The 143,240-nt window shown below is 33.9% G+C and overlaps 12 protein-coding genes, 2 long non-coding RNA genes and 5 pseudogenes across 19 annotated transcripts; 10 read left to right on the forward strand and 9 right to left on the reverse strand.

Moving 5' to 3' along the window:
- Positions 1-1,969: 1,969 nt before the first annotated feature.
- Positions 1,970-10,624, reverse strand: LOC120211879 (ATP-dependent zinc metalloprotease FTSH 4, mitochondrial-like). 2 transcript variants are annotated; one of them, XM_039210346.1, is made up of 8 exons: positions 10,480-10,624; positions 9,907-9,970; positions 9,521-9,790; positions 9,078-9,314; positions 8,872-8,993; positions 8,316-8,792; positions 7,090-8,013; positions 1,970-2,010 (listed from the first exon to the last, which is right to left on the reverse strand). In XM_039210346.1, the coding sequence occupies exons 1-7, from the start codon at positions 10,504-10,506 to the stop codon at positions 7,093-7,095; spliced, it is 2,118 nt and encodes a 705-aa protein (XP_039066277.1). In that variant the 5' UTR covers positions 10,507-10,624; the 3' UTR covers positions 1,970-2,010; positions 7,090-7,092. The 2 variants fall into 2 exon arrangements, with proteins under 2 accessions (XP_039066277.1, XP_039066278.1); XM_039210347.1 differs by lacking the exon at positions 1,970-2,010 and having other exon boundaries at positions 6,946-8,013.
- A 2,764-nt stretch (positions 10,625-13,388) lies between these two features.
- On the forward strand, positions 13,389-13,955 carry LOC120211806. Its single transcript, XR_005524635.1, has 4 exons — positions 13,389-13,424; positions 13,509-13,577; positions 13,772-13,821; positions 13,905-13,955. It is a non-coding gene; the product is annotated as an uncharacterized LOC120211806 (long non-coding RNA).
- A 4,017-nt stretch (positions 13,956-17,972) lies between these two features.
- LOC120211967 lies at positions 17,973-19,238 on the forward strand (annotated as a pseudogene).
- Positions 19,239-21,270: 2,032 nt separating this feature from the next.
- On the reverse strand, positions 21,271-24,453 carry LOC120211880 (protein NDL2-like). The gene is made up of 11 exons (XM_039210348.1): positions 24,361-24,453; positions 23,565-23,664; positions 23,118-23,215; positions 22,924-23,012; positions 22,562-22,622; positions 22,364-22,450; positions 22,200-22,277; positions 22,050-22,106; positions 21,878-21,933; positions 21,652-21,787; positions 21,271-21,553 (listed from the first exon to the last, which is right to left on the reverse strand). The coding sequence occupies exons 1-11, from the start codon at positions 24,451-24,453 to the stop codon at positions 21,341-21,343; spliced, it is 1,068 nt and encodes a 355-aa protein (XP_039066279.1). The 3' UTR covers positions 21,271-21,340.
- A 12,875-nt stretch (positions 24,454-37,328) lies between these two features.
- LOC120211881 (vacuolar-processing enzyme-like) lies at positions 37,329-40,575 on the forward strand. Its single transcript, XM_039210350.1, has 9 exons — positions 37,329-37,550; positions 37,802-37,966; positions 38,061-38,217; positions 39,093-39,178; positions 39,286-39,473; positions 39,701-39,749; positions 39,820-40,029; positions 40,131-40,337; positions 40,423-40,575. Exons 1-8 carry the CDS (start codon positions 37,344-37,346, stop codon positions 40,317-40,319), a joined length of 1,251 nt encoding a protein of 416 aa, XP_039066281.1. The 5' UTR covers positions 37,329-37,343; the 3' UTR covers positions 40,320-40,337; positions 40,423-40,575.
- A 5,793-nt stretch (positions 40,576-46,368) lies between these two features.
- LOC120211882 lies at positions 46,369-51,346 on the forward strand. The gene is made up of 4 exons (XM_039210351.1): positions 46,369-46,459; positions 46,556-46,771; positions 47,748-48,138; positions 51,180-51,346. Exons 3-4 carry the CDS (start codon positions 47,762-47,764, stop codon positions 51,310-51,312), a joined length of 510 nt encoding a protein of 169 aa, XP_039066282.1. The 5' UTR covers positions 46,369-46,459; positions 46,556-46,771; positions 47,748-47,761; the 3' UTR covers positions 51,313-51,346.
- Positions 51,347-54,298: 2,952 nt separating this feature from the next.
- On the reverse strand, positions 54,299-58,586 carry LOC120211883 (annotated as a pseudogene).
- A 1,984-nt stretch (positions 58,587-60,570) lies between these two features.
- On the forward strand, positions 60,571-62,388 carry LOC120211968 (annotated as a pseudogene).
- A 2,094-nt stretch (positions 62,389-64,482) lies between these two features.
- On the forward strand, positions 64,483-68,717 carry LOC120211884. Its single transcript, XM_039210352.1, has 10 exons — positions 64,483-64,643; positions 64,921-64,988; positions 65,075-65,152; positions 65,528-65,640; positions 65,751-65,816; positions 66,252-66,353; positions 66,465-66,987; positions 67,284-67,489; positions 67,604-67,767; positions 68,244-68,717. Exons 1-10 carry the CDS (start codon positions 64,525-64,527, stop codon positions 68,377-68,379), a joined length of 1,575 nt encoding a protein of 524 aa, XP_039066283.1. The 5' UTR covers positions 64,483-64,524; the 3' UTR covers positions 68,380-68,717.
- A 1,368-nt stretch (positions 68,718-70,085) lies between these two features.
- LOC120211887 (TOM1-like protein 9) lies at positions 70,086-107,944 on the reverse strand. The gene is made up of 13 exons (XM_039210355.1): positions 107,615-107,944; positions 106,949-107,027; positions 106,714-106,812; positions 106,528-106,641; positions 106,173-106,330; positions 105,474-105,555; positions 105,156-105,241; positions 104,491-104,682; positions 103,520-103,986; positions 102,666-103,304; positions 95,734-95,759; positions 72,217-72,221; positions 70,086-70,096 (listed from the first exon to the last, which is right to left on the reverse strand). Exons 1-10 carry the CDS (start codon positions 107,713-107,715, stop codon positions 102,685-102,687), a joined length of 1,998 nt encoding a protein of 665 aa, XP_039066286.1. The 5' UTR covers positions 107,716-107,944; the 3' UTR covers positions 70,086-70,096; positions 72,217-72,221; positions 95,734-95,759; positions 102,666-102,684.
- LOC120211888 (ultraviolet-B receptor UVR8-like) lies at positions 72,769-75,028 on the forward strand. 3 transcript variants are annotated; one of them, XM_039210356.1, is made up of 5 exons: positions 72,769-72,920; positions 73,051-73,209; positions 73,359-73,394; positions 73,513-73,649; positions 73,725-75,028. In XM_039210356.1, exons 1-5 carry the CDS (start codon positions 72,824-72,826, stop codon positions 75,009-75,011), a joined length of 1,716 nt encoding a protein of 571 aa, XP_039066287.1. In that variant the 5' UTR covers positions 72,769-72,823; the 3' UTR covers positions 75,012-75,028. The 3 variants fall into 3 exon arrangements, with proteins under 3 accessions (XP_039066287.1, XP_039066288.1, XP_039066289.1); XM_039210357.1 differs by lacking the exon at positions 73,513-73,649 and having other exon boundaries at positions 73,359-73,420; XM_039210358.1 differs by lacking the exon at positions 72,769-72,920 and having other exon boundaries at positions 73,107-73,209; positions 73,359-73,389; positions 73,506-73,649.
- Positions 80,862-84,200, forward strand: LOC120211969 (L-gulonolactone oxidase 3-like). The gene is made up of 3 exons (XM_039210427.1): positions 80,862-81,515; positions 82,124-82,379; positions 83,377-84,200. The coding sequence occupies exons 1-3, from the start codon at positions 80,862-80,864 to the stop codon at positions 84,198-84,200; spliced, it is 1,734 nt and encodes a 577-aa protein (XP_039066358.1).
- LOC120211885 lies at positions 85,159-91,122 on the reverse strand (annotated as a pseudogene).
- LOC120211891 lies at positions 97,673-100,023 on the reverse strand (annotated as a pseudogene).
- Positions 107,945-116,218: 8,274 nt separating the features above from the next.
- LOC120211890 (coiled-coil domain-containing protein 25-like) lies at positions 116,219-118,369 on the reverse strand. Of its 2 annotated transcripts, XM_039210362.1 has the most exons (7): positions 118,132-118,369; positions 117,882-118,009; positions 117,687-117,790; positions 117,513-117,600; positions 117,120-117,181; positions 116,669-116,723; positions 116,358-116,374 (listed from the first exon to the last, which is right to left on the reverse strand). In XM_039210362.1, the coding sequence occupies exons 1-6, from the start codon at positions 118,242-118,244 to the stop codon at positions 116,682-116,684; spliced, it is 537 nt and encodes a 178-aa protein (XP_039066293.1). In that variant the 5' UTR covers positions 118,245-118,369; the 3' UTR covers positions 116,358-116,374; positions 116,669-116,681. The 2 variants fall into 2 exon arrangements, with proteins under 2 accessions (XP_039066292.1, XP_039066293.1); XM_039210361.1 differs by lacking the exon at positions 116,669-116,723 and having other exon boundaries at positions 116,219-116,374; positions 118,132-118,364.
- A 2,116-nt stretch (positions 118,370-120,485) lies between these two features.
- Positions 120,486-123,455, forward strand: LOC120211886 (disease resistance protein RPM1-like). Its single transcript, XM_039210353.1, has one exon. It carries the CDS (start codon positions 120,604-120,606, stop codon positions 123,412-123,414), a length of 2,811 nt encoding a protein of 936 aa, XP_039066284.1. The 5' UTR covers positions 120,486-120,603; the 3' UTR covers positions 123,415-123,455.
- Positions 123,456-124,817: 1,362 nt separating this feature from the next.
- Positions 124,818-126,534, forward strand: LOC120211893. Its single transcript, XR_005524643.1, has 3 exons — positions 124,818-124,933; positions 125,025-125,160; positions 126,281-126,534. It is a non-coding gene; the product is annotated as an uncharacterized LOC120211893 (long non-coding RNA).
- Positions 126,535-128,075: 1,541 nt separating this feature from the next.
- LOC120211970 (disease resistance protein RPM1-like) lies at positions 128,076-129,267 on the reverse strand. Its single transcript, XM_039210428.1, has 2 exons — positions 129,093-129,267; positions 128,076-129,040 (listed from the first exon to the last, which is right to left on the reverse strand). Exons 1-2 carry the CDS (start codon positions 129,265-129,267, stop codon positions 128,076-128,078), a joined length of 1,140 nt encoding a protein of 379 aa, XP_039066359.1.
- A 654-nt stretch (positions 129,268-129,921) lies between these two features.
- LOC120211889 (indole-3-pyruvate monooxygenase YUCCA6-like) lies at positions 129,922-135,029 on the reverse strand. Of its 2 annotated transcripts, none has more exons than XM_039210360.1 (4): positions 134,187-135,029; positions 131,311-131,559; positions 130,485-130,607; positions 129,922-130,386 (listed from the first exon to the last, which is right to left on the reverse strand). In XM_039210360.1, exons 1-4 carry the CDS (start codon positions 134,886-134,888, stop codon positions 130,192-130,194), a joined length of 1,269 nt encoding a protein of 422 aa, XP_039066291.1. In that variant the 5' UTR covers positions 134,889-135,029; the 3' UTR covers positions 129,922-130,191. The 2 variants fall into 2 exon arrangements, with proteins under 2 accessions (XP_039066291.1, XP_039066290.1); XM_039210359.1 differs by having other exon boundaries at positions 131,311-131,592.
- Positions 135,030-143,240: the final 8,211 nt, after the last annotated feature.

A 143,240-nucleotide genomic window follows, 5' to 3' on the forward strand; every position in this document is an offset into this window, starting at 1 on the left:
GATTCTAATATCATATTTTATCATGTCACGATCAGCAGTTTAACATCTAACTCAAATTGTCATCAAATTTTTGAATAATTTAAAGCATATAAATAGTCGGGTGATTGATTATTTGTTTACTTTACCCTTAATTATAACAAATAACTTAACTTGTCTTTTTTAATAAAATAATGCAACGTAGAGGACAGTTTCTGCATTTATGTATATAATATTAAAAAAAACTGTGAAAAATATATTAAAATATATATGTTCATATTATTATATAAAAATTGATTTTTATAAATTTATAAATATTTTTAAATTGAAAATTGGAAGAATAATGTGGTAGATTCGTGTATAAAATATAATATAACATATTCATAAAATTATATTTCTCAATGTATTTTTTATTAAAGAAATTCTTATCTTGTCCATTTAAATGATTTGGAATTTCAAAATTATATCTCAAGATTTAAATTTTAATTTAAACATTTTAGTTTGAACGGAAATTTTTCCAATTTAAGATTATTTAATTGAAATATTTGATATCTTCGATTATTTTAATTTGATATAAGCGGTTAAATTAGTTTTATTATTAATTTTAAAAATTCAAACTAAATAAAATAATAAATAATCCATAAACATATATTCTTGTCCAACAATTTTTTTTGAATACCTATATAATTAATGTAATTAATTAATAAGTTTAAATATATATTATTAACAGTTAAATTAACAAATGATCATATGAGAATTGAGACTTTGAGAGGCCTATTAGTTTTGCTCTTGAATCTCAGTGAATAATTTTAATTTTTTTATTTTTTTAATTTTCTGAGATGATTATAAAGTAATATAGTATATGTTCATAATCGTTCTTAATCATTAATAACGCATGCACACTCTATAAACACATCTGTTCGAACCAAAACTTGTAAGGAAAATAATATTTCGATGTGATTACTATGTAGATTTAATAATTTTAATTGTTGTATTTAAAAATTATATAAAAGTATAAAATGCAAAAAAAAAGAGCCATAATATTTATTATACCTTAAAATCATGATCGTTTAAATTATCTTTCGTTTGATTTTTTACTTTTTGTTTATTTTGTACACGTTTTTTTATCTTTTTGTCACGTTTTAACTCTACTCTTATAGCACGTTTCTTTGTCTTATGACATGTTTCCTTGTCTTATGGCATGTTGTTCGCCTACCTCTGTGGTAGATATGTGATTGTGTAAAGATTCTCACGTCACTCGTATTTTATTTGTGATTGTCGGTGATCTTTCAGTAGTTAGATATCCTTTTGTGGTTGTTTGCCGATGTATTTAGTTCTATTTCGCGAAGCAACTTGTAAGTTTGCTTTGGCTCGCTCAGCGCTCCATCATCATCTTTAAAACATCTAGTTGGATTAAGACAAAAGAATACTATTGACGATTACTGGACTACTATGAATGATGAATGTCATATTCAAAAGAAGGTTTGAATTGTTATTGCGCCTTTTGAGTTTTTTTTTTAATTTTATATTTGAGTTTTTTTGGAAATAATCCCTAAAATTCTCTCTTTGATTGGTTGCATTATTAAGGCTGTATCTTCTTTTGTTTTGTAAATTTCATTATCGTTCCAAGTTAAAATATATATATATATATATATCATTTTTTAATTACCTAAAGTATTTTTTTTTATCAAAGTAAGTATTTAAAGTTATATTTTTAATCAAAATAGGTACTTAAAATATTATTTTTTTTATCAAAATAAATATCTAAATTATTATATTTTTTTCTTCCAAGTACCTAAAGCATCCTTAAAAAACGTCGTGTGTCAATTTTTCAGAACTTAATGAAAAAAAATAATTTAAACATTATTTTGACAAAAAAAATAACTTTAATTATTAACTTTGACTAAAAAATTCATTCAGTATTTAGATGAACAAAATATGTATTTTAAGTAATTATTTGTGATACAAGTCAATATACTTTATAGTGAGGAGGCAATCACCGTCAGGCTAGAGATTCTACCAGCTCGTTGCCTTCTAAGATCCAACGGGAGCAACGCGTTTGCCTTTAGTTGCGGCGGCGGCAGCGGCTGCAGCCGGGCTTGGACTTGGAGGTGCTGGGTTGGACTTTCAATCGTCTGTTGGTCGTTTTCTTCTTGTCGCTGCTGAGACTTGATCTGGGCAAGCATGGCTTTAATCTGACTTCCTGTGAGTGTCTCGTGCTCGAGCAATGCATTGGCAAGTTCATAGTGAAATATATATCCCGCATTTCATAATTTGGAGGTCTCCTACGGAAGTTACTCTCAATCTGGCGTTGAGGACAACCTACTATCATACCTCCCTTACCCCATTACATACGGGAATGATGGTCAACTAATTTCATATTTCCCGCCTAATTATATCATTTTTACCGAGTTGTTCCTTCGACTAAAAATCGTTCGGTAAATTCTATTAAAAAATATAAGGGGTAAATTACATACTTAGTCACTCAATTATTCTCACAACTTTATTTTAGTCACCTAACTATTTTTATTTTTAATAATCATCACTACACTTAAGTTTTTGTTTCATTTTAATCATTAAATTTAATTTGATTTATTTTTAAAAATTTTCATATATAGGAAACCCTAAAAAATGACGGAAATGTAATGCGATCCATGGAAGATCAACAAGAATCTGAAATTATCAGCGAAGATCAGATAAACCCAGGACTTATTTTCCACCTAATGAATCATAAGAAGAAGAAGAAATTAAATTCCCCATAGGCATCACCACCAGCTGCCATAGACAACTCGTGTGTACTTATCTTTAAGCCACCTGAAGCTCCTCTTCAAGGACACTTTGACCTTACCTTCAGCACCATACATCTTGTAGCTAGCAACCCTTTTCTTCCTCTGGAATGCAGGGTCACCAAAGCTCCATGACCTTGAAGAAGATGAACCAGAAATGGGTCTTCTTCCCTTTTTTGGACTTGAAGTCCATGTTGCTCTTGGCCATGTGGGGCTGTGAAGCACCGTAATACCTAAAGTCATGATTGGAAGCTGAAGACTTTTGTCGTGGTTCATGGTAGGTATCCACCTGCATCATCCCACCACCATTGGATCTTGATCTGTTGTAATCCGCCATTGGATCTTGGTTGTTGAGGTTCCTTTTGATCACCATTGGATCTTGGTTGTTGAGGTTCCTTTTGATCTTGACATTTGAAATTGAGTAAACCCTGATTCTATCTTTCTTTCTTCTTTTTTTCCCTCTATCAACTGTAAATCTTTTTTTTTTTAATTTTATCAATGACAACACCGGTTTTTGTATTAGTCACCGACCGTCGATGTTCATATTTTTATTGTTATTATATTTCGTTTTAATTTATTATTTTTATTTTATTTTTTCTAATTTTTAATAAAAATCTCTTTTGTTTGATTTTTTTACTTTCCGCTTATTTTATGCATGTTTGTTTGACTTTTGGGCACGTTTTAACTTTGTTCTTGTGGTATGCTTTATTATGCTTTTGTGGCACGTTTCCTCTTCTGTCTTATGGCATGTTGTTCGCCTACCTTTGCGGTAAATATGCAATTGTGTAAAGATTCTCACATCACTCATATCTGATTTATGATTATCAGTGATCTTTTAGTGGTTAGATTCCATTTGTGGTTGTTTGTCGATGTATTTAGATTTATTTTGTGAAGAAGCTTGTAAGTTTACTTTGGTTCGCTTGCCACTCCATCATCTCTAAAGTGTCTAGTTGAATAGAGACAAAGGAGTACTATTGACGATTAATGGATTACTATGGATGATGAACATTGTAACACCCCCAACCCGTATCCAACCCAGATACAAATCCGATGTGTTACATTAACTTTTCAAAACGCTTACTTTTACAAAATAATTGAAAATTCAACTTTCATTAAAATAAAACTGAAATAATTTACATAAATACAATAAAAAAGGTTTACAAAACCGGATCAAAGCATATTTAATTTAAGTCTTCATTTGCATACCAACAAAATAGCATAGAACAAAAGTACATACAACTTAAATTAATTCTGATATGATCTTCAGTTGATATATATTGTCTTGCTGACTTGTCCTAGCTTGGATCTTCTTGTCTCCTTGAACCTACGTGTGAAACACTCACACCTAAGTCACATACTTAGTGAGGCATATAATACATTAATGCAATAATGAAATCATGAAAATACAATCATATATTATCATAATGTACAAGAATCCTCATATATCTACTCAACAAGAACATACATTATCATGCATTTAACCAATAATAACATATCACTTTATGCAATGTTATTTAATTTTATATCTTTTATTAGCCCATGGTACATTACTGAGAACTTAAGGTATGTGAATGCATTGAGGTTGTGCACAAATGTTGTCACCACAGCTCGTATAAATTGCACCGAAGTGTCGTGTAGAATTTGTACCGAAGTGACACATAGAAATATCCCGAAGGACCACATAATATTGTCCCGAAGGACCGCGTTGAAATGTCCAGAAGGACTACGTAGAATTGTCCCAAATGACCGCGTAGAACTCTCGACTCTTGGCATGCCAATTATACTCTCAGCTCTCATATCGCATACTATGGACTTTACCATTTATATCATTTCACATAACTTATATCACATAGGCATGTAATCACATAGCTCATGTCACATTTTCATATAATCACATAGATCATTTCCATATAACTTATATCACATAGGTTCATATCACATAAAATGTATTACAAACAATGCATATTCACACAATACAAAATCATAACCATGCTTATACTCATACAATTATATATTCAAACATCGAAAATAGACTTATCACAAGTCTACTTCCCACATAACAATACATATATCATAATAGTATGCACTCACATTAGCCTCACTAGTCAAAGCAATACACTTATAACTCTTGGTTTATCTTAATCTTAGAATCGTCGTGAACTTGCCTTCGATCGATATCTACACAATAATATGGTTGTCATAAGGATTGGAATTCATATCATTGTAATCAATTCTTACTAACATAAACTAAACAAAGAACTTAATTTCACAAATTCCATATGAATAGTATCGGTACCTAAGGTACAGTACCGATACTTCTTTTCTTATAGTATCGATACTATACTTCAATATCGATACCTATTCTCGGTTCTGGAATTTCATCTCTGAAAATGGTATCGATACTTATAACCTGGTATCGATACCCTTGGTACCGATACTTATAACCTGGTATAGATACCTTTGGTACCGATACTTATAACCTGGTATCGATACCCTTGGTATCGATACTCTACTTTGGAATCGATACTCTTTGAATAATTCCTCAACTTTTGACTTATGGTATCGATACTGGATGAACAGTATCGATACCCAAACCCAAATATTGCATGTTTTCACTTTGAAGAATCGGTACTGTTCATCCAGTACTGATACCCCTTACCCAGAACTTCTTCCTTTTAACCCGAAAATTTACCAAGACTTACTTAAACCCCACTTTTAAAACTCCTTTCATGCCATTTGACTTAACCTCACCTATTCAAATCAACATATATCAATTTAACTCATCCTAACTTTCAATTTCTAACTAGAATACTTTAAATAAAAAATATACCAAATATTCAACTTTGTTATTAATCCTTTCTAACTTCATAAATCTCTTATTCTAACTGATGACAAGTCAAATTTCACTTCAAAATTCATTTACTAACTCTTTCTCAACAATTCACTTAAAAACCCATTATCCTAAATCTCTCATAACTTATCCATCTTTGAGTTTTTAGCAACCTTAAGCTTTCCTTAAGCTTATGTAACACCCAAAGACCAAAATCCAAACTTAAAATTAAAGAAACAATCAACTTGTAAGAAACTCACATTTGAAATGAGTTCACGGCTTAGCTAAAGGAAGAAGAAGAGAAAATATTTCCAGATACTTCTTCCTTTCTTATTCCCACATATATATACTCCACTTAGGATATTTTTAATTCATTTCTTGTATACTGAACATTATGTCCTTCCAACTTTCATTCTTTGCTATTCAATCATACACAAAAAATATTATAATTAAATCCCTAAACTTTTCAATTTATCTAATTTGATCATGAAATTCTGAAATCTTGCAATTTGGTCACTAACCCGGTGTTTGAGATGTTACAAACATCATATTCAAAAGAAAGTTTGGACTGTTATTGCACCTTTTTCTTTTTATTTTACTTTATGTTTGAGTTTTTTGGGTGGAAATAATCCCTAAAATTCTATCTTTGATTGGTTACATTATTAAGGTTGTATCTTCTTTTGTTTCAATAAAGTTCAGTATTGTTTCAAGTTTAAAAAAAGTATATAATTTTTTAAGTACCTAAAGTATTTTTTAGTCAAAATAAGTATCTAAAGTTACTTTTTTAAGCATGAACCAAGTGGCTTCTGTGATAAAAGAATTGTTGCTCTTCCTTAAAGACCCAGGTTCAAGCACCGAAAATGTTAGGAGCATGAGCGTTCAATATGAAGAGATTGAGAGTTATCTTTTTAATCAAACTAGGTACCTAAAATATTTTTTGATCAAAATAAATATATAAAGTATTATATTTTTTCTTCCAAGTACCTAGAGTATCCTTTAAATAATGTCATGTGTCAATTTTTTAAAACTTAATAAAAATACGTTAAATACTTATTTTGACAAAAAAAACTTTATGTATTAACTCAGACTAAAAAAATTATTTCAGTATCTAGATGAACAAAATATATACTTCAGTATTTATTTGTTATATAAGTCAATATACTTTATAGTGAGGAGAAAAATGAATATTTTTAAAACCATTGAGGAAGTGTATTTTACACCAAATCTCGGGGATAAGTGTCTTTTACCCTTAAATTTTAATAAAAATATTAAATTTACTAAATATTTAATGAAAATAACATATCTTTATAAAAATAAATAAAAATGATATAAACAGGCTATAACAAATGAAGGGGCCATAAGAGTAATTCTACCATTAACCAATGGGTCGAAAACCTTGCTTGTCCTCTTGCATTTACCCCTGCCAGTAAACAGAAATTTTAAAGAACTGACCCCACAAGCGCTACACTAAATCTAAAGATTCTACCAGCTCATTGCCTTCTAAGATCCAACGGGAGCAACGCCTTTGCCTTTAGCTGCAGCACTTGCAGCTACGGCGGCAGCAGCGGCTGTAGATGCAGCCGGACTTGGACTTGGAGGTGCTGGGTCGGACTGAGGTCCAATTTGTGCCTCAATCGTATGTTGACCGTTTTCTTCTTGTTGCTGCTGAGACTGGATCTGGGCCAGCATGGCTTTAATTTGATTTCCTGTGAGTGTCTCGTGCTCGAGCAATGCATTCGCAAGTGCACAGTGTTCTTTCCAGTGGTTGGTGAGAATGGTTTTCGCGTTGTTGTAAGCCCTCTCCAGTAAATCCTTCACTTCTTTCTCGATGAGAAGTCTAGTCTCGGTGCTCATGCTCTTACCATTGTCGTCATACAAATGAGTAACAAGCCCCACTTCTTTACTCATGCCATACTTTGTAACCATAGTTCTAGCTAGAGAAGTGGCATTCTCAAGATCAGACTCTGCACCAGAAGTAACTTCATTTTCCCCGAAGATAAGCTCTTCTGCAACCCGTCCCCCCATAGCAACATCCAGCCTTGCTAGCATCTGCTTTCGGGAGAAGCTTGTTTGATCCTTGTCAGGCAACTGGGACACCATGCCAAGAGCCATTCCTCGGGGTACTATTGTTGCTTTGTGAACAGGAAGTGCCCCATCCGTATAAATGGCAACAAGGGCATGGCCAGCTTCATGGAAAGCTGTATTTTTTCGTGACTCCTCGGAAATGACGGCTGACTTGCGTTCACTTCCCAATATGATCCTGTCCTTTGCATACTCCAGATCAGCCATTGTAACCGCCTTAGCACCATCCATTGCAGCCTTAACAGCAGCAACATTGACCAGATTAGCTAGATCGGCTCCAGAGAATCCAGGAGTACCTCTAGCAATGATCGTTAAATCAACATCCTCGGCCTTCAAGACCTGTAATGAACAAGAATGAACGGTCAAACTCAAACATCCTCCAATAATGCGACAAGTCTATGAGTACTATCACAAATCTAATGTGGAAAATCAAACAGAATATTGATCCAATTGAAGGAACATGTAAAAACGCAAAGAGATTTCATGAAACATCAAGATAAACTTTATGAAACATGCTCCAATGGGACCTGCCAATCACAGTCTACGAGTACTATCACAAATCTAATGAGTCGGGTACTGAAAGCTGTCAACTTAAGCTCAAACTCCTAGAACACATGAACTTCTCACATTCAACACAATACCTTTGACATGTGGGATTCCACAATCTGCCTTCGCCCTTCAACATCTGGATAAGGAACAACAATGCGACGGTCAAATCGTCCAGGTCTCACCAGTGCCTTATCCAATGATTGTGGAAAATTAGTTGCTGCAATTACAATAACTCCTTCATTCTGTTTAAACCCATCCAATTCAACGAGCAACTGGTTCAATGTCATCCTCATATATTGCTGGTCCTTTGGATTACGGCTTCCACCTATGGCATCTATCTCATCAATAAATATAATACATGGTGACCGCTTCTTTGCAGCAGCAAAAAGATCTCTTACTCTTCGAGCTCCAACGCCGACAAACATCTCTTCAAACTCACTGCCACTGCAGGAGAAGAATGGTACCCCAGCCTCCCCAGCAATAGCTCTTGCTAACATAGTTTTCCCAGTGCCGGGCGGACCAACAAGCAAAACACCCTTTGGAAGCTTGCCACCAAGACGAGTGAAACGCTGCAAGAAGGGTAATCCCATTTAGAGAGAGAGAAAGAGAGATAGGGAGACAAAGTTAGAAATTCAAAAGAGCATTTACTTTAGGATCCCGAAGGTAGTGGACAATTTCTTCCAATTCTGCCTTTGCCTCATCAACGCCTTTGACATCATTAAATTTTGTGTTAGATTCCACAACTTGCACCTCATCATGTAGACCAAGTCCTAAAACAAGGATATAGTCAGTCAGAATTCAGAAAATGCCTGGGTAGAAACTTAAGAGAAAAACTTGCCACTTAAAGATTCTACCTTTACTGATCCCTCTGTCCTCAATAAGAGCACCAATACCAGAAATCAACAAGAAGCAAAGTGCAAGACTACGAAAAGTACGCCACAACTGATCTTTAAAGCTCCCTGATTCTGACGAGACCATGTGGATAGGAGCACTAGCAGTTCCTAGGAGACCCTTGTTTGTAGATTTTCCCACATTTCGCAAAGCTGAAAGTCCACCTTTAGTCTCTTCCTCTCTCGCTGAATTAGATATACCTGTAGTTTAGCACAATCTCTTAGTATGCAAACTTTCAGAAAGGCAAAGAGTGGAAATGGTTCAGAGAGAAATGGACCAATAATAGTTTAACAGATATTTTCTAAGCCCGAATTCAAAGATTTCTACAGCAAAGTGAGAGGAAAGAAAAGGGGCAAAGTTAAGATTTTTAAAGAGATTAAAGATGTACGATTGCAATACCACTCACCTTTTTGTATTGCCTTAAGCAACTCACTTTCATCAAGCCTGTCAACTTTGACTAATGCTTTAACATATTCGGAAAGTGCAGACCTGTTAGAATGTAATGATGGCTGACTTTCAAATAGCCTTATCACTGCTTCAGGATCATTTTTATGGTAAAGTTCTCGTAAGTGAGAAACTTCACTAGCTTCATATGCATCTCGGACCCTGCGAGCTAAACTGCCAACATAGCTTGACTTAAACGTCTGCTGGCCTTGGCCACTCAGAAGTCCATTACCTGCACTCCAACGATATTTCAGCTAAGGCAAAGTGGTTTTTAAGTTGAGAACATAGAAAGCTAACGATGAAAAGGAAAGCAAAGTATTTTGTTAATTTAAATAACCACAAAAATACCAGAAAGGTAAGTCCTACTAAACAAGCTTCCGAATTGTCCCAACTCTGATTGCTGCCTTGAAACCTGTTTTAAGATGAAGATGAAGATTAAGCTCACTTGTTTATCTAAAGAACAAACATTCAAATCTCTGTCTAACATGTAAATTAACCCTAGCTCTAGAAAACTCTCATTACGGGTTGCCAGTGGACTTGGGTGCTTGGTTTGGGTGGGAGCTGGAGGTTAAAGGCAAATTAGGAAATTCTCTGTTAGCTCCAATGGAGTTTTCATGCCAATGAAAATCCTGGTCCCTTAAACCTTAAGTTTTCATGGGAATGGAACTCCCAATCAGCATACGCAAATGAATATATTGTTAGGTCCAATGGAAACTAAAATATAATATTCCAAATTTCTATTCCAATACTATTTTAATCACCTACTGTACTAATACCTAGCTCGGAATGAAATGATTAATGCAACAACTTTAAGATATACAAGATTAGGGTTTCCATGATCCCCGAATTTCAGAACTTCATATCATAAAAAAATCCTAGAAAGAAAGGGGAAAACTCTTAAAAGAAAAGAGGGCAAGAAACCTGAGTGATCAACCGTCTCCAAGCCATCGCTTTTTACAAAGGCCAAAGCAGTTCGGATCTTTATATCGCTGATGGACGCGTTTGGTTAGCAAGAAAATTAAGGGAAATGGGGGGAAATTCTGAGGAAAATATAGAATTTGGTAAGCTGTGGTAACAGTAACGGAAGATCTGCAACCCGAAATGATATTTTTGCCCTTCCAATTTTGTTTTCTCCCTTCTTTGACCCATTGAGCACTTGTTTCGGGTAAACTACATAGGTTGTCACTTTTGTTTCTGATCTATTTTATTTTAGTCACAAATTTTGAAAAAGTTACGTTCTAATGACTTTTATTTTCGTTCATGTAGCACATTAATAAAAAAAATATTAGTAGCTATTAATTCCACATGATCAAACATTAGGGATCATATAAACTAAGTTTGTTTTTGAGTTTCGGGTTTTGAGTTTAGTATTTATTTAACGGGACTCGTCGTCGTCGTCGTCATCTATATTGGATTGTTAGGAATGTATTTACTTAGTAATTGGGTTTGTAATCCCATTGTCCTTAGCCTTTTATTTTCTGACAGTTAAGATTGGACTGGGTCAAATTCGAGTTTAAGGTAAAAAATAAGAATAATTATGTGATTGATCTTTATATACTTAAGTATAATTATTATAATACCACTCTTTAAATTACTTTTCAATTAAGTCTCTATTTCACCTAATAAAAATGAAAATTATATATATGTGTATGTGTGTCTGGTTGAGTAGTGTCGAGATTTTATTTCAAAAATTAAATTAAATTTCAGGTTGAGTAAAACTTTTTTAATATCAATTCAAGTAGACTCATAAGTTAAAAAAATGCTATATTTAAATCGAATTTGAATGGACCAAAAATCTACAACTTGACAATAATAATCGCTAATTATCGTCTCGAAAATCCTTACAAACCAAACTTAAGAATCACATTTTAATATATATAAATGGTCTTCGATTATAGGGTACTGTTTTATTAATCCATCGACTATTAAAAGTTATAAATGATCCTCTGACTACAGAATGTTACTTTTTTAAGTCCTTCGACTATTAAAGTTACAAAATGGTCACCTGACTATTCATTATGTTCCAAACTCATCATTTTCCGTTAAAAAATTGACGGTTGTTTAAGCTTGATGTTAACATAACGAATAGGATATGATGGTCATTTGAGATTTTGGGATCAAATTTTATCATATTACAATCAACATAATGTTCAACTCATAATACCATCAAATTTTTTAACGAAAAAGGACAAGTTTGGAACATAATGAATAATCGAGGGACGCAACAAAGCAACACTCTATAGTTAGAGGACCATTTTGTAACTTTTAATAGTCAAGGGACTGAATAAAGTAATATCCTATAGTCGAGGATCATTTAGTGTACTTTGCCCTGTATATCATTAGTTCGATAATAATTTTTTGGTAAACTATATATTTAGCACCTAAACTATTAGTTTTGGTCCGTTTTGATACCTAAGCTTTCAATTTTTTCAAAATCATACCTAAAATTTAGTTTTTATTTCATTTTAGTACCCGTTGTTAAAAGTTTTAGTTTTATTTTAGTACCCGCCGTTAAAAGCTGAACACGTTTAGTACTTAAACTATCAGTTTTGGTCCGTTTTAATATCTAAACTTTTAATTTTTTTTCTAAACTTAACGTTAAATTTTAAACGGGGTACTAAAATAAAACAAAAACCAAGCTTTTAACAACGGGATACTAAAATGAAGCAAAAACTAAACTTTAGGTATGATTTTTAAAAAATTAAAAGTTTAGGTACTAAAGCGGATAAAACTAATAGGTTAATACTAAACGCGTATTTACCCTAATTTTTTTCTTGAATAGAACACATTCTAATAGAATAATACTTTCTCAGTTTATAAACATCTCAGAATTTGTTAATGGTGAACAAACTTTATTTGTGTTACTGTTTGTGAAAAACAATGAAATCCCAGACAATCAAGAAACAGTAAAAAATGGCAGAAATGTAATGCAATCCATGGAAGATCAACAAGAATCTGAAAGGATCAGTGAAGATCTTATAAACCCAGAATCTATTTTCCACCTAATGAATCATAACACCAAAAAGAAGAAGATGAAAGAAAAAGAACAAGTTAAATTCCCCAGAAGCATCACCAACAGCTGCCATGGACAACTCGTGTGTACTTATCTTTAAGCCACCTGAAGCTCCTCTTCAAGGACCCTTTGACCTTACCTTCAGCACCATACATCTTGTTGCTAGCAACGCTCTTCTTCCTCTTGAATTCAGGGTCACCAAAGCTCCATGACCTTGAAGAAGAAGATGAACCATAAATGGCTGTCTTCTTCCCTTTCTTGGACTTGAAGTCCATGTTGCTCTATTAATTGGAAGCTGAAGGCTTTTGTGGTGATTCATGGTAGGTATCCACCTGCATCATCCCAATGGATCTTGGTTGTTGAGGTTCCTTTTGATCTTGACATGCAATTGAAGCAAAAGCAATGGTGCTAATGATATACATATTCTCAGAGTAAATTACAAATTTCATCACCGAAATTTACTTTTTCTCCTATTTTGCCACTGAATTTTAAAAGTTTTCAATTTCTTTACTGAACTTAATACATTGAGTTTTTTTAGTCGTCTTTCCACTGGGGTTATGCTCCGTCAACTCGTCCGTTAAGTTTTTAACAGCGGGGTACTAAAATGAAATAAAAAACTAAACATTAAATATAATTTTGAAAAAACTAAAAGTTTAAGTACTAAAACAGATTAAAACTAATAGTTTAAATATTAAACGTGTAATTTACCCTATTTTTTTATTTTGCACTTTTCGATCAACTTTGGGATGACATGGAATGGATTCTAGATGGCATGTTTAGTGGGTGAATGGAATCATGTAGTCTACAAGCAAAAACTCCTAATCTCCTTGTCGATAAGAACCGAGTTGTAAAGGTTCTCATCATAAATCTAATGGCTGGCTAAAACTGGTCCTTATTTTTAAGCTACTTTACTGATTGCTTAACTTTCTCCATTCAGGTATGTGATTTCGGGTTGTCACGCATGAAGCATCACACATTCCTCTCTTCAAAGTCTACTGCTGGAACGGTAGTATTACGAAATGCTGGAGGTCATTTCATAATTCGGAGGTCTTCTACGGAAGCTTCTCTCAATCTGGTGTTGGACAGCCTACTATCTTATCTCTCCCTTATCCCATTACATATGGGAACAAGGGACAGCCATTTTCCAATTTATCCAAATATATCATCTTTTTATGAAGTATGTCTTCTCTTGGACTGCAGCCTGAATGGATGGCCCCGGAAGTTCTAAGGAACGAACCAGCCAATGAGAAGTAAGCGACTTTTGACCGGCACATGCGTGTTTCACTGACACTTCTATCCCGTTTCTCATACAAATAGACTGGCTTGGTTTCAGATGTGATGTGTACAGTTTTGGCGTGATATTATGGGATCTGGTCACTCTGCGTGTTCCTTGGAGCTGTTGGATTCCAGAATAGATGTCTCGAAATTCCCGAAGATCTTGATCCGATTGTTGCACAGATAATACGTGAATGTTGGCAAACATGAGTTCTCATCCATGTCTGGAGAATGATCATATAAAATGCACTAAATCTCATCTGAATGTTTAATCGGTCTCTAGTTTCTCGGGCACTCACACAACTTCCGAAACAAACCCTAGTTATTTTACCCATGCATTAAATAGAAGGATTTTTGCTCATAATCAAGTCAAAAATCATTAGAATGATCCTTTTCATGGTAGTCATGCTCGTGACTCAGTGCAAGTATCCGAGTATATCATATAGGTAATAGTCTGCAATATTGATTGTTGTGGAACTCACGTTAATATAACTTGTGTTATCATCTCTGCAGGGAGCCACATCTCCGACCATCATTTGCACAGCTAGTGTCCCGACTACGACGTCTTCAACAGCTGTATATCCACAGGCCAAACTCGGAAAATCAAATTACAGGTTGATTTTTTTTATGTAATAAGAACTGTATTAGCTGTTTCCTGGCTTGAAGAAGAACCAGGCAGGCAAAAAGGTTTACTTCTAAATGTGAAAAGAAAGTTCAAAAAAGAGGGGGGATGGGTAAAGTTCCGGCTCATTCGAAACGGGGGATCGGCACTTCCCGTCCCGAACGAGAGTGGATCGATTCCTCTGATAAGCGATCGGCTGCATAATTGCAGTGGAGGATACCACTTGAAAACCGTGTTTAGCATTATGAGTAGGTTCAGCATTTGTCAACTGTAAGAATGTTGCAAAAATAAGAACTAAACCCCAGTTTTGTTCATTGTATACGTTATTAGTCATCTTTAAGTGATATCAAAATAAGAACCTAATGAACAATCCCAACAATAGAGGAATACCTATTCACTCCTATATAATTTGGATTCAAACAATGATTATTTAATGGGTAAACTACTTATTTAGTACATAAATTATCAGTTTTGGTCAGTTTCAATACCTAAACTTTAAAAAAAATCAAAATCGTATCTAATGTTTAGTTTTCATTTCATTTTAGTACCAGTCGTTAAAAATTTTGACGTGTTTCGTAGCTAAACTATCAGTTTTGGTCTGTTTTAGTACGTAAACTTTCAATATTTTCAAAATTTAACATTAAATTCTGAACGGGGTACTAAAATGAAATAAAGATTAAAGTTTTTAACGGTGAGATACTAAAATGAAATGAAAACTAAACGTTAGGTATGGTTTTGAAAAAATTGATAGTTTAGGTACTAAACATATCATTTACCCTAATATTTTATATTAAAAATGATAACATTGAATTTTTATATAAATATATTTGTGAGTAGCTGTCTTTTGAACTAAATAACTTTAGGGTAAGCTACATAAATGGTCACCAAACTTTTAAGGCATTGTATTTTGGTTACCTAACTTTTAAAACTTACAATATAGTCATCAAACTTTTAGTTCATTTTCAATAAAGTCCTTGACGTTACCTCCCATTAGTTTTATGGCATGTTACTGTTCTTTTTCAGCTTAATCAAATAATTCTCTTAACCCATTTCAGCTTAATAAGAAAAAATTCTCACCTAAAGTTGACTAAGAACCCTAAAAATAAAATTCCCCTTTCTCTTATTCTCTTTGTTTGATCAACTATCGAAGCTAGATTAAGTCAAAATTCATTGGATGATTGTAGTATTAATCATTTCTTTATTTTGGTGCGAGGAACTTATCATGAATCCTGATTTCTGCAGCTTCCTTTATTATTGTTGGGTTGGCTGTCGGGCTTGCTTCTATTGTTCCTGGAGTTGGTCAAGGCACTGTTGCCGACCAAGCTGTAGAAGGTATCACAAGTTATGTTCTCGAGACCCAACAAAGATTAGAGAAAACATAGCAAGTAAAAAGGTTTGTACCTTGAAGGCTTGAAGCAAAGCCAAGATTAGTTGGGTTATACAGCTACTTTGCCTTGGGTAGGAACTTGAAAACCTAAAAATTGAAATGATATAGCCATCGTTAAAATAAGTGTAACTACACGACATCGTTTGGGAATGTTTTTTTTTAGTAACCTGAAAAATAACAATAACTGTCACGTCGGATAAAACTAACGGGAGGTAACGTCAAAAACCTTGCTGAAAACTAAGGGGCTGTTTGTTTGGCTCTGAATGGAATCATTCAACGCTGAATGTTGAACCGTTCAGCATTCAGCGCGTTTGTTTCTCACCTCTGAATGATTCAATGCTGATTGATTCAGCAAAACAGTGTTGAATGATTCAGCACAAAAGTACATTCTGAATAATTCAGAGCAATTATCAAACAGCATGTTACATTCAGAGTTAATTCATACAGAGCCTCTGAATCATTCAACATTTGAATCATTCTGAAGTAAACAAACAACCCCTAACTAAAAGTTCAATGAATTGCAATTTTTAAAAGTTGGGTGACCAAAATGCAAGCGTCCTAAAAGTTCGATGACTATTTATGTAGTTTATCCGTAACTTTAAATTCGAGTACTTTATATATATATAGATGTATGTGCATGAACTTGAAAATAAATAATAATGCATGATACACTGAAAAAGTTAGAAGCCATCGGCAAGTGTTAATTGTTAGGTTAGGTTACATGTATTTGTCTCTTACACTGAAAGTTAGCAGCGTTTTTCTAGGGTAAACTACACATTTAATACCTCAACTATCATTTTTGTTCCATTTTGATAACTATTCTTTTAAAATCATACATATTGTTCCAGTTTTGATCCGTTTTAGTACTTAAACTTTCATTTTTTTCAAAACCATGCCTAACATTTCTTTTTGTCATTTTAGTACACTGTTAAAACGCGTACTAAAATGAAACAAAAACTAACATTAATTATTTAACAATAAGTGTCCAAAATGAAAGAAAAAATAAACATGAAGTATGATTTTGAAGAAAAAAAATTGGTGACCAAAACTAAACAAAAGTGTTAGTTAAGATACAAAATTGTATTTTACTCTATTTTCATTCAAAAGAGACAATAATATATATATATATATATCGTTGCATTCATCGAAAAATTATATATATATTTTCAACGTGTCATACAACATTTTCTATTAACAATAAATAATAATGAAAAAGTTTAATGACCACCGATATAATTTATCCTTTTTAAAATAATATCTTTGTTAAATTTTTAAATAAAATAAAGGATAAAATACACAAGATACATTAATTATAGGATTTTACTTTGTTAGGTCTTTCGATTATTCTTATTCTTATTATTCGTATTCTTATTATTTTTATTAATAGTATTTGTATACTCTTAACTATTTAGCATTGAACGCTCAATCATCTTGTTGCAGTCGCTGGTGCTCGAACCCGTGAGCTCTAAGAATAACAACGATTCCTTTAACCACTGAGGTAAGTTGGTTCGTGCACCAGGAATGCCAGGGGTGTGAGTGATCAATGTCAAATGATTAAGAGTTATCTTTGAACAAATGTTGCTTATTCCCTTTATTACCAACAGTAGCTCTTGATTATTACAAGATATAAAATGGTCTCCCAACTACATGATGTTGCTTTGTTGAGCCCTCCGACTATTAAAAATTACAAAATGATCATTCGACTATTCATATGTTTCAAACTTGTCTTTTTCCATTAAAAATTGACAACAATATGAGTTTGACATTAACCTACTTATTGAGATATGATAAAATCATATTTTAATGATGTTTATTGCACCATTGTTGCTTTCAAATACTGACTCTATTGATATAATGTAAACAATGACTCGATCCATAAAATATAACTCAAACATTTATAGGATCAGATTTTTATCATATCTCGGTAAAAATGTTAATGTGCAGCTCAAATGGTCATCAATTTTTTAATATAAAAGGAAGAATTTGGAACATATGAATAGTTATGTAACTATTTTATAACTTTTAACAATTGGGGAATTCAACAAAATAATATCTTATAGTTAGGACACCATTTTATAACTTCCGTGGGGACTCAATAAAATAACACCGTATTTCAATCGTATTTGTCGATAGGATATCCGGATCCAAACGGGTGCATACAGTTGAATGGTGCAAATATGAGCCTGGATTATCCCTATGGTTCCATGAAAACTGGTAACGAGCTATCTCTAAGCCTTGCAACACCGCTTCCTGACCGGTCCTCCGAAATAAACTGTTGTTTGAATACAACAAGGTTAGGCTCGGAACAAACTTCTTGCAATGCTAAGGAGCTTTCTCTGAGCTTCGGTTCCGATGGGCCTCAGGTATCGGTCGAGATATCATCACGCAGTTCAAGAGATACTAGTGCAAATTGCAAGTTATTCTCTTGATAATCTAGAGCAGATGAGTGTAGGAGCCAGAGCAACAACGGCGACGGCGGTGATGGATTCGAATGATTTCCCTGATGTCGATGATTATTCCGAGGTTTAGTTAGAGGCGGTTGAGGCAAAAGAATCCCTACTGCTGACTTTGCTCCAAGTGGTATGTTGATCTTAATTTAGCTGGTAGAATAATGAATTACTCCTCAGTTTTGGTCTGCATCAATTGCTACTTTGGAACATGAACTGCATAATTTTCTTCGTTATCGAATACGTAAGATAAACGATTCGTGTCTCGACAGATACAGTCAATGCTTGGATGAAATCCATATGGTTATATCTGCATTCCATGCCGCGACCGAGTTGGATCCTCGAGTGCACGCTAGTTTCGCTCTACATACAATCTCTTTCCTATACAAGAACCTTAGATAGAGGATCAGCAACCAAATCCTAGCCATGGGAGCGAATTTGACACGAGAAGCAGGGAGAAATCTTTTCAGAATTCATTCATCCGGGAGCAATGGGGACTTAAGCAGCAAAAGAAGGATCAAATATGGATACCACAGAGGGGATTACCGGAGAGGTCCGTCTCGGTTTTACGTGCATGGATGTTTCAGAACTTTCTTCACCCGTAAGCATTCTTACCGGTGAGTTGCTTGTAGCACACGGTTCTGCATATTTTGACATATATCAAACATTTGCTTGCAATAAAAAGCGGCTTAACAGGGAGCCAGGTAGTTGGAGCATTTAGATTTCTGTTTTAGTCTATTACATTATACGACTAGATTGTTTTCATCGTATACATTCGGATCGATGGATGATCAGGTCTCTAGTTGGTTCATAAACGCTCGTGTCCGTCTGTGGAAGCCGACGATAGAGGAAATGTACTCGGAGATGAACTGGAGAAAAGCGCGACAAAACCAGGAAGGAACCAACATCAACCATCAAAGATTCGATACCAATTAAAAGCACAAGAAAGCAAGTATAGATCGAGTCGATGGATTCTGGATTTGAGCAGCTTTTCGGTACGAAAGAAACACATCCACCTAAGGTTACAAATGTACATGATGCTCCATTATAGTTGGGACCTTTTAGCTTTAAGGGTATGCTTCTAATTCAAAGAGGGAACCCTTTTGTTGAAAATATTATGAAATTCATAGTAATCTTGGAATGAATTGGTATGTTGAATACCTTTAAGGCCCTGTGATGGGTAAATGGTACACTTTTGTTTGTTTGCATGTACGTATGGGAGATTCAGGCAAATTTGGCAACAGGTCAGGCGGATAAAGAAATTGGTCCATTAATTCATCTCTAAAATTAATTTAATTATAATGTACGGAAAATTCGTCACACTCACATAATAAATTTATTTAAATTAAAACTCGTCACGTCGATATAATAAATTATAATAAAATATAATTTTATAATTTGATGGGATTCAAATCATTTTTCCTGGAAAGTTTGGTGGTAAAGACAAAGATGACTATTTTAGTGACACTGTGGCAGCAACCGGTCCAAGGGATTTTCTTTGTTTTTCTTATCATTTCCCGGGAAAGTGACATGAACCCATTTTCAAAGGCTGACTCCATAGCCAGATGATCAGCAGTGCACCACCCTGATTAGCCTCCTGGATCCCACCATGTTTGGTTGAAAACAGGTAGTGTGTGTGTGGTTCATTGAATGATTGAGATCATCCGTCATTCAATAAACGGGTGAATAAAATTTTTATATCTATTTAATAAATATAAATATATTCAGTTTAGGAATGGTAATGGGCCGGGTTCGGGTCGAGTATTGGTCCTCCGTTTTCGTTCCCGTTTAAAAAATACATATCCGTCCCCGCTTAAAAAACCGTAGGGATTTAAATGGGGATCTCCATCGGATAATCGGGGAAAACGGGTATCCCCGTTTAGCATAAACGGATATCGGGTCAAGTATCGGGCCGGTATATATATATATATATTTAAATTAAATATATAAATATTATATATATATATATTAAATTAAATTAAATTTATTAATATTATATATATATATATATAATAATAATTATTTTTAATATTTATCGGGCCGGATAATCGGATAATCGGGGTGGGGATTACCAAACCCATCCCCATTTATCATCCCCGAACCCATCCCGTTTAATTCGATTTTCGATTTTTCTTATCGGGTTCTGGTTTTTTTATCATCCCTAATTCAGTTTATTTATGTTCATTAATAAATTTGTTTATAAATTTATTTATTAGATTTCTTTTTATATTGTAAATATTCATAAAGGTAAAAATTAAATTAAATACAGATAAAATTTGAAATTCAGATGGTAAAGGATAGAGAGTTTAGAGACTGATAGTATCATTTTACTATTTTTTATTGACTTATAAATAGAAAGATAAAAAGAGAATGTGCAACAAAATAAATATGTTCGTAAACTCTAAATGAAATAAATAAAAATAATTTAAAAAAATAAATAAATAAACATAATATAAATTTTTTAAAGGTTTAAAAATTACTTTTACCTTGTAGTAAACCTAATTTACTATTTTTAACCTTATAATATTTTCACATTATTTTAACTTTCAAAATTGTTCAATCACATCATTGTTTAAATTATTTACTATTATATAGGGATTTAAGATTTAAGGAATAAGGTTTAGGTTTTAGGTTTAAAGTATCATATGATACAATTCAAAACCTTGAGGATTAAATTGATACGTAAATACTATAAGAACGAAAATAAACATAAATATCTTCAAAAATAAATAAATAAACATAAATAAAAAAATAAATAAACATAAATATATTATTTTTCGTTCAAACTCGATTTATTTACACCCTCTTCGCAAAACAGAGACACCAGACAGAAAATGGAGGGCACATTGTTATTATCAGTAAAGATTGAGGGCTTCTCTGATAAATAATTATTCTCAGGAATTTTCAAAATGGTAACAAATAAAAGAATTGACAATATCTCCTTTTTCCGTCTGTACTTCGTCTCTATTTACACACATATATATGCATGTATTAGAAAACGTGATGTTGCAGTTTCCATGTCATCTTACCTCTCCAACTTACAAAGAAATCCGGGTTTTAATCGGTTTCAGCTTCAAGCCCATGCTTTCCGGCGAAAGGAGGTCCGGAGAGATGCAAGACGGACTCAAAGGACTTCTCGGGCTAATGCTTAGAGTCGGCCGGTATAAGCCGTATCCCATCAGAAAGTACTCGATCGGTATCAACATGGCATGGGGTTGCTCCTCTGTCACCATTGACCCGCATCCCTGAACCTGCACGTTCCACACCGTTTGAGATTGTTAGTTCATTGGAAAAAGTTGGATGTATGATGTTTGTAACATGTTAGGCGTTGGGACTGTTGGTTGCATACCTCCACTAGGGCAGTGTATCTTCTATCTAATTTCGATGTCATGTGAAGAGCCTCGGAATGGAACGGAGAGTTCTCACCGACAAATATTAGCGAACGACAATGGAGTTTCCTCAGTCCTTCACTAAGGTCGGGTCTCCTGAAAGACGGGGTAAATAAGACATCAATGCTGGATCAAAGCAATAACAGCATGCTCGTACGGAAAACCAACCGCGTGAGACGGGCTTACCCGTTCATTGCTTCAAGGAATCGGCAAACATTTGTACTCTGCCTTTCGTCAAGCAACTGCAGGGGTTGAAAAAAACTATGTGTCAGAAAATTGCGGTGAGACGGACCATCATATTTCGTATAGTCAACTGAATAGTAAATAAAAATCGAATACAAGGGTTCGAAGAACTAACTCTTCTGCATGCCTGAACTATATCGGATTCTGGTACCACAACGCTACCACGAACTTCCTGCAATTGTCATTCGCAACCTCATCACTCAACTAGTCCAGTTCTAGACACAAAATAAAAGTAAACTACACAAGTTTTTGAAGCAGAAAATACCTTACTGAAGTATCGCTTGAGCAATAACTCCTTCACCATGCCGCACATGCCGTAGAAATAAAGCAAATTCGACATCACCTGAAACAATACGAAAATCTATCTAAGCACGTAATTAATAAACCCCTACGCCCTAAGCAAAACTAAAATTGGTCTAGAACACGAACCTTATTCAACAACCATTCTGTCCATGAAGGCAGTCTGCAGAGCGGTGAAACGAGTATTAACCCAAGGACGCGTTGTCGGTATTTCATCTATTAAGGAAAAAAGAAAGCATAAATAATTCTTTTCAATTTCGAGAGAGAATGATATTTGTTTTGAAATGAAAAAAAAATAAGCATACTATGCCAAGACAGTTGAATTACCGCAAAGAGGGTAAGAATATATGCTCCAGCTGTAACTCCCATACACATTACGGCGCCAAGCCTGCGGTTAAAACATTGAAAAAAGAAGAGTTAAAAGATAAGGAACATCAACTTGCTTGCCTTCATCTTTCCAATATAGATTATTAGTGATGATAATATATTAAAGAAGACGACAGCTTAAGAAATTATGTAATGGTGGTAGGTGCCTTAATTTGCATCATTTTCGGACAACTACAGCACACCAATTACCAGCCATCATAATAGGGGTCATAAAATGCCTAGAGCATAAGAGATTATAGTAAAGTAAAGTTCTAATCGGCCGACATTTGGAAAGATAAAACAACGATGAAACTATATTTTACCCGAAAAAGTTGAGAACCTCAAGAATCTGATCTGCCAAGTCATCAGCGGAAGGAATAAAGTCATCGGAACTGATCGGAGCAGCTCCCAACTGCAATATTTCTTGAAGGAAGTTCCGATAAGAAAGATGTGAATTATAGGACTCGACCGAAAAAGGAAGATTAAAACAGCTAATTAAAACATCCATATAACTGACCTCATGCCCGGGAGGACTTATATGGTATATGCAAAAGTTGTGCAGGAGTAAGGAACTAGCTTCTGGGCAAAAGAACAAGCCTTGGAAACAGGAGATATCTGCAGAATGACACATAATTAAAAAAAAAATGGGATATGAATCCTATCATCGTATGAAACGATCTGGTCAGTACACAAATGTAACAAATAAGGTCATGAATTTCCAACATATTTTGGATAAAAGCATTACCGTCTCGAAATCCTGTGCACTATGATGAAAACACAAATGAAGGTCTCAAATGTAAAGCAATATCTATGTTTAAGGAGAAAATTCACCATGCAAAGATAAAAGCCAAATTGCTAACAAAAACCAATATCCATTTTCGTAGACTCCGAAGCAACTATTTTCTCACGAGGAAGGAAGCATAACGAAAATCGACGAAACAATAACGCTTTCTGAATTACTCACGATTCAGAGCTAAGTCCGGATAGGTAACAAGGGCCGGCTTATCTTGGTCTCCAAACACAACAACAGAAACCGTACCAAGGCGAGTTTTCACAAGGTACTCCTGCAGATTGATTTTAACAATGCATTGTTATTCATTTAACAAACCTTCACCGAAACAACCAAATGAATCGGAACCAAATTACCATCAAAACCGGAAAGAACGCCTCGATTTGAACAAATAACTAGAGCAGAAAATTACAACATATGATCTAGTATCATCAGGTAAGGAAAATCCAATTCACTTGAGCGTCATTTACTACAAAATTAGAGATGTTTCAAAAGCATATCCCGAGTTAAGTATATTCTAAATCTAACTAGATAAAGCTAGCATGTGCAGCAGAATTCCTTTAATCAGAATACAATTTTGATCATCTAAGCATGTTGTTCATCGCCCAAACTCAGGAGATTGCTAGTCAAGGTTTTACTCCTCTAGCACATGAAGCAAATAATTGAAAATAAAATAAAAATCCATTATAGTTTAAAAACATCATTGAATCTAATCTATCTGAGTACTTCCAAAACGAGGAAAAAAGAAGAATCAAATGCCACTAATCAAAGGATAGAAACTTAAAATATAAGCTATATAGCTTAAAATAGAGAATTAAGCAAGAAATGGAAGAATAATCCAGCTTAGACAGCTTAGCTAAAGAAAATATAGATAGCTGCTGCATTAAGCTTTGTTTCCATTACGTTTTCTCTTCGATTCCCGCATTTTCTCAGTAAACAAACAGGAAGGTGAAATATCAATGCAAATTACCTTGCCGCCTAGAGAGATCATTTCCATATCAATGGAAACCGAATCACTTGAATCTGCCATTTTCCCCCCCTCACTGCCAAAACGAAGACGCATTTTTAGGATTGGTTTCCATTCCTTATATACCAAATTTCCCTCCGTTTTCCCTCTTCAGATTAATATATTTTTAATCTTTATCTTCGAAAATACAAGTTTTAACTCGTGGTTAACTCTAACCGAGTCACCGACGCTCCGAGACTCAGAGTCAGAGGACAAACTCGTAACTCGCTAGGGTAACTCGTAACCCGGGTCTCGAGTCTATTTAACCCCAGTTTAGAGGCCGACAGTTCCTTGCATTTTACGATATTGACCTCATCACTTTTCCAATTTACTTGGTTACCATCTTAGCAGCATATTTTATTCTTGCTCAAATTCTTTTACTAGTTCCTGTACTATGTGAAACTGGTGGATTTAATCCCTATTCTCTAATTTGGTCCGTTTTAGTTCATCTACTTTTCAAATTTGAAAATTCAATTTTGACCTAAGCAGTGGCCTAATCTTTTCAATTTTGGTTCATTTTAGTATCTAAATTTTTAATCTTTTCAAAAGTTAACGTTAAATTTTGAACGAAGTACTAAAATGAAATAAAAACTAAAGTTTTTAAAATAGGAAACAAAAGTTAAACTTTAGGTATGATTTTTAAAAAAATTTAAAATTTTAAATACTAAAACGGACCAAAACTAATAGTTATTAATATTGTTGACCAAAGTGGAGCCCAGATCAACCACATCGGTAATTAGGGATGGAAAATGGGCAGGACGTGTGTGGATACCTCTTTTTCCATTCCCATACCCACCTAATATTTTTGTATCTACCACCTACCCACCACTCACGACGGGTAAAATTTTCAAATCCATACCTGCCCACGCGAATGCATTCTCAATCCATCCCTACACCCACTATCCAATTGAATACTCGCCACTCATCCCGTAGCCGTCTGTATTCATCCATACCAACTAATTGGAGATGAAAGAAACGACGATCTTCAATTCTAAAAATGTTTATACCTTAACATTTGTTTAAATTACAAGTCATGTCCAATAAAATCTTAAGATTTATATAATAATCTCTAAAATTATACCTAAACTTATAATGATATAAAATTTATATAGTGAGTAGTTAAATGAACGAGTGAATGTGGGGCGGATAACGTCTCTAGCCATCATCTACACACTACACACGGTAGGTATGACTTTTTATATCTATATTCGGTCACTACCCACTAAATTTATATCTATCATCACCTCAATTGGGGTATGTACGATACTAAATCTATGAAATTATACCCGTATATGGTATCAACAATCCATCGCATGCAAACAATGCGACATAGTTTTGTGCTCAAGTTGGTATATGTCATTACCACTCAACCAATGGCAGACAGTACCCCCACGACAAGTCCCTCTCCGTACCGCTTTCAATGTCGTTTTACTCAATTTCGGAAAACCTTTATTTTTACATCACATTATTATAAAAGAATAAAACTAAAAAATATGTTTAACAGAGGTAAGATTTTTAATATAAAATACTGTAAAAATAAAAACATGTATTAATAAAGTTTGTGACTTAATTTTTTTTAATTCAGCCCTAAAAGTTTATAATCTAACATATTTAGACAAAACGAATAATTAATATCAGAGTAATTGTAAGATAAAATTATATTTTTTGGTGAAATTTTGTTGTATATCCTTATAATTTCGACATTATAATGAATTTCTCTAATGTATCCTTGATTTTCTCCTTTTCACATTTTTTTAAAGAAATATTTACGTTCATGTTTATTTTACTCGTCGTTATCTTTTTATGACCGTAATAAAGTTGTATATATTCATATTTTTAACCATTACGACGAATGTGATATTTTATCAATTCGATTTGAAAGGTCAAATAAATATTAATTATGTATAAAATAATTATTTTTCTTCGTAATTTGTCATGTAAGATACAATATCACCATCATTCAAATTTGTCAAAGATTATATTTAAAAACAAATGTTTATTTTTAATATGATGAGTGGGTTGAGAATATTATCAACATGAATATGACCTTTTTATTTTTATTTTTTGGTTCTTTTTTCATTTCTAGATTTTGGTGCCTAATACCATATAATATATGGTTTTAGTCCCTACTATGAATCAATTCTCAAACCTTTAGAGGTCGACATTTTACCTCACAAAATACGAACGGTTTGATATCAATATTGTCGAAAATGTTGACCGGTGATGAGTGACAATTGATCGGCATAATCGGATGAATGAGGATGATCTTCTATAAGAGAAAAAAAAAAGGAAACAAGGAAAAAACAATCACATTATCGAATCATTAAATATGTAACGATTATGTGGGAAAAAATAGTGTAGAAAGTTTAATGATATTTTTAAAAAAAAGTTAACCAAATTAATACATATACTAAAATTTAGTGACTAATCGAACAACTTATTCTGATTTTTATTATATTTTATATTAATAGATTACAATAGGATATAGGGTAAAGTACATAAATGGTCTCCGACTATATGATATTCTTTTATTAAATCATTTGACTATTAAAATTTATTAAATTTAGTGACTATAGGATATAGGAGTATCGATACTGTGCATATTTCCAAAACATCAAACATGAATCAGTATCGATACCAAAGGGGAGAATCGATACTAAGGGATCAGTACTGATACTGAGGGTCCAATATCGGTACCAGCGTACATTTTGGGCAATAAATTGTAAGGGTATGTCTTGAGTCTATCTTAGAGGGCATGTATTACATGTGGACCTTGTACTTATTTGAGTCATAACTATATTTTGATTTTAAAATTATGGGTTATATTTGTACGTATTTGGGAGACTATCGTATTTTGTAAACTTTATTTCGATTTTTTTATGATATGATGGATGGTTTTTTATAACTATAGACTGTTTTGAAAATAAAATTTTGGGTTGATTATTTTGGTGGTTCCGTGTGGCATCATGATCCATGGATATTCAGGTCGGACTGAATTAGGGTGTTACAGATATTTTGTAAATCACCTTCAGTTGAATAACAAGTATATTTGGCGCTTGACGTATAGACAATTGCTTCCTTGTTGCCACCAATTTCTTACAACTAAACAACCATAAGTTTTTCATTCAAAACAAATTAAAAGCAAGTGTTTCTTGCAGAGTTAATCAATCCCCCCCCCCAAGAAAGTAGAGAGAGAAGCTGAATTTTCTTGGGAAAAAGAGAGAAATAATCCATGAAATTGCTAAGTTGTTTGAGGTGGGAACACTTCCTTATAAGCATAAACATGGTAATGATTTTTATTATATTTACAAGATTGTTGTATTATTGTTTATATCTATTTTCTATTTTGGATTGAAAAGTTTTGAATTTTACTATAAATATGTGTTTTTGATTTGCAAATGATTAGTTATAATTTTTAAGAAAAAGAAGAAAAAAAGAATCTGCCACGAAGAAGAAGAAATTGCAATAAGAGGAATAAAAGAAGTTGTCATGTCATAGAGTTAACGACAGTTAAGTGTCATATCAGTAAAAATTAATGGGAGGTAAAGACAGAGGCCTTATTGAAAACGAACTACAAGTTTGATGATTGTATTACAAGTTTCAAAAGTTGGGTGACCAAAATGCAAGTAACTTAAAAGTTCAGGGATTATTTATATACTTTATCCTTTGTTTAATTTACCCTGAAATATATATATATATATATATATATTAGAGAGATCCAAGAAAAAAAATATAAATGTGAACCAACAAGGTGAGTCGAAGTGAAGCAAAATTAATGCAAAAATTGATTGTAGTCAGCCGAGTACACGTGAGTCTACACTGTCCTAGAATCTATTACATGTACACCTACTACACGCACCCCAAATATGTCTTTTTGTACATTTCACGACCAAAGCCTTGCCCTTGTAACCATCACCACCGACACTGACACACGGTCCTGGTCCAACTGAGTCAACTCACAACACGAGATGAGCCGAGTTTTCAGATCTTCCATGTACACTTAATGATTAGTACGCATTAATAAATAATCATCTAATGAAAAATATATTTTGTTGGAAATTGTCATTCGAATTTTTTTATTCAGTTTGAAAAATTTTGAAGATATAATTTAGGATTTTGGGTGTCTGTATAATTATGCATATATACCTAAGGTTTTATAAGTTTTGATAAGCTCGCTTTATTAACTATTGTGATACGTTATTTTTTATATTTTCGGTTTCAAGTCTTCGTCTTGATTAATCTGAATTGACCCGCGTTGTACACTTGACTTTGGTGAATGTAGGGATGGGCATGAGTCGGGTTGGGTCGTATTTTTGGTCTACATGACCCAATCCGAGAACAATGACTCATCCACCTGAAATTCGATCCAAAATAATAAAAAATATTATTTGTATTCAATAAAAATAATGATTTAATTAATATATAGGGGTATTATTGTAATTATTCCTAACTATATAAGGTAAAATTATATTTTTCCTCGAGTCGGGTCAGGTATCTTTCACCCTAAACCTGAATCCGACCCGAACACTATCTTTAAAAAAATTCGACCCGACTCAAACCCCTTTTTTAAAAAAAAACCCCGACCCAATTGAGGTTGGGTCGAGCCGGAACACATCGTGTTCGAGTCCCATGCCCATCCCTAGGTGGATGAGTCTCCCATCAGGGATTTTCTGCCTACACAAAGGACTCAAACTTGAGACATTGCTTAAACGATATCAAGTTGTTTAGCACTTGAACCAACACCTGTTGGTTTGTTGTGCGTCTTTTATATTTTCTCGTATATTTTATCGTCGATATAGTAAATTTTTATTCTCTGTCTGTGTTTTTTTTTAAAGAGTTTTCTATTAAAATCGATATATTTTTTCTTCTTTTTTTCCTTCTTATTTCATGACTGATTATTTGTCATAACATGTTTTAATAATATTCAATATTAACATAAAAAATAAGAATTAGGTTTAGGATTAGGATTAATGTTGGAGGTTAATGTTCAAGGGTTGGAATTTAGGGTTAGGTTTGCATAAAATTTAGGGTTTTGAGTATTTGATTTTATTTATTTTGATAATAAACCCTTATAGATTATTTAAAATCTTAAATCAGAGAATAATGTGTATTTAAGTGTGCTCAAAATTTATCTAATCCCGAAATCTCAAACGACTAGCATATCTCAGTCATAATGCTAACGTCCAGCTTAGAGAACCACCAATTTTTCAACTCAAAATGACGCCTTTGGAACACAATGAATAGTCGGGTGATATTTTTTAACTTTTAATAATCAAAAGACTTGATAAAGCAACATTATATAGTTGAATGATCATTTTATAACTTTTAATAGTCAATACACTTAATAAAGTAATAACTTATAGTTGAGGGACTATTTGTGTACTTTACCCTATATTTTAATTTATGAGTGGATGATATCCATATAGTTTGAAATTTTACACAGGATAAGGTTATAAATGGGGAAAAAGACAAGCTATGAAAATCCATTAAAAAAACCATATATTATAGCCAATGAGTATCGATAGAAGGAGTTAGGATTCAGAAATTTGAAATTGTAAGGTCAAGTTCGAATCTTACTACCGTCACTCTTAATGGACAATTTGTAAAGTTATATATAAATCTAAATTAGATCTTAGATATACTCTGACCCTAAATTATGAGAGCCACGGCCTACCTAAACTTTTGTGTAAAAAAAACCATATATTATATGGTTTACGTATACGTGTTTGCCACTTTGCCTTTATGTTCATGAAGTGTAAAGCGAAAGGAAGCATCTTTCTACCTTTTCTTTTTCGTTCTTTTAGACGGCTTCAAATTAGGTTTTAGAAAAGATAAATCAACATTTAGTCCATAAATCTAACTTCTTTCATTTTGGTCCCTAATTTTCTATTGTCCACATATATTTTTTAATGTAATCACCAACTTTTGATGCTTCATTTGTCTATAGAGAGGAGGAAAAGGCGGACATAATTTATAAGAAATAGGATTGATGTTAGAATTTGGAAAAAAAGAGAGTAGATAATTCAATCGAATAGATGAGACTAATAAGCAGGGACAGAGTCATGATTATAATTTGAGGGAGGTGAAGTGTAATTAATAATAGAAAATTGGGGTAGAAAAAATAAAAATAAATCAATATTTAAAAGTGTAAATAAATATTGGTCCCTATATTTTTTAACAATGGCCTCCCGGAGCCCTACATAACTCCGTCACTGCTGATAATTGAAAATATTAAATGTAATTGTGTTATTTTTTTCATTTGATCATTGCAGTTAGATATTTAGTTCTTTTGATGAGTGATAATATGATAATGCATCACATCAATACCCAAAAATTCAAGTGTCGTGTCATTATAAGAATTAAAAATCTAAATTTAAGGATCAATTTGGAAAAAATATTAAATTTCCAGACTAATATGTAAAAGAAATCAAACGCCAAGCCCTGGAAAAAAAGCTATGTAATTTGTTGTTAATTGTGAGGATAATAATAATTAATAAAATGTCGGCGGACGTGATTGAGTATTGGGACGAAAGCAAAGTTTGAAAAATTAAAAAAGAAAAAAGTGTTAGAATTTATACTTACGTGGCACCTTCGCATTGACGTTAAATTAAAAATAAGGGAAAAAGTTTGGTGAATAATTCTTTTGGGTAAATTACCCCAATTATCACTGAACTTTAATCTCTCTCATGTTTCACTTATTATATTTTAAATCCATTCAATTTTCTCACTAAATTTAATAAAATTAGTATTTTAAGTAACTCAATCGTTAAGTATTTGACGAAGTTAAAACGATATTGTTTTAGAAAAACAAAATTTTCACTAAAACGAGATCGTTTTTTATCTATGTAACAGCTCATTTATAACGACGTTTAATGAGAGAATGATTGAGTGACTAAAAATGCTAATTATGTTAAATTTAGTGAGAAAATTAAATGAATTTAAAGTACAATGAGTGAAATATGGGAAAGAGTAAAGTTCAGTGATGATTAGTGTAATTTACCCTAAATTTGGACGGTTTTTCCTTCTCAAATCTATCTCATTTATCCTAATTATACATTAATTTTTCAATTTGGTATCTTTTATGCCACGTAAGCATAAGGCATTTTCTAAAAAAAATACTTTTTTTAAAAGATAAGGACCCTTAAGTTGGGAAATGAAATAAAAAAGAAAAGCACGGATAAAAATATGAAATATATATATATATATATTAGAGTAAATTACGCGTTTAATACTTAAATTATTAATTTTGATCAGTTTTAGTACCTAAACTTTCAAATTTTCAAAATCATACATAAAGTTTAGTTTTTGTTTCATTTTAGTACCACTGTTCAAAATTTAACATTAAGTCTTGAAAAAAATGAAAGTGTAGGTACTAAAATAGACTAAAATTGATAATTTAGATACTAAACACGTTAAATTTTTAACTGTGAGGTACTAAAATGAAACAAAAATTAAATGTTATGTATATTTTTGAAAACATTGAAAATTTAAGTATTAAAACGAATATAAAAACTGATAATTTAGATATTAAATGTATAATTTATCCTAATTTTTATCCAAAAAGAATAAACATGCAACGTGAATATCGAAAACACATAATAATACAAGTATGAGCTAGACGAAGGCATACATATATTAGCCTTACATTCAGTCAGTCAATATATATGTATTCTTAACAATGTGAGACTCAAAAAGCTAATGGGAGTTTTCAAATTCCACATCGTTAAAACATGCATTTATTAAGTGATTAAATATAAGATTAATACACATGTGTCGTCGTTGGTTTTTTCGTGCTTGTGAAATTACGTGTTTTCGACATGTACCATGTGCATTTAAGGTGTGTTTGGTTCACAGAATGTAAGATTATCAGTGTGAATAAAAGATTATCAGTGAGAATAAAAGATTATCAGTGGGAATAAAAGATTACTGAGAATGTTGTATTTTGTGTTTGGTTGATTTAGTAGGAATGTAAGATTACCGAGTTTGGTTAAAATAATAAAAGATTATTAAAATATATATTTTACTAAATTGTCCTTATTATATATTTGTTTTTTTTAATAAGTTGAATATTACTATAATATTATTATAATTAATTTATATATTTTATTTAAAAATTTTAAATTCATAAAATTGAAAAGATAAATAGGTTTAATGAAAGGATAAAATTTTATTTTAACCTCTAAACTTCATATAAAATTATAATTATGGATTTTTTTTGTAAATCTAAAATAGTTTAAGGATAAATTTATAATTTAATCTTCTTAGAATTTTATTATTCAACGATAGGAAAAGGATAATTTTGAAAGAAAAAAATTAAGAGCATTTTAATCCAAAACGCCGGTAATCCAACAATACCTAAGAGAAGGGGGTAATCACATTCCCGGTAATATATCCCAAAAAATCTACTGTTGGTAATAAAATATTACCGGGAATAAGATTACCGGTCAACCAAACAGGAGAATGAGGATTTCATTCCCTAGTAATGTTGTATGCCGTGAACCAAACGACCCCTTAGTGTAATCTACCAGTTATGCATTATGAGAAAATAAGTTAGTAAAAAAAATGTTATGCATCATAAGCTTGTGACAAAATGAATGGACCTCCGGGACAGGGGCAGTGTTAAAATCAAATATCGAGGAGCTGTTTGGATGGTGAAAAAGATTAGTACTAAATAAGCTGGATGGAGTTCTTCAATTGCAGAAAACGATCAATCGGCGCAAGGATGTCCTCCATTGGTGGTCCACGTAAGGGTATATCTCGAGTTGTTTCCCGGGTTATTTATGAATAAATAAATCAGTTACTCAGGTGAAATGCCATGTAGAAGTTAGGGATGGGTATGGGTTGGGTTTTTTGTCCACCCGACCCGACCCGAGAACAATGAGTTCTCCACCCGAGACTCAATTTGATCGAAACAAATTTTCACCCGACCCGAAATAATAAAAAATTATTTTTATTTAATAAAAACAGTGACTAAATTGAAACAAAAATAATATATATAGGGGTATTATTGTAATTATTCCTAATTATATAAGGTAAAATTATATTTTTTCGGGTCGAATCGGATATTTTTCACCATAAACCTGAACCGACCCGATCTGAACCTAATATTTTTTTTTAAAAAATCTGACCCGATCGGCTCGGCTCGGGTCGGAATCCTTCGGGTTCGGTCCCATGCCCATCCCCATGTAGAAGATGGGTATTATTTGAAATTTCTGGTTTCCTTGAGCTGCTGCTACTCGTGCTTTTGTTCAGAGGTTGTTTATGTTCTGTTTTGAATTAAAATGGGGTATGATATATGAATAATTACATCGTTTTCTCGTGGCATTTATCTGGATTTGATTAGGGGGTGTAAATGGACAGTGTGTTCAGTGAATTATTCGTGAACCGTTTGTATAATATTCGATTATTGAACTACGTAAACAAGTATGAACAAAATTTTTATGTTCATTTAATAAACCAACGAACACGAACAAATGTGTGTGCGGTTCGTTTATGTTACGAATAAGCTCGTTTATTTTTTTATATTTTGAATATTAGTGAAGATACATACTAAATTGAATATATGATGAAATTTGTAGTTTAAACTATGAATCCTAAGAAGTTTTAAGTACTAGTTGTGTAAGTTTACCATTTTTCTTATTATAATCTATTAAAACACAGGGAAAAAACTTTTCTCTCCTTTTATTCTCTATGAACGTGTCGATAAACGAACGTTAAATGCTAAATGAATATATAAACCAACACGTTTTAGAATGTTAAATAAACGAATATAAACATGATATTAAAATGAAAAGAATGTGAACCGAACATGAATATCTTCTGTTGAACTATGTTTTTATATAACAATTTAAGGCAAAATGGTTTTTGAACTTGAATTGAATTTACAAAATAATTTTTGGACTTAATTGAATTTATTCAAAGTTTTAAAAGGTTTCAAAAATAATCCAAAGTCCATTAAATTCGGATTTGAGCCAAAATGCTAAATGGTGTCAAAGTGCATCCATGCACCCCTGCAGTGCATCCATGCACCTGCCACTAGTGCATCGATGCACCATGTAGTGCATCGATGCACCATGTAGTGCATCCATGCACTCCGTTTCGAATGCACTTAGTGCATCGATGCATCCTGCTGTGCATCCATACACCAAGGCTGCAACGATTAGTAACAGCTAGTTTATTTGAATTTAATGAAGGGGTATCGATGCAGCATGATAATGCACCGATGCACCATGTTATGGGCAACTTTTTGAGTAGAAAAATCATCCCCAAACGGCTCCAAAACATCCCCAACGGTTATATACGACATCAAACACATTCCAAGCTATAAATACAAGCTAAGGACACTTGAAGAAGAAAGAGAACAACTATCCAAGCAATCAAACACAAGAGAAGAGTTTTTCATTCTTATTTCATCTTTCTCTTGTAAATATTTTGTTCTTGTGAGCTCAATTTTGTAAACACCTACCTTAGAGAGGTTTTCTTGTTTACATTTCTTATCCTTTTGTAAAGGTGAAAGGTTATAGCTTGTTCTGTGTAAAAGCTAGGGAAATGTTATATTTTAGCCCGAAAAAACTAGAGAGTTGTAAGGTTATCTCTTTGTCATCAAAAGAAAGAACAAATTAGTGAATTTGTTGGAAAATCCTTGGTGAGGAGCTAAGGTAACCGTTCCGATTGTCGATTCGAGCTTCCGAAAATCTTAACATCTTCAAAAATAAACAATCGAATATGAATACAACTTCGCTCGTTTAGCTTGGTTTATTTGCACCCTTAGATTTGATGGAAAATAAATAGTCCATGAAAATGACTATTTAGGGCTTTACCAAACCAACATTTTTATCAATAAATGAGGACCATTTATTTTCAAAAATAAATAAATGAGGACCCCTTATGTAGGGATGAACATGGGTCATGTAGGGTTTTTGGTTCACCTGACTTGACCCGAGACCAAAGGATCCTCCACTCGAGACCTGACCCGACCCGACATATAACTTAGAAACCGACTCGAAATAATAAAAAATATTATTTTTATTCAATAAAAACAATGACTTAATTGAAAAAATTATATATAGAGATATTATTATAATTATTCCTAAATATATAAGATAAAATTATATATTTTTTCAGGTCGGGTCGAGTATTTTTCACCATAAACCCGAATCGAACATCACACTTATAAAGCCTGACCATAACCCCAATTTTTTTTTATAAAAAACCCGACATAATCGGGTTCGGGTCCAATGCCCATCCCTACCCTTATGTTGATTTTTTTCACCCAAATAATTCTCTTTCGTAAATTAATTATTAAATTCACACAATTATTTATTTTTTTTATAAAAAATATTAACTAAATATATCATATGAATTTTAAACTTCTATATTTTATCACCAAATAAATTTGTGGTATGTGTTACTATTTTATTATAGGAGAATAATTTAATAAAAGTAATTAAATTGTTTCTATTAAAAAATTATCGACGTGATATGATACCATAACAATATATTTTGCGTGACTCATCATATTAATTTTACGAGTTAATTATTAAATAAATCATTTTAACAAAAATTAAAATATTATATTCAAAATATTCTAAAAAATATATTTCAAAACATTTTTTAATAAAGTTAATTGAATTTGATCACATAAATTAAATAACTTTGATATGTGCAATCAAACTCAAATTTACTAAAGCTCGAATCAAGATAATTTGACCTAAAAAGTTATATAAATAAAAAAATCAGTTAAACCTAAGATCATCATTTATAACGATTCAAATATATAACAACTCAATTGAAAAATCGAATAATAACTCAACTTATTAAACTTCATGTTCAAACATAAATAATCCAAATCTAAAATGATTTATTATTATTTAAAAAAAATAACTACATGATTGATCACTTATGTTTGTGTTTTCCTCACTGATTTCTGAAACACGTAATATATGGTCATTTTCGTTTTTATTTAGTTAAGATGTGATCATCACGGGTTAAATGCCTTTAACAGCTAACATATTAGTTTACGTGGTATTTTGATATAATCACACAATTGGTCACTGTTATTTACATATTCTCGCAATTTAGGGGTTGTTTGTTTGGCTCTGAATGGAATAATTCAGCGTTGAATGTTGAACCGTTCAACATTCAGCGCGTTTGTTTCTCACCTCTGAATAATTCAGTGCTGAATGATTTAACACAGAAATACATTCTGAATGATTCAGAGGCATTATCAAACAACATGTCACATTCATAGCTAATTCATACAGAGCCTCTGAATCATTCAGTATTTGAATCATTCAGCGCTTAATCATTCTGAAGTAAACAAACAACCCCTTAATCTTACTTTTAATAAATTAAAATAAATTTATCCATCCAATTGAATGTCACGGTTCACTAGTGCCACGTGTCACCATTCGATTGGAGCCTAACTTTATTTTAATTTAATTTTGATTTAATACTTTCTATTTATTAAAATAAAGTTAACCCTATATTAAAATAAACAAAATTAAAATAAAATTAGTACTATAACTAAACGGTGACACGTAACACGACACATGATACTAGTGACACGTGACATCATTTGATTGGAGGATTAAATTTATTTTAATTTATTAAATATAGGATTAAATTAAAAGAATATGTAAATAACAAATATCAAACATGTAATTATACAAAAATATGTAATAATAATTAACTCATGGTGATCACATTTTAATTAAATAAAAAGATATTAGGCGAACATTATACTTTTTAAAATCAGTGAAGAAAAACTTACAAAGTAAAAATATAAGTGATTAATATCATAGTTAACCAAAAAAAAAATTAAACTTGAAATGACTTGGGACACAATTAATAGCTCTCAACAACCAGCATCGACATCCATTTACGTGGCCCTTTGCCATGTACATATTAATTGCAACTGTCTTCCATTTTGTGTAATTGTTAAAATCATGAGATCTCTCTTATCTGGTGTGATTCTAGTCTTCTCGTCGGTGACTGGAATTGTGTCAGCCGATACAGATTTTACCAGCGACGTGCTCCGGTTACCGTCTGAAGCTTATAAATTCTTCCATGGGGGCGACAACGATGAAGTCGAGGGAACGAGATGGGCGGTCTTGATTGCTGGATCTAAAGGATATCAGAATTACAGGCATCAGGTCAATAAGTTCTTCCCAAGATGTTTTGTGATTATGTTTTAAATGCCACCCTACTTCAATAAAGCTTACTGTTTTGGGGAATTTTATGATGAACTTAATGATTTTGAATTTATAATAGGTTAGAGATTGTGATCGGAATTCTGTTTCGGTATCCTTTGTGATCGTTATTTTTCGGAAATCGTAACATAATGATTGATGGGTGGTTTTATTTTTTATTTTTCATGGAGATATTAATTCATATTCTGTTTCAGGCAGATGTTTGTCATGCTTATCAAGTGCTAAGAAATGGTGGTCTGAAAGAGGAAAATATCGTTGTTTTTATGTATGATGATATTGCCTACAATGAAGAAAACCCTAGACAAGGAATCATCATTAACAGTCCGCGTGGTGATGATGTTTACAAGGGAGTTCCAAAGGTCAGTTTTCTTGTTGCTTGTAATTTTCTTTTAGAGATTATAATTTGTTACACTTTCTGATTCTTACCATTGCCTAATTTGTGTTCTTTTGCAGGATTATACTGGAGAAAATGTTACTGTTAACAACTTTTTTGCTGCAATCCTTGGAAATAAATCTGCCATCACTGGGGGTAGTGGCAAAGTTGTAGATAGTGGCCCCAATGATCATATTTTCATTTTTTACTCAGACCATGGGGGTCCTGGTGTTCTTGGTTAGTTCTCTTTAGCTGGCTCCTTGGGCTATCCTAGTATGGTTTTTCCGACTTGAAACATAATATCGGTTTGTAGAGTTGCTAATGAATGATGATTGTGGCCCCAATGATCATATTTTCATTTTTCACTCTGACCATGGAGGTCCTGGTGTTCTTGGTTAGGTCTCTTTAGCTAGCTCCTTGGCAATGCTAATATGTTTTTTGGACTTGAAACGTAATATCGGTTTGTAGAGTTGCTAATGAATGACCAATGATCATATTTTCATGTTTTACTCTGACCATGGGGGTCCTGGTGTTCTTGGTTAGGTCTCTTTAGCTGGCTCCTTGGCGATTCTAGTATGTTTTTTCAGCTTGAAACGTAATATCGGTTTGTAGAGTTGCGAATGAATGATGATTGTCGCCCCAGTGATCATATCTTCATGTATTACTCTGACCATGGGGTCCTGGTGTTCTTGGTTAGGTCTCTTTAGCTGGCTCCTTGGCGATTCTAGTATGTTTTTTCGACTTGAAACTTAATATCGATTCGTAGAGTTGCTAATGAATGATGATTGTGGCCCCATGATCATATTTTCATGTTTTACTCTGACCATGGAGGTCCTGGTGTTCTTGGTTAGGTCTCTTTACTGGCTCCTTGGCGATTCTAGTATGTTTTTTCGACTTGAAACGTAATATCGATTTGTAGAGTTGCTAATGAATGATGATTGTGGACCCAATGATCATATTTTCATGTTTTACTAAGACCATGGGGTCCTGGTTTTCTTGGTTAGGTCTCTTTAGCAGGCTCCTTGGCGATCCTAGTATGTTTTTTTTCGACTTGAAACGTAATATCGGTTTGTAGAGTAGCTAATGAATGCTTTTATTGTGTGTTAATCCAGGAATGCCTACCTTTCCTAGTATTTTTGCTGATGATTTGATTGATGTTTTAAAGACAAAGCACGCCATGGGAACCTATAAAAGCTTGGTAAATCTTGTGGTTTTTAATATCTGTTCATTTTCGGATCATCGGATCTGTTATTATCCATCAATTTCGTGCCATTTTTAATGTCTTGTCTACATGTAACTTTGCAGGTATTCTATCTTGAAGCTTGTGAGTCTGGTAGTATCTTTGAGGGGCTTCTTCCTGAGGGTTTGAATATCTATGCAACCACGGCATCGAATGCAGTCGAGAGTAGCTGGGCGACCTATTGTCCCGGAGAAGACCCTAGTCCTCCCCCGGAGTATGAGACCTTGTACAGCGTCTCTTGGATGGAGGACAGGTACATATAAGTCCTTTTCATTTACCCTTAAGAACACTGAATTACAAGATCTTTGAAGTTGAAGCTTATTGCTTATGTCGGTTTTCGAAAAATTTCAAAAGTTGTACATAAACTGGGTGGATGTATTCTTATCCACATAGTATCATCTGGATTGGATTAGGAGATCTTATTCTTGTTGAGTTACATCTGTTGGTATGCATGTCGATGTTCTGTTTTCTGTTGAGCAGTGCCATAAAAAATCTGCGGAACGAGACTTTGCACCAGCAATACGAACTCGTAAGAACCTCTATTTTGCACCAGCAATACGAACTTTGTTGCGAAAATCTCATGTTGCTGCCTTCTACAGGTGAAACGGAGGACTAATAACGGCAATTCGGAATACGGTTCTCATGTCATGCAATTTGGCGACATAGGGGTTAGCAAGGACCATCTCTTTGAATACTTTGGTACGAATCCGATGAACGATAACTTCACATTCGTTGATGAGAACTCCTCGGAGCCGCCTACTAAAGCTGTTAATCAACGTGATGCTGATCTTCTTCATTTCTGGGATAAGGTCTGTGTCTGTCTCTTAAATCCTATATGATGCTTTTACTGTGAATTAATGTAAAGATGTGAAACACATTGTTCCACACATAATTCTAACCTATTGCGCAGTATCGCAAAGCACCCCATGGCTCGGCTAGGAAGGTCGAAGCCCGAAAGCAGTTTATGGAAGCTATGTCCCATAGGATGCATACAGACAACAGTGTTGAACTGATTGGCCGGCTATTATTCGGAACCGAAAGGGGCTCGGAAGTTCTAAATACCTTTCGACCAGCGGGTCAACCTCTTGTTGATGAATAGAAATGCCTTAAGAAAACGGTAATAACCTCGATTCCCAGCCTCTCTTCCGTTGTTTTTGTTAAATGTCTTGCTGTTTACAAAGACTCTCTTTTCCTCGACACAGGTGAGAACCTTCGAGACGCATTGCGGATCACTGTCGCAGTTCGGGCTGAAACACATGCGTTCCTTTGCAAACATCAACGCCGGGATTCGGACGGAAAAGATGGCCGAGGCAGCCGCCCAAGCTTGTGCCGGCATTCAACATTGGGGTTCTCTTGACCAAGGATTCAGTGCATAGAAATGTAGCCGGTGGCATTGGCAACTCTTAAAAGACCATAACTTCTATGATGTTGTATGTGTCTAGTAATGTATTTTTCCTATGTACTTGTTGTACATTATAAGTAGATCTGTCCATGAGATGGACAATTTAATAAATATAATGTGGTTCGGGTTGAATAATATTTGTTCTAAATACTCTCAATCATTTGACAATGAACGTTTAATCACCTTCGTAGCCTCTTGTGCTCGAAGCCGTGACCTTTAGGAACAACGACAATTTCTTTAACAACTAATATAATTTAGTTCGTGTTTGATTCTAAGTTATGAGAACAGTTTAGAGATATATTATGCTATTAACTCTACGGTAAATTATACGTTTAGTATCTAAATTATTTGTTTTGGTCTGTTTTAGTACTTAAAACGTTTAATTTTTGTTTTATTTTAGTACCCCAACGTTTTAAACTTGACGGGTGATTAGCATGTGACACTTTTTTTATGGGTAAATAGCATAATTCATCATTCAACTATATTCTCAATCCTATTTTGGTCACTAAAGTTTAATTTTTAAAATTTAATTACTTAACTTTTAAATTACTCCTAATTTAATCATTATAACTTTCAAATTTATTTATTTTTAATTTTATATTAATAAATTAATAAAAAATGTCAAAAAATATTAAAAATAAATAAATTAGAGTGATTAAAATAGGAGCAATTTGAAAGTTGAATAATTAAATTAAAATTTTTAAACTTTAGTACCAAAAGAGGAGTGATAAGATAGTTTAGGGATGAATAATGAAATTTATCCATTAAAAATGCAGTGTCGTTAAATTTTATCGGTGAGGTATAATTTTTTTTTTAAAAAAATAAAAATTTAAGTATTAAAATAAACAAAACCTAAATGTCTGATTCAAACTATAAGGGACTGTTTGTTTATTTCAGAATGATTAACTGCTAAATGATTCAAATGTTGAATGATTCAGAGGCTCTGAATGGTTTGACTCTGAATGTGACATATTGTTTGATAACTAGCTCTGAATGATTCAGAATGTACTTCTGTGCTGAATCATTCAGCACTGTTTTGCTAAATCAGCCAGCACTGAATCATTCAGAGATGCGAAACAAACGTGCTAAACGCTGAATGATTCTATTAAGAGGCAAACAAACAGCCCCTAAATCTTTAAGATGATAACTTTATCTCAGTAATAACTTCTTTTTATTTACATAAATAATATCAAAAAAGATTTTTTTATTAATTTTAGGTAAATATAAGAAAATATATATTCAAAAACAACTCTTAAGTCTTAACCATTTGACATTAAATGCTCAAACCCTTGACATTATTGGTGCTCACGCCCGAGACCTCAAGGAATATCTAAGGATGACAACGAGTGGGATTCTTGGTCAACCCGACCCAACCCGAAAATGTGTATCCTCCACCCAAACCCGACCCAACCCAAAATTTTTATAGGACTCAACCCGAAAAAATAGATATCTTCCACCTGATTACGACTTGAATTGTATTTTTAGAGTATAAATCTGACCCGATCCGATCTATTATAAAAAGGACTTAATTTTAAAAAATAATTGTTTTGAAGAAAATTATATTATTATCATCGGGTCGAGTCGATAAGAGTTTTTTCACCCCGACCCGACCTGATCTCGCACCTTAAAAAATTGATCCGACCCAATAGGAACCTGAATTTAAAAAAAAAATATGATCCTATATGGTATGATCGGGTCGAAACCAATCGGATTCAGATTAAATTGGCATTCCAAATAATAACAACAATTTATTTACCACCGAACTCTCATTATTCGTGTTTCGAAAAAGATTATTTAAGAAAATAATATCCTTTCATGTCGATTAGGCCTGTAAATGAACTGAACGTTCAGCGAACCGTTCATGAACTGTGCGGCGGGAAGTTCGTTTATGTGTGTTTATTTATTAAATGAACGAACATGAACAAGATTTTGTGTTCGTTTAATTAAATGAACGAACATGAACATAGGTCTCGTTCGTTCATTTACGTTCGTGAACGTTCGGTTATGTTCGTTCGGTTATGTTCGTTTATGTTCGTTCGGTTATGTTCGCTTATGTTCATTCGGTTATGTTCGCTTATGTTCATTCATTTATGTTTAACACAATCTTCTTAAATCAATTTTGGTGACCAATTTGTAAGTATCTTAAAAATATTAATTAATCTGATATTCTGATGACTAATTCCATAATTAACACAATTTTATTTGGAGATTAAATCCAATATGTTAACCCGTGAGGCACCTCACACCTATATTCATTTCCCCCCTTTTTTCCCCAAACCATAGTGTTCACTAGAGAGTGGAGACGATCGCTGAAAGCTTCAAAACAAGTTATATTATAGTGCAATCTGAAGTTTTACATATATGCTTTCATCTTTTTCTCTGTTTTATTTAACTTAATAGTTGATATGTAAAGTTATTGTTGATATCTTCACATCTAAAACTCAAGAAAACATTATACTTCTTTCTAGAAATAGATGGGAAGATAAAGGTAACAATCGGAAGTATATGAGCATCAGTAAAGAGAAAAATATATAGAATTTGTCAGAAAACAAAACAAAGGTTTCTATGTAATTTCTGCAAAAGGAGTGTAATAGCGGAAGTAATGAGTTTTCCAGGAAGAACCCATTAATAAGTAGAAAATACACTTTGACAATGAACTTTTGTTTTCATAGTTCTTGTGTGACATTTAGTTGTGGAGTAGACTTTAGGTACGTTAAAATTTTGAATGGTGGTTTAGCAATAATATCACTTATGATATGTAGCATCGAAAGGATTTCGGATCTATGTTATTGCCTTGTAGTCCAATTTGTACCGTTCGAAATCTTCATGCTGTTAAATTTTATACTCTATCAACAGAAATGACCATTATTAACAAACATCACTAAAGTCTGACATTGATGTCACAAAACTTTTAGCCGGCGAATTTATTAGAATAGCGTAGTGGAAAATGATTGTTCATATGTAATCATGGATCACTAAGATAAATGTTATATCGTTAAATTAAGTCGTGTGAATCATTTTAATATTTTAAAAGATCGATCGAAATATTTGATATCTTCAAACATTTCATCACTGCTAATCAGCTCTTACGCTATTTATCACTGTAGATTTAGTTGATTTGCATTGTCGACTATTTTTCATGAAAGAACAATGGAAGGTAGGGTCTCCGACGTTTATGTTTGTTTATGTTCGTGTTCATTTATGTTCGTGTTCGTTTATGTTCGTGTTCGTATATTCGTTTATTTATTAAATGAACGCATGAACAAGTTATATTCCTTAATAAACGAACATGAACAAAAAATTTGTTCGTTTATGTTCGTGTTCGTTTATGTTCGTTTATTTATTAAATGAACGAACATGAACATACTTCCATTCGTGTACGTTCGGTTCATTTATAGGCCTAATGTCGATCACCTAATTTTTGAAAGGTATTTTTAGTGGAACGTGTCTTTACTAACGTGGTTAAAAATTCGCGCGCCTAAATGAATTTAAATGTAAATACCAATAAGATTCCAAATATAAAAAAAATAAATTACGTATTTAGTACTTAAAATATTAGTTTTAGTCTCTATTAGCATTTAAGGTTTCAAATTTTTTTAGAATCATATCTAAAATTTATTTTTTATTTCATTTTATTATCATACCGCTAAAAAATTAACTCTTTTAGTATCTAAACTATCAATTTTGATCAATTTTAGTACCTAAACTTTCAATTTTTTCACAAATTAGCGTCAGATTTTGAACAATGTACTAAAATGAAACAAAAAATAAATTTTAAGTATGCTTTGATTTTTATTAAAAGTTTACGTACTAAAACAAACAAAAATTGATATATAAATAATAAACTCGCAATTTACCCAAAAAAACACAATTTATAAAGTAGGTATATTTCCTTGAACTTTCTCAAGTCATTTAGATAATATTGATTTTTCTTTAAATGTAAAATACCCAACGACAAAGTATTAATAAAGTCGGGAAAGCAGAATTACGAATTTGTCCTACAAGAGACAAGTTGAAGGGAATCGGGTCGGGCGACCCGGCTAGTGTTAACCATGGTTAATTAACCAGGTTTTTCTTAACTAACCATAGTTAGCTTTGTTGCGCAGCCTTTAGGCCCCATTTATTTTACATTTTGAGAGTCTAAAATATTTTTAGGGGCATAAACAAGATTAAATATATAATTTGTTTTTAGAAAAAATATATTTTAAAATAATTTTCAATTTAAATGTGAAAATTAAAAATTTTAACTTTTACGTTTAAACAGAGATGAACTAGGGTATTGGGACAATCATATCCCTTGAAAATTTTAAATTCTTGTATAATTTAGATATTTACTGTTTGATAATGTAATTTCTCTTCCGTAAAATGTATAATTTCACATTCTTAAATTTTTAATATAAATTTTAAAAAGTTCATACTCCATAATATAAAATTGGATAAAGTACGTGTTTAGTACCTAAACAATTAGTTTTGGTCCGTTTTAGTACCTAATATTTCAATTTTTTCAAAACTATTCCTAAAGATTAGTTTTTGTTTCATTTTAACACCCTCGTTCAAAATTTAACGTCAACTTTTGAAAAAAAAATGAAAGTTTAGGTACTAAAACGAATCAAACTTGATATTTTAGGTAATAAACGCTTTAAGTTTTTAACGGTGGGTGCCAAAATGAAAGAAAAACTTGATAAGGTATAGTTTTGAAAATCTTAAAAGTTTAAGTACTAACATAGACCAAAACTGATAATTATGTACTAAATGCGTAGTTTATCCTAAAATTAATCACCTTAACTAACTTGAGTCTGAGCAGCTTTGTCTGTAAGTGTGCTTGAGTTTATTTAGTTTTCTTTTGACATCGTAGACAACTTGTGAATTCGATTGTTCGAATTGAATCCTTTAAAGAGAGCAATATTTATTTTCATCGTTAAGATCATCAATGAGTATATCCATATTTAAAATCAAACATAAATATTATTTTTAATCATATTAGAATATTAAAAAAATAGGATAAATTACACATTTAGTATCTAAACTATTAGTTTCGATATGTTTTAGTACCTAGACTTTTAATATTTTCAAAACGATACTAAAGTTTAGTTTTTTATTCATTTTATTATCCCGTTCAAAATTTAAAATTAGATTTTGAAAAGAATGAAAAATTTAGATACTAAAACGGACTAGAACTGATAGTTTATGTATTAAACGTATTAAATTTTTAATAGTGGGTATTAAAATGAAACAAAAACTACTTTGGTATGGCTATGAAAAATTTTAAAAGTTTAGGTTTTTTTTTTACAATTTGCCGTTGGATTAATGATGAACGGTTTGGATTTCTCGATGAAGAAGCCTCTTGTGGTGTACGGATGGTGAGAAAGAGGTATAAAAATTGGTATTCAGAAGGTAAAAGAGCGCATTTCGTTCATTTTCTTCTTCTTCTTTGCTGATTTGCTTCTACTTTCTTTTTCTTTCTCTTTCTCGTGAACCAAACAGAAAATTCCCGAGAACAAAAATACTGAAAACTGATGTTAATTTATATAAATAAATGTCGAGGATCTAATTTCTAAACGAAGCGAGGGAAACAAAGAGAGGGAAAGGAGGAGAGAAGAATTTGAGGAGTTGTTAAGAGGTGTATAAATTGAGAGCAGGGATTGTTGTTTCTATTTTGATTTATTCTGATGAATTCTCGTTCGTCTATATTCAATGGATAACGCTGTTAACAAAAAATTTCGTTTTGTAATGCCTTTTTCTGCAGATACAATCGAAGAGATTGGATGAAAGTTTTTGGTGGCTCTGATAACCAATCGTGAAGATTTCTTTTATTTCGTTGAAGTTTCTGAGAATCTGTAAGGAAAAAAGAAGACCGTGAACAAAGTTAAAGAGATTTCGAACTATCGCCATGATCTTCTTTGAAAATAATTTTGTTCTTTTTTTTTTGACAGACACATTTGGAAGATAACAGAGCTGATTTCTGGAGAAAATTGGACTGAATTCATCTGCGGTTAGGCAGATCAATTTCTCACATATTCAAAGGATTAGAATGAGTCTGGAGAATAGGCTGCAAATGGCATTATTTTGTTGAAATCCAAAGTAAAACTTGTGTTTATACCATTAAGACTGAAGCAAAGTTGTAACGGCTAAGGCTGAGTGATTTTCAGGTATGAGATGAGATCACGAATCTGACTATCTGAATACCGATTCTAAATCCAACTCAAGATAATCGAGTCGCCGTTGATTCGCCAAGCTTTTTGTTTAAAAGAGTTAGCGTTTTTAGCCTCTTTTTTTTTCCAGAACGCTCAGTGTTCTGCTCTGCCAATTGATTTTCTCAAGCTTGGATTTGATTGAAAACCGAAGATTTGTTTGACGGAGTTGATTTTTTCCCGAGAATGTTACATTCTCAGATTTTAATTTCACTTTGGAAGTTCATTTTGTTTTCGTTTTCTCAGAGTTTGAATCTCAAGTTTTTTTCCTCTTCATAATCCATCAATGAAAATTTCCAAACTATTTTAAGAAGAATTTGATCTGTTCCGCTAAGATTTTTTCCCTCTTTATTTAAATCTTTGCTTGGTTTCTAATTTTCGCTTCCTTAATTCTCCACTGAGAAAGTTTTTTCGATTCTGTTGATTTCTTCCAGTTTTTTCTCATCTCGCTTCTGCCTAGCCAATAGCTTCCCGTTTGGTTACAAGAAACCTAGAGAAAATCAAAACCGAAAAGAACTTGTAAAGAAGCGTTTTGGTTTCTGTTCAATAGTTTGAAAAATGTTGAATCTGTGATTTTCTCAGGTGATAAGAACTACGACCAAAGACGGCTTCACTTTCTTTATTTCTTCCATCTCTCCTCGTATACTTAACTAAATCTTCAACTTTTCACCAGTGTTTGGCTGCTTTCTCTTTCTTTTATTTTCCGGAAAATTTTCCTTGAAAATTCCTAGCCGTCCGATGCACATATTCTAGCGCTAATCAGAGGCAACTGCTGTTTGAAATTGCGTGAAAGTTTCACCAGAAGTTGCATCCAAATTCTCCTAATCCCATCCTTTTCTTATCCTTATCGGCGCTTTCACTTTATTTCTGAAACTGAATCAAAAGCTTTTTCCAGAATTAAAATTCTCAATTTATTTCTCTCATGATGGGACAGGCGTGCACAAAAGAATGGAGGACTCGTTAAGAAGCAACAATAACAATGGTATCGGCAATAGCACCAACTACATCAGAGATAGAACCGCCGGAGCCGGAGTCGACGGCGGACTGTTAAGATCCAGCTCGGATCCGGCCAAGCAAACGGCGTCTTCTTCTGATTTCGTTTTGCAATGGGGAAATCGGAAACGCCTGCGGTGTATGAAAATCCAGGTCAAAGAGGATCAGTCCGGACCGGTCAATCGAACCACGGTTCGAGTCGACCGCCGAGTCGTGAGGGCTGACAAGGACTCTTCGAATCAGCCGAGCAATAATAATCACGGGAACGGGTATTTTAACCTCCGTCAACGGCCTGCTTCCCCTCAAGCTCCGCCACTTCAGCGCGTTCTCAGGTACTGTGTGAAATTTACGTTTTTACACTTCTCTTGGGCGCGTGTATGATACGCTCTCTTCTGATTGGGGGGGGGGTTGGCTCCTTTTTGATGTCTGGTTTTCTTGTGCCGCTTGTTTTTTGCATTAGGTGTTTTGTTCCAGTTGGGGCGATAAAGTACTTTAAATCCGAGTTAATTTAATCATATGTTGTAAAATTTTATTTTAAAATTGTCTCTAATTTTTTTAATATTTTAATTTTAATCTCAAATTTTGATTTTTATTTTAAATTAATTTTTAAATTTTTAAACATTTTAATTCCTTTCTCAAATTATGACCATTTTAAATTAGTCTTTAAATTTTAAATATTTCAATTCCATCCCCTCATCCTATATTAATAAAATCATTAGATCAAATTATACTATTATATATTTGAAAAAAAATTATGTTAAATTGTGATTGAAATTAATTATATATTTGAATAAATTTGGGGATGGAATTGAAAAATTTAAAAGTTTATATATCAATTTAGAATGATTTTCATAGCTTAAGAATAAAATTGAAGTTTTCAAAAATTTTAATATTAATTTAAAATGAGAGTTACAATTTGATGATGAAATTAAAATATTTAAAAGTTTAAAGATTTATTTTGAATAGGAGTTATAATTTGACAACATATGATGTAATTAACTATTTATATCTCAATATTTGGAAAAAATAGATCTATTGTTACAATGAACTTTTACAGGTTAGATTCAGATTAGTAGTGTTTTTGATACATCTATAAATATAATAAATAAATTATACATATACAAAAGTATGATCAAAATATATTTGGGTAAATTACGTATGTATTATATAAATTATTAGTTTTGATTCATTTTAATATTTGAACTTTTAAATTTTTTAAAATCATACATAAAGTTTATTTTTTATTTCGTTTTAGTACTATGTCATTAAAAGTTTTAGTTTTTGGTTTATTTTAATATATTCGTTCAAAATTTAACGTTAAAGTTAAAAGTTTAAGTATACTAAAATGAACCAAAATGGATAGTTTATGTACTAAACGTTTTAAGTTTTTAATGGATAGTAAAATAAAATGAAAAAACATTAGGTGTGATTTAAAAAAAATTAAAATTTAAATACTAAAATAAATCAAAATTAATAGTTAAAGTATTACCTTATATATTTTTCAATATTGAATTTCTTAATAAAAGAGGAAGATGAAGTGACCGTAAAAAAGCGTGAAGAGGTTGTGAATATTTACGGATATGCCATTTGTGCAGAGTTGAATAAAGCGATCTCCGCTTTCATTCCGGTTCTCGGCTCTGTTGCCATTCCTGATCTTGCTAGAAAGATTCTCAATGTATTTGAGGGGCATAAGTAGCTGAATATGATCAAAGGTTGGCTAATACACTAATTTGACTTTTAATTCTTTTTCCCCTAGTAGTGGAGAGCTTTGTTCCGGATAAGCTTTCACACTTGGCTGCCATCGACACACTCCTAGAACCTACACAAATTTGGCTTAGATATTTCAAGATGGGCCTGTCGACTAGTTGGTGAATGCATTTAATGGGTCTCTTTCTCTATAAAAGTAACATTACATGACTGATGCATATTCGGGGGGCTGAATTAGTTTTGTGCACTCTCCCATTGGTCAGGTTGGTTGTGTTTAGGGTTCTTATTGTTTTGGGTAGATCTAGCTTGGAGATTGTATAGTGAATCGTCTAGCAAAGCGACATGGTAAACAAGATCTAGCTTGGAGGCCTGTCGAGTTTTTTGTTTATGGCAAATGGTTTTAATCTATCGTCGTATGATTAGTATTTTTCCTTTAAAAGTGATATTAGGTTGTTGTCGTGTACGGCGACAAATTAAGATCGTTTGTGATTCTTCTTTTGAATTATTGTGCTTTTTTGAAATTTTTATTTTTTTTCTTTGGTGCTAGTAGGATAGGTACTCAATCCGAACCCGACGGATTTCGATTTGATCGGGTCAGATTTTTTTTAATAAAAAAATTGGGGTTGATCGGGTTGAATTTTTTAAGTGTGATATTTGGGTCGGATCGGTTTGGATTTAAGGTAAAAAATACCGATCTGACCCGAAAAAATATATAATTTTACCTTATATATTTAGGAATAATTACAATAATACCTCTCTCTCTATATTTTTTTCAATTAAGTCATTTTTATTGAATAAAAATAATTTTTTTATTATTTCGGGTCGGGACGGATAGGGTTGAGTTTCTAAGTCATATTCGGGTCGGGTCGACCTTTATTTCCCACCCCTAGGTGCTAGTGTGTTTAGAATTCTTATTATTTGATATATTAATTGAGATTTTTATTTTATTTTAACGTATCATAAGTCGTTTAATTTTTTTCTTCGAAAACGATCTTAATCCATAGTCGATATATGACGATGGATTAATATTGTTTGCGAAGGAAAATATGAGTTATTGTATTTTTCTTTGAGATTTTTTTTGTTTTCATCCCTTTGGTGCTACTAATGCATGGTGGTTGATGTTGCTTGAGACACTCGACACTTGATAATTTGTTGGTTTGTTTGATGTCTCTGCACCGTGCACCATCTGATCCTAGCTCCGTGCATCCGTGGGGTTCTTGGACCACAGGTCTACATCACAAACCACCTCAGCCGTCGGATCGGAGATTGGATTTAGGAATCTGGTCCCACTTTCTAATACCAACCCATACATCAAGTCTTCAACACGTAACCTTAATCCACCGTAAAGCCAAAAGATGGCTTTAATCCAACGGCCAGAAAACGGCCTGCGTTCCTTTTAGACCCACTCTTTTCTCTCCTCTCTCCAAAGCTTTAACGACTCTCTTATTTAAAACCCATAATCTCAAAGTCTCAACATTTAAGAATTCTGGATCACTCCCGAGGTTATATTTGTAAATTCAAAATTTACAACTTAACCCCTCTTTATATTTACTTTCCAAAACTTTACCGCAAATCATTCTGTTTTGTTTTGTTTTTTTACCCTTCTTTTTTTTTTGTCTTTGATTTTTCTTATATGTGAATTTGTTTTGTTAATATTTTTTTCCAGGAACTCTGAGAATTCCGGTGCTATGAGAGGCCAAAGCAACGGAGCTGTAAGGGGATTCGCTTCACCAGATAGGGGTGCGCACGATAAGAGAGTGGGTGGTAACAACCATAACAAACCACCACCACCACCGTAGCAGCAGCCACAACAACAACAAATCAGCGGCGTCTTCTGACATGGCTCACGATAGCAGAAAGGGAGGCTCCTCTTCAGGAAGCGGCGAGGCGGCAGCTGCGGCGGCTCCGCCCATCGTCTGGCCACCGAAATTCGTGATTGCTTTGACGAATAAAGAGAAGGAAGAGGATTTCATGGCCATCAAAGGATCTAAGCTGCCACAGAGACCCAAAAAACGAGCGAAATTTATTCAACGGACGCTCAACGTAAGCCCCTCTTACTCTCTTCCTTGAATTGAGTATCTAGACATTAGATTAGAGCAGATTTTGATTTGAAAATCAAAACTAATTTTCTATTTGGATTGGGTAAATAGTCATATAGATGAGGTAGAGAGAACTAACTACACGAGAATTTTACGTCAAATAATGGCTCCTCGCTTTCCCACGAAAAAAAGAAGACAAGAAAACCTTTTAGAGCTGGTAAAGTGTGAGTGAAACATACTCGTGTACGTGTCAGTCCATGAGTGGATGAGAATATGACTGCAAAGGCTGTGTCTGTGTGAGGTTGTAACCCATAATGTTTTTGCGCATTGCAAACCGACCATACAGTATAAAATAACAAAATAAATGGTAAATTATGTATTTAGTATATAAACTATTATTTTTGGTCTATTTTAGTGTTTAAATTTTTACTTTTTTCAAAATTATACTTAACATATAGTTTTTATTTCATTTTAGTATCTCGTCGTTAAAAATTTAACGTGTTTTGTACTTAAATTATCATTTTGGTTCGTTTTAGATGAAGATACTAAAATAAAATTAAATTTTTTAATGGCGGCATATTAAAATAAAACAAAAACTAAATTTTATGTATGATTTTGAAAAATTTGAAAGTTTATATAATAAAAAAGATCAAATTTAATAGTTTAAGTATTACATTTTTAATTTATCCAAAAATAAATTAAAAAATGGTTGTTGATGGTTTTCTTATTTAGGAAGACTTGAACCTTCGACGGCTGGGACGCATCGTTGTCCGGAGGGCATTTATGTAAAAACACTGTTATTGTAGGGTTTGTTTTTTTCTCATGGTTGAATAGTTGTCTTGCCAGGGTGGACCACGGGGGTGATGCATAAAAAACGCAAAGCACCAAATTATTATTTCCTTTTATCTTTCCTTTTCAACATTATTAGGCCATGGTATAATTTAGGTAATATCTAATTCGAATTGGCCGTTAATAGGTCAACATTATTAGGCCATGGTAGTTTAGGTAATATCTAATCTGAATCGGTCGGCCAATCGATCGAACACTGAAATTCTAATCGGGGATTTTCTTTTTTTACAGTTGGTAAGTCCGGGGGCGTGGCTATGTGATCTAACCCTTGATCGATACGAGGTCAGGGAGAAGAAGATCTCAAAGAAGGTATCAAATTTGTACAATACTATACTCGAAAGATTTCACATGATCTAATCAGTAGCCGATCTATTAATTTAGTAATCCAAACCAGATAATATAAAATTTTATTGGCCGACACTTGTGTTTTAAACAAAAACAACCATCTTGTTCGAACTCGATTTTTGAGTATTTTTCGGATGTTTGCAGAGGCCGAGAGGATTGAAGGCAATGGGAAATATTAACATGGAATCGGATTCGGAATAAAAAGACGAATCGAATTCGAGTATTGAATGACGACATGTTAAAGGTAAGTTGGTGTTTTTTGTAGGAGGTGGGAGAGGATTCGAAGTGGTGTAAATGAAGACCCTTTTTCATCATTGAGATGAATTGGGTGGGGGGGGAAATTAAAAATTAACCCAAATCTTTTACCTTTGGTAGACTTGTTAATTCTGGTAGAAATCTAAATTTAATCGAAATAAATCAATAATTTAAAATTAAATTGATTTAAATTTAAAATAAAAAATATTATTTTATAATCACGTGGATTTAAATAAAGAAACAATCGTGAAAATGCATTTTAGCCGAAAGAGTAAGAGTGATTTATACGATACGGGATAAGGTTTCAAAGACAAATGTACGAGTAGAGAGGCATGATCCGACGTAATATATAATTTAAAATATATATTTTTAAATTATTAGATTAATATAAATAGACGCTTAAATTCAGAGATATATATGAAATTTTATGTTAAAAATATTAAATTTTAAAATTTTAGATTAGAAATAATATTATATGAAAATATAAAATTCTAAATCTATCAAGTGGTTTAAATAATAAAAAGATATATTGTTCTATTTAAAAGTTTTAAATTTAAATAACTACGTTTTTAAATTATGTGGTCGTTAAATTAAAAAAAATCTAAATATATATTATTTTATAATTATTTCATATTATTATAAAAAATTAAACAATGATTTTCGTGATCAAATTATAGTATATAATTCATGAAATTCAAGCTAGATTAATGCAACTACCCCTTGAGCCTAAAATTTAAGGTATAATATTAAAAATTAACTCTCAATGTTTATTAAAATGATTATTCTAACTTTTATTAATTTTTTAGAACGTTTTAACCTCAATGTTTCCCTTTGGAGTAAAAAACCCTCTATAAATGTAAATTAACATACGATTAATACTCTAAAATAGAGGTCTCTTTTAACTTAAAATGAAATGTTGGGAGTTAAAATGTTTCAGAAAACAAAAAGAATAAGGGTCAAACTGATCCTTCTGTCAAATATTAGGAGTCATTTTGTTCTAATTCTGTCAAATATTATGAGTCTTTTTGTCTTGAAATGAGACGTTACGGCCTAAAATGCTCCCAAAAAAATATAATAATAACTAAAATGACTATTTTGACAACGTTGGGACTAATTTTAGCAGCATTACGCCAAAATTTAAACCTGCCTAAAGTTTTGTCAAAACAACGTCCTAAAAGAATCCAATGAATCAATGATCTAACAAGAGAGGACATGAACACAGGTCATAAAAGATACAATCATCATCACCCAGAAGCTTATCATTTTCATAGAATGAAGAGACAAAACAAAATTCATATTACATCGACTAGTAATCTTTTAAACATATATCTACATACGAATAAGCCACAACCCACACTACAGTAAAGGTTACAGTTACAAGAGATGATAATGATCATCCAGCAGCACACGAGATCATTTACCAGTAATTGTTTGTTTAGTCACACAGCTTCCTCTCCCTTTGTATAGATTGGAAAATACGAGCCACCGATTCGGTGGCTGATCTCGGATTACGCGGCACGACTCGTATAACTCTTGTCCTCTGGTCAGTTTCACGAGGCCGCGAGGCTCCGTCTTGAATGGATTGAGCTGTGGGGAGAAGTGGAGGTGCGTTTCTCCCTTTGGCAGTACTATCGGCTCCATTTTTCTCTGCTCTCTCACCGGGACTTCTTTCCGTACACCGTTCTTGCTCGGTATCTTTAGATGCCTGGAACTCTGTGTTGTTTTTGCTGGTAGGCATATTACATGAACTTTGATGCTGTACTCCTCTTCCAGATAACTGACCACTTGGGGCATGGGAACCCGGTGCGGAAAATTGGTTCATTTGTTCCATAGCAGAACCTGAGAATGCCGGGTTCACACTGGCATCCCATATGGAGGGAAGTATGAGTGAACGGGTAAAGGAGAACCGGGGAGAATCCCATGTCCTTGATGAGGAGGAGTCGAACCACCGTAAGCTGAAGCCATAAAGTTGCCAATCATTGGAGTTTGTCCATATGGTCCATAGCCTCCGCAAACAGATCCCATTAATCCAGGTCCAGGATAGGGCTTGTATATCAGCCCTTCGGAGGGGGACATAACAGGGACCAACCACTGTTGTCCGAGCATTTGATTGAAACACCAAGGGTTCATTTTGTTTTCACCATTAGTAGCAGAAGGAAGTGGATTTCCGATGAATGGCCTGTAATTTGAACGCTGACTACCATTTTTCACAGAAGAGAGGGATGTCTGACCAACGCGTTCTCTGCTGAACATTCCATTTTATGACTTGGCTTCTCGGTGTCATCTTTGCGCTTGTTTTGTGGCACTGGCTTTACAATCAACTCTGGTGGAAGCTTCTTTGCAGGAGAGCCATTTAAAGATGGTTTGCCCAGATAGGCCACGCCCTCGAGCAAGAGAAGGGGAGATCCGGCAATTAGTTTCTGAACCTGTTTCAATGCAAAATATGAAGTATTTTAACCGTATATATACAAGTGTCTTTATGTGTGTACCAGTAGAAATAAATAAACAAGATCCAGGATCACCTTAGACCTTACCTTAATCAGCCTATGCAACTCAAACACTTGTACTTCAAATACTCTTCGTTGACTGTAGAGAATAACAAGAGTTTATCGAGAGAAGGTCGCAGAGGTCAGAGTAATACAGTTATGACAGGCAAATAACATCTGAATTACTGAATTCTTATGATAATAATGCTTCAAAGCATCATCTGGGTACAGTTTTTTTTTAAATCATTACATAGGCAACAATTGCTTCATATGAGCAATCGGTACTGAAATCTTTGTTCTACGCTTGGGGGAGGGGTGATTTGTAACTCTTTCGAGACTGAATAACATCGGTTTTGACAACATTCCTTGTGCACTTCATAGCAATTAGATGTTTCTAAAGCAAAATCTAACAAACAGAAGGTAATATCGTGCAAACAGATACGCTAGCATCATATCATAGAAAACACCATAATAATCAACCTGAAGGCACTTATAAATGTCAATCCGAAAAATTCTTGAATCTCATCTTCGAAGCAGCCAAATATAGAACATTAGCTTCAGTACAATAAAAACAAAGCCAATCCAATATGCATTAATCACCCTCCTCCGAGATCCACCCAACATTAGCTCCAGGGATAATCCTCCATTGCTCGTCCTCCTTCAAAGCCATATTTACTATGTTCCAAAATATAGCATTTATTCTATTCCTACTATCAGTAATCCAAATTGCATTCGGCACGCTAATGTCGACTTTAATAACATGATAATAGCTAGAAATAGTGATCCTAGTCAATATATTTGCAGCTATTTGTATAACTTTCATAATGAGTGAAAGCAGTGGCTCTATTTCCACCAAATAACAACCATGGGAGTAGAAATTACAGCTTGATACCAAAACAAGATATATTATAATAGAACAAACCTCAGAACATATAATCACATTTAAACTAATAGTAATAGATAATTCAAATAAATTTTCATGAAAAACATTGCATGGACAAATTTTTCTATGCCAATATATCAATCTATAAAATTGCTTCAAGGTCCCGGGAGCACCGGTTCCAAAATCGACCAATTACAAGAATTCTACGTGCATTTTATCAGATATCAAGGCAATGATTCATCATTGGACCATGCGATGTGTCCTGAAACATCACATTGGATCATCTAATATAACATAAGCTAGGCTAGACTTCTTGTTCCACCCCTCCTTGAGTCCTTGTAGGTCGTAAGGGACCTAGAGAGTTTCTTGTTTCAAGTGCATGATTTTCATTCTATCATTCTCAATATGTATGACTAAATTCAGCATTAAAAGGAAAAGAAGTACCCTCATTAAGAACAAGAAAAAGCAAAATAAATCCAAGACATAATACTTAACAATGATCACTTACTTGACAATCGCTCTCCTTGCTTTCCAGAAACGCTTCTGACCTATTATTCCCACCACATCATCAGGAGATATATATCCAAGCTTGATGCAGAATCCACCATGGAGGTCTCAGAGACATTATCGCTTTTATCTCCATTTGCCAACTCTAGTGAGCCACAAGTCTTGTCTTCATGGCATTCACTGTCATTAGTGGTTTCATCGGGAAGACTGTGGTTCCACTTTGAATAAGACATGCTTCTCTTCCGAGAAAGGGTTCCCTCACCAATAGTTGTCGTCAAGGCAGCATCATCAGTACATCCATTATCAACTTCTTGTCTCCCCGCTCTCAACATTTGAACCGAGCAAGCATCATTTTCCTGTGATCTACTTGATCTAGATGCAGGGATCTCCCCAGAATTTTTATTAGGAGACACATTGACTTCATTGGCACGTCCATCAATCATTTCTCTAGTTGATATGTCTGCAGTTCTTATCGATCGCTCCCTACTTCTACATGCTTTTGAACTCTCTACACTATGATCTTTGACTTCCCTTCTTGAACCGGCACCAGAAGAGCTACCTCTATTTGCATCCTCATCACGAACATTTTGGAGTTTTTCCCCATCAAAGCCATCTTTACTTCTGCTATAATGTTGACCTGTCTCTGAATTAAGAAAAACAGGAACAGCAAAATCATTTTCATCTCTGACCTTCTTTCTCAATTCAAAGCCTGTCACACGAGCATTTGCACTCAGTCCTCCAAGATGGTGCCTAGCCAGATTAGTAGTCGCCGAATGCGATGGGAAATGCATATTCCTTTCAAGGTTACTTTCCTGCAAGCATCAACCAGTTACAACATAAACCACCATGCCTACAGAATCACCATAATTACCATCGCCTTCGAATTAAGTACTAAGGACATAATTAACACCTCACCAAACCCCCCCCACCAGAGATGCACACAAAGCATATCATAAATAAAGGAATTACCCACCCCTAATCAGGGACAGACCAAGGGCCTCCAAAAATTTCAAATTACCATATATTTTCGATATTTTCTTTGTATTTTCTATTGGTAATCTGTTTTTGTCCCTAAAAGTTTATAATTATAAGTTCAACCCCTAAAATTTTAGAAGTTCAACCAGCATAAAATCTTAAGCCCGTTCCGGCACCGGCACCTAATGAACGAATAAGAACAACATAAAAACACATAGATAAGTTGCAAGAGCCGTAAATAATCAACACACCTGGCTTGAGGAAGTAGGAGGAATTGAATTGCTTGTATTACTAGGATTAAACCTCTGTGAAGGGATACTGAGCTGCTCATAAAGGGCCATCTTATTCCTTGGAGGAGCCCTTGGCCCTCCTTTCTCTGTATCATTAACATGAAGCCTAGGGAACATAGGCTCCATTATCTTGTCATCATCTTTCCCTCTCATTAATTTTGCTTCCTGAATCAAAATTTCACCAAAATTCAAACAGATAAAATATGAATTTCACCGCCAAACCTAAAAACCACCACTAAAAAACTCAAAATTCAACACCTAAACCCCACTATCAAAAACCTAAATTCGTAGATACCCAGACTTCAAAATGCACCTTGGAATCAAAATAAACTAACTTTGCAACAACTCGGACAAAAACCCAGATCGGAGAATCTGTGATTTTGCAACTTAAACGAAGAAATTAGGAAACCGTGGAGATTTAGGCCAGTTTTTGGATGGAACTAGAAGCACCTTTTTCGTCTTGGATTTTCAATATTTTTACTCTTTCTGCCATTGGTCGGCCACAATCGTTCTTATCCATTTGATGTTTATTTTAAACTATTTTCCTTGCCAAAAACACTCACCATTGGATTTTGCTTTCAAGCTTGGCTCCATTTCCCTTTATTAAATCTTTTTTTCTTTTTTAATTTCGTGATGTATCTGTGAAGATCTCGTGATTCTATGCTGTCCACGTAGGGCTTTCTTGAATGATTTATTAATTTGTAATTTAATTTGGGGGTAAACTACAAGCTTATCCATTGAACTTTACTTTCTATCTTATTTTATTCACCGTACCTTCAATTTACTCACTGAATAATAGATATTGAATTTTTTATCACTCGACTGTTTATTAAGTAACGACGTGCTCACGTGATTTATTTTAATAATAAAACATAACATAAGTTTACTCACTGAACACTACTCTCTCTCCTATTTCACTTATTGTACTTTTAATTTTTTTTCAATTTTAATTTAATGGCGTTAGAAATTTAACAGTCGAGTGACAAAAACAGTTTAATGTCTAAAGTTCAGTGAGCAAATTGAAAAAATTGAAAGTACGGTGATTGAAATAGGATAGCGAGTAAAGTTTAGTGAGTAACGTATAATTTACCCTTTAAGTTGATATAAAGGCTATATAAAAATATTATTAAATTTAGGGTAAATTACGTGTTTAGTACCTAAACTATCAAATTTGATTCATTTTAATATCTAAAGTTTTATTTTTTTCAGAATCATACCTAAAGTTTAGTTTTTGTTTCATTTTAGTACCCATTCAAAATTTAACGTTAACTTTTGAAAAAATTAAAAGTTTAGGTACTAAAACAAACCAAAATTGATAGTTTAGGCACTAAAAGCGATAAATTTTTAACGATGAGGTACTAAATGAAATTAAAACTAAACATTAGGTATGATTTTGAAAAAAAATAAAAGTTTTGTTACTAAAATAGACAAAAACTAATAGTTTTGGTACTAAATGTGTAGTTTACCCTTAAATTTATTAAAAAAATTTAAAATATACAAATGATCTCTCGGCTATAAGACACTACTTTGTTAAGTCATTTGGCTATTTAAAGTTATAAAATGATTCTCTAACTATATAGCGTTATTTTGTTGAGTCATCGATTATTAAATGTTACAAAATGGATACTTAACCATTTATATGTTTCAAACTTGTATTTTTCTATTAAAAAATGAAAGTCTTTTGAGTTGGACTTTAACCTGTTGATTACGACATGATAAAATCATATTTAAATGATGTCTATTGCTTTCAAACATTGGCTTGAGACATAATATTTCAAGCACTAATTCATCGACATAATCTAAACATTGTGTCAATACACAAAACACAACTCAAATAGTTTTAGGATCGAATTTTATCATATCTCTGCCAACATGTTAACGTCCAACTCAGAAGATCGCTAATTTTTTTTAACAGAAAATGACGAGCTTAGAACATATGAATAGTCGAGTGACCATTTTGTAACATTTAATAGTTAGAGGACTTAACAGAGCAATTCCCTATAGTTGGGGGACCATTTGTGTACTTTACCCTTTAAAATAATATCACTTGTTTTATATCTCTTTAATGATATAATTCGTTTCCTAATTTATAACTTAATTTGGGAAAAAGAAAAAAAAAATTAAGTTTATACCTAATGTTTAGTTTTATTTCATTTTAGTACCCGTCAATAAAAATATTAACACGTTTAGTACCTAAACCATCGATTTAATCTTTCATTTTTTTTCCAAAGCTTAACGTTAAATTTTATATGGTATTCTTTTAACCAAATCATCTTATCATTCTTCTTAAAGCAAATCAACTTCTGGCATAGAATCTAAAAAGAAACAGCATATTTGGATGATTTTGTTTGTTCACAAAATGAAGTTGACAAGGAGTTGGGATTGGCAAGTGTAGAATTTTCATCATGTGAAATTTGCTGCGTAATATATGGTTCCTATGATACTTACTCAACAGGACATTGACATTTCACGCCAATCTGTGCTGCACAATGTTGATGAGCAAACTGTTCGGAGTCTTAATGGTGTAGGGTTGCTGATCAAATCCTTAAACTTGTGCCAACTTTATCCCAATGCGGTACCTAGTGTGCTGGTATCTCGGTTTTTTAGAGTATATACTCAATGGAGGTGGCCAAACCCTAGAAGAGGATGAACTTGGCTTTCCCATCTGGGATCCTCGCAAGAATCCTCGGGACCGCTGCCATCAAATGCCTATAATAACTCCTGCATACCCTTGCATGAATTCCAGTTACAATGTCTCTTCAAGCACACTTCGTGTTATGATGGAACAGTTCCGATTTGGTAATAGAGCATGTGAGGTGAGAGCACTTGGCTCTTTTTTTATGTTCCAGCTGCCTATATTGTAGTTTGAACTGTAGATGACATATATTGTTGACTTGGTCATTTTATTCTTGTAGGAGGTTGAGCTAAACAAAGCTCAATGGAGTGCTTTGTTTGACCCCCATCTTTTTTTTTGAGGCGTACAAAAACTATCTACAAGTTGACATACTTTCTGCAGATGCTGATGATTTGTTGTCATGGAAAGGCTGGGTGGAGTCGCGACTTAGACGGCTTACCTTGAAGGTGGAACATTAACTTGTCCATTTACTCTACTGAGCTGTGAGCTGCTTGCATTATTTAATCATTAATATGACTTTGAAGATGATGTTTCCTTTTCACAATGCAGATAGAGCGGGACACAAATGGAATGTTGCAGTGTCACCCTCACCCAAATGAGTATGTCGATACATCCAATCAAATCCCACATTGTGTTTTCTTCATGGGCTTGCAGAGGAAAGAGGGAGCGAGTGGTCTAGAAGGTCAACAATTTGACATTCGTGGAACAGTTGATGAGTTCAGACAAGAGATAAGCATGTACGTGTACCGGAAACCAGGAATGGATATTTATGTTTCTCATGTTCGTAGGAGGCAGCTCCCTGCCTTTGCTTTCCCTGATGGATATAGGCGGTCTCGATCATTGAGGCATCCAAGCCAGCATACTGGAAAAACTTGCGAAGAAGCCACGAGGTCTCGCTCAGGCTCTGCAGAAAGACAAATTAAGAGAAAATAAGCTGATGCGTCAGTTGACGAAAATTTGAGCAAGCCTGAGAAGCGAGCCTCGATTAGTCCCCCGAGAATGAAGTCGGTCTCTCCAGATATTATTACAAGCAGGTCTAGTGGAACATCTCATATTAGTAACGTTCAAGCAGTTAAAGTACAGCGGCCAGAAACTGGGGATGCTGATACCAAATCTGCAGGCAATTCATTTGTGGTTAGAAATGTAGAATCAGCTGAGCAGATGAGAGAACCAGCTAGGCAGGAGTTGCTTTCTTCATTTGAAGTTCATAATTCTGAAATGAGGGGAACATGTAAAGCTGGATTGGATCAAGAGAAAATTGCAGATTTTGCATCAGCTTTGGTCAATGATCCAGAAATTGGATCTTCTAGGAGAATTTTGAACTGGAAAGGGGTTTGTGTTGAGGTTGATCAAGAGGTGGTCAAAGCATGTGCTCAAGCGGCAGCCGTAGAACTTGCTGAAAGTGTATTTGTTTCGAGTACCAATGTGCAGAACCTGAATTGCAAGGCGAGTATCTCAGTCGGAAAGATTGTAAGTTCGCAGGATGGTGCTAGGTCAGATACTTTGCAGAAGCCACTGATGAGGCATGTCTCTTTAGAAGAACTGTTGTTTTGTTTTATGGAAATTATGATCTCTTTATGCTGTTCAAGCATGGGGACCATGACAAGATAGATTCTGGGTTGCTCTAACACAACCCACAAACCTTCTCTCGATTATTCACGAACCTACTTATTCTCTCTCGATTTTAGGGTACTTGTACGATTTTGGGAGATTATTCAATTCTGTTTTTTGGGTTGAAGATACATTCTGAAGTTTTCATTCAATCGTGATTTTGGGAATTTGTTCTCTCAGTGTTTTTTATTATTTCGGGTCGGGTCGAGTTTCTAATTCATATATTCGGGTTGGGTTGGGTTCGGGTTTAGGGTGAAAAAACCGGACCTACCCAAAAATATATATAATTCGGGTCGGGTCGGATTAAGTCACTGTTTTTATTAAATAAAAATAATTTTTTATTATTTCGGGTCGGGTCGGGTCGGATTTCTAACTCATATATTCGGGTCGGGTCGGATGAAACTTTATTTTGTTCGGGTCGGGTTGGGTTTTTAAAGTGTGATATTCGGGTCGAGTCGGTTCGGGTTTTTTTTAAGTGTGATATTAGGGTCAGGTCGGGTCGGGTTTGGGTTTAGGGTGAATAAAACCGGACCGACCCGAAAAAAATAATATAATTTTACCTTGTATATTTAGGAATAATTACAATAATACCCCTCTATATATAATTTTTTTCAATTAAGTCAATGTTTTTATGGAATAAAAATAATTTTTTATTATTTTGAGTCGTGTCGGGTCGAGTTTCTAATTCATATATTGAATAAAAATAGTTTTTGGTATATTTTTTGGTAACTAATTAACATACTCTGATTGGAATGTATCGAAATATTGCTCTATCTTTTAGTAACTTATTAACATATTTTGATTGCGATGATTTTAACTTATAATGTTTATTAGCATGATTTTTATAATTTATTGAAATGAATAATCAATCAATAAAATGAAAATTTAATATTTTTTAATTTTTATAATATATTACTACATGTAAGTTGTAAAATAAACTAAAATAAAGTAAAAAAACAAGAAGGGTAATTCTGTCATTTTACATTACTGAAATCAAATTCATCTGACATGTCTGCGAACCAAACAGAATATGGAATTGGATTCCAATTCCAACAGATTACAATTCCCTCATAAACATTCCAACGAACCAAATGCCACCTTAGGGTTTTGTTTTTTTAGCCCGTGTTATTTTGTTTTTTTTTTACCATGTCAACTAGTTTATACATCATCAAAGATATCTCACGTGGAAATACCTGGTGTCCACGTCATCAGAAACTAACAGTTTTGTTAGTCAAGACGGACAAAGGTAAATATTGATTAAATTAAACAATTTTAAAGGTTAAATTAATACGAAAATACGCTAGGAGAGAAATTGATAATTTAACATTGTAAATGTGAACCGTATAACTTTAATAGTGACCTCAAACGTGGATTGAGAACAATCTGGTATTGAAGAAACCTTGTAGAAATGGGGAGCCAACGTAGTCATCTATGTTTGCGTCGATCATTTAGCGGGTACGGAATAAAAGGAATGAGTTGATCTTCAATGACCTTATAATGTCGGCTGATTTCATCCTTCATCGCAGCTACAGCTCGGCAAAAGCTATGGCCGCATCGAGTTAAGCCCGAGTCAAATTCATGGAAAGGACGTCGAGGAGCATTCGTGGATGAAACCACCTATCGGATGAACTTGTTTGAAGACAAATAAACTTATCACGTCCATTGAAACATTGATACTTAGTCAATTGTCAATTTTCATCCAACCAGAGGACCCAGAGGACATTTTACTCTAAAATGAAACGTTTAGACCGAAAATGTTAAAAAATGATAAGAGACAAAGTGATCATTTATGCAAACGTTTAGGGTTAATCTTATTATTATACCAAAAAAAATATACATCAGTCTCGTGGTTATTTTTTAATGACTAAGGATCAAAATAAGAAAAAAATATACCATTAGCGACACTTCCACACACACAAAAAATAGTTTGGTAACTAAAATATAAAAAGATAATAAGTTTGTGACTAATGGTGTAATTTTCCCAGTAAGTAAATAGTTCGTTGACTAAAATATAAAAACAATAATAAGTTGATGACTAATTCTGTAGTTTACCCGATAAATAGATATCGATAGTAATTCCTATATCACTAACCCTAAAAAGGGGAAAGGCAAACCCGAAACACTCGAAAGAAGGAAATGGATGACGAAATTGAGAGGCGACAGATCCAACACATTCTAGAGCTCGATCACGAAGAGTTGCAGGTCGAAGAAGTCGATAGTCTTCTCGAATCGTCCGACGATGATCCCGATGCCACGTATTTACCCTAATCGTTTTCAAATTTCCTTTCATTTCCCCAATTTGATTCGTTTCTTCACTCATTGCATTCATAATTTATTGTCGTTCATCCTGGAGTTCCTAAATTTGGTTTGAACTGAGGGTTTAGGAAAATTTTAAATTCATTAAGAGATTGAACTATTCGGAGACTCCTGTTTTTGTTATTTTTTTTGTGAAAGATATAATTTATATTGATATTTCAGTTTTCGATTGCTATGATTCGTTAACGGCTTGTAACTTTGTTGTTCATATTGTAGAGGCTATGCTTCGACAGACGACTTCACCTTCAATACCCAATTGACTTCCTTACATTCATATCTCGGCGGTAATCATATAATCTGTATTTACCGACACAATCTTTTTGGTTATCTGAACGGTTTGAGACTTGCTTCCTCAAAATTCATATGACAGATGTCGATGATACGCATCACAGATCTTCATTTTGGGAAGGTGGTGCTATAGTGAACCTCCCATTATACTATCTTGAAGGTATTTATACTCGTACGCTGTTTATTTTTTGTTTCAGATTTCATGATTATATATGTTCATACATTGTGGTGTTTTGAAGGATATTGATTGATTAAGGTCTAGTGTTGTTATTGATCGGTAAGATCAGAGAACTTTAGGAGCATTAGATATTCAACTTATTTATCGAACTTTGACCTGTGTGCCACTGGATAGAGTGGCTTCCTAAACGCTTTACACAAGTCTAATCCATTTATTATAGCTTTTGAGCTTTGTAATCAGTTTCGAAAGACCAGTTTTTAAATCTCATGGTTTCATATTAGTCTGGATGTTTTCTTACTTCTATTAATAATCTTTATATTTTGTATTAACATATTAAATGACTTAAATTTTTACCAGGGGTAGTCCTGTTCCCAGAGGCCACACTTCCCCTTAGAGTTATTGAACCCAACTTTGTAGCTGTGATTAACAGAGCAATGACCCAGGTTGATGCTCCTTACACCATGGGTGTGGTAGGTGACTCCTCATCATGTCTTCTATGTATTACTTTTCTCCATATGCAATTTCTCTCCTTTTTATCTTTATTCTTGGATAATGAAACTAGATCTGATCCTTTGCCCAGGTTCGTGTTTACAGAGACCCTGTGGATGGACCAGTAAGGCAAGCAAAAATAGGGACAACTGCAGAGGTATATATGCTGAAACCTCCTGTTCGTTTATTTTCTGGTTGAAAGGCATTTATTTTGCATAGTATGACATTTTACCTCTAGCAGCTTACAGCATTGTGTAAGAGTTGTTAAATCTTTGAAGAAACCGCCCTATTTTCAAAAACATCAGTTGCATATATGAAGATAAAGGTTATTCAAGATTTTAACAAATGCAGTGAACATGTTTAGGTATAGGTGGAAATAAATAGGTGAGAAAAAATGCTGTTACAAATGCACATCCGCTGTCAAACTGACTTGTGGATAAGCCTATTTACTGGACTTGAGAAAGTTTAGTGTTTAGGTTATTTCTGTTTGTCATGTCGTACCTAATCTTCTGAGCACTTTGTCCACTCTGAATTCATAATTATTTTAAGCTTGGCTTATTGTATTTTTAACTAAATGTTTTAATTTTTGCAGATTCGTCAATATCGTCCCGTAGAGGATGGTAGTATTAATGTAGTTACTCGTGGCCGGCAGCGGTTTCGCTTAAGACGCTGTTGGGTTGATGCTGAAGGGGCGGTAAGAAAAAAATGTTCTTTTTTCTTAAAAAAAATATTCGCAAATATCTTTTTTGTTGGAGTACCTGTGTGATAGAATGTTGATTTGCTTATAAATTATCATTCTCTTTAGCCTTGTGGCGAGGTTCAAATTATTGAAGAAGATGTGCCATTTAGAACTCCTCGCGATGCATGTGCAAAGTTGGTGCCATTGAGTAACCTGCGAAACCAGCATATGCTATCTTTACATGCTCTATCACATGGACGAAGGAATGATGAAAATGATTCAGAAGCAAATTCTGAGGAAAGCTTTGAGAATGAACTTTCTCAAACAGAACGGAGAATTCATCAAGCTGCAATTGGTGCCGGCTATGAGTCTGATGGGACGGATGAGTCAACAAGTAGTGGTGATGACGGTAAATTTTCAGACAGCCAATTAGGAAGTCCATGTACAAATGACCCTTCCTCCATACGTGCATCAACTTCTGGCCATACAAAACAAGTTAGAAATTCTGACTTGGGAATTGGGACCAAATCCATGACTCATAAAGTGGCAGGACCAAGGTCTCATCTTTCAAGTACAGTGTCAAGAGCATTCTGGCCCATTTGGGTATATCATATGTATGACTCATTTTGTCTTGCTCAGAAGGCAGCAGGTATCTCAATTTGATTTTGGTTGTCTTCCTTTGCTCATTTGCCACATCGTCATTCAGTTTTCATGCTTTAAAGATTTTTCTGCCAGTGATTCCTGGTTCAGGGCTGAGTTTTAGAATTTATTTTAAGGCAACTTCTTTGGTCATTTGTTGGGAGTGTTGATTTGTTATATCTCTATGTCTCTATCGCACTTTGTGTTTTTGTAATTAGAGTTTTTTGAGTTAGTTGTTTCTTCTTGGTCTGGTCTAGTTCACATGTATCAACAATGATAAATGTTTTATATTTGCTAATTTTGCAGATATGTGGAAACAAGTAGTTGGGACGCCAAGCATGGATGGTTTTGTGAATAAGCCTGATCTTTTATCTTTTTATATTGCAAGTAAAATTCCCATCTCTGACCCTACAAGGCAGGAGCTTCTGGAAATTGATGGCATTTCACATAGATTGCGCCGAGAAATTGAGTTACTTGAAAGACTCGACTGTGTTTGTTGCAAGATCTGTAAGGTATTCCTCTCTCTTGTGTGTGTATACCCTCAGTCATATGGTTGCATCTTTCTCCTTCATTAATGTACAGTATGCAGTGCTATTGGCTATGTTTTTACCAGTTTCTTTCTTTAGACTGTTATTGCTAGGCGCAGTGATATGTTGGTGATGTCTGCTGATGGTCCTCTGGGTGCTTATGTCAACTCATATGGCTATGTGCATGAGGTAATGACTTTTCGAAAAGCAAAGGGTTTAGCTCTCAGAGGCCGACCGCATAAAGAGTACAGCTGGTTTCCTGGGTATGTTATTACACTCTTTTCTCAAAGGTTAACATGAACCCAATCATGTTATGCTAAATAACAGGGTAGTTGAGGTCTTCCCATCACATATTGGATTATCATATTTGTCTGGGGTCAACATGAACTTTGAGATTGTCAATGTTATTTTCATGAGAGCACGTCTCCTTACGGGATAACCCAACTTATGTTTAAATTCTAGCTGGGAAATCAATTCCGTAGAATAGCTTCAGTTAGTAACCAGTAATGACCGGTAAACAGTTGTTTTAAAGACGATAGGGCTGGAAACATGCCATATTGATATAGTTGTCAAGAACAAGGTGATATGATCTTGTTCGGTTTTCATGATTTCCATTGTTTAACCATAATTTACTGAATAGCCGTGTTTTGCAATTAATATGAAGAATGTGTTTCATAACATTATATTTGTATTGTTCTGTTTATAATCATAATTATAACTCAATTGCCATGCCCCACAGGTATGCATGGACAATAATAAACTGCATGACATGTGAAACCCAAATGGGGTGGCTTTTCACCGCAACAAACAAGAAGTTGAAGCCTAAATCGTTTTGGGGTATAAGGGGTTGTTCAGTTACGAATGAAATGCGATAAAATCCATATGTTCACGAGTACGTAGTAAAATTTTCGCCAACTAATTGGTAACCATGGACTGTAAGAGCCTATGTTGTGTATATAATAATATAATTAGGGAGCTATATCTTGTATGGAATGTAGCCTTGCCTTGCTGGTTGTTATCCAAACTGGTGTATTCTTTAGACACTGCCCCTTTGTGAGATAGATTTGGATAGAGTTGCGGGTTGATCATCACGGCTTTATGGTTAAGAGATCATTGTAAATCGCCCGAGCTTGCTGGATCACAGGTTCGGGGTACTTTATTCATTGCTTTGTTATGGTCAGTTTGGAAATGCAGAAATGAGAGAATTTTCGAAGCTCGATATTCAGAATGCTTATGACTTGGGCGTGACAATTTTTCTACTCGACTCGATCAAATAATCACTCCCAACAGTGAGTTAAACGGCTGAACATTATTGTTGCTTTTCATTTCAAATATAAAAGAGAGTATTCTAACAGCTTCCATAGGAAGAGAAAAGAAAGAAAAAATCAAATAGACCCTATTAATAACTATGCAATGAGCCCAGGATACAAGAAAATAACAAAGAACTTCTGATATTGGAGAACGGTAGGTAAATTAATCCCTTCTCAAATTGTTCCTCTGTCACTTGTGAGGCCAAAGCTTCTGCTGTTGCAGTAGGGGGGAAAAACCAGTTAAGTCCATTTGCATGGCTAGAAAAATAACCAAAGATGGGTCGATGCACTTACAAGCTGCCAAAAGCATGTCGTCATGTACACGGTTCGCACCGGATGTTATCAACCCCAAACCGAATCCGGGGAAAATGTAAGCATTGTTTGCCTAGATTTGCAAACATGCAGAGATGTTAGATTTACGAACTTTGGGTTTAAAGAAACTGCATTTTCGAGCTCCGAAAACGCTCAAGGGACGGACGGTACTTACCTGGCCGGGCACGATGACTTTACCATTGTATTCAAGGGGTCAAATGGGCTTCCACTTGCAAAGATTGCACGACCCTGAAGATTAAATGAAAAATGGTAGGAAAGAGTGTTCTTGATTAATATTACTCCAATCCGTATAATGAGGATTAATAATGAAAACGATGATTGAAATTGATACCAGCAAAATTTTTTTAACGAAAGCATCCCGGTGGTAGGCATGAGGGCAACGTGGGAACGACCGGCGGATTGGCTGCTGTGTTCAAATCGCGGTCGCGTTTTCGTTCATTTTGGATTTATCGTAATTGTGGCCTTCGCATACGCTATTGTGGGTGTAGCATGTAATTCGGACGACGACGAAACCGCTATTTCACGAACGAAATCACATTTTTAAACCTTGATTTGAAACCCGGACTGCTGTGCTGTAAGAAACGAAATATGTTCTCCGCGTTTCTACGGGGAGAGAGTCTAAAGTTTTTGGGGGGTAAAAGTACACAAAATGGTTATGTTTGTTTCATTTTTATTTATTTCTTATAATCGATTTTTAAAAAATAACGTTTTAGTTATTTATATTATAAATTTATAATAATTTAATTATTTAAACGTTAAAATATAGTTCATTTGATGATGTGACACATTACTAAAAAATATTTTTAATTTAACTCTTAAGTTTTAAATAAAATATCAATCTAATTCTCGAACTTTAGACAAAATATCAATTTAATCTTTAAATTCAACTAAAATTTCTAACCATCGTCTTCGATCAACATTATAGTCGCTCATTGTCGGCCACCATCAACTATTGTTGTCGACAACTGTTGGACCCTAAATTTTTCAATTCACCTTTTCTTAACACCCTGAAATAAATTTGATATTCGTTTCATTAAAAAAACATTTGATATCCAAAAATTTAATTGGCTAGGTTAAAATCCGACCCAATATTCACTAAAATAATTTCATAGGCTTGAATCTAGATGATTTCGAATAAAACAAACTGAGTTGGGACGATCACCTCATAATGAACCTTTACAAAATCCGATTTAAACTAATCAATCAATAAATTGGATACCAAATTAATTTGTTTATTAATCTAAGGGGCTTACAGGTGGAAGTATATATTTTAAAGACTCTCAATCAATTGATAATGAAGACTCAAATACCCTGCAGTCTCTGGTGCTTGAACACGAGACCTCTATAAATAACAACGATTCCCTTAATCGCTGAGTTAACTTAATTCGTGCCGGGATCGAGATAAAACGAATTCAAATTGTTAATTTTTATGATAAATTAAATTAGACCATATTTAAATTAATAACATGGTTAAGGATAGGCATTGTTCTATTAATTAATTAATTAATTAATTAATAATACCACAATCTATTACAAGACAGATGTTTCTCACAAATAACAACCTTAGATATTACAACTCTTTACGATAAGATTATATATTCTTTGACAAATCATATAACTTATCATCAACGCCATCTTAATCCGAGATAATTATTTTATACAATAATTGTGGACTTTTCATTTTACAAACGTATTTTAAAAAGGGTAAACTACACATTTAGTACTTAAGCTATCAGTTTTGGTCTATTTTAGTATCTAAACTTTTATTTTTTTTCCAAAACCATGCCTAACGTTTAATTTTCATTTCATTTTACTACCCGCCATTAAAAACTTAATGCGTTTAGTACCTAAACTATCATTTTTGGTCCGTTTTAATACCTAGACTTTCATTTTTTCTTCAAAACTTAACGTTAAATTTTGAATGGGAGTAGACAAATGAAACACAAACTAAAGTTTTTAAAGGCAAGATACTATAATGTAACGAAAACTAAACTTTATGTATGGTTTTTAAAAGAAATTAAAAGTTTAAGTATTAAAACGGATAAAACTAATAGTTTAGGTACTAAGTACGTAATTTATCCAATAAAAATTGTTGTATGTCGTTAATTGAGATTTAAAAAAAATATAATTTATCAAGTGATTTCACTAATAAAAAGAAATATAAATCCCCATAAAAGTATTGAATTTAAATATCGAAATTTTTAACGTGTATATACGTTATTAATAAGTTAAATTCCATTAATAATTAAAAAGACAAAATCCCATTCATTCTATAAAAATATTATCTCAAAAGTCAAAAGTAAAATATGTGATTATTACGAGTTTAATATCTAAATTATCAGTTTTGGTCTGTTTTCGTACTTAAATTTTTAAAAAAATTAAAACCATATCTAAATTATCAGTTTTGGTTTGTTTTCATACCTATTAAAAACTTAACGTTAAATTTTTTTAAAAAATTGAAAGTTTAGATATTAAAAAGGACCAAAAACTAATAGTTTATATACTAAACACGTAAAGTTTTTAATGGAGGATACTGAAATAAACTAAAAACTAAAAACGTTAGGTATGAGTTTAAGAAAAACAAAAGTTTAAGTACTAAAAAAGACTAAAACTGATAGTTTAGATACTAAATACGTAATTTAACTTAAAACATATAAACTTTTACTTTATTTTATTCGGAAGTTGGTCAAATTTCAATCCATTTTGGTCACATATTAAGATAACCTTTGTTCTTTTGATAAATGCATGTTGAAAATTTACATTCGACTATGACAGTTTTTGTTTTGGAGTTTAGAAAGGTTAAATTGCCGTTTTGGTCCATTTATTATGTTCAAACTAGAGATTTAATCTTTATACTTTTTATTTAGTGTTATTGATCCTTCTGTTTTTCTGTAATATTAGTTAGTTAGTTAGAATAATAATATCTTGAATTATTTTGGTTAAATTGTTAATGCAATTTTTTTCTCGAAATATTTATTTCAATAAGAAATGTCACAGGTCAAGTTAAGTCGGATGTTTAGTTCACCCAAATTCAACTTTCTTCCGTCGCGCAACTCGACTCGATTTTACAAAAACTTCACCCTATCCGAAACCCAACACATTTTTAAGGTAAAACCCACACCCAACTTAAATATACATGTAATGTCTCATTTTATTAAGTAAATTGAAGATCTAACTGAAAAATATAGATAAAGGGTATTGTAGCAATTATACGTAAATATATAAAGGTCACTTATATAATTACTTTCGAGTCGAGTATGATATTTCACCATAAACCCTAACTCCTCTCGACCCTAATCGATCATTTAATTTTTTTGATTTGACTCGTCTAAATTAAAAAAAATCAATCTTCTAGAGAATATAGTTGATTTTGTTAATTATTTAGATTAATTAATGATATTGCAAAAATTTTAGTGATTAAATAATATAAAATTAAAGTATAGGACTAAATTAAATATTTGAGTATAGTAAAGGGACCAATGACCCTCATATAACTAAATAATATGGACTTCCAAAAGTATCCCCAAAGCTTCAAGATAATTACAATTCAAGCATTTTCAGACATCAATGAAGCGCTCTATTTCATGCTCAACCAGCGCCATTTTTTTATCAGTTTCATATGTTTTATTAGCTCCGTCGACTACATAAAAATTGAGCTCTATATTCGCCGGAAATAATGGAATCCGATGCCGGGTCTGTCTCCGATTCCGGCAGCATGCCGCGCAAAGTTATTGCAGTTGCCGCCGGTGAAGCTCATACTTTAGCTCTCTCTGGTAAACAAAAAGCAAAAAGCTTTCGTTTATTAGTTCAATTTCTTCTTCTCTGATCTGTATATAGTGATAGGATTTTTTTTAAATGGGGGTGATTTTGATAATGTATTTTGCAATGGATGGAAAATCGCAGGGGATGGGTACGTGTATTCATGGGGCAGAGGAATGTTTGGACGGCTTGGGACTGGGTCAGAATCCGACGAACTTTTCCCGGTACGGGTCAAGTTCCAGGACTCGGAGCTTAAGTTCATGGCTGTCGCTGCTGGCGCTTATCACAATCTTGCTCTTGCAGGTTCATTATATTCTTGGGTTTTATGCGAAATGATTTAGGCTTGCTCTTTTGTTGGAATAGTCTTTTTGATGTTTGTTAAAATGCCACGTTGAATGCCCATTGTTAGTAGTTGATCTAAATTTTATTTCCTCGACTCCTATGGATTGCAGATGATGGATCAGTTTGGTCATGGGGTTATAATACATGTATCCTTTTTACAGTGGAATTTGTGGTAAGATTTGTTTTTGAAGCTGCACCAGTATCATCTACTTTATGTGCTTTCGTTATGTATGTATTTTGGTGTACACCTTGACTGCCATATGGATGGCCAACTTGGTATGCACGGGGAGACTTCTTTGGCACCTCAATTGATGGAGCGGTTCCTCGAATTGGGCTCCCCTGGTCAATCAAAAGCCAATTTAGAGTTGGACTCAGAGAGGAAGAGTAAAACATCGTTGAAGGTATGACACGAGTTAATTGTTGCCGGATTTCAAATGATATGTTTTACGTTCTTCTCATCGCTTTTTCTACCATAGATTTGTGCAGTGAAAGCTGGGGGGATGATGTCGCTTGCTGTAGATAATCTTGGAGCCCTTTGGATGTGGGGCAATTGTCCACAGGAGAATAGCAATGAGAATGGAAGCTTGACATTTGTGAGTTGTTTTACTCCGATTCCTGTTTGGGATTTCCACGGCTATACTGTTGTCAATGTTGCGTGCGGAAACGAGCATGTTGTAGCCTTAGTCAGTGCTGGAGAAAAGCATGAAGGTGATGATCTCGTATGCTACACTTGGGGTGGCAATAGCCGCGGTCAGTTAGGCTTAGGAGATACAGAGGACAGGGTCCGGCCTGAAATGATTGGAACATTTAACCAGGACTTTCAATGGACAGTTTACGAGGTAGCATGTGGTGCCTTCCACACAGCTTTGCTTACTCGCAAAAAGAGACCAAGTGACACAGTTGAGAGTATGTGTTGGACGTTTGGCCTTGGCGACAGGGGGCAACTTGGGCATGGAACCACCCAAACTGCCTTGGTTCCTGAACCTGTGAAAGAGTTACCACAGCCCATATATCTTGTTTCTGTTGACTGCGGATTGTTCCACACTAGTGTTGTTTCATCAGCCGGAGATGTGTGGTCATGGGGAATGGAAAAGGGTCTAGGGCTATGCCCCGATCCTAGTTTTACAGGAACAGATTCAGGAGATGCGATTTCTCCCCTGCGGATATCGGATGATGGAGTACATGGACCTAAATTTAATGATCCGGTCCAAGTATCTTGTGGAGCTGCACATACTGTTCTTGTTGCACATGATGGATACAAGTTATGGTCCTGGGGCAGGGGAAGGAGTGGAGTTCTTGGAAATGGCAAAACCGTTGACTGCTTCGCCCCATCAGTTGTGCTATGGCCCCCACTGAACGAGGAATTCAAACAAGAAGAGCTGAACCAGCCAGATAAAACTGTTGATAAGAAGGGTTCTGATGGAGACTCAGAGATGGAGAAGAAGTTATCTATGGCCATGGAAGAGATGAAACTCCTACAATCAAAACTTTCCACCATGGAACGTTATGCAAGCATACTTCACGGTTCAATCTTTGGTAAGCCTTTCGAAGAGGAAGATATCCCGAATTCATTGCAGAGCTCTGGCACTTTTGATATTGCAGGGGAATGGGAAAGAATGTTGGAGTCAGCAGATCGTAGCAAGCTTGTTAGGCTGGAAATGTTCTATCAAAACATGCTCGCGGGTGTAAAGGATAAGATGATGAAGAAAAGGATCCAGGAGATAATAAAGGAGTATCTTCCTTCTTCAACGCAAGGAAAATAGTATGGTAACATCGTTTTTACCGTGATATGCTTCCCCTATTACAGATACACATTACTTGCTCATTTCTGCTAAGAAGGATAATAGATACAGTGGTCATGAATTATACTTACCATGTTTATTTCCGGTCATAAATCACACTTGTACTGTTCTTAGACATATTAGTACACGACATCATTCGTTATTGTAAAGGTTCTGGGAATGTTTATTCATGGTTGAATGCCTTTGATATAGTAGTAATAAGATTGATATATGGCTTTGCTTATACTCTGTCATGAAATACTTAACAATGTTATAATTGAACATTTAAAAAAAAAGACTCAAAATTTTTATTTCCGATTTTCCTTTGATTTCTCAATGATAAAGCATTTTCTTTTAAATCATAACGGTGGGGAGGTGAAGGAGCAAACGAGCTATATATCTTGATTCCATGTTGATAAGATAGGTTTTATAAAAGTGGTTTTAGGTTTCACGAATTTTGTGTTTAAGGTTGAGTTTAATGAGTTATAAAGTGATTTAGCTAAAATTTAAATTGATAGAGTGATAGGAAACAATAAGGCAAGTTCATCGATATCTTCAGTGGTCAGAAAAGACGCTATAGAATGGTAATTGCAGCACCGGCGTAACACATGAAATTGTAAAACTTTCATCTTTTGAAGAAGAAGATTACAATAAAGAAATTACGTGAATGACACATGAATTTCATGTCAACAAAAACAGTCTTCATCGGCACACATGACTAACACCCGAGTGATCAACATAGGAGTAAATCGAAACTTTAATTAGTGAACTGAAAATGCTTAAACTTTCATGACCATAATAAGAGTGGGAAGTACATTGGATGATGAAATTTATAATTTATTCGAATTTTATATACTCAATTCGACTAGAAACAATTTCAAATAAATTTTTTATATTTTGATCACTTAATTTATCAATTTATTATAATTTGATAATGGATTATTATTATTATTATTTTAAAAATATGGTCATTGATTATTAGCTCTGGTTAATTTCTAATTTGATTTCCGAATTTTTATTTAATTCATTTTTTATATTCTTAAAAAAACTTAAAAACTCTCAACATTAGATTTTCATTCAAAACTTTTGCTATCGATTACTGCTTACCATCGTCGACCACCATTCATACACAAATTTTATATAATTTATGTTATCAATGGAAAGAGAATATCGACTTCTTATTGTATTCTTAATGTATCATCCGATCAGATACAATAATTAAATAAAAAATGACCATTCACCTCTTATTCATAATGTATCATGGAGTACGAACTAAGTGGTCTCCATGGTAAAAGAATTGTTATTATACCTGGAAGATCCGAATTCGAACACCATAAATGTCAGGGATATGAGCGTCATGTGTTAAAAAATTAAAAGATATATTTGAACAAATACTTACATAATATCTTATTTTCTAGCAATTTGCATAATTTAATTTTTGACTATTTGATGCTGACAGGCTGAAGATTTGCCAATCATGTCGATTCTTGACTGAAACGTAATGAAGCCAAGATTTTCTTGCGTCTTTCCCAGGAACCAAACAGTGTTTTCCAATATATTAAATAATAAACATATTTTTATTGTCGGAATCATAATAATATTTCATATAAAAACTTCACCATCTACATTTACTGTGACAACATATCTTTATGTTTGTGTTTAGTGATGAAAACAACAGAAAAAATAGACCAGGTGAAGCCCGGTCGATGATGAATAAACATCCGGTCTTAAAAATGTTAGTAATGTAAAGTAAAATCTCACACTGATTGAATATTAATTATTATAATTATTTGGTTAGCGGGTTTGTCGAAACTATATTGTCATTCAATTAGGGTTGTAAATGAGAAGAGATAGATCACAAGATATTTGAGTTCGATTTGACTCGAATTCTCAACGAGTTGAAACAAGCTACTTGATACCCGATTCGAAAAGCAAACTATATTATTTTTTATTTTTATAAATTATTAATGATGTTAACATTTATATGCTATTTTTTAAAAAAATACAATATAAAGTTTTAATGTACTTTAGTTTGAGTTTTAATCGAACTAAGTTTGAGAAAGTTTTAAGTTCGAGCTTCAATTTTTTTATTTTGAGTTCTAGTCAAACTTGACAATTTTAAGCTCACGAGCTTTCGAGTATAGTCGAGTCGAACTTAGCCTTGAACTTTTCGAGTTGAATCAAGCTCAGCAATACTTGAACTCAATTCGACTCGTTTACAACCATACATCCGACCGAACTATATCAGAACATTGATCTATAAATGAAAAACTACTCAAGAACTTGTATAGTAGAACCCCTTTACCATATACAAACTGTGATTTTATGCTTTAAAATGGCATTGCATTTTATCAACACATGATTTTACGGCAATGGATCGTCACTTACGATATCGTTTAACTATATCGAGTTGAGTCAAATTTAGTAATACTCAAACTCAACTCGGCTTGTTTACAACCTTACACCCGACCGAACTATATCAGAGCATTGACCTATAAATGAAAAACTACTCAAGAACTTGTATAGTAGAACCCTTTACCATATACAAATTGTGATTTTATGCTTTAAAATGGCATTGCATTTTATCAACACATGATTTTACGGCAATGGATCATCGCCAACGACATCGGATTCGTTTAACTATAAACATTTAGAAGTGTGCTCCGTACCTATGCCACCGTGATCTTTATCCGGTTATAGTCCGGGGGGTTTTAAAAATGGAGCCGGACCCATATCAACAGGGACCTGGAGAGCATTTTCAATGACCTCTGGTGTTGTGGTCTTGCCTTTCCAAGTGTTAAACCATGGCCCTCCTCCTGCTTCTAGTGCTGCCATGTCACTTTTAACATCCAAGATTGGCTGCATATCGGAAACATGCACCTGCAGCGAGTACAAGCCTCCAGGGAAGCATGATATATCGGTAGGATTAAGATGTAAAACTCTTCTGATCATTGGTCAGCAAGAACTGATGCAAATAGGTTTATAACTTTCGGCAAGGTACTGATAACGTACCTTTCCCTTACTGCCACCAGCATTTTTCTCCCAGATCTTCAATGTTAGATCACCGGAACAAGTGTCCTTACAAGCAGGAGCAAGACCGGCCTCTACCGTGGGAGCGCGCAATGTTGTGCCCTAAGCACCCCATATCATGTTATTAGGTTGCTATGGTGCAAAAAATGGATGAAACATCACAGTGCAACAAAATTAAGAGGTTGAAATGGATCAACATCAAGTTAAATTTCCATGGTAAAACAAGTTAGAATATCAGCATATATGCTCTTTTACACTGAAATCAACAAGGTGCAGCAACTATACAGAATAAGTGACCATGTATTCCTAACAGACGGCAGTTTCATACTTCCACTACTAAATTCTAGGGTGTGTTTGGTTGGGGGAATCTGAGATTCTCATGGGAATAGAATCTACATTTCCCATTTGGTTGGCCGGGAATGTCATTCTCGGTAATCTTACATTACCGATAGTGGATTTTTTGAGGTATATTACCGGGAATGTCATTACCTCCCTTTTCTTAGGTATTGTTGGATTACCGGCGTTTTGGACTAAAATGCCCTTAAATTTTTTTTCTTTAAAAAATATCCTTATTCTGTCATTGAATAATAAAAATTCTACGAAAGTTAAATTACAAATTTATCCTTAAACTATTTTAGATTTATAAAAAAAATCTATAATTAAAATTTTATATGAAATTTAGGGGTTAAAATAAAATTTTACCCTTTCATTAAACCTTTTTATATTTTTAATTTTGTAAAAAAATTATATAAATTTTATGAATTTAATTTTTTTTAAAGAAAATATATAAATATTTTCCAACTTGTTAAAAAAACAAATATATAATAAGGACAATTTGGTAAAATATACATTCAAATAATCTTTTATTCCTTTAACCAAACATGGTAATCTTACATTCCTGTTAAATTAACCAAACACAAAATACAACATTCCTAGTAATCCTATTTCCTTATAATCTTTTATTCCCACTGATAATCTTATATTCCGTGAACTAAAACTAACATAGAAGAAGACATACTTCCCCAAAAGTCTCGAGATTCCTCAGTGATTGGCAAATATACTTGTCATAAGCACCAAGAATTTGAGCCCCAACTCCTGTAAATCTAGGTCCGTCCTACAGTGTTTCTAATGGCTACAGTTTCTTCCTAAATGCAGGATTCTCAACCGAGTACATGAAGCAAAAGCTCTGCTTTCGTCGTTCTGGGATTGATACCTTAAGGTACCAACCCTCAAAAATGGTCGAGTAGTCCCATCGAAGTGGTACCTACAAAACAACTTAAGCATTTAATTATTGGATTGGTTCATCTCAGATTACTGGCGGTAATGAAAGAGTTGGATTAGTACGTGAGACTGTAGCTTTTTTACACCACTTTTAATAGTTGTTATCTAAAATAGGGTTTTAAATCGTGGTCCGGAAATGTGATAGAGTCGGTAAAATAACGGTTTCGCCGCCGTCTGAGTTATCCGTTAAATCCGTAATAGCGCCCGCGACGATCGCAATCACGGTAAATCCGAAATGACCGAAAATACGATCGCGATTTGAAACTCTGATCCAAAATGAAATATATTAAAAACTAAAGACAATTATTTCAACTTTAATTTAGCGTCATATATTATTAATTAATTATTTAAATATTAATTAAAAATGCATAATGGATAAAACAGTTTACAGAATTTCAACTAATAATTCATAAATTAAATAAATTAAAAAATAACTCTATCACTGGCGTATCAAATAATAATTATATTAATTTAATTTTTAAAAACTCAAGACGCTGTGTTTGGCTTAATTATACCATATTATTTTTCGGCTTAATTATAAAATAATTGCCCAAGTTATACTAATTTTCTCTATAGGTGCCTAAACTTTTTTTTAATCACCCATATGTCAAACATTATCATTTTAGGTGTCCGGGCTGTAACGACCGTTAGATTCCATCATTAAGTGATACATGTTATGTTTTGGTAATTTTTAAAATTTTATTTAAAATTAAAAAAAAATTATATATATATTTTAAAAAAAAAGACCCCAAAAATTTAAAAAAACTTAAAAAACCCTCAAAACTTTGAAACTTCAATTTCAATCCCTAAACACAAGTTGATCATCGTCGTTTGACGTCAAATGGACCTCCACCCTACGACAAGCCAAAACTGACCATAAAAGTCACATCTCCAACGAAGGAAGCGACAAAATAGTGACCCAAAACAACGTCTTCGACAAATTCAAACTCCCAAATTCGCGACTCAGGTGATCCAACGTTGTGCACGATGACCGACCAGGGAAATGGAAAGGGCAACGTTGGCAATAGCAACCATGGCCATCAAGAGAGATTAGGGTTAGGGTTAAGGTTAGGGATTTGAGTTTTTTTATATAATTTTAGAAAAATATGTTTTTTATAAATATAATATTTTTTTTAAAAAATTTAAAATTACCAGAGTGTGACTCGTGTCACTTAACGGAATTTTTTAACGAGCGTTACGTCTCAGACACCTAAAATAGTAACGTTTGTAATGTTAAACACCTGGACGATTAAAAAAACAAACACCTATTGAAAAAACAATATAGTTTAGGTACTTATTTTAAAATTAAGGATATTTTTTAACCAAATTTCTATCTTGGTGTACAATGCATGTAATCTTTTTTTTTAGAATATAAAAATATATTTCCTTTTTAAATTCTTCTCATCACTGCTTTCTATAAAAAGATCCCATATTAAGACATTTCACCAAATAAATACTCTTCACGCCCCAAACCTCAGATCTACAAACAGTGTTTGAATTGTCCAAAAAAACATGCAATCAATGTATTGTTCTCTGTGGCTGCTTCTGCTTCTATGGTCTAGGACCGTCGCGGTCCGTGCCATCCCACCACCAGACCCGGTCCAATGCAACAGAACCGTGTGCACTGTCTCCAACTCCTACGGTCCGTGGGGGGATCGAAAGGATTGTCACGTCAAAACCGTGAAGTACCCGACGACCGAAGAAGAGCTTCATTCGTCCGTCGCGTATGCCACTGAAAACAAGCTCAAACTGAAAGTGGTCAGCAAGTTTTCGCACTCGATTCCGAAACTAGTATGCCCTTCGTCGAGCGACTCGTTGTTGATAAGCACGGCGAAATACAATTCCGTCATTCGAATCGATTCGAATTCGACGGTGACGGCCGATGCGGGGGTGGCGTTACGTGATCTGATCGATCAGGTTGAAAAGTTCGGGTTGAGTCTCGTTGCGGCTCCGTATTGGGAGGGAGTCAGCGTGGCGGGGATGATAACCACCGGGGCTCACGGAAGTTCGTGGTGGGGCAAAGGAGGAGCCGTTCACGATCATGTCATCGGAATTAACATGATTATTCCTGCAAATGAATCGGAAGGGTACGCCAAAGTGATCCAAATTGGTCCTCAAGATGAACTCCTTAATGCAGCTAAAGTTTCACTGGGAGTTCTGGGTGTCATCTCCAAGGTAAATTATTTCTCTTAATGAAGTTTTTGGACTAATTTGAAATTTCAGAAATAGTTTAGACCTTTTTTTATAATTAAACCATAGGAAACGACAATAGCGTAAGTACAAATTAATTACATGTCTGGATCATGTTATGCTCATATTTGTTTCATGGGCATAAAATATTAGGAAACCTTGCGGCAAAGGAAACATAAGCTGTACATATTTAATAAAGGCATAATGTTTATTAAAATAATTATTTGAACATTTATTTATTTTTAATATTTTGATGTTTAACGTTTCATTTTAAGAAATAAAAATCTTTAATATTTCATTTTATGATAAAAAAATTATATTTTGAAATGTCAATCGTGATTAATTAATGATTTTCAATTATAAAGGGACTTTTTTATTCCAAAATAAAACATTGTGACCAAAATAATTCGCAAAAAAAAATTAATAGAGGCCAAAATGACCATTTTGATAAATGTTGGGGGTAATTTTAATTTTACGCCCTTGATTAAATAGCTTTCTTGCAAAATTTATGAGTTGAACCATATCGTAAAATTTTCGGATCGAAATAAATAAAATTTTTAAAAATTTATTTTAAAAATTAACAATACATGCAGGTGAAATTTTCACTGGAACCAGGATTCAAGAGAAGCGTTACGTATAATTTCACGAATGATGATTCGATGGAAGACAAGTTCGTGGAACACGGGAAGAAACACGAGTTCGGAGATATCACATGGTATCCCTCGAAACATACGGCGGTGTACAGATACGATGATAGAGTGTCCATTAACACCCCCGGTGATGGGGTTAATGATTTTATTGGCTTTCAATCCAATGAAATTCTCGTCTCTCAATCTGTTAGAACATCAGGTATAAGCTCCACTTGGTAGTCATTTCTTTTTAATATAGATATAGATTATATGTTTGAAAATAAAATAAAATCTAGGTTAAACTATAGTCAAAATTGATTACATATTTGGATGAATGTGAGGTTGGAATTGGAAGATTTAAAAGTTTTGGGACCAATTTAGAATGAGAGTCATAGTTTAGGGATGAAATTAAAATGTTCAAAAGTTTAAGGACTAATTTAGAATGAAATACATAACTTAGGGATAAAATTGGAATTTTTAAAAGTTTAAAGATCAATTTAAAATGAAGATTATAATTTATGGACATATAATACAATTAACTCTTAAATAAAATAATTAATATTTAATTGGACATCTTTGTTTGAGAGGTTAATACTAAAGAATTTTAGGTATAATATCAATAAATAAACATCAACGTTTATTAAAATGATCATTTTAATATATAGTTTTTGAGTATTCTGACCTCAAATATTTTATTTTGAGACAAAATAGTCCGTTCATGAATGAAAACAATTAGTCATCAAACGTTTAATGCTCTAACATAAAGCTTTTTTATCCTAAAATAAAACGTTTGAGAATTAAAATATTCTAAAATTAAGGTCAAATTGACTATTTAGTCAAACATTAGGAACATTTTTGCCCTAAACGAGACGTTAGGGCCGGAATATTCCAAAAAAAAGCATATCGATCAAAATGATCATTCTTTTTTTTTTGAATTAATCACTAGTATTCGATATATTTATTGACTAATCTAGATCGGATACTGCAGAGGCGAATGCGACCCTCCCAACCCAGTTTGCTCCATTCGTAAACACTAATATTCGAACTCCTGACCTTACTTAGAGGATCTAATGCCTCATCCCACTAGACCAACTAGTTGATGGTACCATTCTAATAAACGTTTATGGTTAATTTTGACATTAAGTAAAAAACAATTTATTAATATTAAAGAATATATATGAGAAATTTTGATCTTTGAAATATGAGAAATTTTGCAGAAAAATTATTCGAGAGCACAAAGAGCGTCGCCGGACATTGCACGTTGGCGGCCACTACATTATCGTACAAGAAACTGATCGCCAACGGATTGAAGAACAACGGCCTGATCTTCACCGGCTATCCGGTCGTCGGCCGCCAAGGCAAGATGCAGACATCCGGTTCATGTCTATATTCACCTACGACAAGGCTCGACACCTCCTGTGCTTGGGACCCCAGAATCAAAGGCCTCTTCTTCTACGAGTCGACGGCGATATTCGACGTCCCGAAGTTCGGAGACTTCATCAAAGACGTCAAAAAACTCCGTGACATCAAACCGGAGAACTTCTGCGGCATCGATCACTACACTGGCATCATGGTCCGATACATAAAGGCTTCCGATGCGTATCTAGGCCAACCCGAGGACTCCGTTGTGATCGATTTCAACTATTATCGAGCCGACGACGCCTCGACACCGAGACTAAACGAAGATATCATGGAAGAAATCGAGCAAATGGCGTTCTTCAAGTATGGGGCACGACCGCATTGGGGTAAGAACAGGAACCTGGCGTTTACGAATGTTCGGACCAAGTACCCGAATTTCGACAAATTCGTCGCGGCAAAAAAGCAATTGGACCACGAAAACATGTTGTCCAGCGACTGGTCGGACGAGATATTGTTCGGAAAAGGAAGTGTAAGAAGCGATGGATGTGCTATGGAAGGGCTTTGCGTTTGTTCGGAAGATGGACATTGCAGTCCAAGTAAAGGATACTTTTGCAAACCAGGACTTGTTTATAATGAAGCTAGAGTTTGCAGATATTCACCATCCTCAACCTCCAATCTCTGAATCTTTTGCAAATTGGTCCTCTGATTTTTATTTTTATTTTCAAATAAATTATTTAGTAATTGGCTAATTGCAAAGAGAGACAACAATAAGCATTTCTTAAAGGAAAAACAAATATTGTTGCTATGGACATTTGATTCTAATAGTGCAATTTGTAAAATCTTAGTAACGTCAACTCGGTTTAAAATAATTATGATTAGGGGTGCTTAGTGAGTTGATCATCAAGTGAGCAGCTAGAATTCGACTCTATCGAAATTTGATAAAAGCTTGACTAGAGTTGACTCAACTCGAGACCTTAAGGAGCTGAGTCGAGCAAAGTCCAACTCGACTTGATAAGTTCACGAATAGCTTGTTAATTTTTTATATAATTTTTAGTAGTTATTTTAAAAAATTATTTCATTCAAAAATTAATAATTTATTAATAGATAATGAAAAATGATAAATGACTAATCTATTAATTTATAGTATTAGTAAATTTTACATATAGTTAAAAAATAAGATAAAAATTTTAGTGAGCTTAACGAACAACAAACTTAACGAGCACAAGTCGAACAACAATTTTTTTAACGAGCATGAGTCGATCAAAATTTTAACGAGTTTAACGAGCAACGAGTCGAGTCGAGCAACACATTTTTTTAACGAGCACGAATCAAGCACTGTTCAACTCGCGATCGACTCTCTCGATAAGCACCCCTAATTATGATCAAAACTTAAAATATTTCAAAAAAAAAAACAGACAACTTTAATGGAACGGAAGGAGTAATCAACCTGAATTTTCATACCAAAACAAAGCTTTCATCATCCTCAAATTCTTTCTCCAATTCAGTACTCAACATGGGCAAGCACAAGAAAAGTGAAGAGAAGCATATATATATATATATATAAATATATATATATTTGTCAAACCTTAAAGAGCTATATAAATTACAGCTGAATATATTGCCAACAACAAAGGGTATACTATCCCTGTAGGGGGTATTATATTTGATTGATTGCGTGTTCTGTTTCAACTCTCAATAAGTAGCTCAACAATGGAGCATATACCAGCTTATTTAAATCACACACACACACTTTCTGAGTACTAATAAAGGGTAATTTTTAGGTTTTACAAACACTATTTCAGGACAACACCAGCATACAACATGGAATACTTTCGGTTGGTATGAGGAAGAGTGTGCAGGGGTCGAAGCGTACGCGAATATTTACAGGACTTACCATGGACGTAACTTCATTTTCTTTCTTTTATGCCCTCGGGATTGGAAATGGAGAACGCGTGTGCGAGTAGAACAATACTAGTTTGAGTAGTAAATATGGTCGCTTTATGAGGCTTTTCTTTGTTGTGTAATGTCGAAGGAGGTGAATCAGATTTTGCCTGCAGAAGATTAAGATAAGTCAAATACTGATTGAAGAATTCAGGTAGGGGAATGCAAGGGAAGAGATCGATTTGAAACCGAAATAAAGTCCAAAATGATTCTGAGATGCTACCAGAAAATATAAAAGTATCATGAAGTTCGATTTCGTGGGAGCTCTTTTCTAACTGTAAGCTTCCTCTGACGCTTGTGTCCAGCCAATTTTGCCGAGGCAGACGAGGGAGCTTTTTTCCTTCCGAATTTCAGGTCTTTGCTACCGATCATGTACATATTTCCAGCTCCAGGCACAGAAAAATCAGCAGGGTTTCTATTAATGCTGCAGGTTCCATTTTCTGAACCACTTTTTGGATGGAAAAGAGTAGCACTCGAAGTATGGGCCTTCTGCTTCTGTTTTGTTGCACGCTCCATTGCATGAAGCTTATCGGAAAACATCATAAATTCTGAATTTCCAAGTGCCAGTTTCGGCATACTATGAACAGGAATAGAACCACAAGTTGTACTTAAGCCACTATTTGAAAGTGCAGCTTTTTGAGATTTGTGGTTTTTATTCTGCCTTTGTGAGTCTGAGCATTTTTTCTTCATTTTTTCTCTGGACTTCAGTGAAAACTGACCAGTAAATTCAGATGCTTTCTCAAAAAATTTATCATGCTGGAATGAAGAGGTAGAAGGACCAACTGCTGCAGTGGCTGACATAAACTCACAGAAACTCCCGGGTAAGTGGCTTTTACCATAGCAATCAAATGACGGATGTTTCATTGAATTGGTTCTATATCCACCAGACGACAGGCTTGAAAACTCTTTAGAGTTTTGACCAGGAAGAAACGGAGTTTTCTTAATGAACCTTTGGTTTCCATCAACATCAACAGGTGCCCCTGACTGTAACCCTGCATCCATAAGGCTGAGTAAATGCATGGCTGGTATGGTTTCATTAGAATATAGATCTAACGACCCTGTCCCATTATGTTTGCAAGAAAACGGGTAATCTGCATGTGTCCTTCTAAGGGCTTCGGAATCAAACTTCCTACAATGCTTCTCACAGTTTGAACCCAGATTCAAGAAGCTCCTATCATCATTTCGACTCATATTTCCCTTAGGTAGACTGCTGGGGCAATGCCTAAGCACATCTAACTTTGTCACCTGATCTGCACACTTGTGAGGGATGCTAGGCATATAGGGCATGCTATTCGGCATCATGGATGGCCATAGGTGAGCCGCTTCCTTGCTCTGCTGCGGAGCTCTATGGCATGTGTTACAAACTGCCAACGCCTGCAGATTAGCATGAGAAGTCTTCTGTGCGGCCATATTTCCAACCCACTGGCAATTTTGAGCACTGTTTTTCTCGATGGAATTGGTGGCAGAAAATTGGACTCCATTCAACGGCTTCTCTCCACTTAGAGGAAAAGGCTTAAAGCGTGCAGGGGAATAACTTTGTTCCAACTGGCTCATGCTGCTCTGGTTTCGGTCCATATTCAAGAAATAATCCGACTTTTGTTTACTAGATCCCCCATTATCCCCTCTTAAAAATTTGTCAAATCGTCCGTTTTTTGCTTGAGGTTTCGGTTTATCAGTGGTCTCTTGAAACAGGTTCATCTCTTCATTTCCATACGCTTTATTGAGATCCACCATCTGATGATTTTTGGCGTTACTGGTTTCCCGTACTTGTTTATCAATTTCGGTATCAGGAAGACACCTTTCATACTGATTCTTTGCCATGAGTTCAGCAATTTCCATTATGTCATCTACAGCTCCTTGCTCGGATGCTATTTCAACACGTCTATCATAATGTTCCCTAGAAACTGTTGCATGGTCCTGAAACTCCACAATTTTCCCATTGTTTCTTGTACCACTGGAATCCTGCAAAAGAAACGGACGAGATGGGGGGAAAACAACCTCTCAGTTTGACCGGAACAAGTGGAAAACAAATGCATTAATTAGATGAATTATTCCTCATTACTTGGGAAATGTCTTCCATAAAGCTCACATGATTGCTTATGTTTAATCAGTGCTAACATACATGCACGCATATTAAAGTTCTCGATTATGAGAACCGGTTTTCCATCAGAATAAGCATGCACGCATAAAGATAAACCTTCAGTTTTCCATCAAGAAATTACTTATTCTGAGGAAACACTTACGGTCAGAGTAAGCATAAAGATAAACCTTCAGTTTTCCATCAGAATAAGCAAGCACGCACATGAAAGTTCTCGACTATGTGAACCGGTTTTCTCAAAAAGGGAAAAGATTTATGTACCTTTTGAAGTTTTATAACTGGTTCAAGAAAAGAGAATTGTTTTTGGCTCAAAAGCAACAATAAAGTTCAATCTGAAAACTCCAGAAACTTTGTTCTAAATGTTCATCATAACCTGAATATTTCAGGCACGTCAAAACTGAATGTAAAATAAAACTTGGTTACAGAGGAAGAAGATCAAATTTGCGGAAAAGATCACACAAACTGTTCTGCAACAAATATCTTGTGAATATATTCGATTGTTCATTTTAGATGCCGGTTCAACTACGTTAGAACAGAACAAAAGCCCATACCATTAGCTGATTCAAAGAACTCCCAACTTCAGCAGGAGATCTTTCCTGCTTCTCATTCAGGAGTGGTATTTTGTACGTGGTTTGATTACTGTTGGGATCAACATACATTCCCTTCCAAACGTAGGCATCAGCTTGAGAAACATAGTTCATGTTTAGATCTTTGCTCTTGGGACCGTATCCACCGAGAACATGCCCTTGTCCATCTCTAATTGGAGAGCTATATTTTGCATCGTATCTTTTAACAGGCAAGCAATTACTAAGAGAAGATTGCAGTCCATTTTCAGCTGATGCATCCCAGGTTACGTCAGGCGGAAAAGCTAAATTCCCTGTTTGCCTTATTTCTACATCTTTCCTTGAAATCGGACCTTCTTTGAGAATGCCATTGTTCCAAGGAATTCCAGAAGCTTGCCAATCATGATCTTGATGAATCTTGCTGTTTTTCTTCAACAGGTTAGATTTTTTCTCTGCCTTCGCAGCGAAGTCGGGAATGGGATTTAACCCACTGCTTGTAGATACATCACCGGATTTGTTCGAAACAATATCAGTGGCATCAGTCTTAGAGGTATCTCCGAGGGGCTTTTTCTGTCTTTCCTTCTGCACATTTTCTCGAGACAGATGGAAGGACGGAAATTCTTCGAAATGCTGGGTCTTTTTATTTTTCTTCTTTCCTAGAATAGGACTTTTATCTACTTTAGCATTAACGAAATTGCTCTTTGCTGGAGTCTGTGAGTTGCTTCTGTTATTTGTACCTTCTGAATCAGAACTTGTGATTCCATCAGCAGTTTCTGCATCTCTGTCGAAGAACTTAAGGCTTTTATACCCATTGCTTGGAGAGCACATAAACTCCCCAGGAACCCATTCTTCATCCTGCGGCATCTTTCTTTTCTTTCTACGAGCCAAACTGCTTGTAGCCTTTCCTTGGAAATTGACCTGACCTTGGGAAGCAGGTATTGAATCTATGCCCATAGATGCATCAGGAATGGTACTGGATGGAGAATCTTCAGTACTCGTGAGATCATTTTTTTCATCTTTGCCTTTACTCAACAATTCAGTCAGTAGACGCACCTTACGGTTTTTTCTTCGATGTAAACTACCAGACACAGCTCCAGGCAATACCTCATCACTTTCAGATGATGCATAATCACAATCATCTAACTCCAATGAAGGATGTTCATATCTATGAGTCTTGATAGCATTCAGAACCGTACTCGCTATTCCATGGGATTCAGAGCCTTTCACCAACTCCATCTGTTGATCACATGCATATTTTCCCGTGTGACGTGTTTCAGTGCCATCCTTAACAATGCACTCCGCATTTGATTCAGGAAGCTTGGCACCAGCAATTTCATTATCTTTTAAATCGGGATTACAAAGCTGCAGAGAGGCCACTGTTGCAGAAATTGGAAGCAGTGTTATTGCAGCAAATGAAGTTCCAGTTTCAGTCGCAACGCAGGAAAATACTTAAGCTTATTTAGATGGTCTTTTTACTCACGGTAGCCATACCTTTTTCATCTAAACGAAGCGTTTTCCGCATAAGGCTAGAAATAACTTCTATTCCAGCATAATTTGAAATATGGATTTCCTTATTATTGTTATTCTCTAAGATATCTGTTTTCCCAGGAAAAAAATAACCAAAACAATTAATGTCCTAATTCAGTGGTAAGTAACCATGTAAGGATTAAGCTAAGATAGAGATATTACCTATGACTGGTATAGTAACATTCACACACGCAATAGCACCGGATTTTCTTGAGTCGACATTAATCTTTCCAGCCTGCTGAAAATTCGATGAACACAAAGCATCCCCATGGGACGGCACATGGGAACATGAGCCAAAGGATTTCAATTTGCTACTATCATCAGTAACAGTTCTTTCTTCATTTATACTGCATTTGGCCCCAGTTTCCGGTAGACAGTTCTGGCAACACCACCATCTGAACTTCGGAACAAGTAAAGGAGGAAGCTTACAGCTTTGTTCATTTAATATATCCTGGCCATCATCTAATGCAAATGGCCAAATTTTCTTCCAGTCTTTCTTGCGCATCTCAGACGCATATCCGCTGCATTTAAATCAAAGGGATTTTGTGAGGAAGACTTCCAACATGACCATTAATGATATCAAAGAACTATATATCTGCAGAAGCCAATTATGGATATCAAATCTTGCAATAAGTTTTCCTCGATCTATAAAGAGAATTTACGAGCAATGACTTCCATCATGACAGTTAACGCACCTTAACGCACCACAAATAGCAACTAGCAAGTGAGGAAGTGGTGCTCAAAGAACTATATATCTGCAAAGAGTCATTTGTACATATTTGTTGGATGCCATTACATATTTGTTCGAAACTTGGCCTCAATAGTCCATTCCATCTCCAACAATATGTAAAGAAAGAATAAAACACCTCCACTAATGCACTAATTTATAACCAGAATGTCCTGAACATTTTCTATCCTTTCCCAAAAGCGCGCAAAAAGTCACCATGCGCACACTCAGACAAGCAATCTATGAAGTTACCGAGGAAGCACAAACAACAGAAGGAAAGAGATGTTAATTAACTCTTTCAGTCATTCCCATTTTGATCAATAATTTCAAGGAAAAGACAGCTTTTCAGATTCATACACTTACTGTGTATAGCCCCACACTCAACAAAAGCCACCATAAACCCATTTTCAACAATGGTAGAAAATAGAGAAGTTGAGGAACTGCAACAAACATACAAGAGCACTGATTACTAAGCATCATGACTTACCGGATAGAAAAATGTTCACACTTCCCAATATCAATGTCATCAGCTTTGACGAGATCTCTGGATATTGAGTCGTTTTCTATGGGTGATTCGACAGACTTGACGACAAAATTAGAACTGCAACTGTGATGAGCTTCCTCGACCACAGTAGTTGTCTCCATGCTATGTGTGACTAACTAATTGATAACACCAACATGCAACAACAATTAGATATGTCATGAACATTGCATAACAATATCCATAAGCAATGTAATCAATATGCATGAAGCACTAAGATATTAAGTATACCACAAGAACTGAAGCACAAACTACATGATTCATCGGAAATTCAATATGAAATAACAATCAAATAGTAAAATGGATACACTAAAAGGATGAGAAGCTGGAAAGACCCTATATATAGTGATTTATTACATAAAATAATAACTTATAGCAGCAGACGAGTGAATACTATTCAAAGGGAACAAAACTGGAAACCCTAGATCCCAATGAAATCAAACATAAACATGAGCAGTTACTGGGTTAATGCGTTAATAACATCCTGATAAAATAAAAACCAAAACTCATCCATTTATAATACAAAGTAAATCATCAATTAACACCTATAAGGTAAACAACATGCTAGGGTTTTATCAGATAACATGAACTAAAGTCTTAATCCCCTCTATATCAAAGCAAAAAACAATCAAATTTAGAACTCACCTCGAAGCCTTCGAGTTTGATGTTAAAATAACCCACATGAATCCATAAAATGTAAGTTTTTATCTAGGGTTTCAGAACTATCGAATTCACGAGCTAGTGAACAGTGAACATAATTTCCAACACCAGAGAACCGATGGAAGAGAACACATAAAATATCCCATAAAAGTGAAAATATGAACTCATAAAGCAAAACCCAGATGCCAAAATGGAAATAAAAGGCTATACTTAACGTACTAAACACAGTAAACTAACCCCAGATAATTGAAATAAAAAAGTTCCAGCTCAGCTTAACCTCATATTAATCAAAAGAAACCAAAGATCAAAAACAAAAGAAACCCAGAGCTGGGAATTGTGATTAGATCGGAGAAGAACATACCTTTTTTTTGTTTGAGTTAGGTACCTGCTAAGGAAATCCAAAACCAACCCAGCTTCGATTCTTCACGGCCAATCGAGAGTAAGGTATCAAAAGAAAGAACATTGATCCAGCAAGAAGAAGATTGAATCTTTCCAAAGAGATCTGCAGCTCGTCGTGGATAATTTGAGTGCGAAGTTTTGAGAAACCCTAGCTTAACAAAGGAGAGGTTTGTCGATTCTTTTAGAGGGAGACATGGAGAGGAGAGTAGACAAGGAAAGAGTTTTTCATCTTTTGTCCTTGAAAGGAGGATCTTTGTTGTTGTATTAAAAAATTATCTGCAAAATATTTATGGGTAAAATACATCATAGCCCCCTAAGATATATTCAAATCATAAATCTACCTATTAAACTTTTAGAAACTACAAAATAGTAATTATATTTATCACATTGTTAAAAATAATCATCTTGCTGTTTGTATGATAATAAAGTTTGATGAATTTAAAGGTCACTTTTTGTACTAATTTGACAAAAAATCTAATGTTCATTTCATAATAGTTCAATAAAATGAAAGATCATTTTATAATAGTTTGGTAAAAAATAACAATAATTTTCTAATATTTGAAAGTTCAATGACTAAAAATATTATTTGAGTATAGTGTAGGGACCTATGACTGTACTTTACCCTATATATATATTAATGTTATTTTTTTATATTTATTTTCGAGAGAAAGTTAAGAGAGAGCAAACAAATGCTGGGAAAAGGAACCAATGGATATATTCCACGTGGAAGTGAGGTTCGGTTCTTATCGCATTTCCATTATGATGTGGCCCTAGATTGGAATAGTGAAAAAAGCGCACTATCTCAGCGCGTTTTTCCACGCTCCTTTCATCGGCATTAATTTCCTTTTTTCCTTTTGGGTATATTAGACATTTAGTATATAAACTATTAGTTTTGGTCCGTTTTAATATCAAAAATATCAGTTTGAGTGTTCAAACGGTTAATTCGACCACCGACTGAATCGAATTACCATTAGATGAATTAACCAAACTTTTTTCCTTTAATCGTTAATTGAACCAATTTTTTTCGAAAATATTAACTGAATCAGACAAAGTTCGATTATTTAGGTTGGTTAATCGATTTTTTTATAATTTTTTTTATAATTAGATTAATTTAAATATAATAAATGTATATTTTATTTGAGTTAAAAACTAATTAGGTATTGATAATTTAATGAGTCTAGTGTGATTAAAAAATGATCGGGTATTAATTTTTAATGGGTTAATTCGATTAATTAATTGTTAACCGAATATTGAAAAAAGTAGTAATTGTTCCCCGATCGAACTGATTCGGTGGATGATCGAATGAACCGAAGTAATTCGGTTCGATTAGTTAATTCGGTTAAAACCAAATAGTAAACACCCCTACTAAAGTTTAGTTTTTGTTTTATTTTAGTACCTTGCAGATAAAAACTTAATGGCACTACATTTTTCATTATTAAATTACATCATTCATCACTCAATTATCTTCTCACTCCTATTTTGGTACTAAAGTTTAAAAATTTTCAATTTAACTGCTCAACTTGCAAATTACTCCTATTTTAATCACTCTAGTTTATTTTATTAATAATTTTTGTGAAATGATATTTTTATTATTATTTTATTGATATATAATTAGAAATAAAAAATTGAAATTTAGAGTGATTAAATTAAGAGTAATTTGAAAGATAAGTAACTAAATTAAAAAAATAAACTTTAATGACCAAAAAAGGAATGAGAAGATAATTGAGCGATGAATGATGCAATTTATCCATAAAAAAGCGTCACGTGCAAATCACCATTGAGCTTTTAACGGTAAGGTACTAAAAATGAAATTAAAACTAAATATGACGTATGATTTTGAAAAATTAAAAGTTTAGATATTAAAAATATAAAATCTGATAGTTTAAATACTAAATGTGTAATTTACCGTTTCCATTTTTTTAATATTGACTGTCGTATCTGCGGTCTCAAAGATGCCTTGGCACGTAAACAACGTTTGATTGGAGCGTGCGATGAAATCGCCCTCACAGAGCGTGGAGTTGGTTTGAGAAGAAAACCCTAATGGGGTAAGCGTTGTTAACCCTAACTAGCCCATTTTCACATCAAAAATATCCACCCCAAATCCTTAGCCTACTTGGTAAATGCATGCAAGGCATTTAGGAGAGAAAGGTTTGAACTTACAATCTCCTATATATTTAAAATGGTGGATTCTTTACTTGAAGACTAGGGTAAATAGGAGAAAAAGGGGTAGATGTGGTGGTAAAGGAATTGTTACTATTCCTTGAGGTCTCGGGCTCGAGCGCTATGAAAGTCAAACGGTTGAGAGTTATCTTCGAACAGATACTGTCATGTATTTACCACAGATTAACATAAAAAGATTTGAGTTTAAAGTAGTAAATAGGAGGAACTCGAGGACTAATGGTTGAAAAAAAATCTACTACTAATGTATGAGATAATTACCATATATAACAAGTTAATATGAGCTCGACTGCAGTCGCTAGTTCTCGAATTCGAGATCTCTAAGAATAACAACCCGGTCTTTTAACTACTGAGGTAATTTGATTTGTACGAGTCCAAGATTACTTTCAAATAGTCAAATTTCACTCAAATATGCATCGAACCGCCCTTTGTCAATTTTTGAAAATGGGACCCTAAACCAAATAATATAAAACCACAATTTTCAGTTCAGTTCGGTTTATTCACTCTTTTTCGAACTTAACCAAAAAAAAAGCGAACTTAAAGTTTAAATCGAGTGCAAATATATAAATTTAAATTCATAAAAATATTATTAGTTTAAATATTTTATTTATTTAAATTTATCTTATAATAAATTCAAAATAAATGTGTTTTGGATACTTATTTTTCTTTTATTTTTAATTCGGTTCAAATTGTTTGTATATAGAAAAACCGAAACCGAAACGAATTATATATTTATTTTTTAAACCGAACCACATATTAAAACCCTAAAACTAAATAGTTTGATTCAAATCAAATTTTCGATTTTCTCGATTTCATTGCTCAACCCTAATTTTAAATTATAGAACAGACGAGGACACATATAATGGCATTGTTACATGCAGTATGTGACTTGGACGGACAAAATCATATCAACCATATGTTTCTCCCAACATACAATTTATAAATATATATAAAAATGAACAAATTTTTAATATATATTATTTTTTATTTACTCTCAATTATTTTAAAAAAATAAATAATCATTCTTTTTTTAAAAGTTATCGAATTTAAATAAGTTTGTGTTTCGGATATATTTTAGAGATGAATATTCTGTATAGTCAAGTCGGATAAAAAAGTTTCGAGTTAGTCAAGTTGATGAGTCATATTTTATAACTCAAATTTTATTTAAAATTTTATAGAGTCGAGTTTGTAAAATTCGAGTTCTAGTCAAGTTGTTCGACTTTCTGTTTAAATCTAATTGTAAATATTTACAATGTTATGTTACTAATTGATCTCAATCTAAACAGTTTTCTAAAATCATATACAATATACATATATATTACTCCGTATCTTTTACTATGTGATATGTATATATCATGCATAATCGAGGATTTGACTCGAATTTAAAAATCAATCTACTAATAACTAAGAATTTTGAGTTATTGGAGTCATATTTTATAACTCAAAATCTATTTGTTTTTTTTAATCGACTTTATGAAATTATCAATCAAGTCAAGACAAGTCAAGTCAAGTTTCATAACGTCGAGTCGAGTAAAAAATTTCAAATTGTTTACTCGAGTCGAATTTTTTTTACTCCGGAACTAATGATAAATAAAAGAAAAGAAAAAAAAAAGGATACATAGGGAAAAAAAACATCATCCCTTTGTTGCGGAGAGGGAGAGGGCCCCTCCTTTTCTGCCATTACGGCCATACACCCAACACCCAATTATGTATCAAATTAGACTGTAAAATTCAAATTAAATGTTCCTTTAAAGAGCTAATGTGCATTGTTACTGGGGCTGTAAAAGAGTCGAGTGGTGTTTGAGTATTCTTGAGTTCGAGTTGATTCGGTTCGAAATTTCATGAACTTAAAATTTTTAAGTTTGATTTGAATTCGAAATTATGAATTGAAGCTCAAAAAGGTTTGTAATAAAAAAAATCGTAAATTTAACTCATTTGAAGCTCAAACACGGACCTGATCCTTAAGTATATAATAACCTTATATTATATTTTAAAAAAATCAACACATAAATGTTAATATTATTAATAATTTAATTTTTAAAAACAAAATTTTAATATATTATTTTTTGAGTTGTTGGCGAGCTTTAATGTCGAGTATCAAGTATCTCATTTCGGTTCGTTAAGAAGTCGATTCGAGTTAATTTGAATAGAATATTTATCAAACTTTGACCTAGTCGAGTTTGAGTAACGATATGTATCGTCTCATTTACAACCCTAATTGTTTTTAAAATTCCTGTAATAGTGTTCATTATGTCTGCAATCACGATAACACGATACAATCAAAAATATAATCACAACTACAATTTAAATCCCTAACAACAAAATATTTGATGGATCTGATTGTGTTTTTTCTCCGACAGAAATTATGTTTTAATCCCGTCTCCAACGTTTTATTTTGGAAGAAAATATTCATCGGATGGATGAAAATCATTAGTCGACTAATGATCAACGTTTCCTATTAATGTGGCAGGTTCACGTGGATTTGCAAAATCCGTATGAAACATGGAGAGTCAATCAACTAATAATTTTTACTTAATCAAAGGACATTTTCCTTCAAAATGAACTATTAAGGGTTAAAATGCTCTAAAAAAAAGATAGAGAACAAAGTGATCATTTTTGTAAACGTAGGGAGTAATTTCATTATTATCCCTTTATAGTGTCATGTTTATCATATTTATGTGTAGTTAAATGTCAAAAATATTGAACATGACAGTATAATAAACCTTAAAATTTATTATTATCATAAAAAAAATTATTAATGTCTAATAAACCTTAAAAGGATACATGACAGTATAATATTTTTGACCCTTCAACTTTATTAGGGAAATTATTTTTTTTCCTATTTTAATCATCAAATCAATGTGAATTTTGCAACCAAAAAAGGTAAAATACAACTCAAATCACTCAATTATTAGTTTAATTACAAATGGGTCACTTGTTTCTAAAAGTTACTTTTTTTGGTTAAAAAAGTTACATTTTAATCACTCAATTAAACAATTATTATAAACATGTCACTAACCATTAAATATTATATGGATTAGTGATTGGCCTGAAAATAATAATTTTAGTCAAAAACATTATAGACTTTATTAATTTGGTTCTAATCAGAAATAATTCTATCAATTTAACCCTTTATATTTAGAAATTCTATCAATTTGTAATCCCCTTGGCTCAATCAAAGAAAAAAAATTGTATTCAATTTAATTTTCAATCGGATGGACTCAATTGGTTCGACAATATCGTGAAAAAAGATTAAACTAAAATACTTTTAAATACGAAGATTTAAATTTATTGAATTATTTCTAATCGGGACAACAATTGTTATTATACTTGTCAGATTTCAATTGCAACTAGAACTGCAACAATGAACAACTAGAATTGCAATTGCAACAATCTTATTTAGATTTCAGACACAATTCAATTTCCCTTAGGATAATGTCTCCTTGATGACCTACATATATGAACACATCAATGTTGTTTCATTATCCTCAGCAAATAAACTCCACGTAGAGAAACTATACCTGAAATTCATATTTGACAAGTACAACAGGTGAATCGCGGATAAAAACCGGCTCTTGCGGCTGATAACGGTTCGCAGCAGCACCATTAGGGTTCACCCTTTTTTAGGCATGGCAGCAAGTCTGGTGTACATTCTTGCCATGGACTGGAATCCCCTCGTATCACCAGATCTTAAAAGATTGCCTGTCCAGTAGGAAAAGTGTTCATCGATGATATCGAGCATTAAAGCAGCTTAAACATGCACATGATTTATATAGCCTATACAGGTACTAATATATCAAAACCCCAAGAAAACACTAACTATTTTAGTCGCACCTACTGATTGCTCGAAAGGCTGGAGGAAAAATAGAAATGGGAAGGGAAAACAAAGAAAATGGGACACCGTTGAGAGGTCTCAGGCGGAACGATAAGGTATGCAATTCGCTTTTTCTTCAGTTCAGCATAGGCATACCATTTGGTTCACTTTACATTTTTTTTTACCATTGCCTGTCAGAAAGAAGAACAATATACATACACATCCCAGGTAGTAAAAGAATACTCTTAAATCAATTTGACATTTAAAAATAATCTTTACAACCCTAGGTAAATTCATATGTTAAAAACAGAAAAGAAACACAAACTTACCTGAATCACAGTTAAGCGGGCTATCGGGTTCTGGATGAGCCATTAAAGCTATTATAGCCCTACAAACAGACTCAAGTGTCCAAGCAGGACTCCATGCATTCTTCAATATATCAAGGCAAATCTCCCCCGTCTGTAGAAATCAGATTAATAAATATGGACCAAATTCTTAATTGAACATGGAGTTATTACATCTTACATATTAATTATATGTACACTTAATGGAAGGGGGATTCGAATAATATATATGGCATTGAAATGAATGACAAAGCTCGACCTTCTTCCACCAGTAAAACAAGTCCTCGAGCAGATTATTTGTTCATATAGAAGATTGTAACGTCACCGACTTTAATTCTCATTTTCTGACATTATGACCCAATTACTTCTTGACATCTGGTAGTTAAAACAAGGGTAAAGTACACCAGAGGTCACTGAACTAGTGCTCAAATGATTGTTTTGGTCACTGAACTTTCAAAAGTTACAAGATGATCATTATGAATTTAATGACCATTTTGATAAAATTTAATGATTATTTACAGTTGCTGGATAGATTTAACACCCATTTTGTAACCGTTTCAAATTTTGATGACTATTTGTAACTTGAATGTTCAGTGACCAAAACAATCATTTGAGCAAGTTCAGTTAACACTTGTGTACTTTACCTTAAAACAAAGCCATATGAAAACTAAGGATTTGCTCCAACTTGGAGGAGATAGAGTTTACTAAATGAAAGCAGAATCTTTTTTAGCCTCATACGATCTCTTGGAGAGAACGGTTCTCATCGACAACCTTGAATACTACCATATATAGGAAAAAAGAGTAAGAAATACATTCATAGAAAATGCACAATTTTGCAAAAACCAATACATATTTTCGTGTATAACCTCAAATACTTCATCAAGTTATTTTATTTTGTTATGGCTTCCAAGTAAGTACTCAAACTTACCCCAATAAAATAGAATGGAAAGTCGTCGAAAATGAATCAGATACTGAGATGCTATTGCTATCTTCAAGCATCAGCACATCTTTCTTTCATTCAATTTTATGCAATCAATATTCAGGTAGATAAAGGAGATCATACCTTGAAATGCACATTGGGGTGAAATATTTTTGTTAAGAACCGAACTTGAGGGGGTTGCAAAGGGTATTGCACAGGAACAGCAAAAGCTAGCTGAAACACTCTGCCTTCGTAAGGTGTCTCAGACGGCCCCTATACAAAAGAAGGCTACATAATTCAGAAAAAATCAAAACAACAATGTATGTACCCAGGATTCAAAGGTGAGCATCGAATGCAAGTATGTATCTAGACGCGAGTTAATTCAATTTTAAAAAAAGAAACTGTTTCATATCTCCGCCTGCGTACGGTGTCTCAGGAGATCCCTATACAAAAGAAGGCTACATAATTCAGAAAAAACCAAAACAACAATGTACCCAGGATTCAAAGGTGAATATCGAACACAAGTATGTCTCTAGACACGAGTATAATCAATTCTAGAAGAAAACTGTTTCATATTTTTATATGTATTGCGGAAAAAAAGTCTAGTAAACATAGACAACAATAATGTTTGCAATTTTCGTTTTTACTCCATTTTCAGTTTAGGAACAACCTTAATAAGAGCAGTCCACTTGAATATGTTGGAATCATCACAAACAAGTTGAATATCGGGATCGGCCGCCTTCTCGCTGCACCTCTTTGTATTCCTTGAACAATCTTGCTCTTGATGCCTTCATACAAAGATTTCAACTAAACTAATCAGGGTAAATTTGTTCTTCGAAGGAGAACCCATACTGAATTCATAGGTGATCTCCATTTATTCGATTAAATATACAAGAAAAAAAATCTACATAAACATCAATTAACCTGCATTTCTCGTTGCTCTGCAGGGGATTCAAGGATGCTTCAAAACAAATTATATACTCCTATATCGATCAGGCAGATTGCTGCAAAATTGAAAATAGAAAAAGCAACTATGTTAAGGATTTTCCACTGAAAATAAATTGAAGTTTTTATTGTTTGAGATCAGAGTCCTAAGGGTTTGCGAGATCAGATCAAGTAGATAATCAAAAAATAAAGATAAAAGCGAGCTTATTAGAATCTGACCTGATGAAGTTCCCTGAGAAGAGAGAATGAAATGTGAATTGGCCTGTGGTTTGATTTCGATGGTGAGATTTGAGAGAGAGAGAGAGAAACCGTCGGTTCAGTAGTCTCCGGTTGTATGGGTTAAAGAATAATATAAAAATGAGCCCCTAAACTATATCTAAAATTAATTTTTAGTGCTTAGAGATTTTTTTTTTTGTTAAAAATAGGTACATTACACTTTTATTCTTTAAAAACTTATAAGTGACACTTGTTACACACACACACATATATATATATATTAAAAACAAAATATTATTTTAAAGTATACGTTTTTAAGAAAATTTAAATATGACATGTGTCACTTAACAAAAAATTTTAACGGTATGCATCTAAAAATATAATGTAGAAAATGTTAGTCAATTTTTTAGGCACTTATTTTTATAGTAAACCTAAAGAATACGAGAATGGGTCGGGTTAAATTTTTGGCTCTTATCTAAAATAACACAATTCCCTTCATCATTTGACTAATAAGAAAGCTTTGTTTGGTCCAATTAAACCCTATTTTTAAGATAAAACTCGTACTCTCGATTTCACTTGAATATATATATATATATATAATTTTATTTGGTGAAATAGAAATCTAATTAAAAAAATATAGATAAAAATATTATAATAATTATTATTTTTTATAGAAAGTCGTTAGTTTTATTAAAAATAGAAAATATCCAAAATTATAATGAAGATTTACAAGTATAACCGTAAACCTAAAATATAATTATGACATTTTCCTATTACCATATAAACAAAAACTAGTCACCTAGATCACATAAAGACCAAAGAAGGAAAATGTTAAAAAAACTAACCAAAAAGCTCGAACAAAATAAAGATAAGAATAAATTTGACTGCATCGGCAAACAAACCACAAAATGAGATGAAGCTATTGAAAGACCATCGAAAAATTGCAAATTAGATTCCAGCGACGTGAGAAAACTATCCATGAACGCAAAGCGCGTATCCAAATCAATCCGATGATCCAAAGCAGGGAAGATTAGCATGATAACAAATAAGTGTCATCTTGATCAGTCGTGGCGATGTCAAACCCAACCCTGAGAAAAAAATAAACGAAAACAATAGTAAAAAACGTAAACTACCCAAAGGCAAAGAAAAACGTGCCACAAAGACAGAGATAACGTGTCATAAAGGTAGAGAACATGTCACAAAGACGATTATTGTTATTAAAAAACTAAAGAAAAAAAAAAAGAATATAACCGGCGGGCGGCAATCAACATCAAAACCGATGTCGGTGTCGGTTAAATAAAATTAAAGAATAAAAAATTGAATTTATCAATAAAATTGATACAAGTTGTAAAGAAGAAAAAAAGAAAAACTGAGGATAATGAGGAAAGCGACTAGATTTTATTTTCCTAGATATATAAAAATTAATTATACTAATATTTTGGACTGAGTAAGTTTTTTTTATATTAAACTTAAACCTAATTCGAACCTTATTTTTTTTTAAAAGCTAACCCTATAAAATCTAATTGGATCAAAATTTATCAAGTTCGAATCAAATACTTATCCCTAATTTAAGCATGGATTGAACTCGTTCCTACTTAAACCTGATTCAACCAAACGGATTCGAGTTCGATCACGACCGAACCAAATCTTGGGCCATTAGATTAAATGGTAATGGTAACCTCTCTTTTTCATTTTATTTTTAAAAAAAATTAACCACACCACAACCACAAATTTAGCCCTTAATCTTTACAATTTTATCAATTTAACCCTACTTTTCTATTTAATCGACCTTCAATATTTTGCTTTTCTTTTGCCAATTGGAATAAATTCAATTAAGATTTAACGAAATTGTTGAAAATTACACCATACACTAATATGACAACCCCTGTGATAATGGCATTACTTTTGTCTTATACATCAAATCAATAAATAATCTAAAAATTGTGTAAGATATATTTAAGAATTAAAAATCTTCATTTTTGAAAATAAAAAAACATAAAAAGTACAATCTGAAATACCACGTTAATTCATCATTACAGCATTACAATGTACAATCAAATTGATAACCTGAATAAAAAAAATAAAAATTCATATTCAACACCTTATTAAAAATTCTATACTAAATAAAAAATTAATAGGATTATTAAACACATTTTAAATGTTTAATTTCTTTACAGAACATTCAACACAATAGTATGTAGGAATATGAAAGATATTTAAGGAGAGAAAATGGGGAAAAATAAAAGAAAATAGTCATAAAAAATTATGTAGATAGGGAGAAACTAAACCCTGGTTTACAGGCTACCAGCTCTTCCAGGAGTGGGTTTTGTTGGTTTAGTTTTCGCCATGTTAACGAGGTCTCCGAACAGCTTGTCCTCGGGTTTCGAAGGCTTACTCGGTGGGGTGTAAGATGAAGTGGGAAGCTGGTAGGAAGAGTTTCTCAGGGCGTTGTCATCTCTGATGGATAGCCCGTACATTTGCTGGTCGAGATATGGTTGCTGACCGTACCCGTATGCTCCCATTTGGTTGCCGTACATCTGCTGCTGAGGGTACATTGAACCCATCTGGCCTGCTGCCATTTGCTGAGGGTACATTGAACCCATCTGGCCCGCTGGCATTTGCTGAGGATACATGGAACCGGGATACATTGAACCCATCTGGCCCGCTGGCATTTGCTGCGGAAGCATGCCCATATACTGTGGTGCTCTCTGGATAGGCTGTGGGTGATAACCAGCAAACTGATTTACTGGAGCCACATGATTATTAATCGTCGGTAAATGATCGGCTGTGGTTGGCTGCATGTACATACTCGCCATCTGATCACTTCCCATATGCTGAGCACCTGCAAGTGGGCTAGAGTCTGCTACCTGTGCTTCCCAGGGTGGCGGCGGAAGTGAATCACTACCCGGGGCAACTTCTCCGCGTGCAGAAAAGAAAGGTTCATAAGATAATGTAGTGTAAGCAAGAATATAGTTATGCAACCTACCCAAAGATGCCTAGAATGTCATTATTAATTTCCTAGAATGGCATGTGGCATGCCATGATTAAATGTGTCCGTTCCTAGGGATTTGTGCCGAAAGTAAATGATATACTTGCGCAATAAGAAGCCTTTTATAATTAGAAACAAACCATTGACAGGTGACGGGGGCTGCTGCTGAACCAGCTGACCATTCCAGGCGGGAACTGTGCCTTGAGCATATGGCTGCTCATATTGAGGTGATACCATGTTTGGTGCAGTTCCGTTCGCATGAAAATTCTGCTGCTGCTGCTGCTGAATTTGAGGAGTCAAAGAGTTGGTTTGTCCGGCCAAACCAGAAGACTGGATGTTGACAGAATTAGATGTGTTGCTAACATCGGAGAACATGTCAAAGAGAACGAGGGCATTTTGCTGCGATGCAGGAGTTGCATGTTGTGGTTGTGGTTCTCCCAAAGAAACAAGGGCGAGTGAATTATCTGCCTTTGGTGAATTGAAGTCATCGCCACTAAGCAAGTCCATTTTGGGATTGGCAGCCGGTGGAGTTGAACCATTAGTTGCAGGTGGAGCAGGAAGCGATAACTGATTGAATGGTGAACTTTCGACAGTGCTTGAAGCGGATCTGTGAAAAAAATCCTGTTAATTAAAACTCAAGCTACCGGAATTATTAGATGCAGGGAAAACCCAAAATTAAATGAATTTCAATGCCGATCCTAGCAACCTAACATTTGATAAGTAACTCAACCATTCCTGATAGAGGTAAATACACTACTAATCACTCTAATCTAAAGAGTTCAAAAGATTGCCAGTTTAACATCACCAGGCACACGCGATCATGTAATTCATTTCAAAAAACCCAGAACTAAATCATACCGAGGATTCCTCAAAACAAATGATTCAAATAGATGAAAGAAACTGGTAACCAAGTTTCGCGATGCCAAGAAAAATATTGGTTTCAACCAGTAATGCTTGAGAAAAGAAGTATAATGCAGCATATATAACAAACAGAACTTGAAATTCTAAGCATATTCCTACAATTTGCCGTAATAAACAAAAATACAGAATACCAATAATTTTAATCCCAGATCCCTGCATAAGCAAATCCAGTTCAAAGAAGCCTAATTACCTCCCCTCGGACGGCTTGCCACTGTCTCCAGTATCAATTAGTGGACTGTCGACTTTCACAAGTTCTCTTGCAGGTTCAGGCTTAGGATTGTTTGCTTGAGAAGGTGTTCCTGAAGCTATTGCCTCATGCCTTGCTAGTAAGCGCTGCAAATCATCATTCAATGCTAAACCTTGACATAGAAGCGACTCATCCCTACAATCATTAACGAAAAGGTGATATGTATCTTAAATATAAAAAGTATTTAAGACAATTTGCTTACAAATTTCAATGCTTAGAATACATGGCATAATAAGTGAAAATATCACAAAGATTTATACACACGCCCAAAAAGATACTCATTGGCATAGATTAGGGAAAAAGATTTTGATAAATAAATGAATTCCTTCAGACTACTCCAGCTTCTTATCACCATAGCAACAAATAGAATATGATTGAATAAAGTAATGAAGTCCTTCAACCTCAACACATGGTTTCACTACCTCATTTTGATAATGTATGTTAACAATTTATACTAGCACAGACGCCTTAAGGACCACGAAATAAAAAGAGAGTTCCATGCAGAAAAGTAGGTCACATCCATGGAAAAAGATTATAACATCAAGTCACAAACTTATGTAAAGTACAAAGGACCGCAGGGAAGTTTCAGTAAAAGAAGGTTTCCTTACGATGTTGAATTAACAAGATGTACAACTCTTTGTTTGTAATTACGGCATTGCTGCACCAAGTCAACAATCACCTCCTGCCTAAGTCCCTGAAATGGTAGAAGAAAGACCAGTAAATATGCAAATAGAAAATGAACTTACAGAAATCACAACAGCGTTATATCTTCAGATTTAGCAGCTTGAAACTTGATGTAAACTTTAGAAAACATTTTCATAAGAGCTGGAAAAACATAAGTTTACACAGATAAAACGGTACACCATCTGTTGAATTTGAGCACAGCCAAACAAATTTTTCATACATATCAAATTGTGAACAAATACCTCCTTGTTTCCTGGATCTATTGCATTTAGCATTTCTGCAAGGACATCCATAATACCTCGTGCATTCTGAATTTCTGTCATACTGATAAATGAAACTTCTGTTAAAAGACTAAAAGTATAGCAATGTAATTTCACTGCCATTAATATGAAACATTCATATAGTTTCAACTATTATAGCTGCTCTAGTCTGTGGAAAGTCCCTACTGCTCTATTTCTAGGAGACATGGATAATCCTTGGTATGACAACACCACAGTTATGTTTACCAGCTAAGGACAGGGAGCACTGATGTGATGACCAAAAATGAAGTTGAAAAAAGTAGGAAGTTTTTCACCCAATACATTAAGGAGTGAATAAAGAGTTCGCTTTGACAATTATTCTAATACAGAGAAAATACTAAATAATTCATACGGGAAAATGAAATGGACTCTTAGCCTTATGAAGCAATTATCAAAAAGAATATTTCAGTAAGCCCCGTAATTTGTTCATTAGACAATAATAACAATAATCTAGTACGGGCAGCAGCCTTCGGCACAACCATATTACTGCAGCACAAATTTTACAAAGACATTATCCAGAAAGTTTAAAACATGCACACACAGACACCTAGGCCATCATGAAACTGAATACGAATAGTGCAAAATACAAAAACAACCATGCTTTTATACCACTAAGAAACTGAGGAACAAAAATGCCAATACCTCAGGGATGGAAACTCTGACTCTGCTGATGACCCAGCTGTGTCTTGCTGATCAGAATTGAGAATGTTTGGAGGATAAGAAGACAAAGGTTGTGTTTGAGGAGGAGTAAGTACGGGTGCAGACCTCTCAGATCTTGGTGGGAATACTGCCCCAAGACGCTGAACAATAAACCAATTTGCCTCAGAGGTGGGGAAAGGGGAAAAAAGCCACATTATGTAGAAGTAGTCTTTGCATATAGATGTGTTTTGAGTAAGTCACAAATGAAGAATAACATATGGAGAATTGGATCACAAGAAATGCAGCATGTGTCATAGACTCATACAACTTAAGATGAGAGGCCTCTAAGCAGACATACCAACAACTCCTGATATGCAACATAATATTGTGGATATCTTGCCCTTGCAGCTCCAAAAGCTTCTTGCCAAGTGTCGATCAGAGTCAATATCTTCTCTTTAACATTAAAATCGGGCTACAATTGAACAATACAAAAACTGAGAATAAGTTTTACAAGAAGAAAATAACTACAATATGGGATCCCTACCTTTTTCTTGACTATTCTAACCATCTCATGAAGAACACCTTTCTCTGCAACATGCATATGGACAATATCCCCGCAGTTTTTAATGATAGTTTCTAGCAGCTAGAACATAGAAAGTACACCAAAATTAAACAATTTTAGTTCAATTACAAAAATGGTGACATAACAGGCAAAAAAAAAAGTGATCATTATATCCAGAGACTAGTGGAAATCAATGAAAAAGTTACTAGCAGCTTACAGTTAGTGCAAGGAGTTGAACTTTAGGATTTTTACTTCCAAGCTTCTTTTTTATTCCTTTCACGACATCTTTTGCTTGCCTGATTATAATCATAAAATTTCACCACTAGATTTAAGAAAGCAAAAAATATTCAAACTTAAAAGATATAAATCCTGTTGCCATCTAGTGTTTCTCCTCTGGAGGGAGAAAAATCAGAAAACTAAACCTATAGGTCTTTCTACTTTCAAAGAAGTCACAATGAATAAAAAGCAACCAGCAAAAGCGACCAAAAATAATTAACAGAAAACAACAGTATAAAACATAATTATCATTACGCTGCTCAAGTAAAACTACCTTCAAAGCAGTGTTATTATCAAATACATCCATTAAATAAATTACAGGTTGAACAAAGAAGGAAAAAGCAAAACAAACTAATCAATCCTGAAAATTTTCATGAACCAAATCTATTCCTTTAAATTTACGTGCTGATCACTAGCAGAACAAGAGGATAATTATTTAAAAAAATGTAAATGAAAAAGTAAAAGCAAATCCAATACATAAATCTAGATTCACAGTCTTCATATTCATTATTCAAAATCAAATTGAACACAATCACCGATCGAATCAAAAGAGCAATAACAACTTCCGAGAAGAGAGGGGAAATTTGGAATCCAGAGCGACGCATACCCAGGGTCGTGATTAAGCATGTCGCAGATCTCGATATTCCGAGCCCAATCAGGTCCGATCAGCAAGTCACTCGTAGCTCTCTCCACCATAGAGTTCACCATCTTCGCTTACACACCGAAAACAAAGAAATAAAAATACTCTGATTCCGATCGCCGTCCGGCGCGATCGCTGCGAACGGCAGGCTACTCCGTAACGCTCAAAGCTACCTTTTAACAAGTAAACCAAAGAGTCCAAACTCCGCAGGTCTCTCGCTTTTCTTCCTCGCTTCTCTCGCCTTCAACCTTTCGTTTCAGAGATCAAATCAAATAGTGTTTTCTTTTTCCCTTCTTTTTTTCCGTTGAAAAAATATCCACTTTCCCTTTATTTTATATAATTTTTTCAATTATTTGGGTGGTGAAATAAAAAAAGGAAAGCCCAACCACCATCGGCCACGTGTTTTAGTTGTACTTCTCCTCATACCGTTGGATTTATGACCCCTTACATCCGACGGTTCTTTTTAAGTTTCTATCTTTTATAACTGAACTCGGTGATTTGTGAAGAACGATGTCGTTTTCAGTTTTTTTCTCAACTGTACAATTAGTTTGTTTGGTTTCTAATGATTGAAACAATTAATTAATCCTAACATCAGTAAAAACATCTATAGTTGTTTATTCTAAAATTTTAAAAATTAAGTTGAATTAAAGTGTAATAGAATTTTACATAAAAAATATATAATAAAAATTGAATTTCTTTAAATTTGATATTTCTTTGGTATATATTTACTATATGGGTGAAAACAAAAATAATTGTATTTTATATATTTAGGGTCGAAATGGGTTTCAACTCATTTTTCTAGATTTTTTTATTTTGGGTTCGGTTTAGTTTTAGTTTTGAGAAGAATGAAATCGAATTTGGGTTTAGAGTGAAAATCCTTGACCCAACGTAAGAATATAATATAATTTCCTCTATATATTTAAGGAAACTGTTATATTCTCTTTATATTTTTTTCCATTTAACTCTCTATTCACTGGATGAAAATGAAGCTATTATTATATTTTTAGGTCAGACGTGAGTTTAAGCCTATATTTCAGGTCAAATTTCAAATCATATTGAATCTCTTTAAATCAAGGTCGAATTATGTTTCATGTGGAGAGATATAATACTCAAATTGGATTCGAATTAACTAAAAATGATATGATCACAATATTATATTAGGTCATATTATATGTCTTGACAATTTTTTTTTGTAACCATCGATATTTGATTTATTGATCAATTAATTCAAATCAAATATTTTATAAAAAATTATTATAAAGTAACTCTCTTAATCCACAGTTTACTTCATTTATTATGTAACACCCCAAATCCAGGGTTAGTAGTTCGGGTTGACCCAAGATCTATAAATGGAGCCCAAAAGACCTATTAGAATAGTTGAACCTAGTTAAATTAGAAATGGGCACAGGTAGGGCCCAATTGATAGAATTTTGGGATGAGTTTATTTAGAATTGAAAAGGAAAATGACCAAAAGTGTAATTTACCCATTTTTCAAATCTATAGTTGAAACCCCTTATTTTTCTATGATTTACATGAACTACTCCCCTTAATGCTCACCAAACACTCTTCCACTTCTCTTCATCTTTCCTTTATTCTTCTTCATTTCCCAAGTGAAACAAATATGAAAGCTTTAAGGATTTCAAGTTATAGGAAGTGTTTTTAACTTCAACCCAAACACTTAGTTTAATTAGTAATTCCTTTTCTTGCCTTTGATTAGTGAAAGAGGTGGAAGAGAGCCCAAGGGCAAGGGAAATGAGAAATTGTCTCTTGGGTGATTAAAGGACATTTTCTAGCAAGGTGATACATTCACAACTTCTTTATACCAAATGTGGGTCATTAGAAATGCATTCTAGCTTAAAAGTTGAGTTTGAAGCATGTTTGGTATTTTCATGGTAAATTCTATGTTTTAGTGTTATAACATGTTTCAAAGTCCTATTTATGACCCCTTATTATCACATAAGACTTAAATAATGTTTGGAACCTCAATAGAAAAGCTTGGGTGAGTTTGAGTGTAAATTTTGAGTCCAAGTAGAGCATTTTCAAGCATGTATATCGATAATGCTCTTCAATCAGGTAAAACTAGCTAAATTTTAAAAAAGAATATCGATACTCATTAATGGAGCATCAATACTATAGGGTTGTTATCAATACCCAAGATGGTATCGATACCGGTAACACAAATCAAATTCCAGAATGTTATTTTGGTATAGATACCCTGGTCAATATCGATACCTTAGCATGGAAGTATCAATACTGGGATGAGAGTATCGATACTACCTCCTTATTTCTTAGTTAAAATTAGTTGATGAGTATCAATACCCTAGGTGGAGTATCGATACTTTACGGTCAGTACCGATACTGAGATGCTTAGTATCGATACTAGCATACTTTTTAGGGGCTTTAAATTTTAAGGGATTTTAAGATGGGATGAGGTTTTCCAATAACTCCATAATTATTATCCATAAGGCAACAAGTGAGAAAAAATTAATAATCAAGTATATTTAGAAACAATATCAACTAGGGTGACATAAAACTAGCCTTGTTTGATGCTTGGGAAAACAACAAGGACGCCTGAGTTACTTTAGAAAATGATATTGGTGTCAAGAAATAGAACCGATCCAGATATCCTTAGGTATTATTTGAGGCACTTTAAACTGACTAACTAGGGTCGAGGCCTGACACTCGCAAGGGGTGGGTTAGTTGAGGGTGTTGTTTTTAATGTAGAGATTATGAACCTCATCCTCGGTAGACTAGAGTGGTGCGTGAGCTCTGAGATGCAGAACCCTCAACCACATCATGATGTCTATCATAGAGTAGAGAGTGATGTATACGAGTATACTCACTATTGCATTATACTTGATAGCTTAAGCATTTGTTTAACACATTTAGTATGATTTAATTGTTAGTGTGGCACTGGGCTAGTAAGCTCAGCGTTTGGAATTTGTTTCCTTATGCAGGTTAGTAGGAGGAGCTTTTTGAGTAGTTGAGATCCAGACTGAGTGTGAGCAGAATTCGTCTCAAGTTACTTTCTTTAGAATGCATGTATCATTTGTAGATCTCTTTTTGTATATTCGAGTCGTAACTTGATTTTGAAATATTGGGTTGTATTATTTTGATATACTTATTTTGGGAGCTCTCAACAGAACTATTTGTGCATATATTTATGATTGACTTATTTATTTCAAATGACTTTAAATCAAGGTTTTAAATGAGTAGTAAAAAGAAAATTTTTGGGTTGGCTACTCTGGTGGTCCCATGTGGCATTCTAATCAGTTGATTGTATGTTGAATCGGTTTAGGGTGTTATATTTAGTGGTTTCAGAGTTAATCATCAAAAGAACCAAGTAGTGCTTGAGTGGGAACCACCAAGGGGCCTGACCGAGGTGCATAGTTTTTAGGTCTTGTCGGCTATTATCGTCGATTTGTGAAAGGTTTTTCAATGATAACAACCCCAATGACTAAGTTGATGCATAAATGAATGCCTTTTGTATGGGGTGAGAAGCAGAAGAGTAGCTTTGAGCAGTTGGAAATCCTTTTGACCCAAGCCCCACTCTTAACCCAAACCAAGTTAGAAAATGACTTCACTGTGTTTAGCGATGTTTCCCTAAATGGTTTGGGATGCGTGTTGATGCAAGAGGGAAAAGTTATAGCCTATTTATTCCGTCAGCTTGAGCCTCACGATCAAAATTACCCAACCTACGATTTAGAGCTCGCAACCATAGTTATTACGCTGAAGATTTGAAGACACTACTTGTTTGGTGAGAAGTGCCACAACTTCACCGACCACAAGAGCTTAAAGTATATACTTATCCAAAAAGAGTTAACCCTGAGACATCGTAGATGGGTTGAATTGTTAAAGGACTATGTTTGCGTTATCACTACTACCCGAAAAGGTAAACATTATTATTGATGCGCTAAGTAGGAAGTCGGTGTTCAAATTATGAGCATTGTTTGAGGGCCTAAGTTTGTCTAATGATGAGTGATTGTTGGTTGAACTTAGAGTAGAACCCATATTGGTGAGCGAGGTCAAGAGGATACAAAATTTAGACAATCGTTTAAGGGCTCACGTGGAGCAAGTCTACTGAAGCGAGGCCCCAAGCTTTGAGTTGCGTGAGGGTAATATGTTTTTCTTTAGAGGACGGTTGTGTGCACATGTAGTTAAGCAATTATATAGCAAGATCCTTTACAAGGTCCATTGCAGTCCCCTTTCAGTCCATCCAGGTAGAAACAAGATATATCAAGAGCTCCAACCACAGTTTTGGTGGCAGGGTGTGAAAAGAAAAGTGTTCGAGTTTGTTGCAAAGTGCTTAATGTGTCATCAAGTTAAGGCAAAACACCGGGTTCTATCAGGATTGCTATAGTCGATTCAGATTCCGCAGTGGAAGTTGGACCAAGTGACTATGGATTTTGTGATAGGTTTACCAATGACGAGGTATAAGTATGATGCAGTTTGGGTGATAATTGATCAATTATCCAAGACAACACATTTCTTACTGGTTAGGATGGATTTTACCTTAGAAAGGTTAGTGCAATTTTACATCCACGAGATAGTAAGATTTCATGGAGTCTTGGCCTCAATAATTTCAAACAAAGATCTTAGATTCACTTTTCAGTTTTGGAAAGTTTTTCACAAATCATTAGGCACCAAACTTCATTTTAGTACAACCTTTCATTCTCAGTCAGTCAGTCAGTCCGAACACGTTATTCCTTGAGGACATGCTTTGGTGCACCGTTATAGATCTTGAGTGTAGTTAGGAAGACCACCTACTGTTAGTGGAGTTCATGTATAATAACAACTACCAGCCTAGCATCCAGATGGCTCCATACAAAGTTTTTTATAGACAAGTGTAGAATTCCTCTATGTTGGATCAAACTCAGTAAAGGGAAAATAGTGGGACCAAAGTTGATCAGAGAAATTGAGGTAAAGGTTAAGTTTATTCAGGGTCGGTTGAAAGAGGCATCAGATAGGAAAAGGTCATATATAGATTTAAAACGCAAAAACATTGAGTTTGTTGTGGGCAACAAGGTATTCCTCAAAGTGTCACCGTGGAATAAAGTACTTCGATTTAGGTGTAAAAGAAAGTTAACCCCTCATTTCATAGGTCTGTATGAGGTGTTTGAGAGGATTGGACTCGTAGCCTATCGTTTAGCATTACCCATAGAGTTGGAGCGCATTCATAATGTTTTCCACGTGTCCATGCTTAGGGGGTATCGTTCCAACCCGTCGCATGTCCTATCCTTAGAGAAAGTCAAGTTGAGCCCTAATATGGCCTATGAAGAGGAACTGATCCGAATTTTGGCCAAGGATGTGAAAGAGTTAAGGAATAAGAAAATTCCTTTAGTAAAGGTGCTTTGGAGAAATTATGGTGTCGAGGAAGCTACTTGGAAAACCGAAAAAGACATGCAACTTCACTATCCACATCTCTTCTACCTAGGTAAATTTCGAGGATGAAATTTCTTATTAGGAGTGGAGAGTTGTAGTGCCCCATATCTCGGGTTAGTAGTTCGGGTTGACCCGAGACCTATAAATAGAGCCCAAAAGACCTATTAGAATAGTTGAACCTAGTTAAATTGGAAGTGGGCTTAGGTTGGGCCAAATTGATAGAATTTTGAGATGAGTTTATTTATAATTGAAAAGGAAAATGACCAAAAGTGTAATTTACCCATTTTTCAAATCTAGAGTTGAAAACCCATTATTTTTCTATGATTTACGTGAACAACTCCCCTTAATACTAACCAAACACTCTTCCACTTTTCTTCATCTTTCCTCTCTTCTTCTTTCTCTCCCAAGTCAAACAAAGGTGAAAGCTTTAAGAATTTCAAGCTTAGTTGAGTTTAGATAAGGTAAGAATGTTAATCTTCAAACAAAGAGCTTCATTTTAAGCCACATATCTCAAGTTTTAGGCTTAGTTTCAAAAAATGGGTTTTAAGGAGGTTTACGAGAATCAATGGATTCTAGCTCATTTTTAGTGGATTCAAGTTATAAAAAGTGTTTTTAACTTTAATCCAAACACTTAGTTTTGTTAGTAATTCCTTTTCTTGCCTTTGATTAGTGAAAGAGGTGGGAGAGAGCTCAAGGGCAAGGGAAAGGAGAAATTGTCTCTTGGGTGATTGAAGGACATTTTCTAACAGCCAAGAAAGCAAGGTAACACATTCACAACTTCTTCATACCAATTGTGGGTCACTAGAAATGCATTCTAGCTTAAAAGTTGAGTTTGAAGTATGTTTGGTATTTCCATGGTAAATTCTATGTTTTAGTGTTATAACATGTTTCAAAGCCCTATTTATGACCCCTTATTATCACATAAGATATAAATAATGTTTGGGAGCCTCAATAGAACAGTTTAGGCGAGTTTGAGTGTAAATTTCGAGCCCAAGTAGGGCATTTTCGAGCAGGGGTATCGTAATGTAAAAACAATATTGATACTGCTCTTCAATCAAGGTAAAACTAGCCAAATTTTAAAAAGGAACATCGATACTCATCAATGGAGTATCGATACTACAGGGCTGGTATCGATACCAGGAGCATAAATCAAATTTCAGAATATTATTTTGGTATTGATACCCTGGTTAATATCGATACCTTAGCTTGGAATTATCGATACTGGATGAGAGTATCGATGTTGCCCCTTATTTCTTAGTTAAAATCAGTTGATGAGTATCGATACCGTAGGTGGAGTATTGATACTCTAGGGTCAGTATCGATATCGTAGGTGGAGTATTGATACTCTAGGGTCAGTACCGATACTGAGATGCTCAGTATCGATACTAGCATACGTTTTAGGGGCTTTAAGTTCCAATGGATTTTAATATGTGATGAGGTTTCCTAATAACTCCATAATTACTATCCATAAGACTACAAGCGAGAAAAAAATAATAATAAAGTACATTTAGAAATGAGATCAACTAGGGTGACATAAAACTAGCCTTGTTTAATGCTTGGGAAAACAACAAAAACACCCGAATTACTTTAGAAAATTATATTGGTGTCGAGAAATAGAATCAGTCCTAGATATCCACAAGACTAATACCATGCCCACAAGACCTCAGCGAAACCAACTTGAAATCCACTTTATCACTGCAGACGTTATGCCATTCCCACTTCCGTTGCCATGAAAAGAAACTTGTTTTCCTCTTCGCCTTTCCTCCTCCAACATATTGTTAAGTCAATCCAATGAGTTCTGTCGTTTTGAAAGCATTACACTTTTCTCGTAATACTTTATCATCTGCTCGTGGTGCATTTAGTTTCATCTCCCTGTGACTCCGCATCAGCTCCTTGTTATCAAAGAGTCTGTTTTTCAGCAGTTTGGATCTCAATCACTACATTAGCCAACCTCTTTAGCTCTTTGAATTCTTTGCATATACTTGCTTACCTTTTAAATTATGTAATCTTGTAGTAAGTTACCCTTTAAAATATTTTTTTTTTGGTTTTGTTTGCGAGATATATATTGAATCCGTATCTCCCGATCGTCATCAATCAACATTCTAATCATATCCAATCATATCCACAATGGTGTGATCACGTAACATATCTGATTTTCCGTGAGTCACTCTAACCACTTCAACGTTATCCATTTCAAAAATATTCTTATAGCCAGCGTTTCATGCACTGCCCAAAGTTTCGACATTGAGCATTTACCTATGCTTCTGGAGAAATTAAATATCCAACGTCCTTTATCGTCTCGAAAAACACCATCTATTGTTGCGTCTTCATTAGTGCACGAAACCACGCCAACAGTATTAGTGCTCACCCATTCCACCGGAGGTCGTTGCCATTCTGCTATTTCATCCTGAAGTTGTCTGTTGGGTTGCAACATCACCTTCTTTGTGTTCCTCGTACGTATTCCCATCCGCCATATTATCTTCCAGCAACTCTCTTGCGGTTCACTTATTTGCAAAGTGAGGTAGTGGTACGCTGATTTAGAGGAGAAGAGGTGGTTGCTTTCCCAATTCCAGCCCAGTTTATCAGCACCCAAGTTTACTCAAGGAGGAAGAATGGTTGCAATCTTCGACGTGACTTGACTTCACTCGGGAGTGCTTGATTGACTGCTTGTAGACACAAATCACACTAAATGGTTAAAGAGATGGTTGCTAAACCAAACACATCCTTCATCAAGCCCACCGAACATTAGCTCAGATGACATGTTTCCAGTTACCGGCACCAGCAGACTCCCAAGTAACGAAATCGAAAAAAAATGTCGAAAACCATAAGCACAAGAGTGAGCTTACGTCGTAAAACCGTCACAAGAACGAGAATATCAAAACCATGCTACCATATAGCATGATCATGAAAAAATTTGAATTCAGAATAGAAAATACATCGAAAAATAAGCAACACCTAATCAACAATGGAGATTCGAATAGTGTTCAGTAGAATCCATGGCACCTATTGCAGAAGTTCATCCCACCCACATTCGAGCTTGACTTAGTTCTACAATTTGTATTCTTTTTTTTCTTATTAAAACTGATGGAGGTAATAACCAGAATGAGGTAACAGAAAACACCCTTCTATGAAAGATAGCAAGTTTCCAGCAGCTATAAGAATTCGCAGTCGGTGATGAAATACCGATAATTTTCACATAAAATCCTCTTCTAGTTCCTGGAGAGACTTGCTTGTGGATCCAATTTGTTTGTTTGATGTCATCTTTTCAGAGACCATAAGACCCTTGTAACTTCGTATTTCTGCTTGTCTTTCCTTTTCAAGCCTTTGAAGCTCCTCTCGTCGTTTCTGCCGAAGAAATCAAATGGCTTCATTTTTTATATCCGATTAAAAACAGGTGCATGAGTGCACATGATAACACCTTGCATGAATTGTAAAACATCAAATCCAATGAATACAGCCACATGAAATTCTTACCCTAAACTATTCAGTCAAAAAGAAAAGGCGTCGAACACAAGTCTGAACATTATGTCACAGACCCCAAACCTTTTATTATATTTGTGTGCTAGCAAAAATCTACATATATTACCATATATATAAAACTACACTATTGTGCATATATTTAACTAAATGAATGCTTACGTGTCCGTATGCTTTATTCTTTATGGATCATCTCACTCCAGCCACATCTTTTACCCTAAGCAAAATCGAGTAGGATAAGTTTTGCATTCATGCTACAAGCCTACAACCAGTAAGGATATCAATGTTCGGTAGCATACCCGTATAAACTAAAATCTGCATATATTACCATGTATATATGACCGCACCATCTTGCAAATATTTAACTAAATGAAAGCTCATGTGCCCATATGCTTTATTCATTATGTGTCATCTCACGCCTGCCTCAGCTTCATTAGTCTGCTATAATATAACTATATTTTTCGCTCTACGCAAAATTGAGTAGGATAATTTTGCTTTCATGCTACAACCAGTAAGGATATCCATGTTCGATAGCAAACCCGTATATAAGCTAAAGAGCCAACATCAAATTGACGAAAAAAGAAAAAAGCAATTAAAGACAAAAGGGGCTCACTTTTTCTCTCAACTGTTGCTTTCTCTCTGCTTTTTCCGCTGCATAAACTGCTTCTTTCTCGGCTGCAACAACATATTACAGTAGTGGCGTTAGTTTGATCAAAACATTTAAAAGAATTCTAACTTCGATATACTAAATGACTAGTAGAATTGAAGATGCAACAGGCATAACCTACATTATTGTGTATACTAAGAAAAATAAAAAATGGTGAGTGTACGATGTAGCAAAAGCAAGGGAGCAAGCAAAATGTTAATAAGTCGGATTAGTATCCTAAGCGAACCATAAAGGGACACTTTCCTTCAGCACAACAAATAGTTTTCCAGGTTCCTCCGGACCCCGAAATTACAAGAGTATCTTTCATAGAAGAAAATGAAATCGAAGCCATTCATGTACCTTTCAAATCAGGTTTCCTTTCGACCTTAGTCTTGTTCAACCTGTTAACTATTTCATTTATCCGCTTCTCCACTCTCACAGTCCGAACCTAAATTTCATGATAAAAATCAGAAAACGAATTTTGAAAAAGAACAAGACATTGTGAAAATAATCAAAGTAATAAAGAAGGTTTACCATCTTGGAATTGTGAAAGCCAACTTGGCCAACATCCATGGAAGGAGTTTTCTTCAAATTGGACCATGGAGTGTAAACAACATCAATATTGTTTACCTTGTTCCCTAACCTCACATAAAATCATATTACAACAGATTAAAATTACAATTCTACAAACAAAAAAGAAAAACAAAGAATGATGAAATTAAAATAAACCTTGGATGGAATTAGCTTTGACAAGCTGAGCACAATCTTCAAGCAATCCCTCACTTATATCATCAATGGTTTGACCCTTTTGAAGTCTCAAATAAACATGGGCAGAAGACATCTTATCCACATGAAACCTGTAATCGAACAAAAAGAAGAAAGATCCAATCATATGTAACTCTAAAAGAGGGAAGGGGAAAAAGAAACCTAATTCACTTTCTTTTATAGCAACAATGGAGAAATCAAACGAGTAAATTACCAGATATCTTCGATGAAGCCGTATTTGATGAGCTCCTCGTTTTCGTACTTGTCAAGACCCATGAAAATGGTGTAATCTCCGGCTTCTGGTCGGGATTTGAAGTAAAACACCATCTTTTCCCCTTCAAGATTTCCCCTTTCGATTTCGATTCGTCTATTGGGAAGACAGAGACGAACTTAGGGTTTCCCCCCTCCCCTTCGGTTAAGGAAATAATGGGAGAGCAAACTGCAAACGCCTACCAGCCTATCTCATACCACGAAAAGTTCAATTAATACTATATTTATTGATGCCGTGGGATTATACTTTTCAATTGAAATTATATTTTGATTAATTATTGGGTAAAATACACACGATTCTATTTAATTTATAAGATAATATTTTATAAGATAATATTTTATTTAATTTATTGACTATTAAAATTTTATGATCGTCTTAGTTGGACGTTGACATGCTATCTAGATATAATAAAATTTTATTTTAATGATGTCTAATGATGCGATCGTTGCTTTTAAGTACTAACTCGATTACATAATATTTCAAGTACTAACTCGAAAATATAATATAAATAGAAAATTTATCCATAAAGTAAAACTCAACAAGTTATGGAATCAGAAAATAGGTTGACATTCGCTCAGACGGTCATCAAATTTTAACATTAAATGACGAGTTTGAAATATATAAATAGTCGAGTGACTATTTTGTAACTTTTAATAGTCGGTCAACAAAACAACGTCCTATAATTAAGGAATCATTTTGTAACTTTTGAAAGTTAAGGGATTCAACAAAATAATACTCTATAATTGAGAGATCATTTGTAAATTATTTAGTGTCTAAACTATATTTAAAATTGATTTTTAGTGTCTAAAGATTTCTTTTGAAATTCGTGCCTAACATTCTTCGTTACACTTTTAAATGTATACAATTAAAGAATAGTTAAGCGATACGTGTCATATTTATATTTTTTTAATTTTTTTAAAATATAATATTATTTAAAAATATTTAAAAAAACATGACATCTATCAATTAATGATTTTCTTAATGGTAAACACCTAAAAGTAAAACGAATAAAACATTAAACTATTATTTTTAGCGAATTTTTTTTAATACCAAGAATCAATAATTTAAATACTTATCTTTATATTAAGCTTTTTTTTAATAAAAGTGAATAAAAATGTATAGTTTAAATTTAATAAAATAATGTTTTGCAAGTATCATAACTTTTCTTAGAAAGTGTTCATGAGTTGGGTCGAATTTAAATTAAATTTATATATAAAAATTATCTTTTTGTTAATATTAAATTGGTTTATATATATATATATAAATAAAAGTATTTAAAATCTTATAATATATAGATCATATAAATTTTAATTTATCTTTTCTTAACTAAAGTATTTTACTTAGTATTTAATTTAGGCTCAAATATAAAATAAGTGTTTAAATTATACCGATTTTCACGAATAGGTGTCTAATTATTTTTAATAATCAAGGTACTTAATGTTATAAAAATTACCACTTTAGATGTCTAGGTCGTAACGATTTTTAAATTCTACCGTTAAGTGACATGTTACGTTTTGATAATTTTATTTAAAAACTAAAAAAATCTATTAAAAACATAATTTCTTTAAAAATAAAATTAAAAACTAAAAATCTAAAAATCCTTAAAACTAACCCTAAAATCTCCAAATACTCCCAAATCTCTAATCCAAAGTTTATCACCGTCGTCAGCCGTCACCACTGTCGGTGAACACCCACACACCATCGACATAACTCACTGTTGCCTACCATAGTGAGTTGCCATCATCGAATCTCACCAATTCGACTTGTAGTCGGATCGCGAGGAACAAGTGGAAGAGAAAAGGTTGAAGGAGCCGCTTGCCCCATCGTCTGTTGTCCCTCTCTAACGTCTTTCGACCTGTTATCCCTCTCACAAGTGCGAAGCCCCCTTGACGAATTCCAGGAGCAGTCGCCAGTGACCTGGAAAAAGGATAGAGTTTTGAGGGTTGTCTTGTAATTTCAAAGAATTTAGGGGGTTTTCATAAAAAATATAAACACAACACGTGTCACTTAACAGACTTTTTTAAAGGTCATTACGACTCGAGCACCTAAAGTGGTAACGTTTATAATGTTGGACACCTGAATGATTCAAAAAATAGTTTAGACATAAATTTATAAAAAAAATATAATTTAGACGATTATTTTATATTTAATCCTTTAATTTATAAACTTAAGTTTATATTGCATATGTATCACAAAAAATACTTAAAATATATATTATTTTGTAAATAATTTTCTAGGCGTGTGGAGTGGGGAAAGGACCAAGGAAAATTCAGCCATGCGTGGGTAGAAAATGGAAATACTAGAAGAGACCAAAAGAATGAGCAATTTCCTGTAAACTGTAAACAAAGTCTTCGTTTCAACAATTTTAACCCCAGAAATCATAAACTTTTCATCAAAGATTTGAATGAAATTTTCATGGCCGAAGTGGCGGCGAGTTTGGCCACGGAGAAGCTGACCAGTTTGCTGAGTCGAGACGTCGAGTTGCTCAGAGGCGTCCATGAAGAAGTCGAAGACATCAAGGTCGAGCTCGAGTTCATCACATGTTTCTTAAAAGAAGCAGATGCAATGGCGGCCAGAGATCATCAGGGTTCCACCAGTATTATTACATGGGTGAAGCTTGTAAGAGAGACGGCTTTCAGGATTGAAGACGCCATTGATGACTACATCCTCCATCTCCATGTCGTTAACAGCCATGAACACCACGGTTTCATCAAGGCTTACCTGTGTAAGGCGGCTAAATTCCTCGAGGGCATGAAGAAACGTCACGAGATTGCGTCGGAGCTTCGAGATATCCGGATATCGGTCCGGGGAATCGGCCAGAAACGGAAGAGATACGGGTTGAACGTGTCCGGTAATACGGTTGTGATTCGACGTGATCCTCGAGTTGGTATGCAGTTTGTCCATGACAATGAGCTCGTCGGAATAGACTCACCGAGAAATGAGTTGGTCCGTCGGTTGATATCCGGACCACCCGTTCGCACCGTGGTTTCACTCGTCGGCATGGGCGGGATCGGCAAGACAACACTTGCCAGGAAAGTTTATGAAAACCAGACTGTGGTACAACACTTTGATTGCCATGCCTGGGTCACAGTGACTCAGTCATTCCATGTGGAAGAGGTGTTGAGGACCCTGTTGAGACGATTTTACGAGGCGAGGAAAGAATCGCCTCCCGATTCGATCGGCCGGATGGACGAAGAGGAGCTCATCGGCAAATCCAGAGAATATTTACATGACAAGAGGTATGTTGCTGTCTTTGATGATGTGTGGAACCAAGATTTCTGGCATAGTATAGAACATGTTCTGTTAGATAATAACAAAGGTTGTAGGATCATCATCACCACAAGAAATGAAAAAGTTGTAGAATTTTGTAAAAAGTCTTCGCTCATTCATGTCCATAATTTGAGACCCCTGCCTTTGGAATTGGCCCGAGAGCTCTTACATCGAACGGCCTTCCGGTTCGATCCCGAAAAGCAGTGTCCCCCGGAATTGAAGGACTTATCTTTGGACATTGTAAGAAGATGTCAAGGGTTGCCGCTTGCCATTGTGGCCATAGGAGGCCTTTTATCAACCAAAGGCAAAGATGTTCTGCAGTGGAAGAGTCTGCATAATCAGTTCAGCGCCGAGTTCGACAGCAACCCTCATCTTACAGACATCAAAAAGATACTTTCATTCAGTTACCATGATCTGCCTTACTATCTCAAATCATGTTTCTTGTATTTAGGCATGTTCCCCGAAGATCATTCAATCCGTTGCGGGAGATTGTTCAGGTTGTGGGTTGCAGAAGGCTTTGTGAAACAAAAACAACATGCAACACTGGAAGAAGTAGCAAGGGAATACTTAATCGAGCTCATTCACAGAAGCCTGGTTCAAGTTGAATCCATCGATTCCATGGGACGAGTTCGAGAATGTCGTGTTCACGATTTGATGCGCGAAGTCATCCTGTCCAAATCGGAGGAATTGAATCTGATTCAGACCTCAGTAAGAAATTTAGAAAGTTTTAAGGGCAAAGTTAGGCATCTATCACTACATGATAGAACAAACAACAACACAGGGGGCAGTAGTAAGTCACAAGCTCATTCGATCATCGCTTTCGAGGTAGCCGACATACCTGAATCTTTATTCATCACATTGTCCAGAGATTTCAAGTTCTTGAAAGAACTCGATTTCGAAGGCGTTCCCTTGAGTTATGTGCATGAGGAATTGGGAGATTTGTTCCACTTGAGATACTTGAGCCTAAGAGATACAAAGGTGACAATGCTGCCAGAGTCCATAGGTAAGTTGCATAATCTGCAAACTTTGGATCTAAAACGTTCTCTCGTACACGCGCTACCGGCTGCGATGAACAAGTTGCATAATCTGCAATATCTCGCAGCATACTATACGATTTACGATCGAAACTCGAATTTCCATAGTCGAAGAGGGGTGAAGATGTCCAACAGTTTTGCCAACTTGGACTCTCTGGAGAAGCTGTTTAGTGTATGCGTGGAAACGCTCGAAAGGGATGAGTTTTTCATCGAGTTGGCACGGTTGAAACAGTTGAAGAAACTGGGAATTTCGAGGCTAAAGCCGAAACATGGGGCTGCTTTATGTACTGCCATAGAGCAAATGAACAACCTCCAATCTTTGTCCATTACGGCCAAAGATGAAGGGTTCCTTGAACTGCAATCCATAACTTGTCCTCCGATTTTCCTCCGAAGCCTGTGCCTACGAGGCCGGTTAACCAAGCTGCCGAACTGGGTTTCGAAACTGCAGAACCTGGTTAGAATCGGCTTACACTGGTCTAGAATATCCGACGACTCACTTAAAATCCTCGGAGTGTTGCCTAATCTATTGAAGTTTCAGCTGACAAATGGATATGATGGAGCTCAGCTGCATTTTGAAAAGGGGTACTTCAATGGACTCAAAGAACTAGCACTCCGGATGTTGAATGGATTGAACAGATTGACGATCGATGAAGGAGCGTTACCTTCGCTCGAATGGTTATCGATCGGACCGTGTCGGTACTTGGAGGAGCTGCCATGGACGGTTTCTAGTTTGAAGAGCCTTAAACATTTGGCATTCCATAACATGCCAAATAGCTTTGCTCTGAAGTTGGTGCCTAATGAAGGAGCAGATCATTGGAAAGTAGAGCATATTCCTAATGTTGTTTTCTGTTGCACCAATGGATCAATGCAATGTTATGTGTACAGGCTTGGCGATCAGCGCCTGTTACAAGCCCTGCGTTGAATGTAGGGATGGGCACGCGACCAGAACCTGACGAGTTCTAGATCAGGTCAGATTTTTTAAAGATTATGTTCGGTTTTGTTCGAGTTCATGTTTAGTGTGAAAAATATCCAACTGGATTCAACAAAAAAATTATAATTTTACCTTATATTTAGAGATAATTGCAATAAAACATCCCTATATATTATTTTTTTAATTAAATTCCTATTTTTTAATTAAATAAAAGTAATTTTTTATGAATTTATTATTTTGAGCCGGATCAGATCGAGTTTTATCTTAAAATGACGGGTCAGGTGGAAGGTGTATAGTTTTTGGGTTAGGTTGACCGAAAATCCGACCCATATCCATTGAATGTGACCTGACGATTTCTGTTGTATTTGATGTAAGGTAATCAGAGACGGATCAAGAGTATCGAGACGATCAGACTTTAAAAATTTTAATATTTTATATATTTAGAGATTTTGTGTGTGTTTTTTTTTGGATGAATTTTTAATATACTTCTTAAAGACTCATAATAAAACATGCATTCGTCTCTAAAAACGACGACGTTCTATATGAATTCTAATAGGTTAATAAATAAGTTTTACATATTTATGTATTTTTAATTTCATTTATATCATGAATGCCGTATTTTACATTGGATTTTAATTGTTTTTAAGGAGACGATAAGGCTTATATTGCACGAACCAAATCCGAATTAATTATTTAAATGATATTAATTAATTAATCTATGGTTAATATTTAACGGAAGTGTAGAAATGATCATGAACAAATTTGGTAAAATTACACATTGATAGAATGTATAAGTATTGAAGACGAAATGTGTAATTATATTAATTTTATTGACTATCATGTCAGCATTTCCGTTAAATGTTAACTAAGACTTAAAGTAAAAATAAGTGCCCAAACTATACTTAAAATTAACTTTTGATGCCTAAAGAATTTTTCATTAAAAATATGTGTCTAATATTTTCTATGATACATTTTTAGGTGTCTATCGTTAAAAAAACTCTTAAGTGGAACATATCACGTTTATATTTAGAGATTTTTAAAATAAAATATTATTTAAAAAAATTCTAAACGTGATATGTGTCACTTAACGGGGTTTTTTCTTAACGGTATGCATCTAAAAGTGTAACGGAAAAAAATTAGACACATATTTTTAACAAAATTTTCTATAGGCACAAAAAATCAATTTCGAGTATAGTTTGTGTACTGACTTTTATATTAAGCCTTTAAATAATTAAGTGGTTTGGTTGATAAAATCGAAAGATTGGTGGTCAAAATGTTAAGAGACAATTGTTAAGTGGTCATAGGTATAATTTTTCCAAAATATAACTTTGGATCGGATCATGAAATGAATCCGATTCGTTTGTTTATACCCAAAACCAATCCTCACAAAGGAACCGGTAAAAAACCTTAATTCATATATTTGTAAGATCAAAAGCTCCTTTCCCGTCAAAGCTCTGCCCTCAAAGACAAAGCCCCTCACAGTTCTAGGGTTTTTGCAGCAGAAGAAATGGTACTCTAATTATTATTATTATTTGGAATGATTCTCTTTGATTGTGTTGTTTATGGAGGAAATTGAAATCGATTTCTTTTAAATCTTATAGGGAAAAGGAACTGGAAGCTTTGGAAAAAGAAGAAATAAGACTCACACTCTCTGCGTCCGATGCGGACGTCGGAGCTTCCATCTCCAGAAGAGCCGTTGCGGTGCTTGTGCTTACCCTGCCAGCCGCATCCGAAAATGTAAAATCCCCTTTTGATTGTCCCCAAAATCTATTTATTTTGTTCATTTTAGATCTGTGTTCAGTTCTGTTTGTTGAAATTAGATTAAAGTTGGCAAATTAAAGTTATCCGCTCTCTTGATTTAGATTTAGCAATTCATTAGCCGTTTTCCGTGCGGATTCTTTTTTATCTTTTGTGGCGTATCTACATTGTAAATTTTGGGGTCAAAAGTAGTATATTTAGTCATATTGTTTGTAAATGCTTGGTCGAAGATAGCAGCTGGATTTGTTGCTGATTTACAGTTCCAATTATTTCTGTGATTCTGTCTAATGAATAGTTTCTTCAAGGCTTATATCCCAAATAAGTATCTAAAGTATACTGTCTTTGTCGTTTAACTACCTAAAAGTTTTTTATGGTCACAATAAGTACTTAAAGTTAACTTTTTTGTTTTGGTCAGAATAGGTATCTAAAGCATTTTATGTCAAAATAGATACCTAAACTATTCAAAAAGTTGGCAAGTGGCATTAATTAAAGAATACTTTAGGTACTTAGATGGAAAAAATTGAATATTTTAGTACCTATTTTGATCAAAAAATATTTTAGGTACCTATTTTGACCAAAAAGACAACTTTAGTCGCTTATTTTTACCAAAAAATTACTTTAGGTACTTAAATGAAAAAGATGGTATACTTTAGGTACTTATTTGTTATAAATAAATGACTTTATTCCTTCTCGTATCTTGCTAGCGCTGACATGCGTGTTTCTTTCTCATCATGTTTCCTCTTTTTAAATTAATCCAGGACATACGTTTTCTGTCTATATGCAGAGATTTTTAGGCAGAGTTTATTTGCAGGGATTACTTCCCATTACAAACGCGCATATGAATGACTGCATATGAAGACTGTTCAACTATGTATTTATTTATTTATTTATTTATTTATACATGCATTGTATTTAATTTGTATTTTTTAATTTTCTGAATTGCCGGAGGTCTTCCACGGAAGCTGCTCTCAACCTGGTGTTGGGGGCAGCCTACTAAACTACCTCCCCTTTACTCCATTGCATATGGGAATAGGGTTTTGTTGTTGTTGTTGTTTGACTTGTAGTATGCATTGATGGGTTGTGGTTTAACGTTTGGCAGGTACACAAGCAACTCCGAGGAAGGCGGCAGCCGTTGCTGCTTCGTAAGTTAATCGTTGTGTTTTCCTTTCGAGATTCCTATGAACACAAGTTTTGTTTTCTTATCAACTGTGTTACATTTTTGTTTCAAGTAATATTTACAAAAGGAAAGTCTCGTATCATTTTGTGAGTTAGTGATATTGTCATCCATAGTTGATTTTAAGCTACTCAAATTGCTAAATGTTTCGTTTGCTATTTATTGCTGTTGAGGTGTCATTCTTTTGAGGTTTTATTAGTATTTCTTGTTCTTTTTGGTTGTGGGAGAAAACCAAAGTGAATTCCTTTATTATTGCACTTCCAAGTTTATCTTGATTACATGGAAAGGGATGTCATCTAATCATAACTAGGGTGAGTATTCAATCGAATTGAGTCTTAGTCGAGTTAACGAGTCCTATATTAGGATTCAAACTTTATTTAATTTTTCTAGTCGAATTGAGTTTATGAGATTTGAGTAGAGTCAATTCGAGTTGAATTTTCAAGATTGTGTTCAAATTTAATTGTAAATATTCAAAATGTTATGGTGTGGGTTTGTCCAATTTAATGACATTCTCTAAACATACAAGGTATTCACATATACTTATTCATTCTTTTTCACATTACAATGTTACTTGATAAATCAAATGTCATTTAAAATTATAAAATGCTTTTATAATTTTATTTTTTTAAAATAGGGTGTTTTCTGATAAAGTATTGATGCAAGTATAGAGGTGTTCGAGAATTGTTGGGAATAGAAGGAATTTACAAAAAAAATGTAGAAAAAAAATGTAGAAAAAAAATCAAATTAAATAAAATGTGAAGTTGAAGGATTAAATTTCAAAAAGAGTAAATTTATTGTTAAAAATAAGAATTGAAATTTCATAGATATTTTATGACATAAGATAATTCAGTTAAATTTGGTTAAAAATAATCAAATTTAGTTGAAAATAAACTTAAAATGGATGAATTAGGGGTAGAATGAATTAGAGTATTTGATAAAGTTAATTTTTTTTTATGTAAACATAAGTTAGTTTTATTAAAAAAATTCAAAATTATAATGATAGTTTATAAACTAAACACATAATTAAAAAAATTCCTATAACCATTGACGTAAGAAACTAGTCATTTGATATCATACAAGTAAAATGTTAAAAACTATAAAAATTCGAACAAAATGTATAAATACAAACAAATTTGATTACATCGATAACAGATCACAATAGGAGATTAAATTATTGAAAGACGTAAATTATCTCCGAACGTAAATTACGTATTCAAATCAAATTCGATGGTCTAAAATAAGAAAGATAAGTATGATAATAATTCAATGTTATCTTGATCAATCGAGATGATATCAAATTCAACCCTGAAAAATAAAAACAAAAAAATGATTAGACGATCGGCAAAAAAATTTGAAAACATGTAAAAAAAAAGGGAGGGAAAAAGAGTCATAAAGACAAGTGAAAGCATATCATAAATCCATAGCGTCATATATGTATAATTATTAGAAACTAAAAAATAAAGGAAAAGTTAATTATTTTTAGAGTAGATGGTTAAAAACGTGGTCCCATTCGTGCATGATGTGAGGATTTTTTTGTTGCCCTTCCTATGCTCAAGACTTTGACTTGATTAATCCGAATCGATTCGGGTCACATAATTAGTTTTGGTGAATGAATCTCTCAACGGAGATTTTTTGCATACACAAAAATTCGAACTCGAGAGTTACTTAAGTGATATCAAGTTGCTTACCACTTGAACCAACCCCGTTGGTCATTAACCTATTATAATTTATATCTTGTTTTTTGTTTCACAAAGCCTTCTGCAACCCACAACCGGAACAATCTCCCGCAACGGATCGAATAATCTTCTGGGAACATGCCTAAAGACAAGAAACATGATTTGAGATAGTGAGGCAGATCATGGTAACTGAATGAAAGTATCTTTTTGATGTCTGTAAGATGAGGGTTGCCGTTGAACTCGGCGCTGAACCGATTATGCAGACTCTTCCACTGCACAACATCTTTGCCTTTGGTTGATAAAAGGCCTCCTATGTCCACAGTGGCAAGTGGCAACCCTTGACATCTTCTTACAATGTCCAAAGATAAGTCCTTCGATTCCGGGGGACACTGCTTTTCGGGATCGAACCGGAAGGCCGTTCGATGTAATAGCTCTCGGGCCAATTCCAAAGGCAGGGGTCTCAAATTATGGACGTGAATGAGTGAAGACTTTTTACAAAATTCTGCAACTTTTGCATTTCTTGTTGTGATGATGATCCTACAACCTTTGTTGTTATCTAACAGAACATGTTCTATACTATGCCAGAAATCTTGGTTCCACGCATCATCAAAGACAGCAATATACCTCTTGTCATGTAAATATTCTCTGGATTTGCCGATGAACTCCTCTTCGTCGATCCGGCCGATTGAATCGGGAGGCGACTCTTTCCTCGCCTCGTAAAAGCATCTCAACAGGGTCCTCAACAGCTCTTCCGCATGGAATGATTGAGACACTGTGACCCAAGCATGGCAATCAAATTGTTGTACCACGGTCTTGTTTTCATAAACTTTCCTGGCAAGTGTCGTCTTGCCGATCCCGCCCAGTGAAACGACGGTGCGAACGGATGGTCCGGATATCAACCGATGGACCAACTCATTTCTCGGTGAATCTATTCCGACAAGCTCATTGTCATGGACAAACTGCATACCAACTCGAGGATCACGGCGAGCCACGACGATATTGCCAGATCCTTGTGTTCCACACATGTTCAACTCGTATCTCTTTCGTTTCTGGCCGATTACCCGGATCTCTAGCTGCCATTGCATCTGCTTCTTTTAAGAAACATGTAATGAACTCGAGTTCGATCTCGATATCTTCAACTTCTTCATGGACTCCTCTTAGCAACTCCACATCTTCACGCAGCAAACTGGTTATCTTCTCGGTCGCCAAACACGTCGGCCGCCGCCACTTCGGCATCACAGAAACTACCGAATTAGATTTCTGGATTAGGATGAGAGAAAATAAATGATCACAAGTAAATACAAAAAAGAATATAAAATATATGATAATTCAAAACTTTCTAACCCGAAAAATGTATATCTTTCATTCGACTCAAACCTGACCTGAATTGTTAGTGTATAAATCCGACCCAACCCAACCTGGTATAAAATAAGAACTTAATTAAAATTACATAATAAATAAAGGGAATATTATATTAATTATCTATAAATTTATTTAAAGAAATTACACTATTACCACGGGTCGGGTTTGGTTGGAGTTTTTTCACCCTCCACCTAAATCCGACCCAACTCGACCTCACCCCCTTTAAAAAAATCCGACCCGATCCAACCCGAACTCGATTAAAAAAAATAACCCGATTCGATATGGTCGGATCGAAATCCGTCGATTTTGGGTTAAATTATCATCCATAATCAGATATTGCTAATTGGGTTGAGATTTTCTTTTTGGCTTCTGTTGTATGCGATCCGGATTAATCGATTAATAAATCGGATATCAATAGTTATATCGAAAAAATTAAAATCAAATATTAAGAGAAAAATATAATAAGCTTTGCAAAACAAATTCGAAACATCCTATGATCAGCTTGCCCTAATCAGTCTCTATCCCCCTCCCAACAAAAAAATAATGCCTAATTACAGAAAAAAAAATGAAATAGTGTTCATAATGTACAATATCTAACACATTCTAAGGCCTCCCCCACCTCTTTTCTCGAACTTTTCCTTTTTTAATCGGAGCCGATGACGACGTTCGATCGAGCTCTAGATACGAGTAAATATCAGATATCGAAATCCACACCTGCCCATACGTAGTATGTATGCTTTACTAACCAAAAATCTGTTTCTATCTCTCGTCTTACTTCGAAAACGATCAATGTGATTATCATTGGGGCAAACGATGCTTCGCCTCGTCGTTCCAACACCGTTGAATGTCGCATGCGATCCTCGTAGCATCCATCGATGTACCGACCAATCCACGTTTAGTGAACCCCACGGCGTATAGCCCACGTTCGCCTTTCCACCCGTCGGGGAACGGCCGCCGAGGGTACCCGTCTTTCTCCGAGAACATCTCTTTTTCCTACCAATCATTCCCATTTCTCTCGTTTTTCAGTTATGGAGATCTTTAGCATGTGAAAATTAGGGACCAAACAAGTAGTGGATTTAGGGTTTGTGTACCTTTAGCCACGAGGGTACATTGCTTTTATATCCGGTTGCTAATATGATTGCATCAAAGCTCTCGGTTTTGCCATCGACAAACTCCACGGCGTGTCGCTTTAGGCACTTTATACTTGGACGTACCTACATCAACAATAGTTCTAAATTCGGATCAGGTCGGTTCAAGTTTTTTTTAATTATAAAATTAGATCGAATTCGAATTTAAGATGAAAATTATCCGACTCGATCTAACCCGAAAATAATAGTATAATTGACATATATATATTTATAATATTCTCCTCTATACGTTTTTCCAAATTCTCAAAAATTTTATCAAATAACGAGCTAAAGGATGTTATATTTAAATATGATATGTGTGGGCCAAAAACCCTACCTGATCACCCTCCCCAGATACTATTAATGAAAACCCCAGTATTACAGGATCAATCAAGCAGTCGATATTCAGTAGCCAAAGTATAAAAAAAAAAATATGCGTTCAGTACCTAAACTATTAGTTTTGGTCTATTTTAGTACATAAATTTTAAATTTTTTAAAACTATACTTAAATATACCCCATCCCCATATTCAAAATTTAACGATAAATTTTGAAAAAACTTAAAGTTTAGGTACTAAAATAGATCAAAACTGATCGTTTAGATACTAAATGCGTTAAATTTTTAACCACAGGGCAATAAAATGTAATGAAAACTAAATCTTAGGTATGCTTTTAAAAAAATTAGAAGTTCAAGTACTAAAATGGACTAAAACTGATAATTTAAGTTTTAGATGCATAATTTATCCTAAATAAAAGGGATAATTCGATATCTGAATCTAAAGGGTAAAGTACCTTAATGTCTCCACTTTTGATTTTAGCAAGCGTTCCAACATCCAAAACCGGTGTTTTCCCCGACAGATTCTTCAGCTCCAGTGGACCCAACTCCGGCCGGGGCAATCCGAATCGAGCCGTGTCACCGAGCATCAACCGGGACATGACCAACAACAGTCGGTCGACGAGCCGTAACGGCAGCCATTTGAGCAGCCACATGGACAACTCGAAAGTCGATATCCCTAGCATCTCTTGTGGGAGGACATAGACCTTCCAAAGAAAAAGAAACTGTTTGAATGGACACTTGGAACAAAGATTACATAAAAAAATAAACATAGAATTTTGATGTGAAGTTCTACGGTACGACACTCTTAATATACAATTAAAAAAGAAAAAAAAATTATTTAAAATTTTATTATTTCTACTTAAAATATTAATTTTTTTTAATATTTCCGATAAAGTGTCCAACAATAATAAAATCGATAACGTTTTACTTGTTTTGTTAATAAAATCGGTAAAACGTCCAATAATAACAAAATCGATAAAAATAATAATATTTGTAATAATTTTTACCGATTTTATTATTTAAATAATAATAAAATTGATAGTATTTTTTAATCGTATATTAAAATGGTGGCACGTGATATTTTATGATTTTGATTGATGGGATAAGTCAAGCCACCTTAGATTTTTCATGAATAAGACAACAGATACCCGACAAGATACTACGGTTTGTTTGGTTTTCTTTATGTATTTTCTTATGTTGCGCATGCTTGGGAATCCCGATAAAGTGAACGAACAAAGATCTTTGTTCTTTTCATTTTGTCTACCTAAGTTTGGTAAATAATATCGGGAGTAGGGGTGTAAACGAGTCGAGTCGAGTTTGAGTATTATTGAACTCGACTCGACTCGAAAATTTTGAAATGGAGTTCGACTCAACTCGAAAACTCGCGAGTTTAAAATTTTCAAGCTCGAACTCGAAATCTTGAACTGAAGCTCGTGAGCAGCTTGAAAAGGCTCGAAATGAAGAAAAAAAAATTCTTAAACTTAACTCGATTGAAGCCTCAAACTCAAACTTGAACATGAACCTTAAATACATGAAATCTTACTCGATTTTTTTATAAAAAATCAATACATAAATATTAATATTATTATTAATTTAATTTTTTAAATAAAATCTTAATATATTATATTTTCGAGCTGCTCACGAGCTTTTCGAGTAGCTCGTTTCAGCTCGTTAAGAACTCGAGTCGAGTCCATTCGATTCGAGTATTTATCGAGCCTTGATCGAGTCGATCTCGAATAGCTCACGATCTGTCTCGTCTCATTTACAACCCTAATCGGGAGTTTTAAGGAGAGACACCTAATATAATTAAGGAAATGTATGAGATCCGAATTTGGGTTAGGTCGAGTTAGGGTTTAGGTCGAGTTCTAGTTTAAAGTGAAAAATATCTTTATATTATTTTTTTTCAATTAAATCTCTATTTTTATTATATAAAAATAATATATTTTATTGTTTCGGGTGGAGTTAGGTTCAGATTTTATCTCAAAAAGTAAGGTCGGGTTCAGATCAGGTGCAGGGTGTACATTTTTCGGGTCGGGTCGGGTCGAATGTAATTTTTTTTGGTCGGGTTGTGCCCATCCCTAAATATAAGGCTAAAAAAAAGTATAACCTAAAATATTATAAACAACATAATATATTAGGTTGCACGCAACCTAAAATGTTATGTTTTTTTCCCGGGTGCAAATCTCTTTCGTAACATTTCATGTTGCAACCGAAAATATTACATTTTTCACAATTTTTTCGATTGAATCAAAAATGTTAAAAACATAGTATTTTAAGTTCCGCGCAACCTGAAATATTATGTTGTTTATAATATTTTAGGTCGCGTATTTCCTAAATCTTATATTACACTGACTCACCCTAGAATCACCAAAATAGCAAACTGATCAAATCTTTGGAACTTGCAGCCACACATCCTCTTGGTTTTAGTTGAGTATGAGACTCATACTCGATCGATTAAATTTGATAAGATCATTTTTTTTAATTTTATTTGGTTTTAGTTTAGTAGAGTATGAGATTCAAACTCGATAGATTTAAATTTGAATTAATTTTATAAGATCGTTTTTTTAATTTTATTTAGGTATAGCTGAATCGGATTTTCTAGAGAATAAAGTTAAATTGAATTTATGTTTATGGTGGAAAATATTTAATTTGAACGGTCTCAAGATAATAGTGTATTTATGATTATGATTATATTTTTAGAATAATTACAATGATATCCTTCGTTCTATATATTCATTTTCAATTAGATTCCTATTTTATTGAATAAAAATTAGAATATGTATGAGGTTAGATTCAGTTACACGATATAAAAAGATTTTACACTGATTTAGGATCGTGGATAAGTGAAAATAAACAGTTGAGATTATCGGTAAGAAACAAGAAGATATTCACTATATAAAAACAACATGTGTGTGTGAGGGATACTTTTGGGTCGAGTGGAGTTTCTCCTAACTCGAGTCAAGTCGAGTTTCGAATGAGAAAAATACTTTCCTAGAGTTGAGTCAGGTTTATCAAATCCCTAACTTAACGACCTATGTTTATCCTTAATTTTAGTCGATTATATGAAATTTGACGAAGAAACCCTAAAATTCAATATAACTTTAAATTTTATTTATCTATAGAACAATAGAAATTTATTAATATTAAATTACGATGGCAATACAATATAATAATCATATTGTAATGATTTTTAGAAGTCGTAATTTCAAAACATAATTATTTTTATTTTAAAAATAGAAAATAACATAATTTTTATAACGTTCGTAAATACGATCACAACCGTAATTTAATATTATAAATAAAAATATAAATAAAGAATAGATGTTCTTACTGTATCTCTGACCACAAGCGAAGGCTTTGCATTATGATTGCAGAGATCCAAGCACACCTCCATGCCTGAATTCCCACACCCCACCACCAAAACCCTTTTTCCCGTAAACTCTTCGCCACTCTTGTACGAGCTCGTATGTTTTATTTCCCCGCCGAATTCCGCCATCCCTTCCACCTCCGGCGTCACCGTCTCCGCATTCTCCCCGGTCGCCACCACCAACCACCGACAGACGTATTCCATTAACTCCCCTTTGGGTCCCACGCTTCTCACGCGCCAGAACCCCAACGCCCCGTCGTACTCCGCCTCCGAGACCGTCTCGCCGAACCTCGGCTCGATGTCGAACCTCCGGGCGTAGGCTTCCAAGTAGTCCACGAACTGCTGCTTGGTGGGGTAAGTGGGGACATCAGCGGGGAACGCCATCAGTGGAAGCTGGCAGAATTTCTTCGGCAAGTGAAGGCGGAGGCGGTCGTACGTTTTGAGCTGCCATAAGGACGCTATGCAGTTCGATCTCTCGAGGATTACGCTCGGGACTCCTTTCGCTTTCAGGCAAGCCGCCGTCGCTAGACCCGACGGGCCGGAGCCGACTATCACCGGCCCCGGAACGTATAAGCAACGAGACGACGGCGGCGAGTTCATCTTCTTGTCGATAAATATGGGATCATGAGCTTGTTCTCCTTCGATTTCTCTCAAACAAAACTCCATGAACAGATACCCAGATTCAGCTTAAGAAGAACATCAAAATCTGGAAAGAAAACATCTGAGTGAATCAAGAACTTGAGAAATTATTCGGCATTTCATTCAACCATGAAAGATGATCAGAGAAAGAGAAACCGGAAGAATGAAAGAACGGGAGAAAATTAAGCATGTGTGAGAGAGAAAGATGGTGATATGTCATTAACTCGCTATTTGAATAGATTTATATATATTCCTTTTGTTTCCTTTGAAGAATTCTTTTAGGTAAATTACACGTTTAGTATTTAAACTATAGTTTTAATTGTTTTAATATTTAAACTTTCAATTTTCTCATAATCATACCTAAAGTTTAGTTTTTGTTTCATTTTAGTATTCTCATTCAAAATTTAATGTTAAATTTTGACAAAAATTGAAACTTTAAGTACTAAAATAGACCAAAACTGCTAGTTTAGGTACTAAAGGAGCTAAGTTTTTAACAGAATGGTACTAAAATGAAATGAAAAGTAAACGTTAGGTATGATTTTGAAAAAAAATGAAGATTAGGTACTAAAACATATTGAAAATGATAGTTTATGTACTAAGTGTGTAGTTTACCCTTCTTTTTAGGGTAAAGTACACAAATGACATTCTGAATATAAGGTTTTGTTTTATTAAGTCTCTCGACTTTTAAAAATTATAAAATGGTCCCTTAGCTATAGGATATTTTTTAGTTTCTCGGCTATTAAAAGTTATAAAATGGTCACTCAACTATTCATTATGTTCCAAATTAGTCCTTTTTCATTGAAAAAATTAATGTCATTCTAAGCTAGATGTTAATCTGCTATCTGAGATATGATAAAATATGATCTCGATTCCCAAATGACTATTATATTTCAGACAACATATTAGTGTGTAGTTTACCCTTCTTTTTAGGGTAAAGTACACAAATGGCATTCTGAATATAAGGTTTTGTTTTATTAAGTCTCTCGACTTTTAAAAATTATAAAATGGTCCCTTAGCTATAAGATATTTTTTAGTTTCTCGACTATTAAAAGTTATAAAATGGTCACTCAACTATTCATTATGTTCCAAATTAGTCCCTTTTCATTGAAAAAATTAATGTCATTCTAAGCTAGATGTTAATCTGCTATTGAGATATGATAAAATATGATCCCGATTCCCAAATGACTATTATATTTAGACAACATATTAATATACATCTCATACTGCCATTAACTTGTTAATGAAAAAGAACGAGTTTGGAACATAATTAATAGTCGGATGATCATTTTCTAATTTTTAACTATTGAGGAACTCAACAGTTAAAATTTCAAATGGTGCATTCTTTTGGTACGGTGAACAACATACATTGAAACTAGTCTTATCAAACTACTTTCCGAGGAAACTGAAGTATTAGAACATCAAACCTTTAGATTGATTTTAATCAATTTATAGCGAGTTTCATGGAAAATCAATACGAGGAAAAGAAAGAGGAGTGAAATACAAATATTTTTGCATTGATCTTGATGTGAATGTCGATCGAAAGAGTTGAGGATTGTCTGCAACAATCGCAATTTTACGATTTTGAAGCCTAAAAATGAAACATTTTAAAGTTTAATGACAAAATGATATAAAAACTAAAATTCACGATAAAAAAAATGGACACGTCATCACATTACGTGGAATTTATTAAAAATGTTTAAATCATCACGTGGAATTGTAGAAAATTTTCAATTTTCATCAATCCAAAAATTTAAAGGGAATATCAAAATTTGGTTTTCTCCTATATAATTGTTTTTATTTTATTTTTATTCGAAAATATTATAAAAATATAAAAAAAATCAATTTTTTTGTTTCTTCCAATGTTTTTTAAAATTTTATTTTTAATGTAAAAATACTATAAAAATAAAGCAAAACACTTATACTGAAATAAAAAAAGGCTAAATTTGTGTGTATATATCAATTATATCTTATCGTTGTATCATTAGTTTTGAAGCTTTAATTTGCAGGATAATCTATTTTTTTATAAAAAAATTAAGTTTAATTTTGCATATTTGTAATTCCTATTTATAACAATTTTGAGAATATTAATTTAACTTAATTTATAAATACATATTAGGGTAAAGTACACATTAAGTCTCTCGACTATTAAAAGTTACAAAATGATCCTTTGATTATAGAGTGTTGCTTTGTTGAATTCCTCTACTGTTAAAAGTTACAAAATGATCACCATAATGTTCATTATGTTTCAAACTCGTCCTTTTGTGTCAAAATTGATGGTATTTTAGCTGAACATTAACATGCTGATGTGATATGATAAAATATGATCCTAGAATCTAAAACGACTATTATATCTCAGTCATTATGCTAACGCCCAACTTAGACAAAGTAAATTTTTAATAAAAAATGACGAGTTTGGAACATAATGAATAGTCGAGTGACTTGATAAAGCAACATTCTATAGTCAGGCGACTATTTTGTAACTTTTAATAGTTGAGGGACTTAATAAAGTAATATCTGATAATCGGGGGACCATTTGTGTACTTTACCCTAATTTATATTAATATGATATTTTAACAATTTTAAGAGGAGAATAAGTTCTCCAAATATTTGAGGGGTTAAAATATCAAGAGATGTAATGATAATTTTCTCAATATTTTTTGGGGGCATGCCTCCTCTCATCTCTCGTTAAATTTCGAAACCGATATATTAAAAGGATAAAAACCCTAATTTGATCTTATTGGCAATAATAAAGTGCTAGATACAATTACGGGTCAAAGAAAAATAAGAGAAAAGATCGTGGGGTAGTAGGTAGGATAGGCACGAAACTCGAATTAGACGGTTTTGACTCAAATCGATTTGATTTGGTCAAGGTTTTTTTATTAAAAAAAAGTTAGGTTTATGTTAGGTCGGATCATATTTTTTTAGAGAATATATTTGGGCCGGTCAAATTCGAGTTTAGGGTGAAAAATATCTGACCTAACCCTACTCGAAAAATAGTATAAATTTACCTTATATATATAGGGATAATTATAATAATAATCTTTTATATATTATTTTTTTCAAATAGATCCCTATTTTTATTGCATAAACATAATATTTTTTATAAATACATTTATTTAGGGTTGAAACGGGTCGATTCGGGTTTTATCTCGAAAAGTCGAGTCAAGTTTGGATCAGATGAAGTCACCCCTAAATTTGGATCGGATCAAATTTTAAATGAATGATATATAATTTCGGATCGATTCTGGCTGACCAAAAAGCCGATCTACCCGACCTATGTCCATCCGAATTAGTAACGATGGAGATGGATATGATAGTGGTCACAAATCAATGATTAATCAGAGTCAAATTAGGTAAAATAAAAAGTCTAATTTCAAATTTTATAACACGATACTTAGTAAATTAAATCTTTCAAGAAATTTAAAATAATTCCTAAAAGAAAATCAAACTACTCAAATTCATCTATACCCTTTAAAAAATTAAAAATATTTTTATAATGAAAATTTTATTATATATTTTTTAAAAATAATTAATTAATTATCAATGATATTAGACTCCGACAAATAAATGTGTAACAGGAATATGTCTGTCATTTTGCTTTCATTATTATTAGCCACTGGTTTGTCTTCTTCGATACTATAAAGAACAACAAAAATAGAAAATGACAAATTAATTTGAAAGCTATGAGCAGGTCAGCAGCATATAATTTTATAATGTATATCGAAATCGCTCCCCAATTATATCGTGTTATTTTGTTGAGTTATCTGATTATTAAAAGTTATAAAATGGTACTAAAATGAAACAAAAAGTAAACGTTAGGTATAATTTTCAAAAAATTAAAAGTTTAGGTACTGAAACAGAACAAAAGTAATAGTTTTGATACTAAATGTGTATTTACCCTTATATTGATTCTTTGAGTTGGATTTATGGGTCTCAGTTTGACCCGAACTACTAACCCCAGTTTCGGGCCGTTACAGTTTATGTACTAAATGTGTACTCTACCCTTATACTTATAGTTGACGTAAAATTTTTAGGTAAAAATATATAAATGGCTCCCTCAATTATATCGTGTTATTTTGTTGAGTTATATAACTATTAAAAAAGTACAAAATGATACTAAAATGAAACAAAAAGGAAATGTTAGGTATGGTTTTGAAAAAATTGAAAGTTTAGGTACTGAAACGGAACAAAAGTGATAGTTTAGGTACTAAATATGTACTTTACCCTTATATTTATAGTCGACGTAAAAGTTTTAGGGTAAAATATATAATTGGCTCCCCCAATTATATCATGTTATTTTGTTAAGTTATCTTACTATTAATAGTTATAAAATGATGCTAAAATGAAACAAAAAGTAAACGTTAGGTATGATTTTGAAAAAAATTAAAAGTTTAGGTACTAAAACGTAACAAGAGTGATAGGTTAGGTACTAAATGTGTACTTTACCCTTATATTTATAGTTGACGTAAAAGTTTTAGGGTAAAATCTATAAATGGCTCCCCTAATTATATCATGTTATTTTGTTGAGTTATTTGACTATTAAAAGTTATAAAAATGGTTATCTCACTATTCAAATGTTTCAAATTCATCTTTTTATTGATGTCTATAGAAAACGTTGTTGCTTTCGCTCTTCTTGTTCTGCAACCGCTGTATTTGAAAGACGAGAACGAGTTTTTGAAAATCACTCTGGATATCTTAGATGATTTCATGGTTGTTCACAACGTTCACGGAGCCGTCGGAGTGTAAATGAAGACAAATCAACTTCTCTATGTTCGACTTTGTTTACAAGCACATCAACTCGAATCAAACAACTTTATCGGGAATTGAAACATGTGGTCTCGAGACGATCTTTGACCGTGAGATTCGACTGGATTATTTTATCATATCTCATTCAATACGTTAATGTCAAATTTAGATAATTGTAAACAAAAATCCAACTAAACCTAGTCATGGCCATCCCTATCCTCAAGTTTGGCCTTACGTTTGCACATTGTCTTCATCCAATTGCTTAACAAAATTTCAATTTTGGACTACTTGGAGCGTTGTGTCATTAATGCACTGAAAATTCAGGGCTGGATTTATCACAATTTCTGCAATGTAATAAATGTTTTTGAAGTAAATTCTGTTAGTCCCTTTAATGACGTACGACAGTTTTAATATACGATTAAAAAAATATATTATCTATTTTGTTATTATTTAAATAATAAAATTGGTAAAAAAATTACCGGAAATATTATTATTTTTACCGGTTTTGTTATTGTTGGGCACTTTACTGGAAATGTTAAAAAACATTGATATTTTATATAAAAATAATAATATTTTAGATAATTTTTTACCGATTTTATTATTTAAATAATAACAGAACCGCTAACGCCTTTTTTTAGTTGTATATTAAGGGTGTTGCATTGTAGAACTTCCTATTGTACTTCCATTCAAGTTAAGATTTATTTCCTTTAAAAAAACTAGTTAATAATTTTATTAAATAAAAATATTTATAATTATGAAAATGATCTATAAAAATAAATTAATTATATAAGTCCAACATTATCTTAAAATCATCCAAATATATTAATAGGATAACCCAATAAATACCGTATGAATTTAGAGAGATAATATCAAATCCAATCATGAGATAAAAAGACTTTAACAAAATCAGACAAAGAATATGTTACAAATAGACCTGACAAACTTGACCCGAACCCGATTATCTGAACCGATTTACCGGACCCAATACTCGATATTAACCCGAACATGATAATCAAATTTGATCTGATACACGATCCATAACCCAACCCGAACTATATCCGATCTAAAATTTAGCGAAATCAAAATCAACCAAAACCAAAATTAACCCGAACCATACCCGTTTGCTAAAAAACAGATAAAATAATCTATCATTTTCATACGAAAAAGGAAAGTATTTAAACAATAGACCATTCACATTAATCGGTCATTTCTCCTAAAACCGTCAAGTAACATGAACTAGTTGTTAAGTAACGAAAAATAGACTATACAAAGAAAGGATCAAAACATTCACCAAAAAATAAAATAAAAGATACAAATAAACATTGTCATCGACGTTAAACGATAAACATTATCAATACTAACACGAGAATGATATGTTGACAACTTATTTTATCACAACTCAAATACGATATAATTAAGTTGATTGTAAACACATATCGGTACGAGAGGATCACTCTAAAGATCTAAAGCAAGAGTAAATTAATAAGATAGCCAAATAAACATCAGTTAAAGAAACAAAGACAAAACTAATTTGCATTGCATTTCAAATACGAACATATTAATGTAAAAATATATATCTATAGGGTAAAGTATACAAATGGTCTCTCGATTATAGGATGTTGTTTCGTTGAGTCACCCGACTATTCATTATGTTCTAAATTCATCATTTTTTGTTAAAAAATTGAAGACAGTCTGGGCTGAATGTTAATATGCTATCTGACATATGATAAAATCTGATCTCATAATCTCAAACGATTTTCATATCTAAGACATCAAACTAACATTTAGCTCAGACAGTGGTTAATATTTTATCCAAAAAGGATGGTTTGGAACATAATGAATAGTTGGTGACCATTTTGTAACTCTTAATAGTTGAGGAACTCGACAAAGCAACACCCTATAGTCGAGGGACCATTTTGTAACTTTTAATAGTCGAGGGAATAAATAAAGTGGTTTCTATTGTCGGGAGACCATTTGTGTACTTTACCCGTATTTATAAGATTTAATTCAACAAAAAAATTAGAAGTGATAAAATATTCATAAAACGTGCCACAAACTCAATCAAAGGTTTAACAACAAAGAAGATGAAGAGTTTTATTTGGATCGATACAAGGACATATATGGATACTAATTATAGTTTAAGGGCATGTTTGAATGTAATAAAAGTACAAAGGGTTGTTTAACACAAGTCAAAAAGTTCAAGAGCTCATTAATATATTAGCATTTTTTAAAAGAAATTGAAGAGAAAACTAATAATTTGGCTAGATTTAGATGATTGGGTTGGACCAGTTTATAAATGTTGCAATCTTGAAAGGTGCTTGTGAGAATTTGTAAGCCACTCAGGGGGTGGACAAATGTGGCAGCTGATAACAGCAGCAAATTAAAGCAGTGTCTTAAATGCGAAATAATTGGGTAACCATCGACCATGTGTATGTTTCTCATAGAGCCCTTGACAAAGCAGATTTATATCTCGTAAGTTATAGGTGACTAGGGATGGCAGCATGACCCGAACTCGACGGGGAAACCCGAAATCTCGTAAAATTCGGGTTGAATCGGGTTGAATAATATCGGGTCAGGTTCGAGTTTGAAGATTTTTTTGGGGTCGGGTTCGGGGTAAGGTATCTCTATCCCGCCCCAATTATATATATATATATATATATATATATAATATTTATAATATTTTATATTAATTATATATAATATTTTATATTTTATATATAAAATATTTTCGGGTTCGGATTTGGGTATAATATTTTGGGTCGGGGACGGGACAAAAAAAATCACCGATGGGGTGCCCCGATAAAAAACCCGTCGGGATTAGGTCAGGGTTGGGGATGGGGATTCATTTCAGGTTCGGGGACGAGGCGAGCAAAACTCTCCCCGAACCCGACCCGTTGCCATTCCTAAGGGTGACCCCCTTTCTTTGCCCTAGGGATCATTGAAAAATCCGTACGATGAGTTTCGATTCGATTTGATTCGATGATATTATTCCATTTATGAAATTTAAATTTTTGATAGAATTAAATTTTTTCTTAAGTTTAATCGAATCGAATTTGAGTTTAAAGAAAAGATGAACGACAGTGCAAGTTGAGTAGTGAAAGAGAAGCATATTAAAAAAGAGTTTATAAAAAGACTCATAATTAGTATTTGGCTTAATTATAAAATAAGTATTCAAACTATACCGTTTTCTTCAAATAGGTGCCTAAACTTTTTTTGATCATCTAGGTGTCTTAACGTTACAAACATTATAACTTTAGGTGCCAGAACCTTAACGACTGTTAATTTTCTCCGTTAAGAGACACGTGTCATGTTCTGGTAATTTTGATTTTTGAAAGAAAATTTTAAAAAAATTATATTTATAAAACCCCTAATTTCTCTTAAATTACAAAGCCCCAAATGCCTAACAATCCTAAATATATCCATAACCCTAACTCGTCGACGTCGCCATTGCCAACCACCGCTATCGACGTAGTCCCTGTCATCTTCCTAGTTATACGCCACCATAGTTGTATTCGGTTGGATGTCAAGATCGCGTGGGATCACGATTTCACCGTAGCATTCCTAGGGTACAAAAACGTCGATTGATCATCAATTGGTTGCGATTTCTTAGGGTTATTAATCGTTGAGGGAGGT

Source organism: Hibiscus syriacus, unplaced genomic scaffold (genome assembly GCF_006381635.1).
Source record: "Hibiscus syriacus cultivar Baekdansim isolate YM2019G1 unplaced genomic scaffold, ASM638163v2 tig00109987_pilon, whole genome shotgun sequence".
In the NCBI taxonomy this organism is placed as follows: domain Eukaryota; kingdom Viridiplantae; phylum Streptophyta; class Magnoliopsida; order Malvales; family Malvaceae; genus Hibiscus; species Hibiscus syriacus.

What these genes read in the sequence shown, in the direction of transcription:
- LOC120211879 (XM_039210346.1), bottom strand. Translation starts at nt 10,506, where the DNA reads ATGGCTTGGAGACGGTTGATCACTCAG. An exon ending in GCTTAAGGCAATACAAAAAG is followed by an intron (nt 9,315 to 9,520) that starts GTGAGTGGTATT and finishes GCTAAACTACAG; the next exon opens with GTATATCTAATTCAGCGAGA. An exon ending in TGGAATCCCACATGTCAAAG is followed by an intron (nt 8,014 to 8,315) that starts GTATTGTGTTGA and finishes TGTTCATTACAG; the next exon opens with GTCTTGAAGGCCGAGGATGT.
- LOC120211880 (XM_039210348.1), bottom strand. Translation starts at nt 24,453, where the DNA reads ATGCGTCTTCGTTTTGGCAGTGAGGGGGGGAAAATGGCAGATTCAAGT. An exon ending in GAGGTTCTCAACTTTTTCGG is followed by an intron (nt 22,623 to 22,923) that starts GTAAAATATAGT and finishes TTTTAACCGCAG; the next exon opens with GCTTGGCGCCGTAATGTGTA. An exon ending in ATATTCTTACCCTCTTTGCG is followed by an intron (nt 22,451 to 22,561) that starts GTAATTCAACTG and finishes TTTCCTTAATAG; the next exon opens with ATGAAATACCGACAACGCGT.
- LOC120211881 (XM_039210350.1), top strand. Translation starts at nt 37,344, where the DNA reads ATGAGATCTCTCTTATCTGGTGTGATTCTAGTCTTCTCGTCGGTGACT. An exon ending in TGGGGGTCCTGGTGTTCTTG is followed by an intron (nt 38,218 to 39,092) that starts GTTAGTTCTCTT and finishes GTGTTAATCCAG; the next exon opens with GAATGCCTACCTTTCCTAGT. An exon ending in GTCTCTTGGATGGAGGACAG is followed by an intron (nt 39,474 to 39,700) that starts GTACATATAAGT and finishes TCTGTTGAGCAG; the next exon opens with TGCCATAAAAAATCTGCGGA.
- LOC120211882 (XM_039210351.1), top strand. Translation starts at nt 47,762, where the DNA reads ATGGAGGACTCGTTAAGAAGCAACAATAACAATGGTATCGGCAATAGC. An exon ending in CCACTTCAGCGCGTTCTCAG is followed by an intron (nt 48,139 to 51,179) that starts GTACTGTGTGAA and finishes ATTTTTTTCCAG; the next exon opens with GAACTCTGAGAATTCCGGTG.
- LOC120211884 (XM_039210352.1), top strand. Translation starts at nt 64,525, where the DNA reads ATGGATGACGAAATTGAGAGGCGACAGATCCAACACATTCTAGAGCTC. An exon ending in CTCCTTACACCATGGGTGTG is followed by an intron (nt 65,641 to 65,750) that starts GTAGGTGACTCC and finishes TCCTTTGCCCAG; the next exon opens with GTTCGTGTTTACAGAGACCC. An exon ending in AAATAGGGACAACTGCAGAG is followed by an intron (nt 65,817 to 66,251) that starts GTATATATGCTG and finishes TAATTTTTGCAG; the next exon opens with ATTCGTCAATATCGTCCCGT.
- LOC120211888 (XM_039210356.1), top strand. Translation starts at nt 72,824, where the DNA reads ATGGAATCCGATGCCGGGTCTGTCTCCGATTCCGGCAGCATGCCGCGC. An exon ending in TCACAATCTTGCTCTTGCAG is followed by an intron (nt 73,210 to 73,358) that starts GTTCATTATATT and finishes TATGGATTGCAG; the next exon opens with ATGATGGATCAGTTTGGTCA. An exon ending in GTCATGGGGTTATAATACAT is followed by an intron (nt 73,395 to 73,512) that starts GTATCCTTTTTA and finishes ACTGCCATATGG; the next exon opens with ATGGCCAACTTGGTATGCAC.
- LOC120211969 (XM_039210427.1), top strand. Translation starts at nt 80,862, where the DNA reads ATGTATTGTTCTCTGTGGCTGCTTCTGCTTCTATGGTCTAGGACCGTC. An exon ending in TTCTGGGTGTCATCTCCAAG is followed by an intron (nt 81,516 to 82,123) that starts GTAAATTATTTC and finishes CAATACATGCAG; the next exon opens with GTGAAATTTTCACTGGAACC. An exon ending in TCAATCTGTTAGAACATCAG is followed by an intron (nt 82,380 to 83,376) that starts GTATAAGCTCCA and finishes GAAATTTTGCAG; the next exon opens with AAAAATTATTCGAGAGCACA.
- LOC120211887 (XM_039210355.1), bottom strand. Translation starts at nt 107,715, where the DNA reads ATGGTGAACTCTATGGTGGAGAGAGCTACGAGTGACTTGCTGATCGGA. An exon ending in TTAGAATAGTCAAGAAAAAG is followed by an intron (nt 106,642 to 106,713) that starts GTAGGGATCCCA and finishes GTTCAATTGTAG; the next exon opens with CCCGATTTTAATGTTAAAGA. An exon ending in GCCCCCGTCACCTGTCAATG is followed by an intron (nt 103,305 to 103,519) that starts GTTTGTTTCTAA and finishes CACGCGGAGAAG; the next exon opens with TTGCCCCGGGTAGTGATTCA.
- LOC120211890 (XM_039210361.1), bottom strand. Translation starts at nt 118,244, where the DNA reads ATGGTGTTTTACTTCAAATCCCGACCAGAAGCCGGAGATTACACCATT. An exon ending in CAAAGCTAATTCCATCCAAG is followed by an intron (nt 117,791 to 117,881) that starts GTTTATTTTAAT and finishes ATGTGAGGTTAG; the next exon opens with GGAACAAGGTAAACAATATT. An exon ending in AAGGAAACCTGATTTGAAAG is followed by an intron (nt 117,182 to 117,512) that starts GTACATGAATGG and finishes ATGTTGTTGCAG; the next exon opens with CCGAGAAAGAAGCAGTTTAT.
- LOC120211886 (XM_039210353.1), top strand. Translation starts at nt 120,604, where the DNA reads ATGGCCGAAGTGGCGGCGAGTTTGGCCACGGAGAAGCTGACCAGTTTG.
- LOC120211970 (XM_039210428.1), bottom strand. Translation starts at nt 129,267, where the DNA reads ATGCCGAAGTGGCGGCGGCCGACGTGTTTGGCGACCGAGAAGATAACC. An exon ending in AATGGCAGCTAGAGATCCGG is followed by an intron (nt 129,041 to 129,092) that starts GTAATCGGCCAG and finishes GTGGAACACAAG; the next exon opens with GATCTGGCAATATCGTCGTG.
- LOC120211889 (XM_039210359.1), bottom strand. Translation starts at nt 134,888, where the DNA reads ATGGAGTTTTGTTTGAGAGAAATCGAAGGAGAACAAGCTCATGATCCC. An exon ending in TCAAAAGTGGAGACATTAAG is followed by an intron (nt 130,608 to 131,310) that starts GTACTTTACCCT and finishes TTGTTGATGTAG; the next exon opens with GTACGTCCAAGTATAAAGTG. An exon ending in ATGTACCCTCGTGGCTAAAG is followed by an intron (nt 130,387 to 130,484) that starts GTACACAAACCC and finishes AATGATTGGTAG; the next exon opens with GAAAAAGAGATGTTCTCGGA.